This window comes from Chinchilla lanigera, unplaced genomic scaffold (assembly GCF_000276665.1).
Source record: "Chinchilla lanigera isolate Chin_1 unplaced genomic scaffold, ChiLan1.0 scaffold00015, whole genome shotgun sequence".
Classification (NCBI taxonomy): Eukaryota; Metazoa; Chordata; class Mammalia; order Rodentia; family Chinchillidae; genus Chinchilla; species Chinchilla lanigera.
Genome location: NW_004955416.1, coordinates 1833225 through 1977403, shown reverse-complemented (window position 1 = coordinate 1977403; position 144179 = coordinate 1833225). Strand labels below are relative to the sequence as shown.

Sequence of the window (144179 nt, the reverse complement as noted above, 5' to 3'; positions counted from 1 at the left end):
TTCATCCTGAGGAGTTGGTACATACACATACCATCTTAGTCCTTTTTACTTTCTCTCTCCCCCCTCATTTCCCTTTCCCGCCATCCCCAGCTCCCTCCCCCATCTCCAAATGGTCTACTTCTCTAGAGATTATTCTGGAATGTTGTATCTGAAAAATACCTTCCTTGTTCCTTTCACATGGTCAGTGTTCCCACAGGGGCTTTAATCATGTAAGAGTCTAAACCAAGTCTCAGTCAAAGGAGGGAAGGTCCTTAAAGAATGCTCCTCCTTCTGATATTATTGGGTCTAGGCTATGGTTCCCAGGAATGCCACATGCCCTGCTTTGGAAAAAGATGGCCATGTGGTCAGTATGGGCCAGAACATGCATAATGAATAAACAATGTGCCACTGTGTCCTGTGGGATCAATTTAGGTCTGAGACCTAATAAATGATTATAAATATATTATACAATAAAGTCTGTTTCTTAGCGTAACGGGAACTGGGAATGCATGCTGTTTTGGACTCCCCTTCGTCCCTGAGGCTCACTCGTGTAACTACTCGCCTGACAATGTGCTCATGGGGGGACAGTCTCCCACTGCTGATTTGCATGGTTTCTTGACTTCCTGGACTAATGTAAGGAAGGAAAAACAAAAACAGGTGATGCTTCCAAATCTGAAGTTTCACTTATTTCTGCTATATAGGAGCAAAGCATTTATGTCTTCCTCTAGGCTCAACAGGGTGACTTTGACCAAGTTTACACATCACAAAAGCCCTTCTCTGATTGTAAAATGTCCTAGTCCCTTGCCAGATTGAGCTCTTCATCCCCCTGGGCATTCATTCACCAGGGAAAGCAGCAGGCAAGTGGCAAGAGAGAAGAAGAGGCAGCCTGATCTCTGACCCGCTCTGGAGTTTATCCTCAGAAACCCTTCTCTGTGTGAACACTCATCATCTCGTGACGTAATTTCACAGATTCTCCAGGTTAATTAACTGTGGCACCAAGGTTATCTCTTGTAGCCTCCCCAAAATCCAGCTTCAGCAGATCACACAAATGCAAACTTTACATAAATGCTAAGATTTAACTAAGCAAAAGCAAACTATCCCAAGAAAAAAAACTTAAGCAGGCCCTATATTGAGTTCATAAGAATATGCAGAAATGCAGAATGATAGAGGGATGGAACTATGCTTAATAAAAGGAAGGAACATTAACCTGCAGCCTTAGCTCCAACTCTTGTCCATGTAAACGAGCAGCCCCGTGACTTCCCTAGAATCTGAAGCACACTGCACTCAAGCAAACACTCACTCTTCGTTACAGATTAGCAACTTGGCTCCAAATTCCTGGGAGCTTTTGAAGACTCTTTTTGCCTAGAATAGAAAAAATGCAAGAGGCTGTTTCCTTTCCTCTGGGTCTACTTTGGGTCAGCTCTCTTAATCTCCATACCCTCTATACCCCAAAAAGGAAACTAGGGCCGAAAGAGAAACTCTCCTTGAGGGCTGGCCACACAAAAACCTCTTGCTCTGTGTCAGTCTCTGTCTGTCTCTGTCCCTCTCTCTCTCTCTTTCTCTCTCTGTCTGTGTCTGTGTCTGTGTCTGTGTCTGTCTCTGTCTCTGTCTCTCTCTCTCTCTCTCTCTCTCTCTCTCTCTCTCTCTCTCTCTATATATATATATATATATATATATATATATATGGTAATGATCCTAGGGGGAACTCTACCGCTGAGATACATTCCCAGTCCTATTTATTTATTTTTAAATTTAGAGACAGTGACTTGCTAAGTTGCCCAGGTAGGACTCAAACATGGGATCCTCCTGCCTCAGCCTCCATAAGTGCCAAGATTACAGGCATGTGCTATTCCACCCAGCTGGCTCCTTCTCTTGAATGCCACCCTGGTCCTGCCAGGCCTGCCAGGATGGAGAGTGGGAGTCTCCCCAAAGGACATGGTTGAACCTCCATAAGGGTTACATTAACTGAGCACTTGTCATGCACCTGGGAGCTTTATGTACCTAAATTCATTTTCCTGTCTTATCCACCCCAGGAGGCAAATACTGCTATCATTACATTTTACACAGTGATAGACTGAAGCACAAAATTAAATAACCTGTACAAATATACCAAATATACTCTGGTTTCTCTTCAGATCATATAAATCTTTTGCCTTTTACAAATATACCAAATAAAAAACTCTTTCTTAAACCCTGAGTCTAACTTCGGTGTGTATTTGGTTGTGATCCAGGGAAGAGAGGAAGAAGGCATTAGACACCAGAGCTTTGCCCTTCAGCCCCATAGTCCAGATGAGTGTGGATGAGTTTCATTTTGTCCTAGCCCTGGACTGGACAGTGATTTTCACACAGAGCTTCTAGGCATAAACCAGGGCTTTCCAAGGGCTACATGAGTGCAGTTAGTAGTAAGGGGACTGATTTCCACATGCACTCTTCTAACATGGATCTTCTGATAAGCAGGAAGGCTGCAGCATCTCCTTCTCACCACCCTTCCTCAACAGACAGCCCTTCTTCCAACCCCATGGGGACACAGCTTTCACCCTGCCCAGACATGATGAGGTGAGTGGCCCACTTGTAAATCTCCTGGGCACCAAACACAGGAAAAGTTGGGGATTTGGAATTGGCAAAGTGCATAATTCTAGTGCATAATTCTATTATTTTAGAAGTGAAATAGTTTTTAGTTCTTTGCTTTCCATACAATTAAAAAAAAAAAAATGGACCTGATGGAATACCAAAAATGTTTGTTGTTGTTTTATTAAATAATTATTTTAAATTTAAATTAATTTTAATTGATACATTAAAGGCATGAAAATTGTACATGTTTATATGGTACCATGTGATACTTTAATACATGTACACATCATGTAATGTCTAAATCATATCTATCTCCTCAAATATTTCTCATTATTCTCTGAAGGAGAAATTCAACCTCCTTGTACTTTTTGAAACATGTGGTACATTGCCATGCTGTATAGTCACCTGGAGGCAGGAGATTAGGGTGCGGCCAGATGGCTGGGCAGGTGAGTGTAACCTGTCGATCATGGTCATAGAGATCCAGAAGATATGTACACAAGCCCTGCACCTGTAACCAACCAGAAAGTGCTATCTTCCATTCTTCTCAGGAGAACTCAAGCAGGTTTTTGATAAGACAGCCTAGACTTGACATTAGCCTGAGGAGATGCAAAAGACAGCTGCCATTAACTTTGTGTCAGCTGTGCTCTCTCTCTCACAATGATTCTCTCTCACCTGTAGAGTATACTTCTTTTTCTACTTTTAATTGGCTCACATTCAACTCTGCAGAACATGTTTGTCTTCCTACCTTAAATAATGTAAAACCTTGCTTTTGCATATATCTTGTCCAATTCTTTGTTCAGGACAAGAATCTGAAAAGAATTTTTAGAAGCACCCCAGAACCCTGGTAACAATACTGAGGATTGAACCTAGGGCTTTTGCGCTGAGCTGCATTCTTAACCCTATTTTATTTTTCATTTTGAGACAGGGTTTTGGTAAGCTGCTCAGTTGCCCAAATGGGGCTCAGATTTGTGACCCTCCTGCCTCGTCTGTGATTACAGGCATGTACCACCATATCTCATTTATTTTTATTTCATTCTCAAGTAAATAATTGACTGCAATTATACTGCTTACTAATAAGAGATGCATACCGTCATACAGTGTGCAGCTTTTCAAGGCTAGGAATGAGACTGAGCACCAACATTCTCATTTCCTGCTTCACGCTGACTTTTGTGTTGGACTTGCTTTTTGATCACAGCAACTTCCAAAAACCAGCTTTGCAAAGATATAACAAGGCCAAAGGCATAAAACGCGACCTCATGTTGAACCTGTGAACAACTTCCAAATAGCGATTCTCACTGTTTCTTACATATAGGAAATTCAAAGTATCTTAAGACACAGCTGTGGAATTCCAACTCACCTGGGTAAATGGTTTGAGAACCAAAGACTTAGATCCTTTGGTTCACAGGAAAAATAACTTTTTTTGAAAATTTTCAGTTTTCATATGTCTTTTATCATAGAGAAAATTATTGTATAATTAATAAAATTTAGAAGTATAAAATACATTACACTGGAATAATATTCCATGGTAGAAAGAGAATGGAAATGTACTTTGGACATGTATCTTAAAAAGGATGATGCTAACATTTGCTATGGAGATTAAATATTTTGGAGTACATTTAAGAGAATGGTGTGTTTTTATTTACTTTCAAAATCAATATTAATGTTGTGCCAGAAATTATATCCTTCACCACTATTTAAACTTATGATGAAACAATTATATGTTAATGATAAAGATGTGTGTGAAGAGGTCATAATTTTTCAAAATAATTTTAGGGCAAAGCTTCTCAACTTTGACAGTACTGACACATGGGGCTGGGTAATTCTTTCCTGCAGGAGGCTGCCTTGTGCATTGGAGGATGTGTAACAGCATCTCTGGCCTTCATGCACTAATGCCAGCATCATTTTCTACCCAGTGGTGATGAGAAAAAATTGTTTCCAGATATTAAGAAATGTCTTTGGGGACCAAAAGTTACCTCTTGTCAAGTAGCACTGTTTTAAAAATATTTGACAAAAATGGTACAAGCAAGACCTATAGGGGAAGCAACAAAATATAATGCTTAGGAAGTTGGGTTTTAGATTTTCTGGTCCTATTTTTATCGGTCTTGGGCAAGGCAGAAAAGTCCTTGTATTAGTCAGGGTTTACCAGAGGAACAGATATAACACAAGATAAACAAATGTATAAGAAATTATAAGTTTGGCTTATAATGGTCAGCTACAGAGTTGGATGAGGAAGCGTGCAGAGGGTGTCTGCACGCTGGAGATTGAAGAGCCCAGCCCTGGGCCTGGAGCTCGCTGCAGTGTCGGTGCAAGTCCGTATCAAAAGGCTGATGGGTCTGCAACGGAATACTGAAGAATCTACGATGAAGGCCGGAGAGCCAACACCAGAAGGCTGAAGAGTCCCAGACGGAAGCCCAACAGTCTGCACCAGAAGCCAGGAGACGACCAAGCTGAAGGCGAAGACTGGAGCTCCTCCGAAGAACCAGCAGCCAGTCTTTTTTTAATTTCTTTTTTTTTATGCAGTCTACCCTCTCTGGGGAGGTGGGGGTCGTCCTCTACACCCACACCCTCTGCATGCCTGCCTCTTGCACAGGCTCAGGATGAATACAAAGTAAGCACCCTGGACCCCCTCTGAGTTACATAGTTAACCTTCTAAACTTTTCAAATTAACACAATAAACAACATCCCAGAAGGGTAAATGCAGGTCCTTTTCACCCAAGGATGCAGAACTGCTGAGTCACTTAGCCAAACCTCTAGACTCCCCAAGTTGACACAATGTATCAACCATAACAGTCCTCTAAACCTGTCTCTTGATCTTCAATGGGAATAAATTTTATTATCACTCTAGAGAGCTGTTGTGAGCCTTAGACAAGAATACACATGGAGACCCTTAGCAGAATCAGCCATACTGTGAACCGTTACTAAACCTCAGGCATGATTGACATAGTTATTCCAACACTTCTTCAGGAATGTTCTTCCTCACAGAGGCTTCTGGTCTATTGTATCATCTGCTAAACTCGTCTGTATAATATTTAGTCCTTTTATAATCTGTCACCACACTACCTAGTTAACGCTGTGAGCTCTGATAAGAAAGGCATTGAATACCAGATTTAAATTTAAGCCATTATATTTTTCTGAGTCTACCTCTGTATTCTGTCCACAAAGACCTGTAGGATTCACATGAGAGAGGGGTGAGAGAGGAGGGAGGAAGGAGAGAGAGAGAGAGAGAGAGAGAGATTGGAACTCAGGAATTGTGACTTTAAACTTTAGAGAAAAAGAAAGCAGAACGATAAGTCTGTAGATTGCAAAATGAAATTGTTCTCTAGGGAGGCAGGTCTTGCACTCTGGCCTTTTTTTGGACTGCTCTCTGGCCTTCTTGACCTGTTCTGATCCTTCCAGGCCAGTTTACATTCATCCTCCTCTCTTAAACCTGCTCCACTGATACAGCCCACACAGCTGTCTCTCACATCTCTACACTTCTTTACCACCCACAGTCTGTATCACACAGCTTACTTTTATTTTTAATTTTCTTGTTGTTTGGTTCTGTGGTTTGGGGGATGCAACCCAGGGTCTCACACATGTTGGGCAAATGCTATACCACAGAGCTAAACCCCCAGTCCTTGCACCACAGTTTAGCAAGTAATCATAAACTATTAGGGCACGGTACCGATCACTTGTTTTCTACGTACATCATGTGGCTCCATCGAGATGACAACTTCTTTAGGGCAGAGGACACCCTGCATCTTCTTTTGGTTTGTGTGTATCACACTCAAACTACATAACACAGTAGTGAATCAGTGCTGGTCAATCAGTTCAATGTGTGAATCATCATAATTTGGAGTGTGCTACCTGTGAAGTGTGTCCTAGAAAAAATTGGAAGTTTCTCTGAAAACTAACACATGATTTGAAATTCAAAGTTGTACAAGCAAAACCAGTGAGGGCCATCTCATGGGAACTCCCCAGTTGTCTCACACTTAATGCGCCCTTCAGTCACTGACCGTGATGGAAGGGACAGGGAACATTAGCGCCCAAGCTACTCTGCTCATGTGCTTTTATGGGCGCTTAGAGTGCTCTCCTAAGTAATTCCCTCAACTCTGGTTCATTAACAGATGTTAACAATCCCCTTCTGGCTTTAATTAATTACCTTGCTTTGGAGTTAAACAGGGGAATGGTTGTCAAGGGTATTATTTGCTCAATTACCCAAAAGCCATAGATAATATGTGGTAATGAATTGGAAGATGGAATATCCGCCCCTTTACAGTCCCACAACCATAAACTTTGTTCAGTTCTCTAAAGTGTGTGACAACTGCCCTTAGAAAGAGCTCACATTTGAGGCAACACTAAATGGAATAAGAGGATGAGATCTCTGCATTTTCCTTCCAGCAGAAACAATGAAACTCTACATCAATGATAAGACTCAGCTTTCTACATAATTTGAGGGCCAGTTATCGAGGCCTCTAGCTTTTCTTTCTTTCTCTACCTCTCCTCAGAGCCTGCTTTTTGGCCATTTTGCCACTATTTCATAGCTGACTTCATCCACAGGTTAGTTATTTCCTATATGGTAAAATGAGACTTCAGGTTAGAGGGCCTCCATCATAAAATTACACTTTACTTGTGTTTCCTTTTACAAAGCATATTCTACCAGGACTGAGTTTGTAATTACAAAATGAATGTTTTCTTCCTCTTTAAAGAAGTAATCTTCATTAGAGAAAAGTTGAAATTCATCTGATGTGAGACAGTTGCTAAGGAGATAATTGGTGTCATGTTGGAGAAAACAAAGCTTTGTGCAGTAGAGAGCTAAGGTTAAGAGAAATAAGTCAGAGGCCAAAGAGTTACCTCTTCTCTAATGGGAAAAAGAAATCATGGCATTCTTCACTGATGCAATTGCATATGCGACTGAGATATTTTTCTTTTTACTTGAACCAAGGGCAGGGAAAGGGTATCTTTTTATGTAAGCAGAAGTTATCAGTAGTTTGTGGCTTCCTCTGACCACTATAACAAATTTTGAACTAATATTAGTTTGCAGTCCCAGAGGTATGATATTTCCAGGGTCCATAGTAGGGTAGGAGGCCAGGGATGGATGAGGATAAGCAGTGGTTGCAAATCACTTTGGAACTCACACCACTTGAAATGTTCTAATTGGGTATTTAGAATTTTACGGTATGTATCACAGTAGAAGCATGTCAACTTGTATTGGTACATGAATGAAAAGGTCCTTTAGGGTGTGTGTGTGTGTGTGTGTGTGTGTGTGTGTGTGTGTGGTATGTATAACTGTATGATTGGTACATCAACTTGTGCATCTTGGTTTTTGAGTGTGGTGTGCATAATATGTGCTGTTGGTGGTGGAGGAGTGTGTGTGTGTTAGTGTGACTGTGCATGTGTGTGGGTGGGTCTGATCACTATATGTGACTGTTCTGCGTGTGTGTGTGTGTGTGTGTGTGTGTGTGTGTGTGAATGCATGTGAGCTTCACTCAGAAAGTATTTCTTGGGCTGAATCTTGAAGGAGGGGTTTCCAGCAAGATAGTAAGGACCCTTCAGGCAGAATAAATGGCTGTCAGCAGCACATCAAGGAAACAGACGTCCAGTCCTGATAAAGCATAGCAGGTATGCAGGGGCTGAGACTGCATGCGGGGATCCAGGCCAAGTCCCAGCGATCTGTATGCTCATTCTTAGGCAATTTTCACCACACCAGAGGAAACAAAACCCATTTACTTTTGTCTTTGAGCAACTATTGAAATGGCATGAGGAACTTGCCCTTCAGCGCTGGTGCATGGGAAATGGCTCTAGACAGATCTGCTTCCTGCCCCTTCCCTGGTGTCCTTGGTCACAGACGCTAACCTGAACAATTTGCTTGGACTCATAAGATTCAAACATTAGTCCATTTACTTGGTCTACCTGTTTTCTTCCACTTTGGCAGGTGCTGACTGTGCCAGGTGACTCTGAATCTGCTGCTTTTCAGCTGAAAGGCACATCTTGATCCCTCCTTCAAGTATCTGAATTCCAGGTCATTCCCTGTGTGCACTCCTCTCTTGCGTACATGCCAATATGTCTTTTCAACCAAGAGCTCATTCCAGATTATCTTTTAGCCCCTGACATTCACCCTGCATGCCTCTACTTACTTATTTGCATAAGAGAATTTAAAAGCACATATACCTACACATACATATGTAATTACATGTACACATAACATATACATATATATACACAACACACATACACACACGGATGGAAAACTCTGCCTCTTCCATCACCACCAATCAATTACATTTGGTTGTTTAGATCAAAAGAGCTCATCAGAATTCTCTCACTCTTCATCAGTCACAGTTTGGTACATTCCTTCTCGAACAGAGAAAGAGGAATTGTGAACCTATAGAGAAGTCTCCAGTTCTGATGATTTTTTATTCCTAGATTCAATGATCTGCCTCCCATAAATGCCATTCACAACAAAAGCTAAAGAATATTTATTTCATTACTTGTTTTCAAATTTTTGATGCCCGTAACTCACTCTTCTGTGTCAGAAGAAACTACGTTTACATGATCTCTTATGGAAAGAATGAAATGTCACCAGGAGCTCTCCTGCCATCACCCCCAGAGGATGACAAGTGCTGATACACTGGCTGAGCAGCAAGGCACCATCGGTCCAGAATGCTTTCTCAGGGCTTCCTCACTGTGAGCTGTAATGAAATCAGACAGACATCCCAACTTCAGTCTGCATTTGATATCCAACATTGTATTGTGAGGGGATTTTTGTCTCCTACTTCACATTTGGTTGTATTTCAGCACCTTGCTCAGTTTTGATGACATTCTTATTATCTCTGAAGGCACATAGCATTTCATTTCCCAGATAAATCCATGTCCCTGAAATTTGAAAAAGGATCAGGCCTATAACATGATGGGCTGGAAGTGACTTATCATTCATGTCCTTTTCAGGAGACAGTTCACTTGTTTTGAGCTATGTGAGTGCAGGATAGAGGCACACAGAGAGAGACTTCCTGCGACCCTTTATGGTAATGACTCCATCTCGTTTCTCTGTCTCTCTGTGTCTGTGTCTGTGTCTGTCTCTCTCTCTCTGTCTGTCTCTCTCTCTCTGTCTGTCTGTCTCTCTCTCTCTCTCTCACACACACACACACACAGCCATGAGACACAAATTTATGTTGCTTATATCACCCATCTATGGTACCTCATCGTGCATTCTGAAAAATGCACTGTTGGGCAATTGTGTTGTGAGAATGTCATGGAGATTACTTATGCAAACCTAGATGATACAGCCTCCACCTTGCTGGCACAGACATTCGGAATGGCATCTCAGGAGAGGAGCTGGAACATATGCGACTTCTTATTGTTCCTGCACTACATTGGCAATGTATGATTTTATTTCTTTATTTTGATAACGATTGAAGTCTCAGAAGTTCTCATTACCACATCAAAAGAGTTTCAACACTGCTCCCAATCAATACTTTTCTCTTGTCCGTAACAGTCTTGAAACCTGGCATTTATTTATACTCCTATGGGTGAATGCCATTCCAGGCATCAATTTCCAGGATAGAGAGGCTTCACTGTTAATGAAAACTTGTCTGGAAAGTAATTTTTCACCACAATCTAGAGTTTCCAAGGACTATGTCAGCTGGCTTTACATCAGCACTCTTGGACTCACCACTCACTGTCATATTATGTAATGAGTAATGATTATTGAATCATTTAAACCACACAGAGATAGCAGTATATTCAACTACATAGTTGGCTCCAGCCACTTCTTTCAGCATGAGAAAAGGAACTCTGATTTTGCTGTGATAGCCACTGCACTCAGACAGGTACACACCTGTGTGGTCTTCAATACAAGTCATTCGAAGCTACTGCATGTCTGACACAGGCCCTTTTTCGTATTTGTTAGTGTCCTTGCCTTCGGTAGAGAAGATCCTTTCACAGCTTCTATCATTTTGTTCTTGTTCAAGATCACAGTTTGGTGGAACATACCACGCTTGACTGGTGACCAATCACCATCACCAATTTTCCACTATCACATCCTTAATCACCTTTAATTTCCTTTCCAGTTCAACCACTCAATGTGTCCTCTAACTGCAAAGTTAGCGGTCCATTTTGTATATGTAGGGGCCATAACAAGCAACAACAACAACAAAAACTCCAGGAGATCATATCAAGGGTCAGAGACAATTATGCAATCCAGAGACATGGTAAATTCAAGGTATAGGCAGCAGCTGCTGGAGTAACACAGCAACTGCCTTACCTTTTTGTTGTGCTTATATTGTTTGATCAGTTTGCATGACTGTATCTTGTAACCTGAGCAACTACTTTGAAGACAACAATATGCAATATAACACCCATTATTATTTTCCTATCATCTTTTCTATTTTAAAAATAAAAGAATGAAACATATTAACAAACACACATACATTTACAGAATAACAAAAGAACAATACAAGCAATACTGAATTTCAGACACAGTGATAGGAAATTAGCAATGGTTGTATTACATACTGATATTTTCAAAGTGGTTACTCTGGAAAACAAATGTAGACATGTAAAATCGATCATATAACTAATCATTAACTGTCCTGTTCAATAAAGTGATAGAAGTCAGTACAACTATGTTAGCTATCCTGTATATACATAAACACATGATTTTCCTTTTGAGCAGTTTCCTTTCATTTCACAATGTCTATCATACCTCCTAATTTTTATTCACTCTTTCAGATTCTTACACTAGTGAGACAATACGTTGTTTACACATGCGGGTCTGATTTATTTCACTTATGAGTATGATCTCTAGTTATGACCATTTACCCATAAAAGGCTTGAGTTTATCTTTCTTTATAGCTGCAGCTCAGTGATAGAAATGTGGGAGAGCAAGGATGAAGCCCTCAGTTCAATGCACAACACCACCAAAAAAAAAAAAAAATCATGCAGCAGTAGAGATGTTGTGACATCTATTATGGTTTGAATGCATTCCTCAAAGTTCAGTGTTGGAAACTTCGTCTCTAACACAACTGTGTAGGGAGGTGGGCTCTAATAAGAAGTGACCAGGTTGTGAGAGGTCTGCCCTCACGAATGGATTGAGAGGATTACAGTGGGAGTGGGTTAGTTATCACAAGAATGGGTTTATTAGGAAAGCAAGGTCAGCCACCATTTGTCTGCTTCCGTGCACGTTCAGTGTCTCTCCCTCCCACCTTCTACAGGGCCGCTGCAGCACACAGACTTCCCCAGATGCCCGGAAGCGACACTAGCACCATGCCCTCAGACTTCTGCACTCCCAGAACTATGAGCCACACTCATTTTTTTCTTTAAGAACTACCCAGTCTGCGCTATTTTGTTATAGCAATACAAAACAGCTTAGACACCATCCTTAAAAATAATCTTTGGCTCTGTTAGCATTCTTTTAGATTTTTGTCAAGCTTCTAGATGTCACTAACTCACTTCTGCTATTGAATGGCTTTAGATATTAGAAATGTCCTCATTATTTTGAGGTAACCATCCACCTCTCTTCTACCTCTACCAATTTCCCCTTGCACATCCTTCAGCACAGCAAAGACCTTTCCTTTATCGGAAGGTTTTGATAGCTGCATGTCTTCTAGTCTCCAAGGGTAGAAGATGTGTCCATGCCCTGCCCCATTCCACGGCTACTCCTTTCTCTCTAACTGAGTTCAACTGTGTCACTGCATAAAATGTAATTGTTGCCTGATTAGAGCAGAGTGAGATTATTATTTCCAATAATGTAGAAATATTTGATCAAGCAAAATGGTCTAAAACTGTGGTTAGTTTTGGCAGTGCATCATGCTTTTGGTTAAATATTTGCCAAGTAATAAAGAAACCAACTTTTACTTTATGCTAGTATGATTGAAATACATATTTCTGCCAAGTAATTTGCCATACACAGATCTTCTTTATAAGCCATTCTACATGAATATTTATTTTGTTTTATTTTTTATTTGTTTAGGAGGCAGAGGTCTCACTGTGTTGCTCAGGCTGGCTTCAAATTCCTTGGCTCAAGTGATCCTCCTGCTTCGGCCTCCCAAGTAGTGGCCTCCCATCATGCACACACTGTAGGAAACCTACTTTTAAAAATATCTTCGGATATTTTTTTTCAGGACCTCAAACATGCAAGAAGATATACATAAACAGGTGGATTACTGTTCTGGTTTATGTCTGTGTGTCCCCCCAAACCCTCATGCGGTCACGGGGCAGGCTTTTAAAGTTTGATTAAGGGTGTGAGAGCTGCACCTGCCCTGGGGTGGATAGTTTGCATATGTAAGGGAGAGGAAAAGAGTGCTTGAGGCCATTCCTCCCCCATTCCGCCCTGGTGTGTGCCTGCAGCTTAGCTGTGTTCTGCCGCCCTGAGCTGTAGCTCTTTGCCATGTGCCACGCTGCCTTATAATCTGCCAAGTATGGACTGAAACTTCCACGAACTGTAAGCGAAATAAACCTTTCCTTCCTTCATTTTGGGCGTCAGGTATTTTGTCCCAGCAGCAAGAAAAAAGTAACCAAGACAATTACTTTTTTAATTGAACAGAAATTTTAACAGAAATGGAGCTCTCAAGTCAAACAGTTATTATTTAAAATTGTGAAATGAATTATTTAAGACTAGGAAAAATATTTAAGTGTTCTAAGCCTTGTAGCAACATTTGACTGGTAATAAAATGGAGGTTCAGAAAGGTTAAGTGACTATACAAGTATCACATAGCAGTATTAACTGGGCCTAAAGAACCACAGCAAGCATAGACCTCATGCTGACTGCATTCCCATTCTCTCCCTGTGTACTTCTGCATTTCTCCCAGTATCCCAAGTTCTCTACAGTATTCCAAGACTGCAAAAGTGAAGCCTCTCCCACGTTCCCTTTCTGGTTCCTGCTCCTCCCTGATGTCACCGAAACTCCAGAACCAAGAGCACTTCCTGTACTAAATTCCCCCTTAATAAATATGACTGGTTGTTTGTTTCTTTTTTACTTTAATTCAGTTTGTATAACATAAATTCATCCCTGAAATTTTGTGAAAGGAAGAATAGATGGAAGGAAATTGAAGAAAGGTATGGGTCTGGAAATGCCTCACTTGAGAAGAGAAGCTAGACAATTCTTAAACTATTCAGACTCTTGGGGGGTGTGTCTCATGAGTTATAGATGTGCCAACCTAAAGCAAGCCATCCTTTCTGGGAGAGGAATGATGCATGAGGAAAAGCTATTTGACTGTAATGAGATGTTTTAGGAAATATATCAGATTACCAAATATAAGCATGCAAAATTGGTCAAAAAATTTTAAGCATTAACTGTTTCTTTCAATAAACCAATGGACATGAGCAGCCATCAGCACAGCTCTGCGTGTTTTCTCTCCCTATACCACACACCCTGCCCTCTCCTGTTGAAACGCCAGCCATGGCTGTATCGCCCACGACTACTCTCTTCAAAAGCCACAGTGCTCATTTAAGGGTCTCCTGTAGTGATCTCACCCTACTCTTTCCATCCTATTTCCTTTTTGATATTATATTTCCTGGCAGAGAGTTTCTTATTGTCTCTTCTCTGTCATTCTTGTTCCTTCTTCCGGATCATTTGCCATTGTCTTTTCAGACCCAGAAAACCCTTTTGCACCTTTATTGAGACCCAGCACTGGCCTCCTCTCCATGGGACCTCCCTGACCGTCTGGTCCAGGCCAGTCTTACACGTCTCCTGTGTGAACTCATAGTCTGTCCCATGCAGGACAGCAGCTGAACGCTTTTTAATTCTTGCAAGTATACCCCATTGCTCTTCCCAGCTAGATTATAAAGTGTTTTAGGAATGTAACCTGTACACACCGCAACATCATGGTGTTTAAGGTAAGTGCTGATGATCAGGATTCTAAACAGACTAATGACTGGCTGGTTACAGGTTCATGTCCGGTGAGGCAGGCAATGCAAAGACACAGTGAGGTGAATGAATAGAGGCCACACTGAAAACCAGCTCTAACAGACAATTGTTAATAAGTTAGGTGCTTGGATTAACAAAACAAGAGTATTTTTGAGGCTATCATATGAAGCAGATATAGAATGCCCTGGCGATCCTAGAGTTTTAAGCTTGTTTCCAGAGTATTTGGGGGAAAGAGTAAATAATTCCCTGAGTAACTCAGTTGGCCTGTTCTTGGGATCCAAATGACCACTACTTGGGTTGACCATATGATGTCCCAATTTTCACTTGCTATGGATAAGTTAATGTCTGTTTATTCGCTTTAGGGCCTGATTTGGCTCTGAAATGTACTCTGCTTTATATGATAAATCTTCTGTTATTCTTCTATCAGTAAATTGGGGGTAATGTGCTTATCTACAAGAACTCACTTTCAGCTTGGAACAGAAAACCAAGCACCAGGTTTCCAGAATGCTATGCTAAAGAAAAGGAGCCCAGTGTCCATGGTTCTGTAGCAAACACATACCAAAAAGCAGGCAAGCAAACAAACAAACAAAGGGCAAGGTTTCACCCATTGTTCATAGGCATTTGTGTTACATACAAATACATGATGAGCCTGGAAACCCCGTACTCTCTCTAGATCTAAGTGTCGCTTTGCCTCCATGCTCGGCCTCCTCTTGCAAATCCTAGTAAAGGGTTTTCGAAAGTTTGGAGGCTTTACAAATTCTTCCACTAAGATGCATTTTTCAAGAACTTCCCTTTTACTTGCTGCCATCTGCATAAACATATGTGAGCCCAGAAATGGGAGCCTCACAGTGTGATAGGTCTGATCACCTCCATTTCCTGCCTCTACACAAAAGGAAAAGGGTGCTTCCTCTTCGCCTCAGTAAACTTGCTAAAAGCACTGGGTGCAAGATTAAATTCAAAAAGAGCAGTGGTAACGAGGAAGATGGTCAGAAGGCAATAGCAGCTCAAGGAAAAATGAAATCTTTATATGAAGTAACAGGAATGTAGGGAAGTGGGCTCTCAGATGCTATTTTTATTTTCAGCATTTCAGGGTAACATAGATTGAGTTAATGATGTTTTCCTATAGCTCCAAGACAACTCAGAAATGGCAGGCTTCAGACTAACAGAGGTGCACTTCCTGCAGCTTTGGGAGGGGTGAGGGCCCTGGTCTGGGGTTGCACTATGTCCCCTAGCTACAGATACTGAGGAACGTAGTAGCATATCAGGGATTTTCTATTTCTCCCTAGGCATGTGGCAATTTGCACAGATCCTGTGCTTGTCAGCTTCACCACTGTGAAGCAACTGCTCCATTTCAGTGGTTAAGAGGCTTTTATACTGAAGTAACCCCAGAGGCTCAATGAGTAAAATGAGCTTTATTAGGATAGGGAATCATTGAAGAATCCTGAATTCCATTTCACCCCTGGTGTTTATGTTTTCTGTGGGAGGGATAAAAGCTTGTAAGTTCAGAAAAAGGAAATTTCTGAAAATCATCTGGGACCATTTGAGATGTTTCCTGCTATCAAAGGACAGTTAAAGACCAAAGAATCAACTCAAACTGAGGTTCAGGTTTTTTGTATGACTGGTGGTTGTTATTTGGAGGTTTTATGTCAGCTTTTTTTTAAGTCAAAGAAGATCGGTAGAGACATTTTGAATTCCAGCTCTGCTTACTTCTTTGTAAACATTCTCTCAACATAAATCTTTTCTGGAATTATTTCATTTTCTCAACGTTATTTATTCAAAAACCTGAGTCAAGAATGCTTCAGGAGCTTCAGAATAAGCACCTGTGTGTGTTTACACATGCCCATGTGTTCACTTTCATGGATACCCTTTGGACAACTCTCTATAAGTTTTTCTAGATAGTTGTATAGAGGCCATATTCTTTGAATTGTAAGATCTAGGAAGATTTCTCCAGTGTCTATTAATGTTGAATTTTATTACACAGGAATTTAAAAACACAACCATTCTCAAAATGGAGAAAGGCAAAGTATTTTTCTGAAAAAGGAAATGAATATTTTGGTTATTTATACCATATTGTATAGATTGTCCCTCACTTTTTTATTTTACAGAAAAAAGGTAAAACAAAATTTCATAACAAAATGATGAGAATAATAATAACTAATACATTATATGTTGTTACCTTTAAAGTAGTTGCTTAAGGCATAAGATATGGGCATACAAATTTCTCCCATCAATATTAGCACAAACCTTCCTTTTTAATGAACTAAGAGTCACTGATAGTATAACTTACTTGCATTTTTCCCTTTTCCCTACTGTCATTTCCACTTTCACCATCTTAGTTCCTTTTTCCTTTTGAATAATTTCTTCCCATTTCACAATATCTATTGGACATTTTAGACCTTATTTACTCTTTCAGTTTCTCACACCAGGGAAACAATATGATGCTTACACATCTGAGTCTGGTTTATTTCACTAATGAGTCTCAAGTTGTATCCATTTATCTATTAAAAAAAATCTCAAATTTATTCTTCTTTAGGGCTGAGTGGTACTCCATTGTATAAAAATACATTTTTTTTTAAAATCCATTTCTCGGTTAATGGGCATTTGGGTTGTCTCCAAGATTTAGCTATTACAAATTATGCTGTTTTAAGCATGGTTGCACATATATTGCTGTAGTATGACATTTTTAATTCTTCTAGGAAGATACCCAGAAGGAGCATAGCTGGAATGGGACCTCTAATTCCAGTTTTTTAGGGGAATCTCCACACTGATTATCACAGTGGTTGTACCAGTCTACACTCTCACCAACAGTGGAGAAGGGTTCCTTTTTCCTCACAGCCCCACAGGGAAAGGAACACTGGTCCCTCACTTATGATGGTTCAACTTTCAATTTCTTGGCTTTATGATGGTGAATAAGTGATATGCATTCAGTCAACATTGTACTTCACGTTTCAAATTTTGATCATTTTCAGGTTAGCAGTGTGCAGGTGATACTCCCTCGAGATGCTGGGTAGTAGCAGCAAGCTACAGCTTATAGTCAGCCAACAATCACAAGGGTAAACAAGTGCAATCTATGGGGTGTTCTGCTGCTAAGTTATGATGTCCAGTAGATGTCTTAGTTACTTTTCCATTGCTGGGACAAAATACCTGACCCCAAAAGTTAAAGAATAAAGGTATGTTTAGCTCACAGTTATAGAGGTTTCAGTGCACAGCCATCCGGCTCCAAGGCAGGGTGGCACAGCAAAAGGGCATCACAAAGCAGAAATGGTGCATGGCAAGACAGGCAGGAGGCAGCAAACAGCAAGCCCATCTTCTTTCTGGCCCTTTATATGCCATGCATGCTACAAGCCTATTGATTAGTACCACCCACACCCAGGGTGGGGCTTCCATTATCCAAACCCAGAACTATGCTAAATCAATTTAGTTATCACACACCCTTAATCCCAATATCACACACACTAATCCAGCATCACACATCCGTTATCCAGCCACCCCACAAAAGTCCCACCTGTGAGAGCATGAGGCTTTGGAGGGACATCTAGATAGAAGCCATAATGATAGGATAGATGCACTAAATGAATTTAAATATGATGGTGGGTTTACCTAGGTATAAATACAACATACATCAAGGAGCAACTGTACTTTATATTGTTGTATATTGTATCATATGTTTATATATTATACAGCCTTTTTATCAAAAGAAAGCATTCAAAGTAGATCTATACAAACATCTAGTCTGATATGACCTATGATTGTTTGTTTGTTTGTTTTTCTTCTGGTACTAGGAATGGAACTCATGACCGTACACTCGCCAGGAAGGCGCTGTGCCACTGAGCTAAATCCCCAGGTCCAACCTATGAAAATGTAAGCCATGGCTATGTTGTCTTTCCACACAGCCCTCCATCTCTATTTAGTATGTATTTCATTGCAAAAGCACGGCCCGCTGTGCTCTTAATGATTTTTCAAAATTATAATAAAAAACACGTAATGTAAATTTATAAACTCCAACATTGTTTAGCTGCACAGTTCAGTAATGCTAAGTATATTCCCACTGTTACGTTCCCAGTTTCTAGAACATTTTCATCGTGTAAAACTGAAACGTTACACCCATTAAATAAACATCTTTCATATAGCTCCAGGAGCTCAGTTGTAAAGTGTTTGCCTAGCATGTGTGAGGTCCTGGGTTCAATTCCCAGAACCATGGGAAAACAAAGCACTTCCCATTTCCCTCTATTCCCCAGCCCCTGGCAACCACCTTGCTATTAATTTAACACTTTAGCTACATCAGATAAGTGGAATTAAACAATATTTATTTTTATTGACTGGCGTATTCCACTCCACATAAAATCCCCAAGGTTAATCTATGTTATAGCAATGAAAAACAATTTCTATGCTTTTAAGGAAAGAATAATATTCATATATAAATATATGCATATATAGTGTTACATAAGGTTGAACAAATTAGGGATGTTCATGTAGGAACACACTCAAAAGACACTTAGGTTGCATTTATGATCTCTACGAGTTATTTGACATGGCTCATAAAGGAAGGTGAGGAATACAGGGTGACTTTAGATTTTGATCTGAGGGTGGATGGTGATCCCTGTGGATAGTGATGACAGTAACTGAAATTAGAAAATACAAAGAAGAACAATCAGGTTGCTGGGCTATAGGCACCGAGGATGACAAGAAGGTAGAAGAAACTGGAAGGTACCTATAAAATACACAAAGAGATACTGATGGGAATATTGGAAGAGTAGGCCTGGATCCCAAAAGGAGGGGAAGTTGCTCTGATAAGTAAATGGAGCCATGGGGAACTGGCAGCACTCAGGCAGATCATGCAGGGTGGGAGGAGACGATTGAGGACAAACCCTGAGGAAGCCCAAGAGTTACAGGGTGAGGAACACAGGAAGAGATTAGTAAGAAGCTGAAAGAAAAGCATTTTCTAGTTGCCCAGGGAAGTGATATTGAAAATTATGCACTGAACTTGACAACTAGCTAATTAATTATCACTTGGGCGAGAACATTTTCAGTGGACTGATAACTATGGGGCCCAGACCACAGTGGCCTGAGGATGATAAAGAACTGAAAACCATCAGCGAATAATACCCTTTCAAAACTTTTGTGAAAGAAAAGGGGGTAGGAAGTTGGGCTTGAGAACTAAAAGAACGTTTTTAGTTTTACTTTTTTTCTGAGATGAATGCTTTTATAAGCTGAGAGCAGGAACCAATAAAGAAAAACTGCAAATGGAAGAAAAGGGGGAAAACTGAAACAAGATCCTGAAAGGAAAAACAGACGGGCTCACAAGTACAATTAGAAATATTAACACTGCAAGAAGAGGGTCCTCCTTCCTCCAAGGCAATGGATAAGAACAGATATTCAGGGTACACATCTCTCTTTGTAAGTGAATTACTCTTCATTGCATGTTGCAAGAAATCTCTTAATTCAGCAGTGATGGAAAATGGATCAATAGCTTTCTCTGCTATTAAAATAACAGAAAGGTGAATCCTATTCCCTATATTTCTACTCCTCTCTTATGTGAATGCAAATCAAATCTTTTCTAAAAATGGTCTCTCATTTGAATGAACCAAAAACACTAGAAGTTTCCTAGGCACTGCTCCTTAGGATTTCCCATCCAAACAGGGATCCTGAGTTCCTTGATCGCAGGGCTACTAAGCAACCATGTCACTGTCTAACATCATATACCAAAATAGCCTGAAACAGGAAATAACTTTAATGCAAATATCACTGCATACTGTGCATCATTCCCTCTCCTCCTACAAATTTGGTATTCTTCAAAAAAAAAAGAAAATCTGGCATATCACTATCCTTCAAAGTTGAGACATATAAACTTCCCATAGACATTTGATATAGCTACACTTATTAATTAAGAGTGTGAAAGAGAAAAACCTACTAGAGTTATTGCCAGGCATACGAGTTAGGTAGAGCATAATTTGCTCTCTTTGTTCTATGCTTTCCAATGTGGCATCCTTCAGCTCTGCAAGACTAAGTGACCACTACTACTTAAGCTCTCATTATTCTTTATTCATCAAGTACCTTCTAATATTATATCCATTTTTTACTTATTAAGCACTTTCTCCCACCTGGACTCTTTTTTAAAAACTCCTATTAATTACCTACTTTTTACTTTTTCATCAAAGCCCACTTGACTTTCTCCTTCAAGCTGCCCCAAACAGTCCCTCAATGCCTGGATTGTCTTATCGAAGGCCTTTCTGAGACCTGTGGCAAATCAAGACTGTTTCATCAACTGACAACATGTTCTGGAGCCATCATGTGTCAAAGGATACAATATCAAGTCTTTCTATCACTATCTGATCTTCTGGGACTGGAAAATATCAATATAAATTAAAGAACTTCAAGGCTGCCAAGGCTGGTAAGCAACAATGTGTAGGGTTCAGTTGTTAAAGCAAAGAGCATATTACTCCTAAATCCCACATGAAAAAATCAAAGGAGGCATCACAATCCCAGACTTGAAATTACACTACAAAGCTACTCTGATAAAAATCAGCATGGTACAGCCAACAAAAACAGACCTGAAGATCAATGGAACAGACTAGAAGATATGAACATAACCACAAACACACTCAGCCACCTTATCTTTGACAAAGGGGCCAAACAAGTTCACTAGAAGAAAGATAGCCTCTTAATAAATGGCTCTGGAAAAACTGGCTTTCCACATGCCAAAGACTAAAACTAGACTCATGTCTATCATCACGCACTAAACTAAAGTCAAAATGGATGAAAGAGCTGAATATTAAAATAGAAACACTAAATCTACTGAAAGAGAAAGGGGGTAGAAATCTTGAAGATAGGTGTAGGCAGAGAGTTCATGAATAAAAACCAAACTGCATGGGGAATATTTGAAAGAATCAACAACTGGGATCTCATCTTTTTAAAAGGTTTTGCACATCAAAAGAAATCACCAACAGAGTGAAAAGAAAACCCACAAAATGGGGAGAGGGGATTTAGCTCAGTGGCACAGTGCCTGCCTGGCAAGCACAAACTTGTGAGTTTGATTCCCAGTACCGGGAAAACAACAACAACAACAAAAAAAACCACAAAATGAGAAAAAATTTTAGCCAACTGTCCCTCAGACAAAAGACTTCTATCTAGAACGTATAAAGAATTGAAAAAAAACAGGCCCCCAAAATTCAAAGGCCCAATCCAAAAATGGGCATCTGAGATGAACACACACTTCTCAGATGAAGAAATACAAATGCCAAATAAATATATGATAAAATAAGTGAAATAAATCAGACTCATGTGTAAACATAATATTGTCTCTCTAGGGCAAAAAACTGAAGGAGCAAATAAGATCCAAAAGGTACAGTAGATATTGTGAAAGGGAAGGAAACTGCTCAAAAGGAAAGAACTGGGATGGGTGAAAGGAGAAAAGAAGGAAGGGAAATTTTATATATATAAATTTTATATATATATAAATATATATATACACACATATACATATATATATCTAAGATAATTGTACTACTAATTTCTATTAACTCATTAGGAACAGGTAGTGTTTATATTGTTTGGTCAATTTTGCATGCCTGTATCTTGTAATCTGAACAACTACTTTGAAAATAACAATATGCGGGGCTGGGGATTTAGCTCAGCGGCAAAAGCGCCTGCCTGGCAGGCGCAAGGTCGTGAGTTCGGTTCCTGGTACTGGACAAAAACCAAAAACAAACAAAAAAAAAAGAAAATAACAATATGCAATGTAAGAACCATTGTTAATTTCCTATCATCTTGCTTTGAAATTCTGTATCACTTGTATTGTTTTTTCTCTCTTTAAAATAAAATTTTAAAGAGAGAAAAAAATCAACAAAGATAGTATTGAGCAGTGTACATTCCATTAAAATAAAATCTAAACTGACATCTCCTTTGACATATCAGAGCAGGATTTTCTAATAAGAGCATAAAACTCTGAGTACCACTTCATGAGAATTATGAATTCAGTGTTGGAATAATTTTGTTAGATATTGAAGTTCTGGTCTGTTCATGATGAGTCTTCATCTTTCCTACAAAATATCTCATTACACAATGTATTCTCTTTTGTGTCTTCAACGGAATTGTTCCCCTCAGGGCAGTGGCCTTTCTGCATCTTTGCGACTGTAATTCAGCATACATTATTTCCGGGGGTTGACAATCACTGCTGCTCTCTATTCCCTCTATGTAAGGATTCATGCATTCTAAAGTCACCTCCTCTCAAGACCTAAAGAGATTTTAGAACATTAACTGGCATCCATCTACAAGTCAGGAAGTAACTGGATTATCGAGTATGTGTGTGTGTGTGTGTGTGTGTGTGTGAGCACACCTGCAACACACTGAGCAACATCTTTATCTAAAAATAAAGACTCTGTATGTCTGAGTTATAGCTCTTTTCTATTTTTTTGAAACAGGGTCTCACTTTGTAGGACAGGCTGGCTTTGAATTCTATATGTAGCTGAGGCCTCAAACTCACAGTGATCTTCCTGCCTCAGCTTCCTGACTGCTGGGACTACAGGTGCATGCCACCAGGCCCGGCTCTGTATAGTTTGCAGAAGTCAAATTTTCATCCACAGTTACACAGAGTGAAGAGGATGCAGTGATATATGCCCACAATCCCAGTACTCAGGAGGACTGCGAGTTCAAAGCCTGGGCTACATAGGGAGACTTTGTCTCAACAAAGAAACAAACAACAACAAAAACCCTCACAGTGATATAGAGCAGCCTTTAAAATGCATGTTGCTAGAATTTCAACATTAATGAGTTTTAAATAGGAAGGCAAAAATAAGAAAATAAACTATTTCAATATCATAAAACTGATTTCACTATAGTTTCTTTTTTTTTTTTTTTTGGTTTTTCTCCGGTACGGGGAACTGACCTCACGACCTTGCGCTTGCCAGCCACGCGCTTTGCCACCGAGCTAAATCCCCAGCCCCTCACTATAGTTTCAAAAAACAAGAAATTAAAACTTGAAAGTGGAGAAACTTGAGCATAAAAATGTGCTGAGGTAGTTCGACCTTCCCGCCTCCTATACCTTCCGTCAAGTCAGTCTGTCTGACCTCAAGGCGGTTTGTTTTCCCTCTATTGAAGACAGAGCTGTTAATAAAATTTAATGTGCTCATATGGATCCACAGGCTAATAATAATAAATAAAAAAGCATAGATTCCAGGACTTTGCTGCCCTGTTGACGCACAGAAAAATCCCCAAACTGAAAGCTGTTCTGCATTCCTCTACTGCCCTCTGCTGGTAAATGGCAATATAGTTCTTATTCTTTTCTAAAGTCATGTTCATAGGAATTATCCAGTATGTTTTTAAAACCATAAGAGATTTTATGACTGGTTTTGTTTTTTGTTGTTGTTTGTTTTTTGTTTTTTCCTGTACTGGGAATTGAACTCATGACCTTGTGCTTGCCAGGCAGGGGCTGTGCCACTGAGCTAAATCCCCAGCTCCTTAAGAGAGCATAATATTGAATATAAAGAACAATATATTCAACCTTTTATTAAAATGAATCTATTTCAGTTTGAAAATTTGACAATTTTTTTACAGTAGGCCACTGGCCTATATAATTTGTTTCTAGTGCTCAGTTATGTCTTTCCCCCCACTTATATCAGCTATATGGTCAAGAGGGTGAAGCCAGGTAGAAGAGGAATCATATTTGGCCATAAAACTGAATTAATTTGGTTGAAATAATATCTCACCATACCTTACATTTCAATTAAGCCATGTATACTGCAAACCATTCTCATATATCATTTATATCTCAAAACCGTACCATATATAGATATGCACATTCTAAAATTGGGAACTTGTTCTTCCTAAAAAGCAGAAGAGATCACTGTGGCCAGGTATATGCAAAGTCATGAAGAGACTCACACACCTGTGCCCTCCAGCTGTCCCTTTTTCGCCACTTCCTGCATGAGCCCCTTTCCCCCTTCCCATGTAACCGACAGCCTAACGTAATCAACGGCTTCCCTTTCGAAAATAGTGCTTTGAACACTTATTGCAATAGATGCCTCATCTCTCTGGATAATTTTCACTTGAAAAAAGAATGTCAAAACTAAACACAGTTCGGGGCTGGGGATTTAGCTCAGTGGCAAAAGCGCCTGCCTGGCAAGCGGAAGGTCGTGAGTTCGGTTCCCGGTACCGGAGAAAAACCAAAAAAAAAAAAAAAAAAAAAAAAACTAAACACAGTTCAACCAGTGCCCCTAACAGGAAATTCAGGGATCAGTAAAGAGACATTTTAGACAGCAAGATTTTCAGTTGTCATAGAAATCAGAAGGTAATAAGTTTTGAATCAAGGTTATTTTGAAAGTCAGCACTTGGGTCCCCACACACAGGAGAGCTATGGCAACCAACATTGCGTATGTGTTAGACTGAGCTTGGATTTTGGGAACAAGCAGATCTAACTGGAATCTTACACTGATATGTAATGGCTTGAGGCTTTGTACAGTTTTCTTAACCTGTCTAACCCCGGCTTTCTTGTCTGTAAAATGGGGATGATACCCACTTCACTGAGATGGTGTCAGGATTAACACCTGGCGTATTATACCCAATAAATTCTAATTCAGTTGCTGCCTCTTCCCTTGACGTAGCTTCTCAAGTGGCAACATAATTTAAGTTTGCAAAAGACTACACAGTAACCTCAGTAATTTTTTCAGCTGAAGTGAGTGGGCTTTTACTTTTAAGCAACTTTTTTAATGGAATATTTCCTAGAAATTTCTAAATCTGGTCCCAAAGCTGCTTTATACCAACACTTTTAATAGGTGTAGACGTGGGATGAATGTAAGACATCCACATAGTTTTGTATGCAGCATGATCAAAATATACAGTGAATGCTGCTGCTGAGTGCCATCTAACAGAAAGGTAGGGATCTTCAGTATGAGAAGTGGCACCTCAAACCTTAGTAACAGTGTGTCACAAGTTTTAAATTGAGGGATGTGTTTTAAAGTATACCATATGTCATGGGTCACAAAATACACATTAACATGAAATTTTGTTTCAAACTGCAAAAAGAAACACTCAAAATGTTAAAATTTTGAATCAAAGAAACACTCAAAATTTTAAGCTTAGTTAATGAGAGAGAAATTTGGGTCTATAATTATGGTTCTGACATCAAAGTCCTACACAGAAATCACCTAGTTCTCCTTATGAAAAAAAACACCAATCAAAATCCAACATCAAGATGAAGTTGATGGTATTTTTTGACAGTGATGGCGTTGTGTGAGCTGAGTTACACCCTGGACACTAGAATGAACGCTGACTATCACAAGGGCTTAAAGCATTGGAGAAAACCTAAGAATTAGGCAAAGGGTTTCATCCTCCATCATGACAACGCTTTCTGTCACACATAGCTTCTGATATCACAATTTCTGTTAAATAAAAACTTTTTGGTGGGTCTTTACCCACTTCATTTACTGGATCAGGCAACCATGTGACTTCTAGCTCTTCCTCAAAGTCAACATGACCATCAAAAGGAAACATTTTTAATCAGTTCAGGACATCAAGGCAGCCACAACAGCTCAACTAAAGACAAGAAAGAGAATTTCCCGAACTGCTTCAGAAAGAGGCAGGAATGAGAAGTGTTTGAACAGAGGGACATTAATGGCAATGTGTCTTTTACTGTAATATTTTTAATTTACTGAAAATATTCTCTGTACTTTTAAAATCACACCTCGTATGTTTCTGTCCACTTGCCTCCTTAGCTGTGAAAGCAGGATCTTTCGTTCACAGCCACTTCCACTTGTTATGTGGCACAGAGGAACAGAATCAGTGCAGAGCTGTCTCTGTTACACAGTCAGGGGGAGGACAGGTCATTCATTTGAGCCAGTCCACATCAGAGACCAATGGATCAGAGGTCTAATATCCCCGCAAAACCTTCAGTACTGCCTCACCCATCTTTTTACATGAGTCACGTTACATTCCAATGCATGAAGATGTCTCACCGGTTACTCTCTTATCAGCCGTCGCCTGTCTTGCCTGGTGTCTTCCGGGAAGAAGAGCTCCCCGTCTGACTGAGTCCCATAGAGACAGGGTTCCAGGAACACAAAAGGTAGTTCACTGGATTCAGACCGCTAGCAGGGGTTAAGTGAATCCACCTCTGATTTAAGTTGAGTCATAAAAATGCTCTGAGGTAGTTCATTCTTATCATCATCTATAAATTCTGATCAAAAGTCAGGGCATTACGACTTTATTACCTCATATATTTTGTGGATTATAGTGGCATGCTTTACTGTGATGACCTTTTCAATATTCCGTAATTTGCTTGACTGATCTGGAAGCCTCTTCTGTTTGCAGCATTATTGGCATCCTCAAGATACATGCAGAATAAATAAACACACTAAATTCTGCAGGGGAAACTTGCAAACGGGGGATCTCACACCGGCTACATAACGCTAGCAGAGGGGTAGGGATGTTATGCTTTATCCTGGTAGTAAGCATTTGGAGGGGAAGTTCAGCTGAGGTCTTTTCCATTCACGAAGCAGGGAGAAAGAACCACACAAGAAGTATCCCAGAGAAGGATTTTCAGCCTGATACAGAACACATAGTATAACTCCCATCTTTCAGCAATTCATCTTGCTCTCAAAACTCCCTGAAGGCAGAGACTTCTGACTTTGTACAAGCTATAAGTCTCTGCAATAAAAATAGTTAATTCTTACTAGGGTCTTTGATATCCCAGGTAAAGTGGCAATAATATTACATGAGTCATGTTATATTCAGAACAACTCTCTGGGGTGCATACCTTAATAATTGCCATTTCACATGTGATGAATTTGATGCTCAGACAAGTAAGATAACTTGCCTGTAATTAAATATTAGAACTGGGATTCTAACCCAGGTCACACGACCTCACTCTTCAGGATGGACCTAAAAATGCACCGCTCAGATTTCCTGCAGCAGGAAGTACAGTTAACCGACAGCCCCAGCCAAAGGCCCTCTGCCTCCTTCACTGTTTGCACCCTGGGGTACTCCCAGCCAATGACTGAAGGTTGCGAGTGCTGGCCCACTCCTGCAGGGTGCAGGGCTCCTTGAATATGTTACTTTGGATGAGGAACTTCCCATCAACCTGTCCACATTTTCTTAAAATTGTGTTACAGTTGGAGATGCTTCCTGTGCATTTCCTCCTCTCCCCATCGCGCATGCCCTTCTGTCGGTATCTGAACCGCAGTCTGAAGTCTGTCCATTAGCACCTGCTTCCATCAGGATATCCTTCCCACTACTTCCCTCCAGTACACTCCTGAAAACCTAATCATCTAATCATATCTTGGCATCTGTTTCCTGGAGGACCTAATCACATAACACACTATATCAACCAAAATGCTGTTCTGGAGAATGGCATATAACTCTATCCTTGTCTGTTTATGCAACGATCAAGTAAGAACTGCCAGTGACATTTTGGAATGGTGAAATGTCTGTCAGTGAAAGACTTATGATGGTCTCAAACTATTATTGTCCTCATTCCCATTTTACCCAATCCTCCCTCTTTCCAGAGAGGTTCTTGCTCCGTAGCTCCAGCTGGCCTCAAACTCAGTGTTGCCCATGCTAGCTTCACACTGTGATCCTCTTGCCTCTGCCTTGCAAGTGCTGGCTATCTTCTCTTTCTTGTAATGAGCAAACATATGATGCACAACTAAGCATACATTCCTTACAGCTGAGAGATCACAGAAGCCTGTTTGACTAAATCTTGGGGACACAGTGTGAATGTAGCGACAGGGGAGCCCAGTAAATACCAGAGCAGCACAGAAAGGTGTTCTCTAAGGGTTTGTATCAACATATCACAGAGCACACTGGAGCCCATTTCCCAAACATCACCCACCAGAGTGCTTTGAAATAATTACAGAAAAAAAAATTCAGCCAACAAATAGTCGGAATGCTTGCCTTATTCCCTCAAGTGTTGGAAGTCCCAAGGCACAGTGGTGTATTAAAAGTCCCTAGAGATATAAAGCAAGAAAACTCATTTAAATCTCCACATTATTTGACAGCGATCTTTGCAGCGATACCCTGCAGAACCAGGAATCTGGAGTCAGTGCACAGACATACAGTATTCTATAGGTTCCCCTACTTTCTCTAATCTCGAATGTAGAATCTTTTAATTTTCACCCTTGATAGTTTTTTGTTTGCTTATTCTCCAAGAGCTTTTTTTGCTAATATGAATTCTTCATTTACACAAAAAGATTCACCAAGAACTTTATCCAAGGTGTAGGAAAATGAGCATGAGCCTATCCCCTGCCTTCTCAAGGGGCTTGAGACTGGAAGGAAAGGATTAATAGTAGGAGCTTCTGCTCCTGACAAGAGCTCTAGCAGTGTGCTTCGGCACCACCAGGGAGGTCTTCATAGAACCACATCTGCACCAGCCACCTGACATACATTCCTTTTCTGCAGCTACATTTAATTTTCAAAATGGGTATAACTTCATTTTGCAGTGATTATAAAGTAACATCTGTCTATTAGTTACCTAAAGCTACCATTAAAAATTATCACAAATTGTGTAGCTTACTGAAAAAACTTATTCTATTCTCCCACAGTTCCAAAAACAAGAATTCTGAAGCCAGGCATAGTAGTACAGACCTGTAATCCCAGCACTTTGGGAGGTTGAGGCAGGAGGATCCCAAGTTTGAGACCAGCCTTGGCAACTTAGCAACACCTTATCTAGAAATTAAAAAGGGCTGAAGGTACAGCTCAGTGTGAAGGTCCTGGGTTCAATTCCCAGTACAAAAATAATAATAATAATAATCACCAGATAATTACAAACCTACAAATCAAAATATTGGCAGGACCATAGTCTCCCTGAAGAGGTTTAATGTCTTTGTAGGTCCTAGTGGTGGTTGACATTTCTTGTGCTCTGACTAGCAGCAGATGCAACAGTTTAAATCTCTTCTTCCATTGTCACATGGTGCTCAGCATCATGCAGCCATGTCTCCTCTTTTTTTTACAAGGATTGTGTTCGTTATCTTTCTCTCACTGTGACAAAATACTTAAGATGATTAACTTGTGTGCAAGGAAAGGTTCGTCTTGGCCCATGGTTTCGAGGGCTTTGGGCCATGTTCCTCCCTGCTGTGGGCCAGTGACAAGAAAGTGCTCCACTGCAAGTGAGCACAAGTCTTCACCACGTGCTCACCTCATGGTGGCCAGGAAGCAGGAGAGAGAGAGAGGAAGGAGCTGGAGTCTCAGATCCCTTTCAAGGGCTTACATCCAATGACTTAGCTTCCTTCCATTATGCTGCACTTCTTAAATTTTCTACCACCTCCCAACAGCACTAGAGGCCAATCCTTTCATCCACAGGTTTTGGGAGACATTTGAGATCCAAGCCATAACAAGACTATGTCATACTGGATTAAGGGTTCACCCTACTCCAGCATGATCTCAATTTAACAGAACTAATTATATCTGCAAAGACTATTTCTAAAAAGGGTCACATTCTGAATTACTAAGGGTTAAGACTTCAATATATTTTTAGGGTACATAATTCAACCTATAACAATATGTTCATTTTTTTAAACTTCCAATAATGGTAGTAGCAAAAAAGCACACAGAATAATGTAAAATGTCACTTGAATATTAATATCCCTGCTGTTACTATCCCTGCTTTTTTCTTTGCATATACACACATAATATACAGCAATTACATTGTGCATGCAATATTACAGCTTGCTTTTTCTCAAATTATATCCTGGGTATCTTCTAATAGATAATGTCCCATGTAATGTCTAACCAAACCTATACTATTGTTAAAGACAATATTACACTGTCCACTTCTTAAAAGGTAGAAAAACTATCAATCCTTTATATATATATATAGTTTTTATTTTAATTATTTCTTGGTTTCTCTTCCCTTATTCCTCCACCAAAGTAGTTTGCATTTCTTGCTCCAGAATAGAAATGAGTCTTTTAAACAAAAATACACAGATTATCTCTCATTCGTAGATCCCAGAGGTCTATTACTACGTGTCTGACACAATTGGCCAGTCATTTCAGAGCTGGCACAGATCCTGGCCTGTTCTTGGATATCAGTACACGTATAAGGCAACCTCAAGAAGAAGAGAAAACCCTGTAACCTGAAAGACAAGTGTTTACTTAGCTCATCATGCTTCTCCTTTAAATGTCCTGTATTTTTGTTTAATTACTATGTTATAAAGTACAATATTAATTTTTTTCCCACCTAAAAAGCCAGGGTAAGAAATATTTTGAGTTTAAGCCACCATCTTTTAAGCTTAGACCAGGGCACATCACCTGGGAATGTAAAAAAAATGCAGATTCTGATTCAGCAGGTTTGGATAGGAAGGTTGGAGTCACTTCTACCCAGTTTCAGGAAATGCAATGCTGCCTCTTGAAAGACCGTATTTCAGTAGCAAAGCTCTAGTTTATAGCACTGTTAAGGGAAAACCAGTGACCCTGTATCTTAACTTGTGCAGTCTGAAAAATAGAACTGACACAGAGATCAGACTAGACCTCTTGGAAAAACACAAGTAAAGGTGTAAAAGAAACAGGATTGGGAAGACTGAGAGGTTGACTATGATACTTGACAAATGAATCTCAGTTGATCCCACAGGAAGGTCTGGAGCTGGGACATCCTTCTGTTGTCTTGAGTTAGGGAAAAGAGCCATATGTAGCATTTCCAAACCAATTTACTACTCAAGAAATATAGAGTCTCCCCACACAGGTATTATCTGGGGTGTGGCAGCTCCTTTGTGCAAAACAGTTCTGAGTTCTGGAGGACTGGGCTCTGAGCCATCATTAGCCAACTCTCCTGTAAGTGGGGACAGTGAACTACTCAGCCCTAGAGGGGGGTCTAGGTAAAGCATTACAGTGTCTTCTACTGAGAAAATCACTATAGTGTGTTATTTTCAAGTCCAAATGATTGTTTGATTAATAAATGGAGTCATATGTCTAGGATGAGCCACCCCCCCAGAGACAGTGATTCCAGAAACAATCATTTTGAGTTTGTCTTAGTTACTTTCTCATTGCTAGGACAAAATACCTGACACCCACAAGTTAAAAAAGGTAAGGTTTATTTTAGCTCACATTTTCTAAAGGTTTTGGTCCAGAGTTGGCTGCCTTCAAGGTAGCACAGCATGGCAGAGGGGCATCACAGAGGAGAAACAGTTTGCGGTGTGGCAGGCAAGAAGCAGCAAGCAGCAAGCAGTAACATCTTCCTTTCTCTTTTATCCCATCCAGGCCACAAACCTATTGGATGATACAACCCACACCCCACATGGGCCTTCCCATTATCCACACTCAGAACTAAGCTAAGCCACTGGACTAATCTAGTTATCACAACCCTTAATCGATATTTACATACTCTAACTCTCACCACTTCCAGAAAGCTGCACCTATGAGCACATGAGGCTCTGGGGAGACATCTAATTTAGCCATAATAGGCTTTGTAAAGGAAAGTTCTGGACCTAATTTGGAAGCTGCACAAATCATCTGATTTCAAGGAGGTATGAAAGATAAACATTCAGGGAAGCCCTTTGGCAGGTACATCTTTCACTAAGTCACAGAAAAGAACACTAGGTGAGATCATATCTAAAGAAAACGCGTGTGCCACCTAGTGGCACTAAAAACAAAGCCTAACACTACTTAGAGATGATTTGAGTGCTTGTGGCTGAGGCCTGGAAGAGATAGGCATGCTCCACCAACTGCCTGGGGACCCTGGTCCTGGCAGCCTGCATTCTGTCATCATTGAGATTCTTCTGAGCCCCTCATGCTCCATCAACTGCCTGGGGATCCGGGACCTGGTGGCCTATCTCCCATTGCCATCGGGGGGCAAGTATGACACCCAGGAAAATTAGGCACCCTAGAGACATTCAGTGAGCTACCCAGGAAGAATGAGGCTTGGTGCTCTTCTGGCATCCAAAATGACAAGACGAAGGAACAAAATGCAACCTCAGAACTCCACCCCACCCAGAACAAGTCCAGGAGACATCAACATAAGAGAATTTGGAAGTCAGACACATGCAATCTCTGAAATGATTGCAATTGCAGTAAAGAAACAACTCTACCAGGCCATAGAAGAAATTAGATCAGAAATAATCTCTCAGGTAAAAAAATGAAATAATGAAAGAATGGCTCAGGACATCTAAAGAAGACATATGTAAAAAATAGAAGAGTATAGAAAAATGTTGGAAACATTACATGAACAATATAGGAAAGAACTAGAATGCATGAAACAGATTCAAAGAGATATCCAGGAAATCAAATCAATAGCTGGAAAAAACACTTGAATGAAGCCAAAGGTAAACTTTCAGACTTAAAGATGATTAGGGTGGTTCAAGGCTGAGGCCCAGAAGAGACAGATATGAAGATAGCATTGCAGCTAACAAAGGTGAAAGGAAAGATCTCTTAAAAATAACAAGGAACTACGAAATGTCAATTCAACAGCTGTAAGATTATGCAAAGAAAAATAATGTAATATGTGGTTCTCTCCAGTGTGTCAGGTCCTGAGAACGAGGTGCACATGGATGAAAAGAGAAAGTAAGAGAAACAAGAAAAACAAGAGAGACAAATTTCTGGGATCAGGGGCTTACAGCCTCTCAGACTGCAGACAAGATTACCAATCTCAGTCACCTTTTATTGAGCGAGAACTAGGGGCATAGCCAGTACAAATGGGCAGATACCAAATGTTTTTTACCAAGGATAATTAAAGGATTATACTTCTCCACATGTAATCCAACACATGGCTGTGACGGATACATGACTTAGTAGACATTCACAGAGAGTTCCATCCCACAACATCAGAATACACATTCTTCTCAGCTGCACGTGGGACATTTTCTAAAAATAGACCACATTCTAGCCCATAGAGCATACCTACCTAAATGCAAAAGAATTGAAATTATCCCATGGATATTATCTGACCATAGTGCAAGGAAATTAAAAATTAATGACAAAAGGAACCACAAAAACTCCATAAACACATGGAAATTAAATAACAGCCTCCTGAACAAACAATGGGTCACATAAATTAAAGAAGAAATTAAACAACATTTACAAACAAACAAAAATGTAAATATAACTTACTAGAATCTGTGGTATGCACTAAAAGCACTGCTCAAAGGGAAGTTTAGAGCGGTGACCTCACACATCAAGAAAACAGAACAAGAACAATTATATAGCCTAATGCTGCACCTCAAACTATTAGAAAATGAAAAACAAGTCAAGCTCAAAGCCCAAAGAATGGGAGGAAATTATAAAAATCAGGGCAGAAATTAATGCAATTCAGACAAAGAAAACACTACAAAGAATTAATGAATCAAAGATTTGTTCTTTAAAAGAATAAATAAAATTGATAAAACTCTAGACAACCTTATCAAAAAATGAAAGAAAAAACTCAAATTCATGCCTTAAAGAATGAAAAGGGTAAATCCAGAAAATCATCGATACTGATGTTGAAAACCTATACTCCCAGAGGACAGAAAACAGAGAAGAAATGGACAGGTTCCTAGATATGCATGAATTACCAAAGTTGAATCAAGAAGATATAGAAATTCTGAATAACTCAATATCAATTAATGAAATTGAAAATGTGATTAAAAACCTGCCAACAAGGAAAAGCTCAGGTTCTGATGGATTCACAGTGGAATTCTACAAAAAATTCACAGAAGATTTAATGCCAACACTCCTCAAATTCTTCATTGAAATGGAAAAGGAAGAAATTCTCCCTAACTCATTTCTGGAGGCAAGTATTATACTGATACCAAAACCAGAAAAAGACCCAACCAAGAAAGAGAACTACAGGCCAATCTGCCTAATGAACATACATGCAAAAATCCTCAATAAGATTCTAGCAAACAGAATGCAGCAAATCACAAAGAAGATAATATGCCATGACCAAGTGTGGAGGGAAGTTTCAATATATACAAATTAATTAGTGTAATACACACTATGAACAGAGTCAAAGACAAAAGCTACACGATCATCTCAATAGATGCAGAAAAAGCTTTTGACAAAGTCCAACACTCATTCATGATAAAAAAAAACCTTATGGAAAATAGGTATAGATGGTCCTTATCTCAATCTGATCAAAGCCATCTATGACAAATCAACAGCTAACACCATACTAAATGGATAAAAACCAAAAGCTTTTACTTTAAAATTAGGAACAAGACAAGGATGTTTACTGTCATCATTCCTGTTCCACTTAGCTCTGGAAACATTAGCCAGACCAATTAGACAAGAGAGAGAAATAAAAGGGATAAGGATAGGAAAGGAAGAAGTGAAATTATGTTTATTCCTGATGACATGATACTGTATATGGGAGACCCCAAAACGCCCACCAAAAGCCTCTTAGAATTAATAACCAAATTCAGTAGTGTATCTGGATACAAAGTCAACACTCAAAAATCAATAGCATTCCTATACACAAACAACAAACACATTGAGAGAGAAATTAAACAAAACCATACCCTTCACAATAGTATCCAAAAAAATTGAAATACTTAGGAATCAGTCTACCAAAAGAAGTAAAAGATCTAGTCCTTGCTTATTGATAGGAAGAACCAACATTGTGAAAATGGCCATACTCCCAAACCTGCTGTACAGATTCAATGCAATCCCTATTAAAATACAATTAGCATACCTCACAGATCTAGAGGAAATATTACTAAAATTCATCTGGAACCAGAAGAGACCCAGAATAGCAAAAGCAATCCTGGGCAACAAAGACAAGTCAGGTGGCATCACAATCCCTGATTTGAAATTATACTACAAAACTACTGTGATAAAATTAACCTGGTATTGGCAAAAAAGCAGACCTGAAGATCAGTGGAACAGACTGGAAGACACAGTCACAACCACAAACACACTCAGCCACCTTATCATTGTCAAAGGGGCCAAACAAGTTCACTGGAAGAAAGATAGCCTCTAATATGGTGCTGGAAAAACTGGCTCTCCACATGCAGAAGTCTAAAACTAGACTTACCATCTATCACCAGGCACCAAACTACAGTCAAAATAGATTAAAGAACTAAATGTTAAAAGAGAGACAGGAAATCTACTAGAAGAAAAAGTAGGTAAAAACCTTGAAGACATAGGGGTAGGCAGAGAGTTCATGAACAAAAACCAAACTGCATGGGAAATACTTCAAAGAATCAACAACCGGGATCTCATCTTCTTGAAAAGATTTGCACATCTAAAGAAATCACCAGCAGAGTAGAAGGAAAACCCACAAACTGGGAAAAAATGTTAGTCAGCTGTCCCTCGGAAAAAAGACTTCTATCTAGAACATATAAAGAATTTTTAAAAATCAGGCCCCCAAAATTCAAAGACCCCACACAAAACTGGGCATATGAGATGAATAAACACTTCTCAGATAAAGAAAGACAAATGTCATATACATACATGAAAAAGTGTTCAACATGATTAGTCATTTGAGAAATGCAAATTAAAACAACACTGATATTCAATCTCACCCCAGAAAGAATGGCTATCTTCAAGAAATCAACCAATAACAATGCTGGAGGGCTTGCGTGGGGGAAAAAGGAACTCTTCTCCACTGTTGGTGGAAGTGTAGACTGGTACAACCACTGTGGAGATCAGTCTGGAGTTTCCTCAGTAAACTAGGATTAGAAGTCCCACTCAACCCAGCTATTTCCCTTTTTGGCATTTTTCCAGAAGAACTAAAAACATCATATTACAGCAATATATGTGCACCCATATTTATAGCAGCACAATTTGTAAAAGCTAAATCATGGAAGCAACCCAAAAGCCCATCAACTGAGGAATGGATAAAAAATATGTGGAATTTTTATACAATGGAGCTATAAAGAAAGATAAACTCAAGGATTTTATAAGGAAATGGATGCAACTAGAGACCATATTCATAAGTGAAATAAATCACACTCACTCATGTAAACACCAGATAGTGTAAGAACCTGAACAAGTAAATAAAAGCTAAAAGATATAATAGATATTTTGAAAAGGAAAGAAACTGTTTAAAAGGATAGAACAACTGGGATGAGAGAAAAGAGAAAAAAGAAGGAAAGAAGGGAAAAATATGTACATATGCATACACAAGATAGCAAAGATAATTGTACTACTAATTTTTATTGCTTTATTGAAAGCAACAGTTAATGTTTAATTGTATGGTACATTATTTTTTTTTGTACCGGGAATCAAACTCAGGACCTGGTGCTTGTTGGCAGGCGCTGTGCCGCTGAGCTATATCCCTGGCCAATGTTTAATTGCTTGATTAATCTTACATGTCTATATTATCTGAACAGTCAAACTGAAGATAACAATATATAATACAACAATGATTGTTAACTTCCTATCACCTTGTCTGAAATTCTATATTGCTTTTATTTCTATGTTGTTTTGTTTATGTTTGTGTCTTTGTTTATATATTTTCTTTCTTTTATCTTTAAAATACAAAAAATAAATAAAAGGTGATCAGCCTTTTCTGACTCAAGAAAGACTGTGGATGGTTTCAGTAACAGTGTTTGCCTGGTTCCAGAGGTAAATATGGCTGTTTGTTGAAGTGAGATAAAATAAAAATGTCTACGACTGGATAGCCACATAGAAAAAAGATAAAAATTTTATTCATTTTTACTTTCTGTACTGGATAAATTCCAGAGGTCAAAGACATAATATAAAAATATGAAGCCATAGCGGTACTACAAAGAAAAAAAAAAAACTAGTATACAGAAAGCAGTACAAGCATTCACATGGGTGAATTTGTTTATAACTTGGGAATAGAAAAAAGCATTCCTACCTATGATCAGAATCCAGAAACACTAAGGAAACAGATTGATTAACTATAATTTACACAAGGAGAAAGAAGTAAAGGAAATAGTCCAAAAAATAAGGCAACTCATTGCACAGAAGACTAATAAAAGGTTTCCAAGTTTTTTAAAAAGAAAGACACTCCAACAGGAAAAAAGTTTTAAATGCAAATAGCCCTTAAATAAAAAGCTTGGTTCATATATTTTAGTTTTTCCACTTAAAGAGTGCCTTTTAAGTTTTGCTTTGTATCTTAAGCATGTTAAACATTTACAAGGTTCTAAGTTCAAATTAGAAAACCAGATATATTCTAAGAGGTCTAGCTTCCATACTTGTCCTCTCCCACTCCTGTTCTTATTCTCCCCTTAATGGAGACTATTTTTGTTAGATTCTGGTTTATCATTCCACTGTTTAGTTTTGAAAACATAAGCAAGTATGTACGTATTTCGAATCCCCCTTATACAAAAGGTGATGTACTGGACATTCTTTTGTACCCTGAGTTTTTTACTTTACTTCAAAACTGTATAACTTCCATATTTGTTGTCAGCTTCACAATACTTTATGGTATGCATGCACCATTTGAAAATTGCTTCACCTCAATCATAAAAAAAACTATTAAACTGTATTGAAATATCATTTTCCACTAATCAACTCATCAACAATCCAGTAGGAGTTTGACCGTCCCCGCAATTGGAGAGGCCACAGGGAAACAGAAACTCTCAAACATTTCTGGGGTGAAAACAAAAACTGCACAACTCTTATAAAGGAGAATTTAGCAATGTCAAACAAAACGAGGTGTTCTTTTATCCTTTGATCTAGCAATCTCATTTGTAGAAATTTATGCTAAAGATGCATTGGCAAAACCGTATTTTACATGCAGAAGGAATATTTTGAACTAGTAAAAGACTAGAAATAGCCAACATATCCGTAAGTATGGGCCTGTATGAATAAGCTATAGTACATACACACACAACCAACAAGAACTATGTCCAATTTATTTAAAACATAGTACAGTGAGTGCATATCCCTAGTGGAATACAGGTAAAGAAAAAAGCATATTAAAAAAAATTATTCATCAATCATATGTTAACACTGCTATTGTGGTTTAAGTTCTTCATTGCTGTTTTTTATATATGTATATATGAACATGCATAAAGTAAATAAAGAATTATGTTGATACTATGAACCAATAATTTCTTTTTATCAGTACATGTTTGCAGTACATGCAATTTACAGTCATCTTGGGGAGTAGGTACATATACATAATAAAACTTTTCTTTTTTAAAAATCCTCTTTCCTTTCCCTCTTCTTTTAATTTCCTTTTCCCCATTCTCATTCCTGCTGATATTATTAGTCCTAGCACATGCTTGTAGCATATGTTTACATTCCTTGAGGTTATTAGGTTGAGAACCAATATTTTCATCATAAGAGGAAGCAGACAAAATGCAAAATCAGAAAGCTCAGCTTTTAAAAAGGATTTGGATTTTTTAAAAAGGCACTTAATATGAAAGCATGGACATGAGTCTTTAAAAAAAAATCTGAGCCATCTGAAACTTAGCACAATGTGCAGTTTGGAGGAGGGTTGAGGTTAAAAACAACAGAAGTTATTTTTAAGGTTATGTCTAAAGCAAGAAAAAAAGGAAAGAAATAGGTTCAGTTTTATTGTAGCAGAAAATGCTCTGTCGGCCAGCATACATCAGTTTGTTAGTTGCCCAGGTAATAGTTCCTGTTCCAGATCTTGTTGCTCCCATCTCTTAGAAACGGCTCCTCACTGTGATGTATAGCTGGTTACTATGATGCACACTATATAAACCAATCCCTATATTGACAAGCCACGCTGCCTCTGTACTTCCTTCTTGCTTATCCAATATAAGCCCTACACTATCAGAGCCTGATATTTTGATAGTGATCCCAATCAGTGCCCCTCAGTGTGAGTAACTCTGCTTCCAAATCCTGGGTGTCTTTTTGGTGTTTCTGCTTGTCACTGCATTATCTCAGATGCGCTATTTTTTGTAAAAATTTGGCTTTTCCTGTGGGCTTTTGCCTTCCGAATGCTTCCACCCAAGCATTTTACCTTCTCTTACAAAAAAAAGTTCTTGAACATTTGTATTAGTGCATGTTTGCAGTATACAATGATTGTGCAAAGTTGGTTCATGTAACACATGAGATAAGACATCTTAATCCTTTTTATCTCTCCTTTGCCCCTTCCCTCCCCCTCACTCTAACTTTTGACAAGTTAGTTTCTACCGATTCTTCAGATCAGTTAGTCATAGATGCCTTGCTCTCCCTCATCAAGGGAATGATCATTCCTTTCCGTAGGGCAGGTCTCTGCATTAATAAGTGTCCCAAATTCGTCTTCCCTTGGAGATCAGAAACCCTGCTTTTGGTCATCATCCTACACTACATAACAGGCGCTCAATAAAAATTTGAAAAATAAAACAAAGTATTTATCTTCCAGTATGTTCTTATCTCTTCACTCAAGAGACTTCTTTAGATTGAGAAGGGTAGAATAAGGACTTGAACTCCAAGAAGAGTAAAATTGTTCTAAGAAAGCATTACCTATTTGGGGCCGGGGATATAGCTCAGCTGCACCAGCGCCTTCCTGGCAAGAACAAGGTCCTGAGTTTGATTCCTGGTACCCAAAATAAATAAATACAATAAAATCAGATGGGTGATAGAAGTTACTCATCACTTAAAAAAAAAAAGAAAGAAAGAAAACATTACTTATTTAAATTCATTCTTTGAGCAAATAACTCATTTAGCTCCTGGCACTACAGTATTAGTCAATGGGGACTAATACAGCAACACTGGAGGCAAAGTTTCCGTAGGTGCTCTAACAAGACTGCACTGGGCGGCATTACAGTTAGAACACTATATTGACTGTATTTAAATCCAGTGCTAAGTGCCCGGTGTGGTGTCCCACGCCTGTAATCCCAGCATTCTGGGAGACTGAGGCAGGAGGATTACTGTTAGGCGGAGGCTAGCCTGCAATACAAAGCAAGACCATGGACGAATGAATGCATGCATGCATGAATGAATCAATCAATGAAGTTTCCCACTCTCAAAGAATTCCTAGAAATCGGAACATCACGATAGGATTGCTGGTGTTTGGGAATTGAAAAGCAGCTTGGGAACAGGAGCCGGGCAGCGTGCCATGACTGGTTCAGGTCAACCAGATGACCAAGGTTTCAGCAGCAGGGAAAGGATAGCTCCTTCCGGCTTTCTAAACTCACTGCAACAACTATTTCCCAGACTTACCATTCCTGTACTCGACCTTCTCATGACAGATCTTCTCTGTTGTACTTGACTACCTATACAATAAGATTTAAACATTGCCATCCTTTCCGAAATAATAAGCAGTTCTCCAGGGTTTTTTCGTTGTTGTTGCTTTGTTTTTCTTCCGGTACTAGGAATCAAACTCACGACTTTGCGTTTGCCAGGCAGGCGCTGTGCCGCTGAGCTAAACCCGCAGCCCCTAGTTTTCAAGGTTTAAATTCTCTCCTGCGCTCGCAGTTTACATTTACTAAAACCAGCGTTTGTCAATACTAACTCCGATTGTCTCACCTCGGGCTCCGTAGAATCGGTTTAATCCGAAAGAGGGCCTTCAGCTCTTTCAGAGGTCGGAAAAAAGGATAATGAGGTGTCTGTTATAGTTCCCCAAATCTATTGTGTGAAGAGTAGCCCAGATAAATTCAAAGCTTTAAAAATATTTTTCCTCAAAAATATGACAAGAAAGGAGCAAACGAAACTCAGTTCATGTTTCTTAGGTTTACCCACCACACCTCTTGTGGGTTCCAATTCAGCCGAACCTTCCTAGACAGGCATGCTCTAGCCACCCTTCAAGGGTCCTGATTTTGAAAAGAGGAGTTGACCAATCAGGTGCGGAGCACTGTTTGGCGCTGCCTTTTGAGCCTGGGCTGGGTCGGCGGAGGGGCGGCCGCGGTGCACCGGGCGTCTGCGGAGGAGGTGGGGGCTGGCTCAGGCATGAGGAGAGTTGCGTGGCTTTAGTGCAGTGGGATGTGTAGGCGGGGTGCCGCCGGCAGGCTGATGGGGGAGAGGAGCACCCTGTAAAACGGGGTGACGGCCGCGACCAGCCCGGGCGGGGACCGGGACTGGAAGAGCGCCCGAGCAGCCGGCTGGTCCGGACGCTGCGCTGGGCCGGGGGCGCGGGCCGAGAGACTTAGGCCGAGCTGCGCCTGCCGGGTTGGAGAGACAAGCAGGGGTCGTCTTTGCGTTTCAGAGAGAGCTGGAGCGGGCTGAGAGAGGTTTGAAGGGATCATTGGAAGTGGCCGGAAGTGAAAGGCTGGCAGCGGGCCCTAGTGCACGGTACCGAAAGAATCGGGGAGTGAAAAGGGAAGTCTGTGCAAGTAACTGAAGGGACTAGATGAGAAAAAGAAGGTTGGTGTAAGTGCAAGAGTGAGGCGTGGCTGGATCCCAGGGTCTAGGGAAGAGGGTGTGTGTAAGTGCAGAGAAGGGAGAGGGAAAGCCGTGGAAGTGGCTGGGGCCCGGGGCCGGAGGGGTGCCAGACCTGGCCGGAAAGCAGAGGAGCGGAGCTCTCACCTGAGAGTGTTGGGGAACTGGAAGACTTGGTGGCGAACAAGAGTCAGAACCCAGATCTTGCCCCGGAGAGGGCACGACGCGTCCAGGATGTGGGATCAGAGGCTGGTTAGATTGGCGTTGCTGCAGCACCTTCGGGCTGCCTATGGTATTAAGGTCAAGGGTGGCCGTGGGCAGTGCGATCGCAGGAAACGTGAACCAACAGCCACTGAAACAGGGGTAAGTTCTTGGAAAAGGGCATTTATGTTAAAAGGCGGACGTTACTCCCGGTACCTTCGCTTATTACCATGTCATGCTAGAATGTGACTCTACTGTGAAGAAATGTAGTTAGGTGCATCTCAATTCGATCCATGCGATCGCCTGTTATTTAAAGCATAACATTCTTGTTTCTTTTCAGGAACTTTTGGTCATTGAGAGAAAGTTGCAAGATTTTCCAAGCTCAGCATTATTAAAATTTTGGACAAGATAATTGTTAAAGGCAGGGGGAAGGGGTCCTGTGAAATGTAGGATGTTCAGTAGCGTCTGGCTTCAACATAGGAGATGCCAGTAGCATCTCTTATTTACCTCAGTCAAAAATGTGTCTAGATATTGCTTATTTACTTATTTCATGGTGCTGGGGATTGAACCCAGGACCAAGCCACGGTCTACAATAAGTCCCACGTCTTTTAGAGGTTCAAATGCAAGTGTAAAATTAGTGACAGGTTATTTATATCTGATGTGCAAGACCACTCAAGGTAACTAATGCAGATGCTTCCTCTTGTGATCCTTAGTGTCTTAAAACTTGAATGTGCATTTTTTAAAAAAGGACTTTTAAGGTGGTGAAACTGACTTAAATAATTGCCTTGGCCACTTCAGGACATAGTTGGAAAAGCACTTTTCGTTAGAATGTGGTAAAGATATCAGATATAATAATAGTCACTTCTGTTGTGTTTTGGGAAGTAATCGTTGAGTGATAGGAATTACTGTTTTCCTTATCAACTGTCTAAGCCTTCTGTGTATGTTAGTGTTTGTAAGGTGACTAAAGGAAACTACATTTAAGAACACTGGGAGAACCTGTCGTATTTTGGGAAAATGTTAATGTTTAGGCTAAATTCTGTTTAAGATCTTATTAAGCACACCTGAATTGATTTTCCATAGCCACTGGAGAAAGAAGCCTCTAAGTACTTTGAGGATGATGGCTTTACCTTGGCCACCCTTGCACACCTAACCTCTAGCATAATGTCTAATAATTAGTATTTATTTGTTACCAAGTGCACTTGAAATAATTATTTTGTTTGGACTGATAGCTTATAGTTTATTTCTAATTTTTCTTATTCTTAAGATTTTTAATTTGCCCAATGTTTAAGAAAATTTGTTTTACACCATATATTTGTGTTAGAGTAACAAAGTTTGTCGTTTCAGGGTAAAATATTTGGAGTCCCTTTTAATGCCTTGCCCAATTCTGTTGTACCAGAATATGGACACATTCCAAGGTAAGCACAGTTCGAAATGAAGAGTAAATAGTTCAAACTGGTTTTAGAGGGTTTAAAAATAAATAGCTTGATGTCCCCATGGTTTCATACAAACAATTGATTTCATCTTTCAATATTAGCTAATGTAAAGGTGAGATTTTGAATGTATAATTTGTGTTCCTTTCCAGGACTAAATTTTAATGTCCACTAATGAGTCCATGTTTGAAAATCAAGTTATTTTTGTTGTGTCAAGAGTTCTGAATTCTCTACTGACTGTTTTGCCACAATTCAGATTAAATAATACACTAAATTATAGTCAGGTGTGGTGGTGCATGCCTGTAATCCCAGTGCTCAGGAGGCTGAGTTGGAGGGCTGTCTCAAGTTTGGGGCCAACTTGAGCTACATAGGAAGTTCAAGGCCAATCTGAACTACATAGCAAGACTTTGCCTCAAAAAACAAAAACAGAAGTAGATCACCAATTCAGTAATAATTTTGATTTTTTTGAGACATGTTGGATAAAAGACTGTAAGAAAAGAATATTTGTGCATAGTACACATATGTACTGCTTTAACTTTCCTATGCCACTTGCTCTTTGTGAATAACTTTTTGAGTAACAGCGTCAGAAATTACCAGGGACGTTTGTCTTCATAGCTATAAAATGCATATAAAGAAACTATCTTCTCTCTTACTTTATTTTCCCTCTATACAAAGTAGGTTTCATTTTTGTTTACTGTAGTCCAGTAATGTAGCTTTCAGCTAGAGTGCTTATTGAACACTTTGCTTCCTGCCTATGATTTTCCTCTATTAATCCTTAGGATTAGATGCACAATCTTACTAAGATAGCCACTTAATATTTTGCTTTTTATGTGATTTATGAATGGCTGGTTTTCCTGTTATGAAAACCTATAATAGTTTTCAATATTTGGAATTGCAAAGTGATATCCCTAGGAATAATGACTAATTCTTTGTTATAACTTTTTTACCTCATTAAAAAACCAAACCCAAAAGCCAAACAAAGAACCACATATCCATTACCCTTTGTAAGTTGGGTTGACATTCTGCCTCTATGTACCACAACTGTTGTAGCTGGAATGCCTTCTAATTTGTCGGTAGCAGTTGTTGAATATCTAAGTATCTAAGGCTAACATGGTTTGAGATTATTGCTCAAAATAAAGAAATTGAGCACACAACCCTTAAGATGAGAAAGATTGTAATAACTGGGCTATATCTTACCATTCTGAGGGATAATGTTTGGGTGAGAAAAACAGCTTATTTTTGAACATATGTTGTAGATGATAGATATTTAAAGCTATGTCTGCTGTAACAGATAACCCATGGAGGGATGGGAGATAAAAGAAGGTGGCCTTGGACAGAGCCCTGAGTTATTCCACTATCAAGAGGTCTGGTGGAAGATGAGGCAGAACCAGAAAAGGAATTTGAGAGGGAGATGGGAGGAAAACTGTAAGAGTGGCAAAAAGAGTAGTTTTGAGCAGTGGTCAGATGTGTCAAATGCTGATGCATCAATCAGCACCTGACTGTGCGCTTAGGAATGCAAAGGCCAGTCTTGGCTGTGATGGAAATTATCTGGAGCAATGAGGTGGAGAGTGTGATTGGAGGGGGGTGAGTAGAGCCTGAGTTGTGCTGAAACGGAGGCAGTCAGTAAGCCAAATCTTACATGCTGAAAGCAAGCAGAGAAATAGAGGCAGATGCAAAGAATGTAGAACTAAGCAGGCACCGTGAAGTTGGCTAATAAAAAGATGCCCTTGAAGAAGAATTTCCAAGGAGCAGGGAAGATAACAGCAAGCCTTTTATCACAAAGATTAAAGTGGTTTATGACATTAGAACTTGTGAAAGGGGCATAGTACGGGGTCTGCTCATGATTTGGGAAGAATAGGATTAGGTAAAGTGTATATCTGGCCACGTCAAACAACTTTCTCTTTCAGCTTTCTTGTGGATGCTTGCACATCTTTAGAAGAGCATCTTCATACCGAAGGACTTTTTAGGAAATCAGGATCTGTTATTCGCCTAAAGGCGCTAAAGGTTTGCATATTTTTGAACTATAATTTTTCATTTCTATTATTTTCTGGTTTGTTTTTTTTATGATTGAAATATCTGGAACATAATTGAATGATTGACAGAAACTGAACTGGGAAGTTTGTTTTGTTTTTTTTCTGGCAGAGAAATCTTTTTGAAAAGAAATTGTGTATCATTTGTATGCATCAAAAGTTTACCTCCTAACTTCAAATTCGTAGCCTTAGAAAGTACTGTATGAAATGAAAACTTTTTAGTTTTACTTTTACCTTTCTACAGAGAAGTAATAGCTATTAAATTAAGAGGAGTTTATGAAAGCTCTTTAATAGATAAGGATTAATTTATTTGCAATAAATTCTGAAGCCATGAAGATGCTCAGTATTATTGTATTTGTTTCAGAATAAACTGGATAATGGTGAAGGTGGCCTGTCTTCTGCACTCCCTTGTGATATTGCAGGACTTCTTAAACAGTTCTTTAGGGAATTACCAGAGCCTGTTCTCCCAGCTGATTTGCATGAAGCACTTTTCAAAGCTCAACAGTTAGGACCAGAGGAGAAGAACACAGCTACGTTGTTACTTTCCTGCCTTATGGCTGATCATACAGTTGATATATTAAGATATTTCTTTAACTTTCTCAGGAATGTTTCTCTTAGGTAAGTGCTAACTATAAGTCTCTGGGAAGTGATAGTTTAATTTCTCAACTACCTAAAGATTTATCCTTTTGGATAATAAGTTCCATTTCCAAATGGAAATTTTTGTTTTAAAAAAGTATACCCTGTAATTTAAGGAAGACTATACAATTGATTTCCTATTTTCCTGATGTCTTAGTGTCTTATGAGGTTCCTTGTACACAGAATGACTTCTTGTTACTATGTTTTTAAAATATTTGTGCTTTGCTTTTTAAATATTTTGCCTCCTTGCTGTCAGTCCACTAATTTTACACCTACTTGCCACCTTCTAATACTCTTAATTTTCTACTTGTGGCTTTCAAAATCAGGTTAACATGTTTAATTTGTACAGAAAAGCAAAGTGTGGACTCTTGATTACCATGATTTTTATGATCTATGCTAATTATATGGAGACTGTATATGTTTTGGTTCTCTCTTGCCTTTTTCTTTGTTGTTTTGATTTGTGATGCTGGCAATTGAACCCACAGGCTTCCACATGGTAGGTAAATCAGTCTCTACAGCTGAGCAATCTTCCTAATCCTTTTTAACTTGGTTTGACTTGTGTATGACTAATAGATTAATAAATGAAGAGGTCTTCAAAATGTGCTTAATATGTTACCAAAACTTTCTATACTTTTACCTGTTTCTCCATCTAATAAAACCTGTTTTCTCTTGTAAGGTCCAGTAAGAATAAGATGGATAGCAGCAATCTTGCAGTAATATTTGCACCAAATCTTCTTCAGACAAGTGAAGGACATGAAAAGATGTCTGCTAACACAGAAAAAAAGCTACGATTACAGGCTGCCGTAGTGCAGACCTTTATAGATTATGCCTCAGATATTGGTAAGCTGCATCATTAAGTAATAGGACTTGATTAAGTGGGGGAAATCCTAACTTCTTCCACATCAACTATGAAAACAACTGTTAGAAAGTCAGATATTAGCTACATGTGTTTGGAGGGAAAAGCAAAGGAAGCATAATAAATAGTCTTACTATGAACGTTGTTTTTAGGACGAGTACCAGATTTTATCCTGGAAAAGATACCAGCTATGTTGGGTATTGATGGTCTCTGTGCTACTCCATCGTTGGAAGGCTTTGAAGAAGGTGAACATGAAACCCCCAGTGAGTGTAAGAGAAAGCGAAGACAAAGTGTTGGAGGTAAGTGTCAGTCTCATTTTAGGGAGGAGCTGTGATTTACTTACTGGTACTTCCCATTTGAACATAAAGATGCATAAGCTGTAGTATATGCCTTTTTGATACACAGTTGGAAGATTTGACATGCATGTGACATATATGTACTATTATATAAAATATGTACTATTATATAATATATGTACTATTATATATGACATCTATACAATATATGTCATATAATAGTGACAGCACAGCATAGTATTAAGTTTTCCTGTATATTTAGTACAAACATAAAATGTGTTCAAAGAAGAAAAGTTCCCTGAGTACAAATGATCAGAGACTTGTCAGAGTAAGTCAAACTGGACTTGTTAAAGAATAAGTGGAGGGGACTTGGGTGAAGGATCAGAAAATTTGTGTCTATACTAGAAGAGAAGGTGCTGTGAAGAAAGTTGTGTAGGAAGAAAGTAATCTGTGTGTGTCTTATAACAAACCAGTGTGATTTGAGTGAAAGGTTCATTGTATGGACTAGAATAGTATGGTGAACTTGATGTCAGGCTGAAGAACTAGAATATTAACCTGGATGTAAGTTAACCATTGAAGAGATTTGACTTGAGGCATAAAGTAGTTTAGGAAATTATTTCACTGAAAGACTCAACAAAGGAACATAGGCAGAAAGGTCAGAAATATATGGCAGTAGTATTAAGTATGAGGCCATTTGTTAAAGAAACTGTCTTTCAGCATAAATTTTTGACCCCTTTGTCAGAAATCAGGTAGCTGAATGTGCCTGGGATTGTTTTTGCATCCTCTAATCTGTTAAATCACATGTTTGTTTATTTATTCGCTTATTTATTTTGTAAATACCATGGTGTTTTTGTTACTATAGCTTTGTAGTATAACTTAAGAGACCCAGATTGTAGTGCATCCTTCCTTGTTCTTATTGCCCAGAATTGCTTTTGCTATTCTAGGTATTTTCTGGTTCCATATGAATTTTAGGAATGTTTTCTTTATTTCTGTGAGGAATGCTGTTGATATTTCATTGGGGTTGTGTTAAATCTGTATATCCGATTTGGAAGTACGGCCATTTTGATAATACTGGTTCTGCCTGTCTGGGAACAAGAACCATTTTCTCATGTCCTCTTCAATCTTCTTTTTTAGAGTTCTGTAGTTTTCATTGTAGAGGTATTTCATTTCCTTGGTTAATTCCTCCTATTTAATTTTTCTTGATGTTATTGTGAAAGGTGTTATGTCCCTAATTTCTTTTTCAGTGAGTTTATTATTGGTATATAGGAACATTATTGATTTTTATGTATTGACACTATGTCCTGCTATGCTACTGAATTTGGTTATTCTAGGATTCTTTTTGTGGAATTTTTTGGGTCTTCCCTGTAGAGGATCATGTCATCAGCAAATAATAATTTCATTTCTTCCTTTCTTATCCATATTCCTTTTCTTTCTCTTCCTTGATAGCTCAGGCTAATGTTTCAAAAACTAGATTGAGCATTAGTGATGACAGACATCCTTGTCTTGTTCCTGATTTTACAGAGGAAACTTTCAGCTTCTCTTTCAATGTGATATTCAGCCTTGTATATTTTGAGACAGGGGAGTCTTGCTAAATTGCCCAGGCTAGACTTGAACTCACAATCCTACTGCCTCAGCCTCCTGAATAGTCAGGAATACAGGTGTGAGCTGCCGTGGTCAGCTCATCTTAATCATTTTTAAGTACACTTCAGAAGTAATAAGTACATTCACATTATTGTGCAACTCTCTAGACTTTTTGCTTTTATAAATACATGAATTACTCTAGCTTAGTTTTATGCTACATATAAAGTATTCAGTTGTCAGAATCTACACAGGATCCTATGAATAAGTTCTTATAAACAGACAGATTTAATCTTATAACTTTTCTGTGCTCTGCAATGTGAGTATATGTGCATACTACTCATTATTGTCACTGAGCTCACAACTTTCCTAGATACAGTGCTGAGCTAATCAGTATACCCTTATTAATGTTGTATTTCCTGGAATGAAATGTAAATAAAATGATGAGACTATTATAGAGGTTGAGACTTACTTTTTCTACTTCTCTATATACTCTAGATCAGTATTGGCAAACCTTTTAGAGGCAAGTGCCCAAACTACAACCGAAAGTTGTGATCTAATCTTGGCCCTTTATATTTATTTATTTATTTTTTATTTGAGACAGGTTCTCACTAAATTGCCCAGGAGAGACTGAAACTTGCAACCCTCCTTACTGTATGTTTCGATCACCCTTTGTATATTATTGGGCTGTTTCTGAACTTAAATAAATATCTGGAGTGATTTGGTGATTAATTAGGTAAATGAACATATTGAAAGGACTTTTTTGTGTTTTAGTGTGGCTGAAAATTAGGGACATTTTACATGAAGCTATTCCTATTGAAGTCCAAGTTTTAGGCCTGTAATATTCAGTATCTCTCTGACTATTTGACTATTTCATTTTTGATACTTTGTTTCTTTTCCTTGTTTTTTGTAATATTATACTTGCTTTCCCCTCTCTTTGGCCATTTGTTCTGTCCGAATTTTAGGATTTTCTTTTTCTGACCACCTCCTAAATATTCCATTCTTTCATCCTTGACCTTCTAAATATTCATTCAGATAAGGTCTCACTGTGTAGTTCAGGCTGATTTTGAACTCACAGCAGTTCTCCTGCCTCAGCCTCCTGAATGCTAGGATTACAGGGGTGTGCACCACCACAATGCCTGGCTTATGCCTTGTAAACATCTTTCTTTAGCTTCATATTCTCATACTTCTCATTCTTATTAAATGACTTCCTTCACTTGCATTTGTGAAAACTACCATTTCTGGGCTAATAAATTGCAAATTGACTTCCAGCTCTGATTTCCCCAAAATGGGTTCGTACCCATTTCAGCGTCTCAGAGCTGTGCCTTATTCTCCTCCGAGTTTTCGTCTTTATCAGGCGGCACCGTTGTCACACATCATCAAAGTCAGAGCTCTCGGTGTCTGTGCCACCTCTCTCTGGTTCTCATGGCCCAGGATCACCAAGTCTTGCCACTTTGGTCTCTTAAACACTCCCTCCCTGCCTCCATTTCCATCACTCCCATGTCAGCGCAGACCTGTGTCTCTGCAACCAACAAGAAATGATGCCCCCTTCTGTACTGTATGCACATTTATTTATCATTTTATTGTATTTTTTTAGAAATATGGGATTACAAGTGGGAATGGAATAGAAATGGATCCTTTAAAGTGTATAACCTGATACAAAGTTATGTATTACAAGACTACTAATACTAATAGCAATATGCATTGCTGGTAAAAGAAAAGTAGGTGTTTTTACTGATGGTATAATTATATATGCCTTGCATTTCAGATTTTGTTAATGGAGCACTAAATAAACTTAAATCTAACAGAACGCCTGCTGTTACACCTCAGCAGGATGGAACCGGTAGGTATTTGTTAACTATTTAAGTGAAAATTTCTGTAGTGGTCTAACAAAAAATAATTACAATAAAAATTAGTTATTTTAGTTAATATTCAAATCTATTAAATATAAATATTATTTTCAGTGGAGATAGTGTATATGATTTTGTGACATTATTGATTATATTGGATGTAATGAACTCAAAATTGTGGGTAATATTTTCTTTTATTCTGTTATGTTTTCAATTTTCTTAATTGGGATTTTTTGTTGCTTATAATTTGGGTTGTACTGAACATGTGGATTAGCTCAACTTCTTTTTTGTTTTAGAACCAGAAATTTATTATTATATCTTCTAATATTTTATCCTGATTTGCTTGTTTATATATCCAGCCAATAACAGACAACATGATCTTTTATTTTCCAGAGTGATAGAATAAACTGGGTAATACCAGGTTATGAAAAGCAAATATAGTATTTAAATTAGTTTTTTGTTTTGACTTTTCTTCTGGTGAGGGTGAGTTATTTTCATTTTGTTTTTTGTTTGTTGTTTTTGTTTCAACAGGGTCTTGCTATGTTAGTCAGGCTGGCCTTGAACTCACAATGTAGGTATAGGCTGGCCTCAAGCTCAGCAATCCTGCCTTAGCCTCCAGAGTGCTAAGATCATGGGTTGACTATAATTTCTTTCCCTGTATTAATATTCTTTCATCTATATTATATGCATCTTTTATTCTTTTTGAATTTTAAGTTTTTGCTGCTTCTGAGGTCTTGCCACTTTGCATGTTGTCTCTTTTTTTAACAATGTTTTAGTTATGTGGCACATTTAATAATGGAACTATAGCACCTACGTTTTTAGGTCTAGGTAGCAACTTTATAAGGAGAAATTATATCAAGCTTTGGTATTATATCTATTCTATGGGAGAAACAATAAACTGGTTTTGTTTTGTCTCGTTTCCAGCCCAGCTGTCTGTATCCCCAATGATTCTCACACCAAATGCTAAGCGTAAACTGCCAGTAGATTCTTCTCATGGTCTCTCAAGTAAGAAAAGGAAGTCCATCAAGCACAATTTTAACTTCGAGCTGTTGCCAAGTAATCTCTTCAGTAGCAGTTCTACACCACTTTCAGGTAGCAAATAGGTTTTCTCTAACTGTGTTGTAAGTATTAAGCATTAACAGTTAACCTCGGGCGGGTGTCATTTCAACCAGTTGATTCTTCTTCCCATGAGTGTATGCACGTCTGTTTGTTTTATACTGACTGCTTTGCATACTTTTTTATTTAGAACATTGTATTTGTCTTTGATGTTTGTTTTTAGTGAAATATAAGTTCTGGTCATTTTCTTTTACTAATTTGTGTTTATTTGTGAAAAATAACCTATAATTTTGTGCTACAGCCTATAAAAACTCTTATCATAAGTACACTAGGTAGAATTTTTATACCTCTCCAGAGCTGAACAGTATTCTTTTACAATACAAAATGGACCTATTTGGGGCACTGAGACTGAATAGGAAGGAAGTGCCAAAAGATCTACAAAAGAAGAAACTGAAAAGGGGAGAAATGTTAGCATAGCAGAGAGGGAAAGTCTGTGTTATGAAATGGAAAGTCAAAAATGCCATCTCCTTATTGTCAACTATTTGTAATACAGAAATGATAGAACTTGAAAGAAGAGGAAACAAACAGTTCCAACAGTGGCCCATGATTATAGTAATGCTCTGGATGGTATCGGCAGAGTTGACCAACATCTAACAAGCTATCCTATAATCAAAAGGCAAGGGAAAAAATACTATAAAATATTTATGTACCTCTGGGCCAAATGATATGGAACTCGTTTGTTACTTATTTAAAACAAAGGGTTTCAAAAAGTCAGTTTACAATTTAGATTAAGTCTAGAAGACCGAATAATTAAATATCGGATAGTGAATCATTAGCAAGTACCTCCATCATCAACGTCTTCACCTTTGTGTTTAGTGGGGAGACCTTTTACTGCACTTATGCCACCCGCAGAAAAAAAGGAAAGGCCAACACGACAGTGTAAAGTGTGTTATTCAAAGAAAGACAATAATGCAAAAAGAATTTGGAAAGGGACTACATACTGCTGTCCAGAGTGTAGCATTGAGTTTTGTGTTGAATGTTGTAAGATATTCCATACACAGAAAAATTACTGAATAAATTTGATAAAATTGTTATTTTTATTTTTCCTGTTATCTTATAAAATTAATTTTAAAAACATGGCATTTTTGGTCACTCTGTATTTAAGTATTTGGACTGGTAAGTGGTTAATGTGAGTACCTATTCTTGGCAAAGAGCTTTTTCAGATTAATACCATCCTTAGACGCCAAAACTTTATTCTATGTTTTACGACATGTCTGGAGTTTCATAAGGTCTCCTGCCTTTTAAAACAGACACTGACTCATTAAAATTTAATGATAAGAACTGTGATGTTTATGTCTGCAGCTCTCTCAGTAGTTAGAGTTTGGAGACTTAAACTCCTTTAAATAACTTGGTGTTTTCTTAATATTCAAAAGCCTTTCCAGTTTGGAAGACTTTTTCCAAATAGCAAATGGGAATTGTAGTTTTACCTGCCTCTACTTAATAGCATCAGAACGTCTTTCCCAAAAAACAAATCTATTTATTCTTTCTCCAAGCTGCCCCCAAAATTTAAACATTCGTGTGTTGTTTTAACCATAGTTTGAGTGTGCATAATCGGTGTGTTTTCTTTATTTAAAAAGTTATAAATTTTAACAGTAATCCCATTATATTTAGTTCACTATTTTCTTGGATTGTACTTTCTCAGCTACAATTTAATAAATTCCATCTGTAACATTGAAAATGAGTTGATGTTTAAGCTTTGGTGATAACAAATCCCATGCTTTGTTTTTAATATGCATCAATCCATAATTCTTAGGTTAATTTTTATGAATTGTAGATCCATGATTTATCACACATGATTCTTACATGTGTGATAAATTTACATCACTCAACATACTTTAACTGCCTCCATGTGACCACAGATGCACTTTCAATATGCCTGGATTATAGCTCTGGGATAAAGCTACCTGTGTCATGTTGAGTGTGTATGTGTTGGCCTACAATATTTTCTTTAGCCAAAGTCATTGTGATGGTTGTATCATTTCTGCTTTCATGACAAAAACAAAACAAAAACAAACTTTAGGAAGGTCTGAAGTCTTTATCAGTAACAATGATGAAGATAGAGAGTTAATGTTTGTTGGGTGTATACTAGGTGGAGGTAAAACATAAGTTAATTTAATTGAATTTCTGTTGTAATCAGTTTTTGCATGGAAAATGGTAGTGCCAGGGTGGCTAGGCATTGTTATAGATAGGTTTTGCTTAAGAAAAGAAAGTGGTGCCAGGGTGGCTAGGCATTGTTATAGATAGGTTTTGCTTAAGAAAAGAAAGTGGACAAGTTTCAGTCTAGAGTCAGGTGGACAGCAATTGGAAAAGCAGCTGTATCCTGGATAATCAGGCTCCAACTTGCTTTTTGAGTTTTTTTTTTTTTTTTTTATGACAGTATAATTAATATTCGGTCGTAGATACTATATTGGAAATTATATGTAGCAGTATTACTTACATTCACTGTCCAAAGCCATTTTGCAAGTAGTTGAGCTAACTCACCTCCTATAGCTTTCCCTACTGAATGACAGTGTCATCCCTTTTTGCCCCGCTAAGAGTTTAAAGCAGAAGAAATATGAGAGTAGTGCTTCATTTAACCTTTAACAGGCAAATAAAAAGAATGGTACTTCTTATTTGAGTCAGTTATTTGACCTCTGACGGTTCTAGCTAGAAATTATATGATTTTTGTTGTTGCTTGGGGATGGATATTAAAGCTGCTGTTACTGTTTTATACTGTGAAAAGAAAATAAGTGTGTGTGACACAGGTGTTTTGTGTTTTTTTTTTATAGTTCACTGTGACACAAGCCCAGAAGGGTCATCTCAGAGTTCACTCTCTCCTGTTGCCATCAGTGGCAACCATTTGATCAGTGCAGGTGTGCTAAGGCGAAGTAAAAGAATTGCAGGCAAAAAAGTTTGCAGGTAATTTATCGAGGATGCTTTGTGGTCATTGGATTAATACTTTATATATATATATACATATATATTATCATATGATTCAAATATGATTCTTGGTAAAATAATTTTGTCATTCTACCAAGAACCAGATTTGAATACTCACTTTTAAACTCTCTTTATGTATCTTATTCATCAGATACCTTTCATATAACCAACCAAAAAGAAATTCCTAATTTGAGTCCACTTTGCTTGCTTAGAATCCTGTATCAATGGGCGTAATTTTACAATTTCCTGTAAACATGGATGCACATATGTTATTGTGGTATAATGTTTTTAATTCTGGGAAGATACCCAGAAGAGGAATAGCTGGGTTGGGTGGGACCTCTAATCCTAGTTTTTTGAGGACTCTCCACACTGATTATACCAGTCTGCACTCCCACCAACTGTAAAGAAGGGTTTCTTTCCCCCACAGCCCCTCCAGCAATTATTGGTTGATTTCTTGATGCTAGCCAGTCTTTCTGGAGTGAGATGGAATCTCAGTGTTGTTTTAATTTGCATCTCTCGAGTGACCCATGATGTTGAGCATTTTTTCATTTATTTATTTGCCATTAGTATTTCTTCATCTGAGAAGTATATATTCATCTCAAAAGCCCAGTTTTGGATTGGGTCTTTGAACTTGGGGGGCCTGATTTTTTGAAATTCTTTATATGTTCTAAACATAAGTCCTTTGTCTGAGGGACAGCGGGCTATAATTTTTTCTAACTCTGTCAGTTGTCTTTTCACTTTGTTGCCCAAATGCCCATCAACCAAGGAATGGATAAAAATGTGGACCATTTTTTTATATAATGGAATACTACTTAGCCGTAAAGAGAACCTCAAGACTTCTGTAGGTAAATGGATGCAACATGAGACCATGCTCATAAGTGAAATAAATCAGACCCATGTATGTAAACATCATATAATCCCATGTGTGCAAGAAACTGAAAGAGTAAATAAGAGCCAAACTGTACAGTAGATATTGTGACTAGGGAGGAAACTGCAAAAAAAAAAAAACTGTGATGGGAGAAAGGGGAAAGGAAGGAAGCTGTCATGGTTGATACATTGTGTCAATTTGGGGAGTCTGGTGGCTGGGCTAAGTGACTCCACAGTTCCACAGCCTGAGGTGAAGAGGACATGCCCTTACCACTCTGAGATGTTGTTCAGTGTGTCACCTTGAGAAGTTTAGAAGGGTAACTGAGTGACCAGGCAGGGCTGGGTCCTTCCTCTGTATCATCCTGAGCCTGTGCAGGAGGAGGCATGGAGATGGTGTGAGTGCTGTGCGTCCCTGGGCAGGGGGGCCTGCTGACAATATGAGGGAGGGAAGAGGCTTGTTGCCCCACCCCCCTGTGCTCTTGCTGCTTTTGCTGTCTTGTGCCACCTTAACGTGTTGCCCCTGTGCCCTGCCACCCTGCTGTGGAGGCAGCTGATCGTAGACTAAAACCTCCACAGACTGTGAGCTAAATAAACCTTTCCTTCCTTAATTCTGGGCATCAAATAGGCTGTCTCAGCAGCAACAAAAAAAAGTAACCAAGACAGAAGGGAAAAGAAAAAAAAAAATATATATATATATATACACACACAAGGTAGTTATACAGCTAGTTTCTCTTAGTTCTTTTAAAAATAAGTTTTGTGCTGATACTTTTTTAGAAAATATTTCATGCCTATATCTTGTAGTCTGAATAACCGATGAATATAACAATATACAATGTAGTAATTATTGTTACTGTCCTACTAGCTAGCCTGCTTTGAAACTGTTTTATTGTTACTTTTACTTTTTTCTCTTTAAAATTTTAAAAAAGACACCAATTAGTATCAATTTAAGATTTTCTCTACAAACTAATCCAAGGAATTAAAAGATACCTGAAAAATTTTAAAAAACATTTTAAAAAGCTAGTCTAATGTAATGATTCAGAGTTATAAGTGACTGAACTTTTATGATAAATAAATCATTTTTATATGCAAGCACAGTGTGTTTATATATGATGTCGTAAAGCTTTATCTTCAAAAAGTTACTTCTCTGTTCAGTTACTGGCAGTATGATTTACTTTGAACTTTCTCAAGTTTCATTTTGTAAGAATTTCTTACATTTGTTCTTTAAACTGATCTTTTAAATTCTATTCTTTATAGGGTGGAATCAGGAAAAGCAGGCTGCTTCTCTCCTAAAATCAGTCGTAAAGAAAAGGTTCGAAGATCTCTTCGTTTGAAATTTAGTCTGGGGAAAAACAGAGACCCAGTAAGTGTTTTGTCATTTCATTGATGGTTTACATTAGCATAAAGCTGTAGACTTCATACTAAAAGATCCCTTCAGTCCTGCTTCTTCTCCAGTTACTGTGCCATTCTGTTCTCTTTGTATCGAGACTTTTGTCTGAAAGTGATCGGCAATGAGTTCAACATTGCTTGAATTAGCAGTCAAAAATAAATTCTCATTCAGCTTCTCCTGTCAGCAGCAAGGGGTCACTTGCTGCCTTCTGGAATACTCTCTTCCCTTGCTTCTTCGCTGCTTACTTTTCAAATTCCCTTGCAATAGAGGGGCCAAAGCTTAGTCCTTGGACTTGTCTTTTTCTTTCTCTTTATTAAGACTTCAGGTTTAAGTTCTCTAGCTCATTCTTCTAATGCCTTAAGTTAAAACCCCAGCACATTCCTGATTCTGCTTTCTCTCATGCACTGCATCTAATTCACTAGATGTAACTTAGTCTAATTCATTAGAGTATTCTCCAAACTGATCAATTCTCACCAGTACCATTTTCCCATTTTTCTAAGTTCAGTATTTTCTCATCTGGATTCTGTAGCAAGCTCCAAATAACAGGCCCACCTCCTTCTACCCTCGTGCAATACTGCAGCCAAAGCAGTCCTAAGTGAGCTCATGTCACTCTTCTGTTCAGAACCTTCCAAGGATTCTTCATTTCTTTGTGAATAAGAACCAGAGTTCCCACATTGGCCTGCAAGGTTCCACATGATCTGGTCCCGGTCCCCATCTGAGCGCTGCTCCTGGCACTGCCATTCCTGGCTCACTGTTCCCCACTCGTTGATCTCCTTGTTGTTGATTGAACATGCCAGACTGCGCCAGCCTGGGAGACTACACCGGCACATTCTTCTCCCTACAGTGCTCTTCCCCTTAAACCTTCCTCGCTCTTGCCCTTGCTCTTCTTTACTCAAAAATCACCCTGTCATTACTGTATTTAGAATCACGCTCCCACCCTTCATCGCTCCTTATCTTCCTTGTCCTGCTTTCCTCTTTTGTATAGCAGCTTTTGTGTTACGTATTGTGTCTATACAGTATAATTTATTGTTTCTCTTGTTTTGATCAAAATCTCATCTAGGCTATAAATTCCAAGAAGATACGATTTTGATCTTTTTTTCTATGATTTGTGAACAGGCCCTTACAGAGATGGTACAAATTTTATTTTTTTTTAATAGTAAATATGTAAGATTGCTTTTATTTTATAGCTTAAAATACCAACTAATATGTATAATTCTCCTTGGCAGGTAAGAATATTTGTGTTACAAAATTATTTCCCATTATATATCTCTCTTTACTCAGCTGTAGATTTTGAAACCTACAAAGAAATTACTGTTAATATTTCAAATTAATTGAGTTTACTTCTTAACCAAAGTTTTTTTAAATTATTTTTTTCTGTACAGAATGGATGTTCTGGTGTCAATAGATATGAGAATGTTGGTCGGAGACTTGCAAATCAAGAAAGTTTAAAAAATAGGATTGAATCTGTAAAAACAGGCCTGCTTTTTAGCCCAGATATTGATGAACAATTACCAAAGAAAGGTACATTTATGCAGTACTGTTAGTTTTACAAAAAAATCCTGCTTTAGTTCTTTTAGTTGCCTTTTAATGATAAAATGTATTAAGCAATTTGCTGTTCTAGGTAAAGTTCATGTTTGAATCATAGGAATGTTTAAATTGGCAATGTATTTTTCTGTCAACAATTGGAGGATACTTATACAAGAACATATTTGGTATTTTTATATTAAAATTACTTTACCACTAATCTTGAGCTCTTTGGAAGTACATAGTACTTTCATTTGCCGTGTATTTGGATTATATTTCAAAAATGAAGTCAGATATAAAGGATTAAAAGCACTGAACTGCTTCATTTTAGGTTCAGTAAAGATCAGTAAGTCTGAGGAAAACTTAGTAACTCCAGAGCGACTAGATGGAAGAAGTTACCGGATGTCTTGGACAGGACTTAGCAGTTCAAGTTTTCAAGAAATGGATGCAAATGAAGCTTCTCCAAGAATGGGAAATCTTGAAGTGCAAAACTTTTCTTTGGAGCCTGAAATTACAGTTGAAAAGTCACCTGGCATATGCTGTGAACATGCCCCTTCCACTTCACTCAGCAAAACTAATAGCAGTGTAGCGGAAAGCTCCCTTAGTGGCGATGAAAATAACCTGACCTCGGAGACTTTGGTGAAGATCCAGAAAGCCTTTTCTGAGTCTGGAAATAATCTTCACGCACTGATAAGTCACAGGCAATCATCGATAACTAATGTGGGAAAAGAAAAAATAAATGAAGCATCTTATGGAGAATGTAAGTCAGAGGGAAATCTACTTGAAACTAATGATTTGACTGTGAGAGAATCAGAGGAAAGTTATGAAAACTATGCTGTTAAAGATGAAAGTTGTTTTTCAGAAAGACACTTCTCACCACATCCAACTCAAAAGTTTGGTGGAGAAACAACTATAAAATGTTACTCAACTCAGATGAAGGTAGAACATCACAGACACATTCGCTCAGATATACAGAAAGATAATCTAGTACAACAGGAATTACCTGTTGCTGTACAAGTTAAGGACGAGCAGTCCCCAAAAGATAAACTAAGTACTTGGTCAAAGGAGAATGAGAATAGGTTTGAAGAGAACTTAGTGAAATGTGCAGCTCCCAGAGAGGACGAGGCGAAATCCTCTTCCTCTCTGCAGAGTACACGTAATGTAACAAACCTGTCAAAACCTAGGCCTGTGAGAATTGCTAAACAGCAGTCACTGGTGGGAACATGCAATAAAACGGTTTCTGAAAGTGTACATGTGACAGAGCATGGGAAGGTTTCAGATCACATACAGTGGTTTAATCAGCTGTCATTAAATGAATCAAATAGAACAAAAGCAAAGTCACCCCTTAAGTTCCATCGTACTCCTGTCCGGCAGTCTGTTAGAAGAATTAACTCTTTGTTGGAGTATAGCAGACAACCCGTAAGGCAAAAGTTGACTTACCTTGGTGATGCTGCTTCTCCACTGGTGAAATCAATGAGCTGTGACAGCGCTCTTCCCTCTTGTACTGAAAATACATCAAAAGAATCTTCTATTTCATGTACCAGATTAGGTCCTAGAGAACAGAAGTCCATAAAGATGAAGAGGCATCCAGATTCTGGGAATGCTTCTCTTGGGTCTACTAAAGTTTGTAAGCCAGAGGTGATACCTGATGGTCAAGTTAAGGTTCCCTTGGAGGACCTGACCAATCATGATATATTAACGTCTGTTGTGAAGAATGATATGGGATTTTCTCCTGGGATGAAAAACAGAGTCCTTAGGAAACCATCAGAAAGGGAAAGAGCTTGGTACAAAGGTTCTCCAAAATGTCCTATAGCAAAGGCTCAACTACTGCCAACAAGCAAACCTATAGATTTGTGATTGGCAAATGCTGTACTTATCATGAATGTAAATAAAATTAGTAGTTGGTGATCCGACTTGCAGGATAATGTACACAGTAGCTTGTGGTGCAGGATGATTACTAAGCAATGGGTTTTCTCTGAAAACATCTTAATATCTCTGCACATATCATTACTTTGCTTTTCTTAATTATGGCAGTATTTAAACAATTTTTTGTGATCTCTTAGAGGTTACAGACAGTGTTGGCTGGATTTTTAAAAAAGTTTTTAAAAACTACATGATTTCCACTTTGTATGTGTGAGAGGAAGAGTGAAGCCAGTTTTGTCTACTTATTTCTCCAGGTCATGTAAGGTTTCTTGTAAAACCTACAGTGTAAAGGGAAAGAATAAGCCCCGCAGATCTTGCCTTCAATTATATGAATTCATTGTATTTACCAAAATCCCTAGAAAGTAAATTGCTTTAATAGTCTAATACTTTATTCCTGTTTGAGGCAGAATATTTTTTTTCATGTCTCCTGTTCCTGTCCAGTGTGTTTACTTGAACTAAACAACGGCTAAAGCAGAATGATCATGAAAATGTGCTCTTATGATGTAGAAGTAATTGATTACTTTTAAGCCATACTATGTTCTTAAAGGTAATTTGCACGGATGCATGTGTTTGTGTTTTGTTCAGTATAGAAATGAAATTATTTAAGGAGGACTAGTTAAACTTGAAAAAAATTAAGGTGATTTTTTTCTATGCAGATGCTTGATTTTAGAACTTGAATAGTTGATACACCTCTGTACATTTTACTCAGATAAAAACTTACCATGGTCTTGTGTGTAAATGTTATTTATTTAGTGAAGACATTAAAGATAACTTTCTGGAAAATCACCAGTCTGTGACTAATGAAATTCAAAATGACATTTGTAACTTGAAACAAATGGTCAAGCAAATCTGTCTAAATGTATATTTTAAGTTATTAGTTAGACATTGGAGCAAAACAGTAGGATTGCACATACGTGGAACAACCAGACTCACAACGTACAGTACATACATAGGAACAATTTTAAGTCGCCAGATGTGCTTTACAGACTTTTACTTGATAGTATATCAATTTTATTTCACAGCATTTTGCTGTTTTCTATATTCATTACCTGAGAATCAGTCCTTCCTCAAAACTGAGTACAGTGGTACCTTGGCTCAGGAACTTACTTTGTTCTGTGATTTTGGAAGAGATGGCCGTGTTTGTGTTTGAGTGGGAAAGATGGCCATAATCATGCCTGTCACCTGATGCAGCATTTACAAACAAACACGTTTGTGAACTGAGGTACAATGATATTTGACTTACATACAAAGACTAAAAATCTGCAGTTATAATTTCCTTTATCAGATATCAAAAAAAGGTTTATTACATAGACTAGATATGCATTTTGGGTGTTTATTGTAGTTTCCCCAGGTACTTTATTCATCTCTATTTTTAAAAAATAATGCTACAGATTGTACCAAATACTTAAAGCATCCTTACTCATAAATTTCTTTCAGTACTAGAGAAGCCACAAGATCCTGGGTTATAACCCCAGCACTGTCAAAAAACAGTCTGCATTTGCCTGGGAGTATGGTTTCTCTTCAGGCCAAAGTGGAACCTTACTTGATGGTTGGTGTGGATGTTAGAAATAACTGAGGAAAGCAAGTGTTCAAAATCTTCTGGTTCCCTCCTGGGTTTAGGGAAGCATCTCCTGCTTTCCTTGGGATGATGGCTGGCAGGGGGACTTTGCAGGTCTTCCTGAGCTGAAGGGGAGGACACCCCTTTCTGCGGGACTACTTGGTATTCTTGTGGGCTTAACACTAAAAGCCAAACCTTTGCAATTGTGCTTTCCCCTTGGTGCTCAGCCCTTGTGCTGTTTTTGTACAGTCCAAACTTGGCTGTGGATGTGTCCACTGTTCTAGGTTGGAGAAAAATCGAAACTACACCAGGAAGAAATTCATTTTCTTCCGTTCCTCAGTGACCTTGATGCGGGGTTTCAGGAGGCCTCAAATTTCTCTAAGACTCTCCCTAAGATAAAAGCTAGAGCACATGGGCAACCTGGATAAACCCCCTTGGAGAGGGACGCCTCCCAACCCCCCACACTACTCCCAGGTTCCACTCCGCACCGCCAGTCTCCTCTCCTGGATTTCTTTACTCAGTACCACACACTCCCACCCATTGCTACCAAGCTCTGCCCTCTCCACCTCCAGCTTTCACACTGCCTTCCAGACACTGCTTCCAGGTTTACTGCTGCGAGGTTAATAAGGCCCAGACACGGCCTTTTCTGTCCTCAGGGTTGAGATAAAGCTGGAAATTACTGCAGCTGTGTTCTTACATCTTGCCTGCAAACAGGTCCTCGCTTTTAAGAACCAATTCCACAGTCTCCTGCTTAGTCTTTTTGCTGTTCACTTTAAAATCGACAAACTACCAGAGCTGGACAGTTGAGCAGACCTGTCCTGTTAAGAAAACAAAAAACAATGTATTTGTAAGCTTCTGTAACAGAAGAAACAAAGGCCAATAGTATTTTTATGTAAAAGAACATACAGCTTTATGGACAAATATGCACCTTTTTGTTGCTTTAATGAAAACAACTAAAAGCTGACATTCGGTGGTCCTAGAGGTTTTCAAGTTATCGCTTTAACAAAAGTCTAGAATCTTGTGTTAAGTATCCCCAGTAAAAGAGCTCGAAGCAGTGTGTATACTGCTGCCACCGCTAAACGTCCTTAGGACTTCATCTGGTATCTCTTTCCCTTTTAAGCTAAAAGATTTAAAAGCAAAAGCCAAGCTGTTCTGGAGGTGACATTAAAGGCGGTGAGGCGCCTTGTCTAGATAATTGCTTGAGATGGATGGCTTCAGGGGTTGACAGAGAGTGAGTGTATCCAGGAGGTTTCACAGTCAAGAGGTTTACACTCGGATTGCGTGGTTTGAAATGTCCGGTGACGCCTGCCCAGAGAAACGCAGGCGCAGCTGGGATGCTGCTGGCAGCGCTGCGGGGGAGGAGCCACTTTCACCTGCTGGAGGCGGGGCGGGCGGGCTCCTGCGAGGGCCGTGACACAGGAGCTGTCCAGCTCCCAGCGCGCACACAGCAGGCCCAGACCGCACCAGGCTCCCTGCAGCCCGGGTGAGTACTGCGCGGGTGTGGGTTGACCCCCTGCGCCCACTGAAGGGAGCGAGGCCCTCGGGAGTGGGGGAGGTGCCCCGCCGAAAGCCTAGAGCTTGAGGCTGGGGTCAGACAAAGGAAGGTGGGGAATTTAGTGGTCAGGCGATAAATGGGAGGAAGGGAGTCTGGAGGAGGAAATTGGGTAGTTAGATCAGATCCGCATCAGCTGGGGCAAAAGGAAACGCTCCTGCTTTCCGAGCTGTAAGAGAAAGATGAGATGAGGGTGAGGGCTGCCATCTGCCTCTGGCCTTTTCATCACAACTGCAGATTTCACTGTTCCAACAAAGAGCTGTTCCCAGCTCTTTGAGGAGCAAGGTTTTATATCTGGGGGCAGCTAGAAGAAAACCTTTTCTTTGCAGACGAAATTGAGGGGTGTGAATATTTCAGTCTCAGCAAAGAAAATCCGTGGTTTTGCCTCATTCTCCTCTGATCTCCCAGCCCTGAGTAGAATTTCAAAAGGAGGCTTTGCGTGACTGCTGCCTGACACGTCGCAGCCGTCCTCAACAGGTTAACAGCCGCAGGGTCAGCTGCAAGAACAGGACCTCTTGTTCTGTAGGCATAGCCATGGGCACCCATACATAGATCCCCAGATGTTTGTTCCCCCTCCTTCCCTTGGTGTGTCTTTCACCACTACAGCTCTCCCAAACCCTACCCTCCAGAACGACAAGGCAATATTACCAGCACCATACTAGCTGTCCCGGGGCCTCACTGTGTGCTGTGGCGTAGTCCTAAGCTTATTTAGGTGTATTTGCACACATCGTCACAACAACCTTGTAAGCCAGATGTTTGTATTATCTGCTTTTTGCAAAAGAGACAGCTGAGGTGCTCACCTGTTCCTGCCAGATCACAGGACAGGGCCTGAGCTGTGTGGCTTTTCATTCCCCTCAGGATCTCCGTGGTATTGGTTGGGAAGTTGAAACACTCTCTGCCACCATGCCCACCTAAACGTTCTGTGCTTCTTTGTGTCTTCCTAACTGCTGCTCATTAGCCATTTCTTGCCTAAGACTGGGCAAACTCGAAATCCGACCCTTTCTCCAAATTAGAGGAAGTTTTTGTTTGCTTTGGTAAGCAAAGGAGAGAGTGGTGAAGTTAGAGGTAAACAGCCATCATCAAGAATTCAAATAATAACAAATGCTGGAGAGAATGTGGGGAAAAATGAATCCTTCTACATTGTTGGTGGGGATGTAAACTAGTACACAATTATGGAAATCAGTGTGGAGATTCCTCAAAAAACTAAAAATGGAAATTTCATTCAACCCAGCTATTCCCCTTCTAAGTATCTTCCTAAGGGAGCTAAGAAACATAAAGCATATGAGTGAGAACTGCCATTTCAGGGTCCCAGATTTACCAGGAATTCAAGTATGGAAAGAATTACATCTCAGACCATTTGGTTTTTATCATACCTTCCCTCTATGAGGTACTGCCTTACATGAACACTTGAGAGAAAAGCAAACCTCCAGGGATTTTTCACTGCTGTCTCTACTTAGGTGGCCCTTGAACAACAACCTACGGTGGTTACATGATTGCATCATCACAGCTGGTGTGATCAATGTAAATTTGGTCTTTCTCGCTAGGTTAAAAATGGTCTCCAGAATGGTCTCTGCCATGCTCTCTGGCCTACTATTTTGGCTGGCGTTTGGATGGACTCCAACTTTCGCTTATAGCCCACGGACTCCTGACCGCGTCTCAGAAACAGATATCCAGAGGCTGCTTCATGGTGTCATGGAGCAGTTGGGCATTGCCAGGCCGCGGGTAGAATATCCAGCTCACCAGGCCATGAATCTTGTGGGCCCGCAGAGTATCGAAGGTATTTATTGTGTTCTGACAGTGTGAAGTCTCCCTCTGCATTTTAAATCTCATAATTAGTACTTGAGACTGATTATGCTTGCTGCTTCTTCTACACAGTGCGAATATGCACCCCTCACCCGCCCACATGAGAATGTAAGTGCTGTGAGAGCAGTGCCCTTCTGTACCTAATTTGCAGCTGCAGCCTTAGCTTAGCACAAAGTCTGTTACATAACAGGTTGTTAGGGTTTGTATCTGGATTTCTCCCAAGAGCTTCATACATGCATTGGTGGGGCTTTTGGCAGGTGACTGAGTCATGGGGCACCACAGCTAAATGTGATGTTGTGGGGGGGTGGCTTGGTCAGAAGAGGCTCCTCTCTGGGCCGTGGTGACCTGGGAGGGTGTATTTTCTTCCCAGGCTGGTCCCTTTCCTCTCTGATTCCTGGCTGCCAACATGTGAGCAGCCTTTCCGCCCCTACTTCTCTCTACCGTCTTGCCTTGGAAGCCGCCAGCTATGGACTGAAAACATGAGCCAAAATGAACCTCTCCTCCTTTGTGTAGGGCTCGAATCAAAACAAATCAGGCAGGGCTTCCTGCCTTCCTTTTGGGGGAGAATCTAATATCTTCTCAGCTTCTGCCGCCTGTTGCTTCAAGCACATGATTCATTTCAGATCAGTTTCTCTGAGAGAATAAATATCTGCCCTTCTCCTGCAGGAAGTGCTTGGTGAATCACCTGGTGTTGTCATGGAGAAGGCTCTCTGAGGTTCCATTGATACCTGAGGCTTGGTCAGCTGTGCTAGGAGTGAAACAGGCCGTCTCTGGACACGAAAGCCTGTGTTTATCCAGGTTTCCATTTTATTCACTCAGTATCTACCTATTTGGCACGCACGCTCTGCAGGAGACTGAGACCAGCCTGCCCTAAAATATACACAGTGTGGATGCGGTAGGGGACAGACATAAAAAGTTAGCACGTGCCTCCCGGCAAGTGTTTTCTAGCTATACAAGCACATCACCGCTGTGGAAGCAGAGTGGGAACACTGCTCAGGAGTGAATGGGGTGGCTATAAGGAAATGCTGCTCTAAAGAAGCAACATTCGACTTGGATTTGATGTTCATATGGGAAAACTTCAGGGAACTACACTGAAAAGGCATGAAAGTATGAAACAGCATGATTTACACAGTTTAGAATTTAGAGCTCTTTCTATCACTCTTTCCTCACCTTCGGGTGATGCACTTTGATGGCAAACCTAAGTCTTCCTGATCCCTGTCTGCGTAAGGGGCAAATACAGACTTGTGTCTCAGTTCTCTACTACTGTATAACAGACTAACACTCATTTAGCAGTTTAACACAACACCCATTTATTATCTCATAGTTTCCACTGGTCTGGAGTTTGCACCCTCTGCTTGGTCTCACCGGGTTGAAGTCAGGTGTTGAGCAGAGATACGATCTCAGCTGGAGCTTGGGGATCTTCTAAAACTTTTAAGGTAGTTTGAAGAATTCAGTTCCCTTCATTTTGTAGGGCTGCAGTCTCCTTTTTCTTGCTGACTGTGGGCAGTACCCCTCTCAGCTCCTAGAAGTACTCTTAGCCTAGAAATACTCTTAGTCACAACATGGAAATTTACTTCTTCAAAGCCAGGAAGAGAGGTAGGAGGCTGGGTGTGTGGGAACAGGCTACATAAAGCCTGTGAGGACTTTGCCTTTTCCTCTGAGAATGGACCTGAAGCTGTCCCTGGCTTTGGTCAAAGTGTTGGGGCCAGCCTAGCCATAAGAACAGTTACTCTGAGTGCTATGTTGAGCATATGCTGATGAGGAGGGAGGAGTAGAATTAGGGAGCTTGTTTGGGAGGCTACTGTAATGATTCAGAACAGAGTTATATTAGCCTGATGGGCTATAGGTATGCTGAGACAGAGTCCCATTATGGACATGGTTTGCAGTCACTGTCAATACGATTTGATGGTGATCTGGAGGTAGGGGCTGAAAAAGGAGTTAAGGGTGACACCAAGATATTTGGCTTGAGGACCTAGATGAGGAGCATTTCTCCACAAAAGGAGCAGGTTTTCAGAGAAAGTTTAAAAGTTCGATGTTTCCTGTATTACTTATGAGATGCCTTTTACACTGATGATTTTAAAGCCAACAACCTCTGTCCTTCACCTGTACTGTCTACCTCTGTTCTACTCAGCCTCCTCCTGTCTTGCTTAGTTTTGGTGCTAAGATATCAAGATATGTGAAGATGATCCATGGTTGGCTTTGCTGTTTCCCTCTGTTCATATGGGATCTACATCTATGGGCTAAAACTATGGACTGAAAATATGCAGGTAGAAAATTGCACCTAGGAAAGTGTAGGCTTCTTCCCCTTGTCATTATTACCTAAACAGTAAAGTATCACAGCTATTGACATAAAATTACAATGTATTTGTACTAAGGTAACTTAGAGATAATTTAGAATGTATGAACAGGCATGTGAAGGTTATACAGAAATACCATGCCATTTTGTATAAAGAACTTGAGCATCTTCAGACTCTGGTATCTGTGGGAGTCCTGGAACCCTGAATACCAGGGGATGACTACAATCACTTTTGCTTTATTTGCATATTTCTCCCTCTCTTCTGTTACATCCTGTAGGGCCAGAGATATAGCTCAGCAGCACAGTGCCTTGTTTGGCAAGAACAAGGTCCTGAATTTGATTTCTGGTACGCCCCTCTCAAAAAAAAAAAGAAAAAAGAAAAAACCCGAACTATTACATCCTCTAAGTGGTATCTTGTCCGGGGATCAGTGCTGGACCCACTTTCTCATTCTGAGTTCTCTGGATGACCTCATTCATCCTCTTGACTAAATCTGTTTCATTGCTGACGACTCTTTCTTGTATATCCATAGACTTCTGTGTTTCATTAAATTACTGTGTCTCTATCCACCACCTTTCCCAACCTTTTTATATCAGTCTTTTGTATATACAGAAACAGTGTCACTACTTATCCATATATGCAAGCTAAAAACCTAGAGGAATCCTTGATTTTCTCTATCACACGTCATGCCCAGATGGTAAACAGCTTACTTCATTTCCATCTCTGAAATACATCTGAAATTTGCCTGTCTTCTTCTTTCTTGCTCTACTGTGAACACTTTGGTCCAAATATATGGGGTTTGGCATAGATTTCTGAAATTGCCTTCCACCTAGTCTTTCTGCTTCTACTCTTGGTCCCCTTCCAGCTGTTCTCCACAGGAAAACGACAGTGAAACTTTAAAAGTTAAAGTCAGATCCGTCACCCCTGTGGATTTCTGTTGGCCCCTGACCCTTCATGCCATGACCTATAAGGATCCACATCTCGTGCATGGCCCGGCCTCCTTATTGTGACCCATCTGACCCAGCCTCACTGCAGCCTTCAGTCGCCCCGGGGTTGTGTCCCTTGGTTATACCTGTGTCTTTTTCCTAAGTCTTTCACACAGATTGCTGCTCCCACTCTACAGAGATGTAGCTGTATCCTTTTGTTCAGATCTGAGTTTTCAAAGATACCCACTTAAAGAGGCTCTCCTGCCTGCTTTATCTGTGTACCCTCCACTCTCTGCTTAAAATTGGTTTTTTTTGTTTTTTTTTTTTTTGTTTTTTTTTTTTGGTTTTGGTTTTTCTCCGGTACCGGGAACCAAACTCACGACCTTGCACTTGCCAGGCAGGCGCTTTGCCACTGAGCTAAATCCCCAGCCCCTCTCTGCTTAAAATTAATGCTCGTTTACTTGCTTATTGTCTGTCTCCCCATTGGAATATAAGTGCTGTCTCTCCTCTGTGTGTGTCTGTCTCTGTGTCTTTGTCTGTCTCTCTGTCTCTCTCTGTCTCTCTGTCTCTCTGTCTCTCTGTCTCTCTCTCTCTCTGGTACTAGAGATTGAACCCAGGGCTTTGCACTGAGCTACATGGCAGGCACTCAGTAAATATTTGAAGAATGAATATGTAACATCAAGGAAAAAAACTGTTAGTGCATGCTGGCCAAAAGCAGAGCAAAAACACAAGGTAAATGCATTAAATAGTGACCTGTTTGAGGTTATACAAAGAAAACAGCATGTGCGTTGATGGCAAGGACAACTGCCTTTGTGTCAAGGCCACACTATTTACTAGCTGAGCGTGATCTTGGCAACTTCCCTGAGGCTTATTTTTCTCATATACGAAAAGAGGCTTCCAGACCACTTTCTCATGTGCAGTTGGTGGGAATTGTGAGTAACTGAGGTACAGGCCTGCTTCCTCTATGTGGATTAGCAACAGCACATTTTAAATCTTTAAAGGTTTGTACCAGTCTTATTTTGGACTGCATTTGGTTAGCAATACAGGTTAGCTATGCTTCAGTACATGTGAGGTGCTCATCTTCAGCGGTACTCACAGGGCTGTGCATTGATCCTGAGGACATAGCTCAGTAGCTGCTGTTGTTATTTTATCCCCCAGAAACAAGAAAAGCCATCCTGGAGCCATTGCTATGGCTGGGGACTCTTGGCTCTGCCAGCTGATAATCATGTTGAGGTAAATGAGTCACACCAGAAAAAGTGCTCTACTTTTCAGAACATTAACAGCCTCAGAGATCAGCGGTCCTAAGTGCCACCTATTTATTTCCCCCACACTCTAGGCCATCACCTACGTAGCACTGTGATAACACTCTGTGATAAACCATTAAGATAAAAATTTATAAATATTATCGTTGAATGGTTCCAAATAAGTTTAAACTGATATCACAAACATAAAAATACCAAAAAGATTTTTTATAACACTGACTTTTGAACTCCCAATTTGTAAAATTTCAAAATAAAGAAAACCCAGATTATTTTCTTATTAAGTGTCAAGTGAAGGGGTCCTTTGTAGGGTAGCCTCCTTGAAGAGGCAAGGAAGTCCCAAAGAGCCTCCATTTGACCAACTTTCGGCCTTGGTTAAGGGAGCTGCAGTACCTCCACTGTGCCACGGAGTGGCAGTGGTTGCTTCCCACTGGAGGTCAGAGGAAGGGAGAGTGTGCCTGGAAACGCAGTCCTGGAGCCTCACTTGTTTCTGGCTGGTCTTTCTGCAGTTGGAGGAAGGAGTAGGGCTGACTCTGACTCAGATATCTCAATTAAAATCTGTTTCGAGATAAATCCCATTGGGGTGGAAGTGATGAGAATATTCGTGTACAGGCTGCCTTTGGGTGGAATGGGGCCTTCAGTTTAGCCCAAGTCCTTTGGGCTTAGCTTGAGCCCACCCTAAATTTAGATCCTTCAAAGAGTTCCTGGATGATTTTCCATTTTGTATGTTGAGTAATTGTGTGGCTAGAATAAGAAGTAGTCTTTTTCTTGGAGGGGAGAAAGGCAGGGAAGATGAAAATAATGACTGATTTCGTTTGTGGTTGAGAGTGCCTATGTACAGATGTCCAGAAGGCCAGGAGGTGTGCGTAACACAGGAGAGCTGTCTGGGAGAAAGGAGAGATTTTTCAAGTCACCCCAGGTTAGTGGTGCCTGGTGTGATAGGAATGGATGGTGTTGCCCTATGCAATAAGAAAAGCACAGGACCTAAGAGCAAAGAATCTGCAAGGAAATGGGGAAATTGAGAAGAAAGGAAAACTAGATATGCAGCATAAAGAAAACCAGGAAAGAGTGTTTTGTGAAGGGGCAGTGGTCACAATTGTCACAATGGGAGAGGATGGTCACGTGAAATAAGGGCACATGAAGTATTTGCTAGGGTAGCAACACAGAAGTTATTGGGAGCATCGAACAGAGCAAACTCTGTGGAGTGGTAGAGCCAAAAGCATACTGCAGTGGATTGAGGGATAATGTGAAGGAAAGAAAGATGCAGCTGAAAAGTATCTTCCCAGATTGTCAGGCTGGGGCTGATGGGGGTAACAGCTACGGAAGGATTAGAGAAGATGATGTGCATCTGAAGAACGCTTTTGTTAGGGTCATCGTTTTAGGATATGACAGATTGGAACTTGTTTAAATATTGTTGCCAAGAGCCAATAGAGAGGAAAAGCTAAAGATACAGGAAGGAGAGCAGGCCCCTGAGGAGGGCAAGCGGAGAAGAACCGGAGCCCAGGTGGAGGCCTGGGGAGAAGACAGCAGCAGAGCTGTGGCAGGAGGCGGAAACATTTGGAGATACTGGCTTCAGGCATTTGAGACACTCAGTACTGTTTCTAGCTGCCTCTTCATTAAAATAAGAATATAAAAATGCAATATAGCAATTCTCCAAGGCCTTTTAATTTTATTTGGGGAGGGGGCAAGTGATACATCTCATACACCTCTACCATATACTTGATAGTTTACAATTTTAGATGACACTGGTTTTAACTTTTTATCAATATCATCTAACTACTACTTACTAATTATAAGCTTTTTATATTTACATTTATAATTACTCAGCATCTTATAACATAAATTCAAAGTTAAAAGACCCAAAGGAGTCATCTTTGTCTATTTTCTGTTTTAAGAGAAATAAATGTTTTAGCAAGGCATAAACCTAGAACAAAACTGGAAAATAATCCTGTTTTTTAGGTTTTTTTAATTTAAAAATTAAAAACTGACAAAACAACAATGAAGACAAAATCAAAACAACACAAAAACTACAAAAGTGATACATGACCTCAAAACAAAATGATAGGAATTTACAGTGGTTGCTACATTACATATTGTTATTTTCAACCAAGTTGCTCAGTCTACCAGACATAAGAATGTGAGTGATCAAAGACAGTAACACATTAAAAAAAAGAAAAGAAAATAATCTTAATGGGCTATTGGTGAATTTTGTGTGATCATTTTATGTATCTTCTCAATAGTGTAATATAAAAACTTAATAACTCCTACTATGTACACAAAAATCAAGAAATCTGAATTTCCTCAAAAAAAAGTTTATTGAGAATCACAAATTTCAAGGAGGTAGGCTTAAGAATAGTTAACAGTGCCTATTGCATTTTAGCTAATAGGCAGAAATTGTTATCATTCTTAATAAGGATTGCCCTTGAATAATGTAAATTTTGAATCATATGAGATCTTTAGTTCATCCCTTAAATAAAATATGACTATCTTAAAATGTGAAAGAGAGACACAGAAAATCCGCTCAACTACTAAAATGAGGTTTACTATGTACAACTGCTAACTGCTATACCAGTTTTCTGACTCAAGAAATCATTATGAGATATTCACTTCTTATTCATTGGATCTTAAGCCAGTCTGAATGCCATCTTTTCATGGAACCCAACAGAACCCAGATGTATTAGTTGGTGTCCTCTGAGAAACAGAATCAGTAGGCTGTTTATATATAGGAAAGCAGAGATCTACTTTAAGGAACTGGCTTACATAATTGTGGCTGGCAGGTTGAAAATTTTCAGGGCACGCCTATAGGCTAAAGACAAAAGGAAAAGTTGATAATCTTGAGACTGAAAAGTCTGGAGGTAGAATTTCTTCCTCTTCAGAGAAACTTAGTATTTTTTTATCCCTTCTACTGATTAGATAAGCCACCCGCATTATGAAGACAGGGAGGGAGAGCTCTTTGGGGCCTCTCTTGCCATCACATTGGTTTCAACCTATCCATTTTGGAAAGGACGCAAACACTCAATGCATAGCACAGCTGGTGTTTGTCTGTGGATTCAAAGCCTGGGCTCGACCCAGAGTTTTTGTCTTCTCTTCCACTCAACACATCTTACTGTGTCTTAAGACAATCATAGATACAGATTCAGGTAGAGCTGGACTTAGACCAAAGTGTGAAATGGGTGTTTTTAAGGATGACCTTCACTCCTCAGCTCCCTGTAGCTTTTTTTTTTTAAAGAGGAATAAAGGGATTTATTAAACAGAATTTTAAAAGTGCACACTGAAAGAAATAGTGTGGGCTCTCAAGAGAAAAAGAGGTGTCTTGTGGCCTTGAACTGGGTATGTTCAGGAGGATTGGAGGACATTCCTAAGAGGGGCTAGCTAGGGTTTACCCATTGGTGGACTGTGCTAAAATGCAAGCCATTTGTATGTGTTTGAAGCTAAAATTTGCCCCTTTTCTTCCCTTGCCTGTTGCAGCTGAGCACCACCAAGTCTCCACCACCACTGTCTCCCACCGCAGCTGGTGGTAGGTGCCACTGAGCTATGGCAGCCTCAGCATATTCTGCTGTAGTGGGAGCATTGAGTTGGAAAGGCAGCAGGAAATCCTCTCCAAGCGTACTGTGGTCTGAACATCTGTATTCCCTCAAGTTAGTATGCTGATGCCCATCTCTAATATAGTAGTATGAAGAAGTGATGACTTTCAGAGATGATTAGGTCTGGATGGCTCCAGAGTGAGATTAGTACCCTCATAAAAGAGGCTTTTGGAAGCTGGTTTTCCCCTTTCATCATGTGAAGGCACATAGAAGGCATCATCTCTGAGAAAAGCATCTCCAGATGAAAATGTGCTGACACATTGATCTTGGACTTTCCAGCCTCTAGTACTATGAGAAACAAATTTTGATTGTTTATAAATTATCTAGTATATGAGTCCATTTTACATTGCTATAACCAAATACCTGAGGCAAGATAGATTTATAAAGGCAAGGAGTTTAGGTAGCTCACTGTTCTGGAGGTTCAAGGAACTGCACTGGCATAGGCTTAGCTCTTGGAAGGGCTTTCTTAGCTGTGTCACAGAATGTTGGGAAAACATCTGTGAAGATGAGATCACATCACTAAATGAGAAGCCAGAGAGAGAGACAGAGAGAGACAGAGACAAAGACAGAGACAGAGAGACAGAGACAGAGAGACAGAGAGAGAGAGGGAGAGAGTGAGCAAGCACAACTGGGTCCCTCAGTCTCTTCTGAAGTTATGACCTCAGTTGACCAAAGGATGTCCCACTAGACTCTACCTCTTGAGAAGGTCCCCTTCTACCATCACCACTCAGGACCAAGCTCCCAACCCATGAATCCTTAAGAAATAAACAACATCCAAACCATAGCACCAAGTCTATGGTATTTTGTTACCACAGCCCGAGTGGTATCTTGATGTCCTTAAACTCCAGTGAGATTTTCTAGAAACGTAATATTGTTCCTAGCCACTTTCTAGCTTTTGCCCTTCCTACCCTTCATGGGATTCACAAGGGAGATTGCACAGGGTGACAAATCTAAGCACTGGGCATTTAAAAAAAATCTCTAGGGCATTACTTCTCCCTACCTCCAGGTCGGCAGACCCCAGATTACTTTTTCCTTTAGTGTGAGCTTTGCGCAGGAGGTTTCTCAGTTCCTCATGTTTTCAACTTTGTTAGGTATCCTCCCAGTCATATCTGTACAAAGCCCAGATAGTTAAGCTAGGACTCTACTTCATGTCCCCTGAGACCTGCTGTCTGGAAAAAGAGTGAGAAACAAGACATGTGCTGAGTCCCAGGGAAGCCACCATGGACAATAACTGACGAAGGGATCACGCAATGTAGGAAGTGGAATAACAGTAATTTCACAGTAATATCACAAATTTTATGTGATATTTTATGGTTTGCAAAAATACTTTTCCTATATCTGTCTCATTTGATATAAAAGGATTTAAAAAGTTTAAAGTTACCTACTGTTGTTTGAGCTGCACAAGTTAGTTGGAAGCCAGCTTTGTTAGGTCTGAGTGCATCTCTCCAAGAATAACTGTCTTCTATTCCCATAAACTTGTATAATCCTGTGATATTTAGCTGAGAAACTAATGATCCTACGAGTTGTGGTAAACCACATGCAGATTTGGGTGGATGGTATTTCAGGGACATGGAGCTTCAGGAAGCAAATGTTCGAACAAACTGCCCCCTTGGAACAAATTGATATAAATACCTTGGGCACCACAGTTCATAAAGAAAGTTACTGAAGCAGGCTGGAAGGATTTAGCATGCAGTACAGTTTGGCATGCAATAAAACTGAGTGTGCACTTTTGATGACTGGTGTGCCATGTGGTTTTAGTAGAGAAAGGAGTATGTGGTGTGGTGGGGGTGGGGATGGGAGTGGTTTGTATAGTGAACAGGAGGAGCAATGAGGCAGAAAGTCCAGGGGTTCTAGTTTGTCTCAGTCCAGCCCAACAGCACTGTGTCTACTCATGCGAAGTTTCACTTCACAATGCAAAAATGGAGAGAAGCCATGCAGTCTACCCCATAGGGTTAGTATGGCAGCCAGATCAAATTATGTATATGAAGATGTTTGGGAAAATATGAAATATCACACAATACAAATACAGAGCATCGGGTCTGGGGATTTAGCTCAGCGGCATAGCGCCTGCCTGGCAAGCACAAGGTCGTGAGTTCGATTCCCGGTACCGGAAAAAAACCAAAACCAAAAACAAATACAGAGCATCATTCTGATGGTGATTGTGTCTTTCCTTCTATCACATTTGTTTCCAGTTGTAAATAGCTTCAGAGTTGGGAAATGGTCCTATCTTTCCTTTATATGTTCCTGTTCCTTGTGTCCTTCTAAGGTTGGCCTGGGGAAACTACTCCCAATAGGCAGATTTTAAGCTTTAGAAGAATCAGTTTTCTTCTTGGCCTTATTAAGTGCTCTACTGCCTGTGGAGTTACCTTAGAAGTCAGGAATGTGAAACCATAGTAAGGATGGGTGCTTTCTGAAGCCTAAGAAAATGACTTTTCCTTATTCAGACTTGCTTGATTCCAATTCTTGCCTCTGTGACTTTATAAATACTACATTTTTCCATGAAAGAGATTATAGGAAGAAGTTTAATATCCCGAAAAGTAATCCGATGCCCAGCCAAGAGTGAAGCACATTTGTGTGAACACACCTGATGGCAGTGGGAGGAGCGTGTGCAGATGAGTTGGAAAGCTCGCTCCCAGTGGCGTGAGAACAGACTGTCCACTTGCTGGCATCTCTGGCTGTGTAGACGTCCTTGAACCAAACCTCTATTAAAATATCATCTAATACATTTCTACTTTTATTTACACAAGTAATTTTCACGGGCCTACTATTGCCAGAGACATAGACCTTGATGTGTTTCAAAACAAGTAAACATGGATCTAATGTGTTTACATAGGGTTTTCAGAAAATGAGTAGGAATGAGGCATTATCTTTTTTAACCTTTTATTGAAGGTGGAGCTGTGACCAGAGGAAATGAGCAGCTCTGCAGTAAAATGAGGGCTGGAGCAGAATTAGACTACTTTCCATGCCCAGCAGCATTTTCCATTGGTATTTCAGGGCAGACGTATGTGATAAGAGTGACAAAACACAAGAAAGACCAAGGACAGTGGCTTTGTTTTCACTCAGTGCTTCATTCCAATGAGGTGGGCCAGCCAGAGGGTGCGACACAAACTGATAGCAGGGAACAGGAGGGCCCATCCTTCACCTCCTGTTATGACTTGAAACCTACCTGGAGGAAGCTGAAGACCACGTGGGAGAAAGGGACATAAGAATGCTCGTGCTCCATGCCCAGATGGAAGCCGAGCACCCCGCGGGAGGGTCACACGGTCGCCCCCGAAAGAGTTCTAGCAGGGCAGAGCATTGGCCCCAGAGAAGGTATCACAGGTCATTTGTACTTGAGTTGGGCTTCCTTGGAGATGTAGATTGCAGGGGTTCAGGTTCAGGCAGGAGGAAATGAAAAAAGCGTACTGTTTCAATCCAGATGTGTGGACTGCAGGATGGCTATGGAGTGGAGATGGCTGGCACGTCTGGACACATTTAAGGCTGTTACCAAATTACTCCACTTGGGAACTTCTGGGGACAGAAGCACAAGGCCTGGGTTACTCATGGCCCTAAGTTCACCCAAGGAAACTCCTGTGTCCCGTAGTCTTTCTGCCCCTTTTGCCTGCAAAGTGTCCTTTAGCACCTCTCCTTACAGACTAGAAAGATGCCCCAACTAGGGTGCCCCCAGTGGCAGCAGTGGCCGTAGTACTGGATACAAGGCTGTGTTGGGTATTACTTTCTGTGTTGGGAAAAGATGTGTGTAGATGGCAGCAACGTGCATACTGCAACATGGGACCACAGAGGGTGGCGGCAGGTGTTTCCTCACCACTCAGTGTGACGGCCATTACTCAGCACGTGCCAAACGATCTATGAGATGGATCTTCCTCTGGGAGCAGCCCCTCTTCCAGGGGTTGTTCACTTGGACTTGTTTGATTAAAAGCCCCTCGAGGGTCAGACACAGACCTTCTATTGCACTTCAGGTCAGTACCAAGTAGTGGTTGTTCTTCATGTAGTGGGAAAAGAAGCTTTCTACCGGCTTTTGATTTAACCAAGACAGAGCAGTACTTAACCAGGAACTGAAATGACCGTGCAATTGGCCCTTCCAGGAAGGAGCTCATGGGACAGCTACTCGTTTCCCTCAGTACCGTGGCCAAGCTTTTGTTTTTTTGCAAAAGGCAAAGATTACAGCTGAGGGGACAGCTAGTCTAGGCCGTTGGCCTGCCCTGCAGAGGCCCAGGGGACCTTTTTCATGCCATCTTTCTGGTACAACTACTCAGCAGGCCTGTGTCAACACGCTCTGCACAGTTTGGATAAAATGTGAATGACTAACGTTTTCCTTCTAGGCAGCAGGCATGGATGAGCCTTCTGGGAAGAATTCCTTTGCTGCAGACTACTGAGGATGCCTGTCTCCTGAACGGAGCCTAGGGGGTCTTGTTTGTCTCTTACTCCTTCCCCTTTTTTGTCCTTGCTAATGATGGGAGGGACCATTTGCTGAGTTTGTCTGGACTCTAAATAGTCCTTGGTCACTGAAGTGTATGAAAACATGGCATCAACACAGGTGCTATTGTCTGAAAAGGTTATTCTGACAGTAAATAATACATTCTGCTATGTTAGAAGGTTTGGATTTTGTTTTTTGCATGTGTGGTCAGTGAGTAGAAATTTTGGCAGTTGGCTCTCATTAAATAGGTCTATATACAGCACACTGGAGCCTAGTAAGCATCTCTGGCTTTTTTTTTAACAGGCAGAGTTTTGGCACCTGTAGATCTGGGCCATGGACAGGGAAGATGTGCCTGCAGGGAGAGGTGTTCAACTCACTCCCAGCTTGCTAGATCCAAGGCTTTGACAGGCAGAAGTACCAGTAGCTATGCAGCACCTTCCTGCAGCCTGCCTACCCACTCAGGCCTTCTCCTGACCCTGCCTCAGTGTGTCCACACTCCAGGCAGGGCAGGGCACATCACCTCCCTCACCCTCAGTGAGAGCGCTGAGGAGTGTGTGCATGTGATTACCAGCCTCTCTCTATTCCAGCGTAGGGGATGAGAGGCAGCCAGCAGACAGTCCCAATGTTCTACCAGGCAGCAACAGCACTGCTCTGATGGAGAAGCAGGGAGAATGAGCGTCTCTTGGGTTTTGAGTTTTGCTCTCACTAGCCCATTCCTCATATCTGGGACCAGATGTATCAGCAGAGCTCATTCAGGAGAGGAGGGAAATTGCAAGTAAGCAGGTAGGTGGGTGAGTCCCAGGTCCTTGACATGGAGCTGCAGTGGATGAGAGATGCCCATGAGACACCTGCCTTTGTGCCCTTTGGTTCTCTGCACACCCTCAAATGCTACTCTGTCAGCCTTTTGTTTATAGGACAGAGCTTGCCACGCAGATCAGCTTTTTACTTATATCATGGCCAGTACATGTCCTGATGAGCTTTTGATAATCAATACTGTAGAGCCAAGAATTTGTTTCATCCTAACAACCCAGTATCAAAACTCTAGAATCTGGGGGAGAGTATATCAAAGCTTTTTGTTTTGTTTTGTTTTGTTCTGTTTTCTTTGTACCAGGAATTGAACCCAGGACCTTGTACTTGCCAGGCAGGTACTTGTACCACTGAGCTATATCCCTGGTCCTCATCAAAGCTTACCAGACTTCAAAATTTGTTTAAAATGGATAATTGAGATGTAAGGAAAAGGATAAAAAGCACTCTTTATCATACCTTGTGAAAGAAAATACAGACTTGTATAACAGTGTTCTAGGAAAAGGGAACTAATTTTTTTGTCTCTATTATGTGATACAAAATATATTATTATTTTGTCTCCACAAATGCTATGTGCATGATTCCACTTCATAACGAAAAGTTGAGGCTTAGAGAGGATGAACAACTCATATAGATGAACAGCTAAAGGGCGTGGGATCTAGATTTGAATGGTGCGTGTTGAACTCTAGAATCAGGTTGATGCCCTCACACCGTGGACCTCTGGGCTAGATAGTTTTCTGTTGCAGGAGCTGCAGTCTTTGACAGTCCAGTCGACTTTCCCAGCTGAGACAACCAAAAATACCTCCAAATATTTTCAAGTCTCCCCTGCAGGTCAAAACCACTTTCTGTTTAGAATCATTGCTCTGAGGCCTTTGTTTTTGCAACTTCACATTCAGAAGGAAATTTGGTGGTATTCTTAAGGACACTATGGATTTTTCCTATTCTAAAAGTAATAAAAACCATTGTGAATCATTTAGGGAAAAAATAAAGTTTGTTGATACTTTACCACCTACAAGTGCCCACTTTTAACATTCAGTTCTGTTTTATTCCTGTCTCTTTTTCTGTGCATTTATATGCAGTTTTTTTGTTTGTTTCTCATTATAAAAATGTAGTTTCAAAAATCATACTATGAATATTTTTATGTAGATTTTATACTTAGTATTATAGTGAGACCCTTTTCCTATATCATAACAAATTAATGTGATTAGTTTTAGTAACTGCATTATATCCTATTATATGTGTATGCAACAGTTTACCGAAGTAGTCCTCAAATGTTGGACATTTGGAATTTTTCCAGTTAACTCCCATCATAAACTTTGCTTTAATGGACATATCTGCACATGAACATTCATGTAGAGTCATGATACATTGTTAGGCCATTTGTTTCTACAAAACATAATTGGGTCTAGACTTTGCATATGGGATTTTCAGCTCCATTTATTGTCAGATTTGTCTTTGTAAATGTTGAACTAACTTGGTTTTTCTCTTATTTATTTCATGGGCATTGTGTGTGTGTGTGTGTGTGTGTGTGTGTGTGTGTGTGTGTATGTATTTTTTGAGACAAGTTCTCGCTATGCTGTTCAGGCTGGTCTTGAGCTCACTTTGTGACCGAGGCTGGTCTCGAACTCACAATGATCCTGCTGCCTCAGCCTCCCGAGTACTGAGATTAGAGGCAGGCACCACCACGCCTGTTATTCTGTTATGGGCATCTTGTCTTACCTGTCATCATGAATATTATCTTTTAAAAGCTTTTAGTTTGATAGGCAAACATGATATTGTTTTAACTTATATCTATTTGATTACTAACAAAACTGAACATCTTGCTGCCTATTATATGGCTAGTTGCTTTTTTTATTCTCTTAAATATTTGTTAACATGATGCATAATTTCTCAACTTTATTGTGTCAAACTACTCTCCAATGTTCTACTTTGCATTTTTACATGAACTTAGAACTGAAGTTTTTGAGATTTTGTTTTGTTTTGTTTCTTTGTTTGTTTTAGCAGCAGTAGAGGGAGACTTGGAGGAAGACTTGGGAATAGAGATGGAGAGAATGTTCTTTGCATGAATTAGAGAACCTGAACAAAACTAACTGGGCCTTGACGTTGAAAATGGAGGGGAGATTGGCTTGTTTGAGAGGCCCATGGTGAGCAAGAGAGGGGCTAGTGTAGAAGAGGGATCTGGTCAGGGCCTTCCTGTGATGGCCACCAGGTGGTACCATCGTCCCAGGATGGTTTTCTTTCTCTGCTGTGGGAGGGCTAAAAGAGACTATTAATTAATAAGTGGTTATTACCTGAATAAAAGATTCATTTGTCCCTAGGAGCCCAAATGCCATTAACACACACACACGACATTGACTGACTGGGTGTCTGTATTTAACCTGCCAAGCATCATGAGTTGCGATGGCGCACCTGTGTATATATGTAGAGGAGGGAAGGGAAGGTCAGGGCTTTTCAGAAAAAAATTATCCAGGATCGCTTTATTGTGATATGATTTACCCACTGCAGAATTCACCCATTTAAAATATGCTGTTTCATGGGTTTTAGTATATTCACATCACAATTGTCAATTTTAAAATATTTTTATCACCTTGAAAAGAAAACCTATTTTCTTACTACCCCTCACACCCCAAACTCTTTACAGCTCCTCTTTACTGCAAACTTTACCCAAACTCTTTACTGCAACCTTTACTGCTCCTCTCAGTCCCCCTTTGCCCAGACCCTGGCAACCACTGATCTACTTTTTGTATCTGTGGACTTGCTTGCTCTGTATATTTTATGTACATGTAATCATATAATAGGTGGCCAGAAGCATCAGGGTAGTTAAACAGAGTGATTATTTCGAGGGAGCTAGCGTTTTCAGGCTATTAGGACAGAACTATCTGTTTATAACTGTGCTTTACCTACTTGGTAGATCATCAGAATTACTTTTAATACTTTTAACATGAAGGATTCCTGACCCCTAGTCTCTCCAGAAATTAAAATTTGGTACTTCTGCGCATTTAAGGCTGCTTCACATTTTATATTTGCAACATGCTTGGTGATTCAAAAGACTGCCCCGCTGTGACGAGTGGGAGTCAAGTGGCGGAGGGCGGGAGAGCTGGTTTTGAATGCAGGCAGGAGGAGAGAGTGGGCTTTTCCTGCCCACGAGTCGTACCAGCTACAGCTCCAAACCCAGCGCTTCTTGTGCAGGCTGCAATGCTGCTTCATGTCAGACTGTCATCTTTGACTCGGCGTGACAGCAGTGCATACTTGAAAGCCATCAAGCGCAGTGACGTCAGTTTTATTTACTACTCAGCTGGCAAGTATCTCAGTGTGGTATAGCAGCAAGAATACTTCATCTGCAGCTCACCAGACTGTTCCACTGACTAACTCCCGGGGCTGTGGTGAGCATGCAGTGACAGTGAACGTGAGCTAAGACGCTGCACACATCGGTGTTTTAGAGACAAAGGCAAGATGAGATGTTAAAAGAGTAACTTGTTCACTTGCCTCACTTCACGCTAAGTCGAGGCCACAGGAATATCTTTGCTAAAGGTCATATATTAGCTGTCATTAAAGCAGACAGCGATGGGGCAGGACTCACAACTGCTGCCTCCCCTCTTCTCAGTGTATCTTACTTTACTGTCTTTGGGGATCTGGGGAACCTAAATATCTAATCACTTTTCATTTCCAGAAATGAGGAGACCCAGGCCTCATTTGTCCATAGTAGCAGAGATAATTGACTTATATTTGCTTTAGATGAGTAGGAGTTAACATAATGAAAGTTAAAGAATCCAAGATGGCATTCACATATGGCTGTGAATAACAACACACAGCAAATCTGAGTTTGATAAGATGTAGAACTCATGCAGTTAGAAAACTCTTTAAGGAAGTTGATATAAACTTACAAATACAAAATCCGGATGCAGATCTTGGAAGTGGACTGTGCAAAGGAGGGGCCTTCATTTACTTCGTGTTAAGTCTACCTCCAGGAATCACAACGAGGACATCTGTGGTCATGTGGGTTCATGTGGATAAATAATACCAGTCCTGCTGAGAACCAGTCAGTCATCTGACTGTCACCGAATGGAAACCATTTCATCAACAGATTTGTACTGAGCACCTGTTTTATATCAGGTATACAAAGGAAATTGAGGGTTCAGAAAGCTGCATCTAGCTCAGGAGATGCGGCAGAAACCTGATAAAGACTGATACCAGCTTCCTTGTCTGTGGTCTGGGAACTGCTGAGGGAGGCCAGCCTGTTTGTGTCTCCAATTTTGGGCTCAGAGAACCCTCCTGTCTGTTCTTTTTTTTTTTTTTTTTTTTTTGGTTTTTCTCTGGTACCGGGAACCGAACTCACGACCTTGCACTTGCCAGGCAGGCGCTTTGCCGCTGAGCTAAATCCCCAGCCCCTCTCCTGTCTGTTCTTTTTCCTCTGCCTGTCTAACGGGAGGTGGAAGTGACATAGGTAAAACCCTTTTGGGGTTTAGAAGACAAACTTTTCAAAGTTTATATGACATTTTTTGTGATTGTATTAAATAAAGTTCTTTAAGTCTCAAACTATTGCCTTGAAATGAATGAAAAGTGTGTTAATATATCAGGGTCACTTCTCCCTAAAGAGAACCTAATGCTACTAAAACAGTAAGAGAAGCACAGGTATCCTGAATAATATATGTCTGTTGTGGGGAAAGTTATTTCCACTCTGGTAAAACAGCACCTTCATCCAGCTCTGTTTGTATAATCCCATTAACATGAGGTCCCTTTTTAAAGTCTAGTTTCTGCCACTTTCTAAAAGATATAACATGGAGACAGAGATAAATCAAGGCTCCAAAGAGGAACTGGTTTGAAAGGGTTTTTGTTATGTTTGCTGTATTTCATTTTTTATCGTTATATTTAGATTTATTGAATTGTTGTGAAGAGGGAAGTCAAAGCTGTGCTGTATAAGTCCCTTTAAATAAAACCACGCGCTATTCTCCTCGAGTCAGAATCTCTCTTTCCATCGCTGGGATGAATGAGCCGTGTCTCTGTATCATCCTAGACTCACTGTTTTTTGTGGCAGTTTTACTGTCATTCGGAAATGAGCCTTCCTGAAACCTTAAAGCACCTAAAGGCATTAAAACCCTATGGAGTTTACTGCAGCTCCTTGAAGTGCAGGGCCGAGGGTCCCAGAGCCCACAGTTGGAGGAGGGTTGTTTCTGATGTCATAACCAATCCCATCACTTGAGTGCCCCTCCCTGTTTTGAATCATGGATTTCAAACATCCTCAGAAGCTCTTCTCTGATAATTTAAAAACTTAACAAATCAATCCTAAGAAAAAATAAGCAAATATGCAGAAGAGCAGTAGAGTATTTAGGGCATGGTTTTAATTAAAATTTGTAAGTTTCCTTTTTCAAAATCCTGTATCTATTAAATATGCATTCATTAAATATGAAGAAACAGACTTCTAGCAGGAAAGTAATAAAGGCCATTACCATTAGAAATTTTGAATCTTCTGAAAAAATAAATTGATCTTCTTTTTCCCAAGTTTTACTTCTTACCACCACAAGGAAATTAAATCAAAGCTATAGTTTTAAAATACTCAACATGCGTACATAGCAATGTATATTATAACACGTAAATGCATGCTCTGTTTATCCTCCATAGAATGGTGGACCTGCTTGTGGTTATGGAGCTTCTAGTTAAGGGACTAGAGAGGAAACTCATGCCAGAAGATTGGGACCCTCCAGGTGCTTGGCTTCTGCGCATTTACCTGTGACTCTCCAGATATTCAGGCCACTTACCACCATTTCTTTTCAGCGGGCCTTGGCTATTTCTCTGTTCATTGACACTCAAATCGAAGGGGAAAAAAAGGAACATTTATTAAGTGCTATGCTTGTACCATTTAATCTTGTCCGTGAAGTATTGTTGTTGTCCCAACTTTGCGGAGAAGGAAACTAATATTTAAACATGTAAGGTAACATGTTCGGGATTACCTAAGTTTTAAGTTGTGTAATGAAATGTTCATACGTTTTAACATGATGACCACAGCTAACATTTATTAAACACTTAATATTTTCCTGAATTTATGCAAATAGCCTTACAAAGACTATTTTATTGTATGTTATCTTCATGCCAACTCCTTAAGGACAATATTATTAGTGCCCTCATTGTACAAATGTGGTCATATAGCCATATGATGGCACCAAGATTCAAACTCAGGCAGCTGGACTGCAAGGGCTGTACTTTGGGTCATAAAGATTAAGTTCCTGTGTACCCAGCATGGTTGTCATCAGCCCCATGTGGCTACTAAGTGCTTGAATTATGGCTAACTGAATTGCATTATGCTGTAAGAATAAACTACCATGAGGCTGCTACTAATCTGACCAGCCTCAGAAAGGATGTTCAGCACCAGGCCAGCTGACGTAAGTGGTGTGGGTTGGCACATCACTGCCAAGCCCTGCTACCTCCCATCCGTATCCCGTCCAGAATGGATACCTTACCCTCTCGGTCACCTTGCATCCACACCTGCTCCTTAGCCGTGTGCTCCTAGCAGCCTGCTTTCCCTGTGCAGCTCAGGCTGGCTGGAAAGTTGAGCTTTGGCAGAAACCATTAGAGAACATTGTGTCTGGGGAGAGGGTTGCCCCCACTGTCAGGGATCTTGTGTCGATGTCGTCTGCGAGCTCACTGCTGCATCACTCTCCTTTAGCCTCAGCCTGTGCAGATCTTCATTTTTGTTGGAAGCTACTTCCTTGGATGGTTAATCCCCAATTATGAACTTCTTTACATTTCATTATTCAGGGTTAGCCTCTGACACCCTGCTTACCTTGACTTCTGCCTGCCTCTGAGGACCAGCACTGCTGTTGCCAACTCCTCACCTGAGCATAGGACGTGCTCTGCTTGTCTCTTCAGCTAGTAAACCAGGGGGCCTGGAATTCCTGTTTAGGAAGTCACTGCTTTAAAATCATTATCTCACAATGTGCTACTCTGCTCCTATATAGTATCATTTATAATATATTTCCTGGTACAAATATATTATACAGGAGCAGAACTTCACATTAACTATCATTATCATGTTAGTAGATGACCCTACCCAAAAGAATATGATCCAAGACTTATTGTGTCATTGAGAACAGAGGGCTCTCGATCAAAGATGTCATCAGTTAAATGCAGTTCCAGGAAGGGAGCTAGCGATGCATTCAGGGGCTTTGAATAATCCAAGTTAGTGTGGCCGACCATGGGACCAGATGCTAGGGGGACCAGATGCTAGGGGGACCACATTCGTATTTGACCTTTCCCCCACTTTTGTGTAGGTCCTTACCTAATCCTAACCTGCACCACAATTTTGTTTGCCATTATTTTATCAATGATAACCACTATCTTTAGCTAAGTACTACTCTCCCAGCTAGCTCATACAGCTTCAGCAAGAATCACAGAATAAAGTTTTTAAAGGACCAAAACTGGACCTTCCCCTCAATATAAAGACATCCTTGGCCTCTATAAAAACTGACAAGTTAAGACTTCAGGGCTGGGGATTTAGCTCAGCAGCACAGTGCCTGCCTGGCAAGCGCAAGGTCATGAGTTTGATTCCCAGTACCAGAAAAAAAAAAAAACAAACAAAAAAAAGGCAACAAATAAAAGTTACATGAGGAAGCTGAGAGTGCTTTTGCAAATCATCTATCAACATGGATGTTTTTCAGAACCTACCGGATTTACAGCTATCCTAAGAATGTGTCCTTTCCAAATCATTGTACTTTATTCTTTGGGTTTTGTGTGCATCTATTGAGAAGGGGTGGGGCTTGTGGTGGCAGGAAAACTAGTGGAACTCATAGACTAAAATGTGAACTTTTGCAAATGGGTAAACAGCCAAAGCAAACACACTTTGGAAAAAATACCCATTTTCTTCTTTTGAAAAGCAAGCAGTGCCTAAGCAGAATACCTTAAAAGTGAACTAAAAAGCTTTTCTAAAATAAACAACTCTGCTTGTGATCCTAAATTGGGACCACATGTAGATGTGAGAGCTACAAGCACAGTACAGTGAGACTGCGTTTCTGCCTTCACGCTTTGCGTGCCTTCGAGTAGATGATGATCGTGTTGCCATTGGTCCCCACAGAGTCTGAAGTTTTTTCAATCTAGCATGAGGGAGAAAGGCAGAAGTGACAAGGAATGAAAACAAAAGGCTTTCAAAGGAAGCACCTGAACCAGGGGTCTCATTTGCCTGCCCGCCCAGGCTCAGAACAATGCTGGTGATGGTAACTTGCCCTTGGGACACTTGTCTTCACTCTGTGTGAAGGCTCCGGCTCAAACCCAGAACATAAGGATCCCACTAGCAAACTGCCTAGGCCAGGCCTGCCCTGAGGCGGATTGATGAGCAAGCCAGTTCAGCAGAGATCGAATCATGCCTTTGTTCTTCTCAATTGCCAAGTGCTGTGTGCTTTGGGGTCACAAGTCATGAGTTTACCGAATGTGGAGATTGCAACATAAGCCCTCACAATTCTAACAGCTTACGCGAATAGGGAGGAAAGGGGAGGTGATAATGTCCATGTTAAGAATAAAGGATCAGGGTTCGTTTTCTCATCATAGGGATCACATATTCTTCTTCTCTTGTGAGCTCCTGGTCTTTCCCACCCAACTGGCACTTACATCAGACATGCTTTATACGAACATGTTTTGTCTCCTATAGCTGGAAGGGGACCTCCTTGAGAGATTATGCCACTTGGTGGAGTAGGGGAGGCCATCCCCTCCAAAAAATGAGTAGAATAAGCTCAGGTGTTCATTTAATTCCTGGGTTTTAAATTGATAGGGAGACACTGATGTTGGCAGAAAGAGACAACATAGTGGAGCCACTGATGTTGAGTTGCTGTTGTTCAAGACTCCAAATACAAGGCTGTGATCTTCACAGTAAAAGTTATGTAGTGTCGTTCATTTGGGCTCCGTGAAGGGTTGTTAAGAAAAAAGTGACTGAGAAGAGGGTTGAAGGGCAGGGAGGAGAGCAAGAAAAACAAGAGGAATCAAGATATATCACATCCAAGTACAAATTCCCTGTGATGGATGAGATTATTATGATATCTAAATGGTACCAACAAACTTAATAATAATTTTTAAAAAAAGAAATACTGACTGTATTATAAAAGCAGCTGACATGTATTGAGTGCTTACTACCTACCAGGCACAGATGCAGCATTCTATATACAATATCTGATTTGGTTCTCCTATGAGAATAACACACTCAGACTAAAAGGGAGGAAATCGAGATCCAACAAGACTGGTAGGTTATCAGGATCATGTAGTGTGGCAGAAAGGGGTTTGAACTCAGGGCCCTAATAGGAAGAAGCTGCAACAGATTCTTTTTGTACGAAAGGAGCTCTTTTGTCTGTGGATCCTCAGCAGATGAAAATAGTTGCTTTTCGTAGATTTTTGAATTGTAAGGCTCTCATTTCTCAGTAGGTATTAAGGCAAGAAAAAATCATACTACACAGAGTTGATTTTGAAGGACAGACGTGTGCAGAAACCACTCAGTTCTTTTTATTTTTTCCTTTAGCCCACTTGAATCACAAGAGTTACAGCAAGCTGAAAGCTGGATATTAAACATCTAAATTTTTAATTGCACCCTTACAGTGGCCATTGCTTTAAGGCTTTTCCCCCACTGATTGGGTTAATATGTTTTCCCAGCCCTCACTCCTTGCTTCAATCTTCTCTGCTTCATGAGGACAGTAATGTGGGTAAGACAGCTTGCATGTTATACTGAGAAGGAGAAACTGAGGCATGGGTTGTTCAGACACTGACTGACAAGACCTCTGACCGTGGAAAAATGACTGCAATTTTTCTGAAAGTCATGGAGAAAATCAAACTTTCAGGGCCAGAAAGACCTGCCTCAGTCATGCCTTCATGGCGTCCTGGGACCTGGACCCCTCTGTGTGGCCCCAGATCCTCCAGTACTGACTGTGGCCTGTGTTCTGCATTGCCCCGTGACTGCTCTATGGCCTCTGGAGCAAGAGGTCAGATGCCTCGTCCACCCCCTTTCCCTTGCCCTCCTCCTAGCTGTGGGCTGGGGCACCCTTCTGCCTCTCTACTACGTTTCCTTGTTGCTTCAGGTGCCATCTCCCTGGCACATTCATCTCTGTCTACCAGGTCTGAAGGACAGAACCCAGAGGGACAGGCATTTCTTGGAATAACCTGTCTGACTGCTCAAGCCTCACAGATAACTAACAAAAGAAAAGCTGGCTGTCAGCTTGCAAACGATGTGCCGATAGTCACTGCGGGAGCGGAGACAAGACTGCGGTGTATTTTTAAAATCTGCTATTTGTGGTAACTTAAGTGCACATTGCTGGAACCATTCCTGCCCGCTGAATGGCTGGCATTGAGGAGCATGTGCCTGCTCGCTGCCAGACTCTCCTCATGGACTCCCATTTTATGGGGTGGGTGGCTGGTTCCTTGGCACCAGACTGCCCCACCACAATCCTCCTTTATTGCCCAGGTCTGATGCCTACTTGCATGACTCCATGGACAGCCTCGGCATGGGGTGAGGGCACTGATGAGACGCCTCTGGCTGCGAGAGTGTCAGGGTGTTACCAAGTTGTGAGGCACAGTCTGCAGGGCAGGGGCTCTGTCTGGAAGCACTAAGCCTCTTGGCACAAGGCAGCATGCTGACACCAAGGAACCCTGCTAGCACGGGCTGGAGCTGGCTCACGTCTCCAAGTGGCTGTGCGCGTGCCTGGCCCTGCAGGAAGAAGTAGAAGCCCTGGTTTCTGACACCTCAGGTCCTCGGAAGGACCTAGAAAGAATGGAGAGCCCCCTGTTATCCCGCCAGGCCAGTCTACCAGTGGGCGCTCTGGAGCTTGAGCTGGTAGTCTTGGAAAGACAAGGAAGCCCTAGAGAGGGTACGCACAGGCTGCCGAAGGTCCCTGGTGTCTCTCCTGGTGCCAGGTGGAACTCCAGACTCCAAGGTAGCACCACTGCACTGAGTGACTGTAGGCAAGTGACCATCTCTAGGACTTACTTTCTAGCGTACAATTATGAGTGATAATTCTTGTCCCACTGACCTCACCAGAAAAGTTTAAATGAGGATAGAAAAGCATTTTAAAACTACTGGACCCAAAATGTTACAGGAAAAAGGTATGGGGAGTGGTCCAGGCCCCATGACTTATTCCTTACTTCTGGTCAACCTGGACTTCCATCAAAACTGTCCCCTCCAGCGCAGCCAGGAGGGGCTTGCATGGGACGTGGCTTACCATCAGTTCTGTGAAGGACAACCCTTGCACCTGCGAGCCTATCTTCATGGGAGACATTTGTCTCCAATTCCCACAGGATGGGTGTGAGGGAGAAATGGGGCCGCAAGATGCTTTCCTTGGGATATGGCAGGGAATATCCTGGAATATTGGGATATGCCTCTCTAATCCCAGTGAGGCTTCAGCCAAAGGGCTTCCACTGCAACCAGGGGTTCCTAATCTAAAACCTCAAGTGACTTAAAAAGCGGCCACACTGGCTGATGCAAACTCCATGGAAGCAGAATCAACAGTCTAGGGCACGCTCAGAGCAACTTTACCTTGTTGTATGTATGGTTTTAATAAACTTTGCTCTTATTTTTTAGTCCCTGGTTACTGAAAGTGGATCAGTGGCTTCAGCATCACCTGAATCTGTTAGATATGAAGAAGCTCCAGCTCCACTCTTCATTTACCAAGTCAAAATCTGCATTTTATAAGATTCATGTGTTTGTGGTAAAGCAAATCAGAGGAAAGGATTTACAGGGCCCAGGCCAGTGGTGGCGAACCTGTGGCACACATGTTGTTTTTCCTTTAAGACAAAAGATGTGAATGTATGATTTGTTTTTCTAAACTAATGCCTCAGCATTCGGGCTCAGTTGCAGTGTTGGCACTTGGCAATAAGTGGGTTTTGGGTTGCAGTTTGGGTACTCAGCTCTAAAAGGCTCGCCATCTCTGGCCTAAGCCCACTCTCTACTTATTTATACAGTGTGTATTATTATGAAAAGGGTGTGGTATCACTACAATTAATGGCTTCTAAGCAGGGAAGAGACATAACAACTGGGAGACTGAAGTAGGAGGATGTAAATTTAAGCCCAGCCTGGCTTAAAGAACAGCTGAGAATATAGCTTAGTGTGAGGGCCCTGGGATCAGTCCCCAGTACTGCCATAGCAAAAACGAAAACAAAAACAAAAAGCCCAGAGTAGCATGCACCATTAATATAATTTTACTGCTTGTACCATGTGGTACTCAGAGCACATTACTGATATTCCAGATGATATTCCCAGTTATCAAAAAGAGGCAAAGTCATGTTCCCACACCACTGTTTAAAGTATTTACCTAAAATTCATGGTGAAGTTTTTCTTTTAAAATCGTTAAATATCAATCTTAAATGGGATAAGTTTACATCAACTGGATGCTCTGTGAGAGACCTCATTCTCCAGGAAAGACAGGGGTTAAAAATACTGTACAGTAATTAGAAAGCTCACTTCAGATTTTGTACTAAATTTAGGAATATCAAATTACAGCAAGATAAAATGTGATACCAGAGATATATTCCAAAGGACAACTGAAAACTCAACCAGTACAGCGGAAAATTCATGACTCCTCAGAGCTAGAAACAATTTTCATATTTTGTAGTGTTCAATTTTCACATTTTTCATTTGCTAGATACTGACAACTAATAAGAATCCCTGCAGTGGGAAAGTGGATTTGAGACTAAAAGGTTTTCCTTAATGAGAAACAGTCATCTCGTGGTCTTCACACTTCAGTGTTGGGGTCTAGACTCCAGCTGAACAGCTCAGGAGTGTTGCTGGGAACCGGGCTGAGGACAGGCACACCCATGCGTGCCAAAGCAGAGAGCTGAGGTTGATCTGATAGCCAAGGCTAAGGAGAGACTGAAAGCAGCATGATCAACTGCCCAGCAGAATGGCCAAGCTAAAAGGCATATGAAGGAGATGGAGAGTCCAGGCCCCAAACAGGGGATGGGAATATGTACAGAAGACAGCTAGGATGTGGTTGGGAGCTGGGAAGGTTTTCGTGGAGGGCTCTAGCACAGGGCAAAAAGGAGACTTAAATTAGGCATGGTGACACATGTCTGTAATGATGCTTGTCTGTAATGCCAGCACTCTTCGAGGCAGAGGGATCTCAAGTTCAAGCCCAGAGCCTTAGTGACAGCCTATCTCAAAATAAAAAATAAGAAATGGCTAGGGATATAGCTCAGTGCAAAGATTCTATGTTCCATCTCCAGGAAAAAAAAATTAATGGCTCTAACCTGGATTAAACTCAAGTATCCTTTCCTTCTTTCTCACCCAAACCCTACTGCTCCTGAGCATGGCAACTAAGAACTTTTTTTGCCATAAGAACACAAAGAAAATCTGTTAATTAAACAGTATCTAGAGTTGGGAAACAAGCCACCGTGCAGAGTTGGTACCAGGTAGTACCAATTTTATTACATAAAGCTTATGTAAACCTAACCAGGCTTACAGCTCACTTGACAAGGATGATCATTTTCTTTTTACTTTTGAGACATTTGTAGAGTGCGATGCCCATGGAGAGTAAGTGAGTGTTGGAGGTGCTGGAAACAGAGAAATAAAGCATCATCACAGGATGGAAGTAACTCCTTGAAAAAAATTTCAAAGCTGTAAATAAAAGATCCTGTCTTTACCAATAGTGGTCCTTTCCCAAATCATCAGACCCTGGACTTTGGGAACCTCATAGACTTTTTTGACAGATTTCTCCTGTGTACATTGCTAGAATTGTCCACGTCTGCTCATGCTGTGGTCACCTTAATCTCGGTCCTTGTCACTTCCTGCTTGAGTTTCATCAACAGTCTCAAAGCAAGCCTTAACTTCTCTCCAACCTGCCTGTATGGTGGTATGTTGTCTACACCCCCATCAATGAACTCCATGAGAGGTAAATCTTATGCACTACTGCTTGTTGTATTAGTCCTGAATAAGCTACTAGAGAGCAAGGACCATGCCTTTCACATTTTTATCTTCTGTAGCTCCCAGAAAAATCACTGATGTGTTACTTCCTGCAGCAAATCTTCCATATTCTCCACTGGGCTTGATTTTTCTCCTCTACACAACTGTGACATTTTGCTGTATCTCAGTTATATGACAAAGTGTATTACAACTGGCTGGATTATGAATCTGTTCTTTTTTATCCTTATATACTGTAAACTCTATGAAAGCAAGGCACACATGATATGATTTATTATTAGCCTCTAGTGTTTGGCCAGATATTGTGTTCAATAAATAGTTTTTACATTGATTGAATAATAATTTTAAAACATATTTTGGCTTTTGATGCAGGAGAAAAGAGATGATTAGACCAACTATCTATCACCCATAATATTTTCATACCATTTTGGTTGACTTGACTTCAGCTATAGTAGTGCAATATAATCTAAACATGATAATGAACCAGATAACTAGCAGTTGGTGGGATATGCAACTATATACTTTTCAAATTATTTTCTATATTAGTTGTCTATAAAATTCCAACTTCTAAAGTGCAAAGGAGGGCATTTCTTACTTTTCCATATCTCCCACAGTTCCTACCTTAGTGAATGTGTCTTGATTTGCTGTCATTAAATGTAGCTTGAAAAGAGCTTGTGTTCTAATATCTCTACCTGGTTCTAAACATCTGTTCCTTCCTAACAAGTGCTGCATTCATTTTAATGGCACCGGTGCACAGAGGTAAACAGAGCCTTGGCAGACCTTCCATAAGGGAAACTGTGTTAGCTTCCTTCATTAATTACTAATGGAGCATTAAGACATGTATTCCCCCTTGAGCCAAGTTGGATAGTTCCTGGCACTTAATATTAGGGTGCTTTCAAAAGTTGAGACATGTATTGACACACTGGAGATCATGCCCTGTAGCAAGCACAGTGGTGGCTGCAGTACCAAGGTTACACAAAGCTTCACATACATCAATAATGAGCAAACTGATGCATCACTTCAATTTTTGCACCTTTTGGTTAATGTAGAGTAATAAATATATGTCCATAGGGCACCTCTGAAAACAGCTACCACAAACCATCAGAAAGATACACAAAGCTTAAAAATAAATGGCAAATCAGTACAATGAGATTAGCCAGCTAATGAAAGAAATATGAATGAAAATATGACCTATGAATTAGACATAATTTATTGGCCAATTACTAACACAATTAAAGTGAAAAATTTACAACCTTGGATATGTCAGCTTACACAGCATCAAAAAGATTAAGTAAAAAGAGAAAGAAATATGAGGCTAACAGATACTGATAGTAGTAGATTTTGACACATAGCCATCAGATTACAAAAAAGTATGAATAAGGACAAAAGAATACAATCAATAATGTTGAATAATTGGTTGTATTTAGACATTGATGGATTATATAAAACACTTTATTTTAAATATTTACATGAAAATCTTACAAAAACTGAGCTGTAGTCTATAAAGAAAATACCAGTTTTGGATGCAGAAATTTTGTGCTCATTTTCATCACAAAGCAATGAAATCAAATAGAAACATAAACAAAACAAGAAACCTAGCCACTTGGTGGTGTCTGAATTTGAAGGCCAGAGGAATTAAGAAAGGCAAGGGTTTTTTTTTTTTTTTTTCACATTTTAACTTCACACATTTCAAAGAGACAGTATGATTCATAGGACACTGAGATCTAATCATGATCTTACTGAATATATCCCCCCCCCACAAAAAAGCGTCAATCTAAAAGGGAGTTGGTTCAATCAAAAATACAAAAACAAGTGTCCATTTGAAGGGAGCCTCATCTGGCTGAACTTGGACAATCTGGCCAGTGGGCAAGATCTTTTTGTGAACTGAAAACATGCTGTTATATTCACTGAATTTGGTTCTAATTTCTTGCATCCTAAGTTGCATGATTCTGAGTTGGCCTGTCTTGTGTACACCTGTGTACAAGGCTCCTTAAAATACCTCTGTGCATGGAGCATCTGTGTTCCAATGGTGTTGATAACCAGGAATTCCTCACAAGATGTGCTGTCCTCTGCTGCTGGTAAAGGAAGCTTATAAAATGTTAAAGCTATATGAAGTGAATAGGCCAGAAATTGGCATGCACTTTCTATATGGAGTAAATCGAATTATGTGGTGTTAAGTTGTTCATACTCAGTTCTGTGTCCTGGTGCTCTGAGAAGGTTTGGTATGTATGAGGCTGCTGGACATTTGTGGGAGGCATAAGATAACTGAAAAAAGACAGAATTATTTAACAAATTCTGGTGAGATAATAGGTAAACTATTTTCCATATCAAAATAAATAACATAAAGAGTTAATTTTTAAAATAGAAAAACTAAAAGACATGCTCAAATGTTGATAGTACCTCTGAAGAGACAAGTTTATAGCAGGAAGAAATCACAAGAGAAAGAAACAATCTGACTGTGCAAATATTAAAAACTTATGTTAGCAAAATATAATAACCACCAGGATTAAAAGCCAGACAACATGGGAAATACTTGCAGAAAATGTGAAGCCAAATGCCTGATATATTTATTATGTGAAATGCATGTACAAATTGATAAGAGAAACATTATAATTCCAAGAGTATAAACAGACAAGTCATAAAAAAGAAATTAAATCTAGTAAGTAAACATAAGGGAAAAATATTTGAGCTGGTAATCAAAGACATTCAAAACAGTAATTTTCTGAAATCACTGTTTTATTAAATTTTTCTAAATTTAAGTTAGCAAAAAAATATACAATTTTATTTTTATAAAACCCAGTGCTGGTAAGGATGTTGTAAAAATAGTATTCTCATATTTTGTTGGTGATATTTTATAAATTAGTACCTCCTTTTTGGAAAACATTTGGCAGTACAATATCATGAGCCATAAAAATGTTTATGGCTTTTGACCCAGTAAATTGACTTCTGGGAATTTATCCTGAGAAAGATTAATCCAAAATATGGAAAAAATTAAAGACTTAAAATAAACTGGGAAACACTAACTGCTTCACAATAGGGGAATGGTTAATATGTCGTGCTACAATGATTGGATAAAAAACTACAGCCATTAGCAATTTACAGGCATTGACAACTGCAGACAAATGGAGGGAGTCTTCTGCTTTAATATAAAATGAAAAAAGATAAAGATTTGTGCATGAAAAGGTATTCAGAAGAGAAAATTGTATGAAATAATCAAATTTTAAGTGACTGAGCTAGTGTTCTCTCTCTCTTTCTCTCTCTCTCTGTCTTTCATTTTGTAGTATTTAGGGTTGAACCCAGGAGTGTTCAACATCCCCAGGTCTTTTTAGTTTTTATTTTGAGATGGGGTCTTGCTAAATTGCCCAAGCTGGCCTTGAACTTTCGTCTTCCTGCTTCAGGCTCCCAAGTAGCTAGCATTATAGTTGTCTGCCAAAGTGCTTGGCTCCTTCCCCATGTTCTCATAATATTCTTTCAGCTGGTTATGCTTTGGTTGCCATTGCCTCCCTGTCTGTCCCCACCTCTCTCCCATCTCCACGCCCAGCTCCCAGAGTCTCACCCATCTGTGTCAGTGCCACACAACTTCCGGTCAGCCAAGAAGCCCTCCCATCCCACAAGCCACATGGCGTCCTTCCTATTCCACGCCCCTGGAATGTTAAAGCTGCCTTAATATTTCTATGGCAGCATGGATACAGTCTGCCTTGTGTGTAAATGTACAGAATGTGTCTGTTTCCGCAGCTGAACTTCTAAACCTCTAGAGGGCAGAGAACTGTTTCATTTATTTTTCTGTTCCCATGGCACGGAGCAGAGTGCTTTGCCTGTATGGTGTGAGTGCCGGACTGAATACAAGCTCAAATGAATTTAGCCACACTGCAGTGAATGTACTTTTGATTTCCTGTCAGGTGGAGCTCATGAAGGTCTACAGCACTTGGGTCCTTTCGGCAACATCCCTAACATCGTGGCAGAGTTGACTGGTGACAACATTCCTAAGGACTTCAGTGAGGATCAGGGTTACCCTGACCCTCCAAATCCCTGTCCAGTTGGAAAAACAGGTAATGGACATGTCTTTGGGTCATCATGGACAGTAGAGGCCTTGGAAAGAAATTGGAAATTCTAACATGGGCTACAATGCAGTCTCTCTCTCTCTTTAGGAAGGTACGCTTGTTATCATTTAAGGTGTGGCCTTCTCCGTCTTCCATGGGGTGTAAATTTCCATCTTAAGGTGGAACAACCAGAGTAACTGGATGGGACCAAGCTAATGTGGGGCTGCTGCCTCAGGATGGTGGGAAAACCTGAGTCACTGCCTGGCTTCCATCACCTCTGCCACGTTTTACTTGCTTGTAGGGTTTTGGATGGGTAGGGGAAAAAAAAAAACACAACCCAGCTCATACTGGAGAACAGCAGTCTCCACAGGGATCTGCTTAGGTTGATTAAAATAGGGTAGTGCTGTGGTTCCCAAAGTGTGACCCTGAAAGGCCTCAACCGGAACTTATTAGCAATGCAAAGCTTCAGGCTTCCCTCAGACTCATCGAATTAGAGACAGCAATCCATGTGGGAACCAGCCCTCCAAGTGGTTCTGGTGAGTACTAAAGTTGGAGACCTGCTATTATAAGAGAAGGAAAGAAACCCAGAATTTGAACCAAAAGATCTGAGTCCTACTGTAAACTATAGCATTTCCCTTCACTTCCTTGGGCCTCTGTCTCCTCATCTGTTGAATGATTGTCTTAGAGAAACATACAGTGTAGTTCTAGGCTGTCCTGAAAAAAGAAAACAGAATGTAATCAAGCTAGTTTTCTAGTACTCTGAGAGGCAAGCAATACATGTGAGCTGATGAAGGTGGAGAAAAATCCCAGCTGTATTTGCACATCATCTGCCATTCCCTTTGCTATCTTTCCACTAAGATAACATATTTCACATTATTATTATTATTATTATTTTTTACCACAATTGGTCAAATAAAAGGAAAATAACTTGCAAAATTTAGCCATTATTTGTGTGAAGTGCTTGGGAAGATCTGACTCACAGGGAATCCTTTGGGACCCGGTACACAGACCCTGGCCTCATGGTAGGGTGCAGATCCTAGAGCACATTTGTAGACTTCAGATCTTCAGGTTCCAGAGCAGTGTTTCATCTCAGCGTCTGTCTCAACCCACTCAGAGGTCCCTGAGGAGCAATTCTGAAAAGGTTACAGATGGCCACAAGCAGGCTGCTGGAGTTCTCTGTCCAGTACCTCTCCTACATGTTGATTGCTTTAGACAAAGAAAGTAGAAATAGCTCAGTAAAAAGTGGGGAACCACCTTCAGGCTAGTTTGGGGATTTGTTCAGAATACTAAGGACTTCCTCACTAGCTTCAGGTTGCTAAAAATGGAGAGATTGAATGCTTTAGGCTATTGGAAGCCTCCAGTTCAGTCCCAAACCAACATATCTTGACTAATTTTAAACAAATTCCCTTTCAGTATTGACTTTGAAGCATGATTATCCCTTTGAAAAGTGACCCTCTACCCACCCTGCAGTATCACACAAAATTTGCCATCCTTTATCTTTTCCTTTTTTTACAGGGGGATTTTTTGATTTTGGGGATCAAACCCAAGAATGCTCTACCATCAACTATACCCTTTTTATTTTTTATTTTGAGAGCAGTTCTTGCTAAGTTACCCAGGTTAGGTTCAATATTGTGATCCTCCTGCCTCAGCCTCCCAAGTAATTAGGATTACAAGAATGCACCAGTGTGCCAGGATCTCCCTCTTTCTAAAACTGTTGTCTAACACATACTAGAATGATAAAAAGGACTCACTTTTAGGGCATCATACCTACTAAGACCTTTTAGCTAGGTCTTAGCTAATAGCAGCCTCCTAGAGCACATAACGTTCTTTCTTTGATTTGGATTGAAAATATACTTTGTCACAAAGTAAAGTCACGTGACGGATTGTCATTTAAAGGGAGATGGTGGGGAGGAGACTAAGACATATTGCAAACTTGCATGTCTGGTGCTCCCTCTATGACTATCTCTCTTCCTCATGGCAACTCTGTAAGTGTTTGATTATTGACATGAAGAAGCAGCCGTGAAGACGGTAGGATAACCTTCCCGAGGAACTAACTGGGCTTTGATCCTTGAGCTCTGGTCTAACACCAAAGAGAAAGCCACTACTACTATACCACATAACATCAAGCCCTGAGGACTACTGTTGTTATTTTATAACATACTTCCTCAAAGATGCTGACATGTTTTCTAAAGAGTTTACCCAGGAGAAAACAGAATGATGTGGAACAGAAGTATATTAGTTATAAAAATAATTGATGTTGTAACAGATAAAATATTTTAGTGGCTCAACACAAAACAAATTAATTTCTCACTTGTGTGTGAAGCCCTGCCAGGCGTGGGTGAGGGGAAGGAAGGTGGATGGTTTGGCAGCCTAAACTCCCATCTCTACACTGATGTCCACCTAGCCCTGGATGGCACCAAGCAGCATGCAGACAGCAGGTGATGGGAAGGGGTGGAGAACAGAGTGTCATAGCAGGATTTTGTGGGCCAGGCCTGGAAGTGGAACACAGTGTAACTGCCCACATTCTGTTGGACAAAACTCAGGTGTATGACTCCACAGGAACACAAAGCAAGGTGGGAAAATTAGCCTAGTTATATGCCGAGGAGGAAAAGGAAATGGATTTAATGGACACCCAACAGGTCAGGCCTCTGCTACAGGAGTGGGAGCTGGGATAAACAGCCCCACTGGCCAAGGATATTGGCTCCTCAAGGCACAGGGACTTGGAGGGATTGATAGGAATACACTCTGACTTTTGTATGTCTAGATGTTTTTGATGAATTAACTCTTAGAATAACAATCTATGCCTTGGCTCTTTGTCAAAACCTTTGGCTGTTTGCAGCAGACGATGGATGTCTAGAAAACACCCCTGACACAGCGGAGTTCAGTCGAGAATTCCAGTTGCACCAGCACCTTTTTGATCCAGAACATGACTACCCAGGCTTGGGCAAGTGGGTAAGTCCAGATGCAGCTGCTAGTAGATTTGCATGTGGCTCTCTGAAGGCATTGATTGCAGAGATGAGCACTGTAGGTGAAGGAAGAGACAAAAAATATCCAGAAGCTCAGTTTTCAAGAAATCTTTAGTTGAGAGTGACTTTAAGTGACTATCATCCCAAACCACACTCGTGGGTCTAGCAGCAATGAATCAAAACCATCCAAAGAAAGCACAGTCTAAACAGGTCGCATCCATTTCCAGTCTCCGTGGCTTCCACTCGGCTCTGCCCCACCCCCTTTGTCATAAAAACATCCTCACAATTCACCAGTTTTTCATGCACCCGTAAGACTTTATCAAAGTGATTTTTAAGAAAAAGATACTGAGAAAACTTGCAAATTTGATCTTTGGGCTAAGGGAGATGATTTCCCTTTGAAGAATTAAGGGAGAAGGATGTCAGCAATTAGAAACAGACACATAATTCTGCTTCATGGAAAGAGAAAAGACTTCTGCCTGTGAAGCAGTGAGCTTGTTGTCAGGCGCAGGCAGGTGTGTACAGCTGTCAGTTGAGGGAGCTGTTCGTGAGCACTGGGAAAAAGAAATGCACATTTGGCACTGATATGCTAAAAACAAGTCTTGTCAACCTAGCTTGTTCTTTCACCTGCCAGCATTATTCATTTACTTGCAAGCTTGATGAGAGAATGAAATGGGCACGGTGCATTTGGACTTCAGCAACGTATTTGATAAGATCTTGTATGATCTTCTATTGGAAGAGGGAAAGCCATGCAGCCTAGGCAACAGAATAGCACCCAAAAGGGAGCTTGTTAAGGAATCCACGTCAATGGGGGGGGGATTTTACATGGTGTCCTGCATGTCTTAGCGCTACCCCACTCCACATTTTTACCAATGCTTGTAATAAAAATATAGAGCATGTACGTATCAGATTCTCTGAGGATGGTACAGAGTTGGAACGATAACACTGGATGACACAGTTGAAATTCAAGAAGATCCCAACAGGCTGGAACAGTGAGCCAAGCAAGATGAAAATTGAATGGGGATATGTCTAGGTTCCTACATAATCAAATGAGGAAGCCATGTAGAAAATTGGGAAAACCCTTCCGAGTGTTAATTCTCATATAAGTGTAGGTAGCCTGTGTGTCTGTAGAATGAGAGAATGAGTGAGATGAATGAGTGCACGAGCAGATATTCCACACTGCCTAAGCCCACCCACCGAAGGTCTCCTTCCATTCTCAGCTCTGAAATCTCAAAAGCAAACTTCTCCTTTTTTCTTCTGTTCAGTTTGCAGGCAAAGGTTCCTAAGAATTGGTGTGTGGAGCCATTTTCAAACCTACTAGCTGAGGCTAACACCTGGTAAATAAATTAAACAGAAAAATGCCTATAGTCTTTCAAATAGAGATTGTAATTGTGAAAGATTTATGTAAAAGTTATCTTGATGGCATATTAAAAAATGAAATAGGAGGAGAAGGAACCATGGGCAGGAAGAAAATATGGGAAGCAGTTCTAGTTATGATGGCTATAATTACAGTAGGGAAAAGTGAGAATCCATGACTGTTCAAGGCAGGGGGGCTAACTAGAATTGTTATCTGGCATAAATGTAGCAGAGAGAGGAAAGAAGAGAGATTCTAAGTCTATATAAAATAGATGATAATTGACTTTTCCTCTGAGGACATTTTAAAAAGAGAGGAGAAGAAGACAGGGAGAGAGGGAAGAAAGGAGCAGAGAGAAGGAGGGAAAGACCAACAGATCACAGAGGGGCACTGGGAAGGAACAAGTAGACGATACTGAAAGCAAGGAGCAAGTAGAAGATGTTGAGCCCATTCAACAAGGTGCAAAGGGAAAGAGAAGGTACTGAGCCTGCTTTGTTTCAGGTATGGTGCTGTGCACTCAGTATACCATATTCATCATGACATGGTGCTGATCTTTCAAGAGCTTACAGTCTTGTGATTGAGATACATGGGATGAGAATCTTCTCAGCTTCTGGTTCTAGCTATACAGCTAGGGCCAGGTGCAATCGCTGGGAAACATGGAAGCCAAGGGGAAGGGAGATCCAGGGTTGGGGGCCATGGTGCCTGATCAGTACATTGGCTGCCAAGGAAGTCAAAGCACTAACGAAGGCAGCCCCGAGTCTCATGTGGGAATGTATCCAGCTTAACTGGAGACTGAACATGAGAAAACATCCGAGTGAGGCCAGAGAGCCCAGTTGATGTTGTGGAGTGGGAGAGATAGAAACGTCTCCCCTTCCAGCTTTTCTTACCTCTTTCTGAAAACCTTTACAAATTTCTCTCACCACGTTCCACTCACCCTTGGCCCTTGTTAGGCCATCCACCACTCCTCTCTTTCTGTGCTTCCTTCTCAAAATAATGACTTGAATTTCTCCTAGTCATTCCCGTTCTTTGTCTCCATCAGAGCTAAAACTAGAATTTAGGACCATATGAAAAGGACAATCACAGATCAGTGGTCAGAACAATGTTTACACACCTTTATCATCTGTAATTATGTTTGTTTCAACTTGAGTTTCTTTGTTTATTTCCTCATTACCACCCAGTAGTGAAGATTTGCTTGGTCTTCACATAGGAGTGTGAATTGAGTACGTCTCATTTCTCTAAGCTGGGCTCCACAAACCTTCCTCTATGTTTATATAGAAGGGTAATTTCAAACTTGTCTTCAACTCAACCATTCTTTAAGTTAACAAAGTAATTAATCATCTTTCACAAGAGAACTGCACACAAGCCCCTGTTTCCTTATTTGCTAGCGCTTCTCTGTTTTTGACATTAGCCAGAGCTGAGCTGCATCTCTAGCAATGATTCACATGTTATAAATATCAGTGTCTGTCATGCTTCCTGCACGTCTCCCTCTTTGTTAATGCATCAAGACACATTTATTAAATGTACATCATATGCCTTCTGGGTCCTATGTTAGATAATGGGAATATGCCGGGGAATAATAATTGTATTACACAATACAGTAGTAAATAGTAGTGTTTACTGAGCATGCAGTATGTGCCAGATACTATGCTAAACCCTTCCCTTTAGCTGTCTAACTCAATTTGCCCATCCTCATCACTCTCATCTCGTAAGTGAGAAAATTCAGGTTTAGGGAGCTGAGTAACCTACTCAGCAACATAGGGTACTTATTGGCAGAGCTGGGAATTGAACCCAATCATCTGACTCCAGAGCTCTTTAAAAATGAAATAAATTGCCTTTTGTGCAACAGTCCTCTCAAAAGTTATCTCAAATGGCAAATCCTTCTCTTTTTAAATTGCTTTACGTACCTTTTCATCAATAGATGATCATATCCAGAGCTTGAACCATGGGAAAAATGGGGGGCAGGAGCCCTCTTGGACATTCTTTGTCTTTCATGACCACAACATGTCTGAAGTCTGCTGTTTGGGTTTGTCTCAAGCTTTTATGTAATTGGACTTAAGTTATACTTTGAAAAATTGCTTTTAGTTGACACGTAGTAATTGTCCATATTTATTGGGCATAATGTGACATTTTAATCTACATATATAATGTGTAATGATCAGATTATAGTAACTGGCATATCCATAATCTTAAACATTGATCATTTCTTTATGTAGGAACTTTGAAACATCTTCTCCGCCATGTTTTGAAGTATGCAATTAACTGTTGTCAAACATGGTTAAGCTTCTGCATACTTATGCCTTTTTGATATTTTTTCTTAGTACTTTAGGTTTTGGTTTGTTTGTTTGTTGGTGTTTTGTTTTCGTTTTTTTAATACCAGAAATTGAATTCAGGGCCTTGTGCTTGCCAGGCAGGTGCTGAGCCACGGAGCTACATCCCTAGCCCATTCTTAGTACTTTATACTGGGTAAGCACATATCATTTTGTCCCACGGTTGGTGGTATTAACTTTGTCCTTTTGCTAAAGTTATGTTCGCTGCACTTCTCTAGTGTAAAATCATCATTTCTCCACTGAAATTAATAGTTAGTCTGTAAGAAAATACCTTGAGACTGCATAGATGTTCTGTTCTCTGTTAAACTTTTAATCAATATGTTTATCATCCGTGGGTGATGTTTACCAGAACCAATTATAAGTAGGATAGTTTCAAAATGGTGGTTTTTCTTATTCTTTTATTCTTTCTGCAAGTTTCCCCTGCTTATCCCTGCTGCCCACTTCTGTCATGCATCTATAAATGTGTTTATTTATCTGGTATCAGTATGGATTCATGGATTCCTGTTATTGATTATGACGTTCTAACAGTCCTAGTGAGGCCAGTTGGAGTCCCTTCAGTGCCTTTTCTTCCCCTCTGACATGACTCCATCACTTCCTTACTTTCTGACCTAGTGAGATATTCCAGCTTCATTCATCCTCACAGGTCTCTGCCCTAGCCCAGAGTCAGATATTTCTCCAAGAAGCCCCCCACTCCTCCCACCCCGATTCCACTTAGGAATGAAATCTGAAACTCGGAACTGGGCAGGTGTCCAAAATCTTGATGGCACAATGGAAAGCCCTCATCATGAATTTAAACCTGCTCCTCGCATAGAAAGCAGGCTCATTGCTCCCGAAGGAGTGAGCAGTGAATGGGTGTCAGAAGAGATGAGCGGTTTCCCCCCATCCATTTTGTATACTTATTTTAGACCCACACTATACTTGCCATCCCCAGACAGGAACAGGGCTAATGGAGAATGCCCAGCCACTTTGCTGCAGGCGTGAGGAAGCACTGATCTACTTATCCTAATCCTAGCTCTCGGGGTAATGCCAGCACCATCTTTGAGATAAAGATTTGCCAGACCTTTTGTCTTTCTTTTTGAATGTGGGCTTTTATGGGTGTAATCTGCTCCACAATCTAAAGGGCATTATGATTCGGCTGCTTTTCCCTGGTGGCCCAGCGGAAACCGTTCCAGCAGTGGCTGGCAGTCTATCCCATGGCACCAGCTCCCAGGCCTCTCTGTACTTTGCCAGCTCAGGCAGCTGGGCAGGACTGTGCATAGGAGGGCCACTGTTCTCGCCCTCTTTCTGCACTGCCTCCCTTCCCTGGCTCTGACACCAACATGCAGAATGTTCTCTGTGCACCAGACGCTGTTTATGTTCGCAGACCAGAGGGAACAAGTCCAGTGGCAGTACCCATGCCTGCCTGTCTTGTCTCCCTTGTGATATTCACTTGATCTGTTTGTTCCTCAACTGAGCAGAAGAAAAGCCATGGCCAGTACTGCATTGTTAGTTTGGGCACTGGAGGCCCCTTCATTCCTGGCACAGCGTCCCTGCAGAGTTGAGGTCAGGTGAGGGGTAAGCGTGGTAAACTGCAGGCGGGGTAGATTTTAATGACTGTGAAAAAGATGAAGCTCACTTTCTACTTGGCACTTTCACTTTCACACCTACAATTAAGAAAGAAAAAAAAGACACCTTTATAACCAGAGAGCTCAGAGATACAAGTGTTATAGAAACTTGTTCCTCACTAGAATGCTATCATTTTTTTTAAAGTCAGTATTAAGATATTTTCTTTAGTGGACATTGACTCATCTCTTTTATACATTATTTCCTTTCTGATTAAAAAAAATCAAATAGAACAACACAAGTAAAACACCCAATTCTGCCTTCAGGTTTAACGCTCTGTCTTTTATAATCTCAGTAGATGGGAAATGTGTTGAGCATGTGTCTGATATTCTAGAGCTCATTTAAGTCCAATGTGTGTCTGAAATGCAGCAATATGTGGAAACACTTATATAAACTGCGGCAACAGAGCGCTTTTTCTCCCCCCACCAACATAACTCGCCTTTCTGCCAAGAAGTTTTTTGGCAGTTTTTAAAAGGTTTACTCTATTAAAAATGTTATAGACCAAATGGTTTTCCAATTGTCTTCACTGGGGGCACTGACTTCAGCCCCAGAAGAGAGGCGTGCAGAAGTTCTAGGGTCTTGTTTATTTACACAGAAAATTGTTGTTAATTGTCAGACACTGCTCTAGAGAACAGTTTATGTGTACAGTTCATGAAAAGGGAGTTTGGTATTGAGATAAAATTATTTATTTTAAACAAAGGCCGTTCAAAGTGAGGAGATGGGTTTCCAGATCCCTTGTGTTTTATAAAATGCCATATTTTCCTGTTTATGTGATTGTTGATGACACTGTGTGCCTCGGGGCCCTGCAGAGGGCTGTATGAAAGCTGCACTTGTGGTCTATCTTCCTGACATGACATTCCTTTCATCTAGCTTTGTTTCCAAAATATGTGTATGCAAATATCCAAGGGACACACCAAGTGTTGCTTTTAAAATAGACATTCACCAAATTTGATCCATACTTGTGCTTATGTGTTTTCTTTTCTCCCCACTCTAGAACAAGAATCTCCTTTATGCGAAGATGAAGGGAGGACAGAGGCGGAAGCGGAGGGTAACGTGCACTGGTTGGGCTGTTGTAGGGGAAAATTAATGTTTGCTGAGTGGGGGATTTGACAAGTAGGAGCCTTCAGCTGTTGGAAAGTAGCAGAATCCTGTCCCATGCAATGCTGAGGGCTGAGCAGAGGTCTTGTGTGACTGGGCCCACACCTAAAACGTCAGGCCTTGACTTCCAGGATAACTTCCCCAAACTTAAGCACACAATTTTTAGTGGAATGCCCAGTTTTGTGGTGATTCCATCCCTTGTGTTTGGTCAGAGGGTATGTATTGTATCCCCCGACTTGGGTGGGAGATGTAGGGGATACCTGACAGACAGTAGGTCTTCCTTCAAAGGGTCTGCAGGCCAGTGGATGAAACCACTGATACATCTGCATCCTTTATATAAAAACAAGACAAGAATAAGGAAGCGTCAAACTGTAAGCTCCAAGCCATCATTATAAAGGAATGTGGGAGCAAAAGACTAGATGAATAAACCTTATTTCTCCTACATCTCTTTCCTCTTGGCCCAGCCAGACTGACGCAGAATTCCTTCCATCTGCCATATTTGTTTGCTGACTACTGAGTTTACTGAATAAGTTACTAACTATCCCAGGGCTGTCCAAGGTGGGATCTTGGTGTGAGTGCTCTATATTTAGCTACTGTGTATACGGCTTTATCTCATGTAAAGCTGAATGCTAAATTTGCTTTGTGATTCTAATGCATTTTATGGCACTGAGACTTAATAAGTGATCAGTGTCTGTTCTGCTAATCCACTGGTATTTTATAGGCAGAAAGGCCTGGACACTAGCCTTCTTCCTGACCAGATTGGAGAGGCCAGGAAGAAAGAACCTCATTATTACACAGTAAATTACCATAAGATAGTAACCATGTTAGTTGAAATATACAAAGCGAAACACATATCCAAACATATAACCATTTATTCAGAATAGCAAATACCTGAATCCTGGCAAAATTTGGGAATCGGGACAGTGGTAACTATGATCATCCTGAACAGTTCTGCCAAATTTAGAGAGTTCTTTAAGAGGTGTGAATTTCAGGTTTCAACATTAATCCTCTAGCTGCTGTGCCTCCCAGCAATACACAGAAGACCTACGGCCAATTTCCTACGTGAGAAGCATAAACTTGTTACATCTGGAAACAGATATTGTTTGGGAGAGTTAACAGGGTTATTAGTGGTTTTCATTGGTGATTGTAGCTTCCAGTGGCAGATGGTGACAGGAAGAGTGTAATATGCTTCTGAGAGAACGTCAAGAAATTCTATTCTAGGAGTTCAGAATACACATAATTTACCAGGAAGATGGCTTGCATATCTCCCCAAGGCACAAAGGGGACATTTCCAAATAAGACCAATGATTGGCCCCAAATGAATAACTCAGCCTGTTACTTTGCCTTTTCTTCCTGGCCCACCATTCCTTGAACCCTGACTCACTGAATGACTGTGGGTCACAAGCTACGTTGCTTTTCCTTGAGACCAGTGATTACCAACACTCAAAATTCAGCTGGGACACATATTATAAAGGACTTTACTTTGGCCTCAACTCCCTCCACATGGAAAAGGCTTAGCATCTAGGAAAATAAAAGTCGCATTGACCCAAAGGTATCAAATTCTTCCTATTCTCAGGCATCGATAAAGACCCATTCTCAGACCATAAGCCATGAACCCCTCTGGACTATTGAGAAAGCAGAAGTTGCCTCTCAACAACATCAGACTTTAGATGGTGTTCCCTTCTTACTTGAAAACCTTAGCCACCGCCTCAAGAACATCAATCGATATAAAGAAATTATGGGCTTGCTTTTCTGAAAAATCAACACATCCCCCAAGGAGGCTGATCATCTGCTGAGGGTTTTTAGGAGACATTCCCGGGGTTCTTTCATAATGTACTCTGTATAAACTAACTAGTCCTCCCCTGAGTGATTGAGAAGACAAATATAAAAGTGCCTTGCCCTCTGTAGAACATAATGGAAACCAAGGCTCATTATTATTATTACTCTCAAGTGCTGGATTCAAACCTGACAATTAAGCATTCATCATGAAGTTCAAGTGACTGCTTCTTTTCCTCCCTATGCATTTTCTTCTCTTTACCTCCAATCTCTGACATTTTCTGGATCTGGATAGCAGGACTTTTTCCCATGATATTTGATATTTGGTAAACACGAGCATCTCATAGTCTCTTTTAACATAATAGAATTTTTGGAATAAATATTATCACTAAATAGAAAAATATTTATGGCATTAAATAGACTTTTTCAGTGCACATTTCTGCTACCCAGATCCCCCAGGATAGGCCAGACCACTCTAGGTGACAACACCTAAAAGAAAAAATATTGTTTTGGAAACGACATGCTACTTTTTTAGCTACCAAGGGGCCTTGCTTACTTTGTAATTCCCACCTTATTTGTGATGGATCCGTGCACAGTGAGTTATATCTTTAATAATTAATGCTTTTGCCAGTCAGAATGTGTAAAGACATTTACAAATACTAAGCTCAGGTTCTATTCCTCTTTGGGAGAGTTTTGCTAACCTTTCCAGAAAGCCACAGCAGGTCAGTCCCATGGGCAAGAGAGAGTCACCTGTGAATGAACTGCCCCCATCCTTTCATGGAGGCTTGGCATGTAACAGACTTGTTGGTCATCTGTAACTACAACCTCTTTTTTATATTTTTGTTCCATTACTGGAAGGCAATTTAAATAAACAAATATCTTCCAAATCTTTGAAATTTTTTTTTTTTCTTGCTAAACACTGTGTTGTAAAGCTTCAATTACTAGCCCAAATCCAAACCTCAAAAACTAGATAGAGATTAGAGAAGGAATGGAAAAACCCTGACTCATTTGGAATATCACAGATACAAGAGATTTCAGAGTATGGAGTCTTGAATCAAAACAAAGTAGAGGTCCAGAAAATGTCCTTCTTTGTAAATGATCACTCAAGCCCTTCCCTTAATGAATCTCTTTGGTGGATGCTGGCATGGAAGAAGCAGTCCTAACTATAGGATGACCTGGGGCCAATTTTGAGGTTCTAATTCTCACTTGGCCCAACTCTGTCACCTATTTTAGAACATTCATCTAATAAGATAATTTAATGTTCTTCAGATTCCCTCTCCTACCTACATAATGACATAGAATAATAATTCTCTTTCCTATGGAGAAAGAGCTTAGTTTAGCTGGTTCATCCCAAATCTTTTTGCCCAAAATAATTGCTTAAAAGCCACATTTCAATTCATAAAGAACTCTATGGTTGTATGGATGACACACTTACTGAGTTATATTCATAAGCCACTGAGGTATTAATCAGTGCATTAAATAATCTTTTAGTAGGTGGTGGGTAACACTGTTACCTTGTCATTAAGCCAATAGATAAGACACAATTACCGTTCACTTCTTTTGTGAAATGTCTGCATCTGATGTTCACATATAATACCAAACCATTCTTGTTTTCAGAGTGTCAATCCGTATCTACAAGGACAGAGGCTGGACAATGTTGTCGCAAAGAAGTCTGTGCCCCATTTTTCAGATGAGGAGAAGGACCCAGAATAAAGAGAAGATGCTGAGTGGAAACTCGCGCCCCTTGCCACTACTGTGCATGAGTCACTAAAGCCCCTGCAAATAGCAGTATGTTTCCGATTCAGATAATTATGGATGAAAAGCAGCTGTTCTTGCATCGTCCTTCACACTGATGGCTCAGCTTTCTGCTAAGTTAGAATAAGAGTTCTTTTTGTCTTTTTTTTTTTTTAATGTGGATCTGCACTCAACATTAACATTAAAATGTATACGTCAAGTACAATAAAAAATAAGACTAGGAAATACTCAGATTTCTTGCAGTTTAAATGGTGTTTGGGGCTGTGCTGTTTTGGCCATGTCTGCAAAAAACCTGACATTTGATTTTGATTATGCAATGCATCCAGCCCTCAGGCCTTGTTACACACCAATAAAGAAGTCTGTGCTCACAGGGAGGACCTGACATATCTCTCTTGGCTGTATCTTAGTAAATGTTTATTCAAGCATTGGCATGTGAATGTGAGTTTTTTTGGAACAATATAGAGAACAATTTTCTTATTTACTAGAACAACCTTACATACATGTTCTTGTCTGATCTTAATAGTGAGGGTATAACAAGGGTTGAAGTAAATGAACCAAGTATTATCCCAACTTTACAGGTGATAGAACTAAGAATGATTAACACACCACTGAATATAATCAGCAAAACTCATATGGAAGACTACAGAGAGATAGCCTGGCTTTTTTCAATACATAAATTTCAGCTGGTGGGGGATATTATAGATTGTAAAGGATCTAAGGGACATAAGAGATATGAATGAAATAACAGGGTCATCTTTGCATCCTGACTCAAGTATATAAATTTTAAAAAAATTGACCAGTTAGAGAGATTTGAGCAGTGACTGGATGTTTGGTGCCATTTAGTTCTTACATGGTATTATGATATTTTTCGGATCCCTTATCTCTTAGGGATAAGCATTAAATGTTGACTAGATTAAAATGATGTTCTAGATTTTGTTTGAAATAATCCAGTGGTAGTGTTGGGGGTGGGCAGAGGGATGAATCCAGATTGGCCATGAATTGAGAGCTATAGGTCATGTGTAGATGAACACTCATTTTACTTCTACCTTAATATTTGTGTATATTTGAAATTTCCTACACTACAACCACATTTAAAGGTTAAAGTTAATGGTAGGTTACAGTAAACATTGGCCTGGGAATAGCAGTGTAGGACAAGGTGGAAAGTTTTATGGATAAGGCTGTGGAAAATATGAGAAAACAAAACAGAAGATTAATGAAGATACTTTTCCTGGGCATCATGGAAGAAGTAACAGGGAGGAATATGGAAGAGAAAGTCTGGATCGTGGCTTGGTGAACTGGATGACAAGCACAGAGTAGCTGGTAGGAAAAGGGATTTTTGTGAAAGAAGGAAGAAAACATGCAGGCAGTGCAGACGGGGAGTGGGGGGAGGGCTCCATTGAAGAGCCACGAGCTGTGTCATCCGGGCAGAGTCCAGCCACATCTACAGCAGAGACACACTGATTCACCTGTGGGCTGGGAGGGGTGGTTACCTCCTGTCTCAGTCTATCAGCCTTTCCACAATGCTCCAGTAAGGAACTTTGAAACCAGGAAGGTGGGTGAAGCCACCTCAGGGACATGCAGAGAACAAAAGAAGAGCATATCTGACACATTAGCCAACATGTAAGGCGCACTGTGTTAGTGCTATCAGCCATTAATCCTGACTGCACTCCCACTGTGTGTCCAGCCTACCAGAGATGGCCTTAGGACACCTGTATTCTCAGAGGAGTTTCCAGTGGGGCCATTCCAGAAAAGAATTTCCTCTCTTTGTGCTGCTAGGAGACAGAGAGATAACCAGCAGGTCGTTCAGGGTTCTCAGCAGCATGTGTTTGAAGCTACCCTCTGCTCCTATTGCCTACCATATAAGTTTCCAGTTTTAGATTTCTAGGGGTGGCTGTTCAAAATGTATTTGTCTAAACAATGAAGAACATTTCAGGATCCGCCTGAGGTTCCTGAATAGACAAATGCTCACCTAGAAGTGTTTTTTACCAGGGAGGTAGGGATCTGTCTGCGTTGGGCAGCTACCTCGAGGTGATGAGACCTTAGAAAACTGTAATCATCCACTTGACTTACACACAGTGACTGCCAGACAAGGAGAATTTTTAGAATAAATATTATCACTACCACCCACTCTGCACTTCCCAATCTCCTGAAACCGAATTCACTTCTTTCTCTGTTTACGTAGCTAGGGACAAAGAGCAGCATAAACATATTTACTCCTCTTCTTCCCTTTGAAAGTTTTCAGAGATAACAAGTTTCACTGAGACATGCCAGTTAAGAGCCATGATCATAGGCATATGGTCTGGGAAGAGAAATCTCCAGGTCCTCTGTATCTGCTACAGAATAACATAGTGATTACTAAGATGCCAGTACCTTGGCCCAGAAAAATGGATACATTTATTTAAAATAACAAATCCAGTAAGATTGTCAGTTCTAGAAACTCAGTCCTCCTGAAAAGAGTATGAGAGTGGGGAATGAGAGAGCTGGGGGAAAGTTAGTCATTATACCGACTGTTGGGCAGGCAGGCATGCACAGGAGAGAAAGTGAGAGAACAGTAAGGGTGCAAGTTGAGAAGCTCTGCTTCTGGGGCTTCTTTATGAAATAAGTTATAGAAAATACTGATCCAGTTACGTATCTGTGTGTGTTGGTAGGAGGCACTACAAAAAGATGAAGGAAAAGCAGCTGTGGAACTTACTGCTAAAGTTCATGCAGTGTGCTCAGAAAATCCCATGCCCACATTTTGCGGATGGCATTATAGATCTATCAGAATGGCAAATAAATATGTTGGGACCTGAGGATGCTGAGCTAGTAGGATTGAGTAGGGTACTGCAGTGGCTCCCATTTAGAACCTAGATAAATCAATATATGTGAAAGCTCCCAATTCTGGACTCTGGTAAACTCATTATTATCTCAGAATTTTAAAATGTAACAGAACGAAATAGATTCTACCTGTTCTCTGACACCCAAGAATAGTTTGTACACCCAAACCTTCCCTGGAGTCCTTTCTGCCCTGATGTCAAAGTCAGTGAATATGGCACTTGAGGGAGAAAAGACAATCCATCAGAGAGTCTGAACTGTGAAGGCACCTAGTGCGCTATTGGGTCCCTATTACTGTGCAATCAATATGAGCACTGCATGTACTCAGAAATATAGTGACAGTTATTTTTATGTTTCCAAGAACTTTTCAAGCACACACCTGACTTAGCAACAGGTAGTCCAGAGTCTCCCTCTTCAGGGCCCTTTCAAACATTTGTGTAAGAATTTCAAGGTTGTTCATCAATCAGAAGTGGGAAGTGAAGTTAGAGCACCCTTAATCCACAGTTGCAGGTGTTTCTAAATTAAAATCCAGCTTCAGGACTACATGGAACTTCTCCAATTATGTGCTGCCTCACTACTGTCTAATCCTATCCTTCCTCCAAGATCCGGTGATTGCTTTTAAAAGCCAAGCAAAAGCAACTAATATACACATTTATACACTTTTGACAAGACGTGGGATCTTACCATGCTGTACCTACATAATCAGGAGGAGCCAGTGGCTCTTCCTCCAAGTGTATTACTCATGTAGTCTCTGCCTTCTTGTCCTCCACACACAGAGGAGGATGTCATTCAACACAGCCTTTCACTGGGACCTCGGGTTTATTTCTTTTAAAAAGTTTTAAAAATTTTTATTAGTAAATGTTTTCAGTACATAATGATTACATTCATTGTGGGAAATTGGCAAAAGTACATAACATCTCAGTTTTATTTTTCTTTTTCCCCTCCATCCACATTTAAATTTTTTTTCTTTTTTGTTAGCATCAGATTCATTTACTTATTTTATAAGTCCTTATCGAATTAGTTATAATAAACATGGATTAAGCCAGACATGCAGTCAAAAAAACATACAAAAACATATAAAGTATATAAAATGTGGATGACCACCTAGGTGACTCTCCTTGAAAGAGGAGCAGTCACCTCTATTTTGGCTGAGCCTGACCCTATTTTCATGTACTGAGATGTACAGAGCTGGCTAGGACTTTTCCTTATCCCTTCAATTGGCTTTAAGCAATGCATATCAGTCTATTAGAGGTGCTGATGGTGGTCTTTGGAGATGGCAGGTGTGTTTCCCCAGACCCCCTGTTGTGCCCTTGAGTGAGCCTGGATGAGGCGGGATGTGTGAGCCAATGCTCCACACTGTCAACTGGGATCAAGCCTTGGGATAGAGGCTATGACGTCCTGGAGCTTGAAAGATTACTCATCAGAGCTGAAGTACCCACCCAAAAACATTAGATACTATCTCAGTTGTGTTATGTAGATTACTCTTTCTGCATACCCTCCTTGCTGCATTTGCAGAGGTGATTTCAGGCCTCCTACCTAGCCCAGCTCATGCTACTCACCTACTTCCCACTGTTCTCACAGTCACTCATCCTCAAGCCACTCCCTTCTTCATGAATGAATAAAAACTGGGTTCAGCCTTGGGTCAAGGCCTTTGTTCTGGATGGCCATCATTATGGCTGGACTTAGGACCCCTTGGCTCCCCATAACTACAAATATGCCTTGCTGTCTCTATTCTCGCCATGGGTTACACTGGACCTGGTAGATTGGAATTAACTCACTAGAATTCCAATAACTTTTCTTGGGATTACAAATACAAACTTCCTGGGCCATGATGAGGACTGGGAAGGGCTCTGTCTATAAAACACATAAGATACTTCCAGTAAGGTGGCAGAGAAATAAGCAGCAACAAATCAACCTCTCCAAAGTTTGGAGTCCAGACACTAGAAAATAATAATATGGGGAAGAAAAGAACAAAAGGTGTAGGTACCTAGGACCTAGGAAATATCTGAAGGGAAAACTGGAGCCCACAAAGAAATGAAGAGACAGACCACAATGCAGAAAAAAGAAGAGGCACCTGCACTTTCTCTCCAGCTCCTGACTGGCAGCATGAGAAAGGCAGGTCAAATCTAGACACACAGTGAAAGCAGGCAAAGCAGTAAAAAATCCTTCAGGGAGAAATGCACCAGTGGAACAGAGCTGTGGATACTGTGAGCTACAACAGCTAGTGGATGACTCCAATCCAGTCCAATTGTCATATCCCTGTAAGAATCCTTGGTCAGATACCATTTTAGGGAGGGGCCAACTGAACTCAAGACTCAGAGCAGCCAAGTGTTGGCTTCAACTCAGTGGTCCTAGTATTAAACTCCCAGAGTGACTGGGAGAGTGACAACCACAGGAGATGTCCAGAGTCAGACAGCCATGGTCAAGCCAGCAAGGCACCAGTCCCAAGACCAGAGCACAGGACCAGCCTGAACGTTCATGGATTTGAAAGTATCAGAACCAGCACCCTGCCCTAATCCTACTGCAAGCTCACTGGTGATTATCTGGCATAGATCTGGGATCTAGTGGCCTCCTTTGTCTACCAGAAAGAATACAGTCACACCCTGAATTGGACACTGCCATAAATCTATAGCCATTAGAAGATAACCACAGACTTGAAATCACAGAAAAATTTCTTGCTTTTTTTTCTCCTTTTCTTTACTTTTTTCTGTTTTTTTACTGTTTCTTTTTCATGAATGATTATTGTTTTCCGATTTTCTGTTTTGTTTCATTCTTGTTTTTATTTTTTCCTTCTTTCTGTCTCTCCTATCTTTTTTACTAGTTTCCTAAGGTTTGAGTAACCTTTCTTTGTCCTTCAGCTTTGCTTTTAATCTCTTTATCTTCTATTTCTCTATTTTTTTCCTCTTCTCTATTTTAAATTTTTTACCGCTATAGTAAAATTTCTCTACTGAGTGGAAATATACTGTACATAATATTCTAATTTGTCTTGCATTTTATTATATAACTAAATCCTGTATCTATAGTTAAAGGCAACAAATTATTAGTTATCATGATTTGTCTTATTCTAGTCTGTGCTTAATGATATTTTCTTAATTAATTAACTATATAGGTACATTTCAGGGATACATAATGATCACATTTATTATAGGGAATTTGTACCTATACATGATATAACTTGATTCTTTTTTCCCCCATTCTCCTACCCTCCCTTTAAACCATCTTTCCCTCCTTTACAAATGTTTTGTTTCAATTTTTTCTTCTACTTGATTGATGCTATTGTTATTACTGATTGTACAACTTTAGCCAAGGTAACACAGTTGTTGTGATCAGTTGTTCTTCCTTGTATGCCAATACCTATATTATCTGGGAGTCATAATCAATAGTATAGTCCATTACCAAGGAAACACTAGGCCAAACAGGCTGCAACATTTCCTCCCTAATAAATTGAAGAAGCAGGATCCTGGGACACACTAAAAACCAAAAGCAATCTCTGAGAAGTAGTCATTCCCCAGAGAGGTCTCTGTACTAGTAACAAAACTACCTATCATAAACAGTTTACAAGCCTCAATACAGAAAGCAAATAAGAAAGAGCAAAAGAAAGAAAGAAAGAAAGAAAGATGAGAAAACATGGAAGCAAGATGCAACCTGTTATGGCTTGTGTCTGGGTGTCCCCCCAAAGCCTCATGTGGTCGTGGGGCAGGCTTTTAGACTGTGGCCCTGGCTTTAAGTGCATGGTGAATGTGAGAGCTACACCCGCCCTGGAGTGGATAGTTTGCATATGTAAGGGACAGCTAGAGGGTGCTTGTGGTCATTCCTCCCCCATTTCCTCCCTTGTGGGTGCTGGTTGCTTTTGCTGTGTTCGGCCGCCATGAGCTATAGCTCTCTGCCATGTGCCACTCTGCCTTGTAATCTGCCAAATACAGACTGAAACCTCCACAAACTATAAGCGAAATAAACCTTTCCTTCCTTAATTTGGGGTGTCAGATATTTTGTCCCAGCAATGAGAGAAAAGTAACCAAGACACAACCCATAATCCCCAACTTTCCCAAGACAAAGCTAGATGGCATTGACATGAGAGAAACCAAAAGTGACTGTGTTGGTTTGGGGATATTTTGCAAGGGAGAGTAATACAATACAGGACACATATTTTATATGATTTTTTACAATAGTTACCCAAAGAACGATACACAAAAGGGCAGGAAATCTGTCTACACATCAAGACCAAGGAAACCAGCTGAGGGCCTGGATCCCATGATAATGTCCTGAATGAGTCCAGCTTAAGACCTGGAGCTCATAACAATGCCTCCCACGAGTCCAGCTGGAGGCCCTGAGCCCATAACAATGTCTCATGAAGTCCTGTTTCATGGATCTGTGCTATGAAGGCCCAAAGGTCAGTGATAGAATCTAGGAAGTTTGTGCTAGCAGGATGAAGGATCTATGCTAGCAGGCTGAGGGATTTGCATTAGAAACAGGAAGCAATGATCAGAAGAACCAGAACTCCCCTGGAAGGTACCACAGCCATCCTCAGCAACAGTGAGGTCCTGAGCTTCTCCAATGATCAAGATGGTTGAGTTTCCATCAAGGAAGCCAATGTAGCAAGCTTCTCTAAGAGACCAGCAGTGCACCATCTTCCCCTTCAGAGCCAGGAAGCCATACTCAAAGTGAAGACCAGAGCTCCCCCAAAGTACCAAAGCCATTCTCAGTGCCAGCGAGGTCCCAAGCTCCTCGGAGGATGAAAACAGCCAGGTTCATCAGGAAAGCCAGCATGATGAGCTCCTCCAAAACAACCAACAGCTCCTTATAGCTTCTGCCAGCTCCAACAGCCTCTCTCAGCTCCCAACAGCCACAACTTTTCCTTCTCCAGTTCTGCCTCTTATGTTGCTGGCAACAATTCCCAGGTGGGTCTCCCACACCCAGAACCGTGTTACTCAGTTCAGCTGGGGGTTATAAGTTGAGCACCAGTTATCAATCCACTACAGTGACCCATCTGAATTTCCTGAAATGGTAGCAGCAGAAGTAGTAAAATAGACGAATAAATCTCTCAATAAAACCAAAACAGAAATAATTACACAGATAATTAAAGAGATGATGACCATAATGAAGGAAAGCGTTAGTGAATCTAGAGTAGTGTTGAGTGGCTGAGCTGGAGATTGTTCACAAGTGTGGAGATGAGCCAAGGAACACACTAGGTGAACAAGTGTTCCAGCTCCAAGGACACTAGGCCTGACTGGTGAGCTAGTTGTTAGGCAGTGTGGTTTCACCTGACATCAAACTGCTGAGTGTATATATAAATGCACTGCAGTCATTGAGCAGTTATTTTCACCAACAGGAGAGCCCCACCTCATCACAGCTTTTGGCATCTTGTCTTCATTTCTTCACCTTCCTGCCACCCTTCATGGTCCTCATCCTGGGGAGTTTGAGAACAAGAATGGCTGTGGCAGTTTGGTGCCCAAACAGGGACTTGGAGCATGAGAAATTCATCACTTAGCAGATGAGAAGGACACCTCCAGTATGCATACAAAAGAGAGAGAGGTGTATCAATATCCTCAGTATTGAACCCAATGGTGTTATCAATATTGAGCTCAATGGTGTATTGATATCCTCAATATGTATCCCATCAATATCCTCAATATTAAGGCCATATCAGGTGTAAAAATGTGGCAAACAGTTCTCAAAGAACATGTATATAGAAAAGATTATATAGATGTATATGGAAATGCTTATTGTATTATTGATTTTTTTTCTTGTTTTTTTTTTTTTCTTCCAGTACCAGGAATCGAACTCACAACCTTGCACTTGCCAGGCAGGCACTTTGCCGCTGAGCTAAATCCCCAGCCCCTGTATTATTGATTTCTGTATTTACCTTTTATTGTGGACTTGGAATAGGGAGTGTTTTAAAGGTCATATGCTTGTTGAGACAGTGATGAAGGATTTGGCTTGGAGCACTATTTTAAAATCAACTACTAAGCAGGAAAAAGATGGTGAAACAGCCATCGTGATAGAGCTTAAGCCCTCTAATCTTAATCAGACGAGGAAAGAGCTATGGGGAACAAAAAAGACCTTTCCCCATTAGAGGAGTGTTTCACAGTGGCTTCAGTTTCAAAGCTGTCAAAGATAAGATCAATAACTTTAACTGAGGTACAAGTGGTAAGTTCTGCCTTTTCAGTTCAGAGAAATTTTGCTGCATCACAGGCTAAAAATTCAAACCTTCATAGAATAGAGCTATCCTTTAAATTGATTGTTCAACAATTAGTCTTCAAGAATGCAGATACATGCTATAAAGAGGCTTTACAAGCCCACAAACAAAGAGATGATTCAAATTTATACAGACATTTGCCCTTACATGTACAGGGGGCTACCCTGGCAGCAACTATCACTCAGGTTATTCACCCACAGCCTAGAAAAAAGGGAAAAAGATAAATTATTTGTTTCAGCTGTGGAGGCAAAGGACATTTTATATTAAATGTATTCATGCCTCCAGATGTACACATCTTCCAAAATGTAAAAGAGTGTTATTAATGGAGATAGATTTTTTTCTCTCAGATTCAGACATTTGCCTTTCTTTTGTGCTTCAACTGCTTGTGATAGAAGGTTCATGTCAAGCCTACATGAGATTACCAGTCAGCAATATTAACAAAAATTTATGTGATGTACATCCCATTAAAGGTCAACAAGTAAGGTAAAAGCTTCTTATGTACTACATAGGGATGATTGACTAAAATGGCTATTTTATGTCAAAATGAAAATTCATGTATGTTACAAAATGTCATCATGATTGTCATGCTGCAATATTATGTTTGCTTTTGATTGCAAATTTTCTGTGTAAAATTATATAACAGTTATCTGTTAATATTCTATTGGGATTCAATAACTAGCACGTCCATGGTTAAGTGGAAATAATGGTACTACTTTGGATATCAAAGTGCTGGATAATCCAATAAAATTATTATGTTAAGCTCACTGTTTCCATTACAATGTAATGTCATTGACCTTCTCTTCTGGATGTTCAGCAAGTGAGGCTTGGAAAACAAAATTTAGACAAAATAGATGGGCTAGGAGGACAGCCAAAATTTTGGCCCTGGCCCCCTGAGGTCAATGAAGACTCAGGATATGACACCCCATCCCGCAACTCTGGTGAGTTATACAAACTCCTGACCAAGGAGATTGTGGGACCACAGAGGAAAGTGATATACAATGTATAGTGTGTCTAAGAAGAGTCACCAAAAGTAAAAAGTCTCTCAAGCTTTCACAGAAAGCAACTCGATCAAGCAATGGCTGTGCCTCATCCAGATGGCTGACACTGACAGAAATGAAAGGCACTATGCATGCTTCCAAGGTAAATCCTGAGAAGACTAACAGACCTTGATGGGTAGCAAAAAATTAATTTTAATTAATAGAGGCCTCACTTTAACTTGGTTTTGAACATCCAGTAGAAAAGTATAACCACAGAAAAGAAAATCATCTGCAGAGTCCTGCAAACACAGCTCCTCCAACTTCAACTGAACACCAATTGATTGCAACTATAAAACAGAGAAGTGGGAGACGTTGGGAGTGGCTGAGTTGGAGATTGTTCACATTTTTGGAGCCAAGAACGTAGAGCTCCCAAGGAATGCCCCAATGGCATGGAGCACTTCAGGCAAACAGATATTCCAGCCCTGAGAACATGGGGCATGAGAATTGATCTAGTTGCTAGGCAAAGGGATTTTACCTGATATCAACCTGCTGAGTATATAAATGAATGCACTGCAGTTGTTGAGCAGTTCTTTTTGGCAGCAGGAGAGTGAGCACCACCTGATCTCAGCCTTCCATTCTTCAACTTCTCACCACCCTTCACAGTCCTCACCCTGGTACCCTTATCCTCCACCACAGTGGAGTAGATAAAGAAATAGAACAGCTTAGGAAAGATATGCAAACTGTAAATACCAAAAATAAAATATAAGTGGATTCAATAAAACAGTATAAATCCAGTAGATTAAAAATTCTACTGAAATTATATGCAGTAGAGTCAATCAATGTGAGGACAGAATATCAGATCTAGACACAGGGCTGTGGCTAGTGATCATCAAAAGAAAGACTTCTTAAAAATAGCAAGAGACCATAAAAAATAAATCCAATGGCTACTAGATTATGCAAATAGGATTAATTGGAATCTGAAGAATCAGAAGATAGCACAGAGTATAAAAAATATCTGGGGGCTGGGGATTTAGTTCAGCGGCAAAAGCGCCTGCCTGACAAGCGCAAGGTCGTGAGTTCGGTTCCCGGTACCAGAGGAAAAAAAAAAAAAAAAAAAAATCTGTACACAGAAATAATAGCAGAAAACTTTCCAAGCATGTAAAAAGGATTTGACAAGTAATAAGTGAGGCCTATAGAACACCAAATAGCCATAACTGGAAAAAAACTATACCAAGGCATTTAATAGTCAAGAATCCAGAAATTCAATACAAGTATAGACTATTAAAAGCTAGCAGGGAAAAGAGACAAATCACGTATAAAGGAAAACCCATCAGAATCACAGCAGATTTCTGAACTTCAAACTTAAATCAAGGAGAGCTTGGAGTGGACTATTTCAAGCCCTAAATGAAAACAACTCCCAACCCAGATTGATGTACCTGCAAAATTATCTGTCAAAACTGATAGAGAAATAAGATACTTCCATGATAAAGAACACCTGAAGAAATTCATGAACACCAAACCAACACTCCAAAAAGTTCTGATGAATTTTCTGGAAAGACAAGAAAGACAACAGTTCAAAGAATCCCAATAAAATGAATCCTCTTGGCAAGGTAAACAATTAAATAGAAAGAATAGAAAAGGAACCAACAAGTGAAAAATAATATAATGACCAGAATAAGTCAATACCTGTAAATTAAAACCATCAATGTGAGTTCATGGTCACAATGCACCAATCAAAAGAAACAGATTGGCAGAATGGATGAAGAAACAAGATGCTACATGGAGTATTGCTGCATGCAAGAAACACATTTAACTCAAAAAGAAATCCATAAACTGAACGTCAAAGATCGTTATGGTTGATACATTGCATCAACTTGAGAAGTCTAGAAGCTTAACTAAGTAACTCAACAGTTCTATATCCTGGGGTGAAAAAGAAATGCCCTTATACTCTTGGATGTTGTTCACTGTGTCAACTTGAGAAGTTTAAAAGTTCAACTTTAAACTTTAAAGTGACTCAGCAGGGGACCAGAGTCCTTACTTTGTGAACCTCCTTAGCTTGTGGAAGAAGAAGACACAGAGATAGTGTGGGCATGGGTGGAGAGCTGTTATACAACATACAGAGGTAAAAGGAATTGCTGTAAATTTTTATGTGTAGATCTTTTATTTCTTTTGTTAGACTGATTCCTAAGTATTTCATTTTTTGAATGCTATTGTGAAGGGTGTGTTTTCCCTAATTTCTCTCTCAGTAAGTTTTTTGTTTGTGTACAGGAATGTAATTGATTTTTGAATGTTGACTTTGTATCCTGCTATACTACTGAATTTGATTATTAAATGTAGAATTCTCTTGGTGGAGTTTTTGGGATCTTCCATGTAGAGTATCATGTCATCTGCAAATAATAATGATTTTAATTCTTCCTTTCCTGTTCTTATTCCTTTTATTTCTCTCTCTTGTCTAATTGCTCTGGCTAATATTTTCAGAACTGTGTTGAATAGGAGTGGTGATAATTGACCTTCTTGTCTTGTTTCTGATTTATTGTGAGAGCTTTCAGTTTTTGTCCATTTAATATGATATTGGCTTTTGTTTTGTCATAGGTGGCTTTTATCAGATTGAGGTGAAGACCATATATTCTGATTTTCTGTAGGATTTTTATTATGAATGAGTATTGGACTTTGTCTAAAGCTCTTTCTGCATCTACTGAGATGATCATGTGGTTTTTGTCTTTGGCTCTGTTCATATGGTGTATTACAGTAATTGGTTTGTGTATATTGAACCATCCCTGCGTTCCTGAGATGAATCTCACTTGGTCATGGTGTATTATATCCTTGATGATTTACTGCATTCTGTTTGCTAGTATCTTATTGAGGATTTTTGCATCTGTGTTCATTAGGGAAACTGGCCTCTACTTTTCTTTTTTGGTTAGGTCTTTCTCTGGTTTTGGTATCAATAAAATACTTGCCTCCATGAATGAGTGAGGAAGAACTGCTTCCCTTTGAATTTCATTAAAGAGTTCAAAGAGTATTGGTATTAAATCTTTAAATTTCCTGTAGAATTCATCTGTAATTCCATCAGGACCTGGACTTGTCTTGTTGGCAAGCTTTTAATTATGTTTTCAATTTCATTGACTGATATTAGTTTATTCTGAATTCTTATATCTTCTTGATTCAGCTTTGGTAATTCATATATTTCTAAGAATCTGTCCATTTCTTCTGTGTTTTTCATCCTGTGTGAGTAAACATTTTTGAAGTAGGTATTGATGAGCTTCTGAATTTCTGTAGGATCTGTAGTGATTTCAACCTTTTAATTCCTCATTGCATGAATTTGAGTTTTTCTTTCCTTTTTTTGATAAAGTTGGCTAGGGTTTCATTAATTTTATTTATTCTTTCAAGGAAACAACTCTTCATTCATTAATTCTTTGTATCATTTTCTTCATCTCAATTGCATTAATTTGTGTTCTGCTCTTTATAATTTCCTTCCTCTTTTGGGCTTTGGGCTTGATTTGTTCTTTTTCTAGAAGCTTGAGGTGCAGTATTAGGTTGTTTATTTGTGCTCATTATGTTTCCCTGCTGTGAGAAGTCACCACTATAAATTTCCATCTGAGAACTGCTTTCATTGGGTCCCACAGGTTCCAAAAAATTGTATCTGCATTTTCTTTGATTGTGGATACTGCTAAATTTCTTCTTTGATTTCATTTGTGACCTATTAGTTGTTCAGGAGTATGTTATGTAATTTCCATGTGTTTGTGGAGTTTTGTGATTTCTTTTGTCAATGATTTACATTTTCATTGCATTATGGTCAGATAATACTCATAGGATAATTTCAATTCCTTTGCCTTTACTTAAGCATGCTCTATGGGTAGTACATGGTCTATTTTAGAGAATATTCTTTGTGCAGTTAAAAAGAATGTGTATTCTGATGTTGTTCATTGGAACACTCTGTAAAGGTCTACTAATTCCATTTATTTGCAAATTTGGTTTAGTTTTTTTATGTCTTTGCTGACTTTTTGTCTAGTTGATCTATCTCTTTGTGACAGTGGAATATTAAGATTTCCCCATTACAATTGTGATATTGCTTATTTGATTTTTCATGTCTATTAACATTTGTGTTACATAGTTGGGTTCTCCTGTATTTGGTGCATATATATCTAAGATTGTTTATTCTTACCCTGGAAGTTTTCCTCTAACAAGTATGTAGTGACCTTCTTTATCTCTTTTGATCATTCTTTATTTGAAGTTCACATTGTCTGTAAAAACAAGATATCTACCCCTGCTTTTTTCTGGGCTCCTGTTACATGGAGTATTGTTTCCCATCCTTTGACTTTCAGTCCATGAATTTCTTTTTGAGCTAAATGTATTTCTTATAAGCAGCATATTGTTAGAATTTGTTTCTTGATCCACTCTGACAATCTACTTCTTTTGATTGGTGAATTGACACCATTTACATTAATTGTTATAACTGATACATATTGGCTTATCTTGGTCATGGTATTTCCCTGTGCTTGGTCCCCTACTTTTTCCCCCTGTTTAATTGTTTGCCCTGAGTAGTGGTTTCTTTCTGTTATTGTTCTTGGAATTATGGTCATTATTAGCTCTTCCTAGAATATCCTTCAGTACTCTTTTTAGGGTTGGGTTGGTGGTCATGAATTTCTTCAATTGTTCTTTGTTATAGAAGTATCTTGTTTCTCTATTAATTTTGAAAGATAGTTTTGCAAGGTAAGTCAATCTGGTTTGGAATTTCAGGACTTGAAATACTTCACTCCATACTCTTCTTGGTTTGATGGTTTGTTTTGAGATTTCTGCCACGATTCTGCTGGTCTTTCCTTTATAGATGATCTGATTCTTTTGTCTAGCAGCTTTTAATAGTCTGTTCTTGTGCTGAATTTCTGGGATCTTGATTATTATATGTCTGGGTGTAGATTTATTTTGGTTATGGCAAATTGGAATTCTATATGCCTCACTTGAGTGTATGTCAGATTCCTTTCCCGTGCTTGGGAAATTTTCTGCTATTACTTCTGCAAATATTCTTTTTATATCATTTGTATTGACTCCTGCTTTTTATTTACACCTATTAATCTTACTGTGTTTTTCTTTGCATTATCTTGCAGCTATTGAATTGTTATTTCCTTGTTCCTTATAATTTTAAAGAGATCTTTCCTTCCATGATCTCTAGCTGCAATCTTGTCTTCAAGGTCTAAAAGCTTATTTTCAGTTTCATTCAAGCAGTTTTGCTAGCTTTCAATGGAATTTTTAATTTCCTGGATATCTCTTTGAATCTGTTTAATGCATTCCAATTCTTTCCCACATTGTTCCTTCAAGGTTTCCATCATTTTCCTATGCTTGTCTGTTTTTTTTTATCTATGTCTTCTTTAAATATACTGAGCAATTCTTTCACTATGGTTGTCATTTCTTTTTGTAAAAAAGGACATTATTTCTGATCTGATTTCCTCCATAGCTTCCTGGAGCTGTTTTTTAACTACAGTTGCTATCATTTCAGAATTTTCAGGTGTGTGATTTTCAATTTCTTCTATGTTGATGTCTCCTGGATTTGTTCTGGGAGGGCTGGAGGGCTGAGATTGCATTTTGCTCCTTCTTCTTGACATTTTTGAGGCTTTATGATGGTGCTCTCAATGGAAAAGGAGTGGTGGGCAAGCAAGCATTATCTTGGTAGCAAAAGCAGAGAAGGATTCAACCAAAAAAGATAACTACAAGCCAATATCCTTTATGAACATAAGTGCAAAACTTCTCAATAAGATATTGGCAAACAGAATACACCAAATCATCAAAAAAGATCATATACAATGACCAAGCAGAATTTATTCCAGGGATGCAGAGATGATTCAAAATAAGTAATTAATATAATACACCACATTAAAAGAACCAAGGATAAAAATCACATATTATCTCAATAGATTTATCAAAGCATCTGACAAAATTCAATACCTAGACATGATGAATATCCTGAGGAAAATTTGAACAGAATGTCTTTATCTCAATGTGATAACATGTAACAGCCAATATTGTACTAAATTGTCTAAAACTATAAACTTTCACTCTAAATTCAGGAAAAAGACAAGGCCAACTACTATCACCACTCTTGGTCAATAGTTCTAGAAACATTAGCCAGAGTAACTAGACAGAAGAAAGAAAAAAGGAAATATAGATAGGAAATAAAGAAGTTAAATTATCAGTATTTGTTGATTATATGATACTCTTCATAGAAGATCCCAAAAACTCCACCAAAAGAATCCTAGAATTAATTCCCAAATTTGGCAGTGTAGCAGGATTCAAGGTCAACACTAAAAAATCAAAAACCCTCCTGCACATGAACAATAAACAGTGAGAGAGAAATTAGGGGAACAACACATTTCACAATAGCAGCAGGAAAAATGAAATACTTAGAATTCAACTTAATAGAGAAAATATAAGACTCACACACTGAAAACTACAGTACTCTATAAAAGGAGATTCAAAAAAAATCTCAGAAAATTGAGAGATAGTTCTTATTCTTGGATCGTTAGAAGCAATATAGTGAAAATGGCCATACTTCCAAAACTGGTATATAGATTTAATCCAATCCCAATCAAAATACAGTGATATCTCAGTTCACAAACTTAATTCATTCCATGATTCTGGAAAAAATGGCCACATTCATGTTCTCATGCGAAAGATAGCCATTGTCATGTTTGTCACTTGATAAAGAGTTTGCAAACAACAACAAAATTTTGTCAAGAATTTGCCAACCAGAAAGACCTAGATTTTGTTGCTAGTATAGAGAACTCTTTAGTCACTTCTCAGTGATGTAATTTGGGCATGACTAATTTTAGTCCTTTTCCTCAACTCCAAGATCTGACCAACTTTGTTAATTTGGAAGGGGTGGATGCAGTGTATAACCAATGTTGAGTTCTCTGGGCATGTATTCTAGTATTGCTAATGTCTCAAAGGTAACCTAAGTGTTAGCTTACAGAAAAATAGAAACAATTATGTGACTCTGGTAATATCAAGCAAATAAGCTACGGTAGTATCATACAAATATCAATTAACATATCATATGAATCAGTTATGTATTGCTCTTAACTCTAGAGAAGAAATCCACAGTTATGATTTAAACATTAAGACAATCCAGGTATTGATTTCCAGCAAAAACCTACTAAATGCAACAGCTACATCTTTGCTAATGGTAGAAAGAATTTATCAGTAATATTATAGAATTAACTAACAATCCAATGATTAATAAATTGAGATTATACTATTAATAATGTAAGGTTTGGAAATGGGGAACCGCAAGAGGAAAAATTTGAAATCTTAAACTCTATGAGGTGAAATGGAAGAGAAAGAAGTGGGTCAAAGGATCATATAAGGGAGTACAGAAATGTTTATATAATTTGGTAAAGGTAAGAGAAAAAAACTGTTGAAAAGTGGAAAGTAAAATAAAAATCAAGAAATTATAAAGAGTAAAACCAGGAAAACTTAATGGGATAAAAATTGAAAAGGAGAAGAGGAAGAAAGAAAGAAAGAAAAAGGAAAGAAAGAAAGAAAGAAAGAAAGAAAGAAAGAAAGAAAGAAAGAAAGAAAGAGAAAGAAAAGAAAAGAAGAAAGGAAGGAAGGAAGAAAAATAAGAAACAAGGAAAAGGACAAAAAAAAATCCCCCAAATCCTAATAAATTGATGAAGAGGAAGAATGAATAGAAAGAAGAGAAAAAGAAAAAATGAAACAAGCCAAAACAAAACCTGTAAACAATATACATTCACATAAAACAAAAATAAATAATAAACAAAGCAAGTAAAATAAAGTAGTTTCTGTGGATTTCAAATGTGCTTTTCTTTGGGGATCCAAAATTTGGGGGCATTGTTTGCATCAAGATAGGTTTCTGCTCACACTCGGAGATAAGGCAACAGACCCCAGATCTGTGCTGGAGGCAGGCACCAGTAGACAGTAAAATTAGGGTAAGTGTGCCATTCTGCAACTTTCAAAAACAGAGCAACTCATGCTGTAGGGAGGGTATGTGTCCTTAGCTCATACCTATCAGGGCAGAGGTCTCTTTCTAGACTAACTGTTGCTTCCCAACTATGGCTGTGTCCTGTGGCTGTCTCTCAGTCTGTGTGGGAATGGAACACTGGGAACTCTAAAGTGAAGCCATCCTTCAGCTGCTCTGAGTCCCAGGTTCAAACAATCAGCCCTATCCTGGCATCCAACCAAGCACTCTCTCCAAGACTATAGTGGGTGGGTGGACAGGAATCACTCACCAATTCTTCTCTGTCAAAGGACTCATGTAGGAGCAGAATCTCATGCTCTCTCTGCAGATCATGACACCTGCTGGTCAGTTCCATTGTATTTCTCCCTGAAGTCCTCTGGAGTCCCGATCTTTCAGTTTGTCTCTGTAGATTTGTTCTTTCCTTTTCTGCAAGCCACAAGCTGGGAGCCAGGTAGAAAGTGCAGATTGTCCCTTCCTTTACCTGCATTGTGTTCTGTCTCTTCAATTTTTCTGCAGGTTTTAATTTTCCTGTCAGGTCCTTCCTGGCTCTCAGAGATCTATTTTTCCCTTTTTTTTTTTTTTTTTTTTTTTTTTTTTTTTTTTAGCCCTCTAGTTATTATTTTGCAATGTCTGGATTCCAAATCTCAGAGATGCTGAAACAGTGTTGCTTATCATTCCATCATCTTCCCAGAAGTCTCCTTTCAGGTTAATCTTCTCAAAGACCATTTTTACAAAGAGCAGGGGGATGGCTAAGCTTCTTTCAAAGGTGCTATGATTCAGTAACAGAAATTTTATGAGTCAGGACTGTGTAGGTAAGGAGACAGAAATGATATAGGAGACCAAGGAGTTCAAAATGTAAAGGGTGGATTGAGTTATAGGAGTCATGGCAGAATCTGTGGGCTGTGAGGAGGACCCAGAAAAGGGTAACTTCCCCAAAGGAGGTGAACATTAGGAAAGAAATTCAGAAAGTTGCACATAACTGAGTCCTTCATATGGTTTGAGTAAGTTTTTCCAAGTGGTCCATGTGTTAAATGCTTGGTTCCCATGTGGCACTACTGAGAGGTGGTGCAGCCTATGGAAAATGGGCCCTAGTGGGAGATCATTAGGGCACTGGAGATGCGCCCTTGAAGGGGATTGTGGAACCCCAGACCATTCTTTCTAGTGTCTGCTTCCTGCCCATGCAGTGAACAGTATTGTTCTGCCACACATCATCACTGATAGGTGCTGCTAAGCCCAAAGCAACAGGGCCAACTAATCATCAGTGAAAACTTCTAAAATGGTGAGCCAAAATGATACTTGCTCTTTAAAAGTTGATTATCTCAGCTTTTGCTGTAGTGACAGAAATGTGACTAACATAGTACTGAAAGAGACTTTCAAAACCAGGAAGGAGAGTTGAAGGCCAAATATTCCAGTCAAAGGAACACATGTTTAAAACTAGCAAGACAGAGTAGTGGGTGTGCCACCCCCACCTGAATGTAGTTTAAGGGGTAACCTCTATGGGTGAGATAAGAGATGAGCCTTGTGAGAGAGTCAGAGACTAGTTATATTCATATGGGCCTTGCTGACAAGTGTGGATTTTATCCTAGAGGAGGTGGGGGCAGGGAAATTATGAAGTCTGTATTTTAGAAAAATCTTTACTAAGAATATGCAGACTGTGCTGAATATTACTCATAATTACAATTTAAGCAAGGCAGACCCAAAGGAAGAGGGTAGGAGACCTAAAAATACTAGTTTCAGGACACATAGAAATTTCAGAACTTAGAGCCTGGGAGCTATTTATAAAGCTGGATGGACTCAATGTTGGGTGTATGCTCAATGTATTTCAAAATATTTAAGGTAATTCTAGGAGCATACCTATGATTGGATGTATCTTCCTCCCAGATACTTTTATCTATAAATAATCAAGTCAGAGTTCACTCTTTTCCCTAACTCAGGTAGCACTCCTGTATCACCCTGTTTCTGTGGGATGTCACATGGACTTCCACACAGTCTCTGTAAAAGGTCATGACAGGGAGAGTTGCTGTATATACACAGCGGGTTCTCTACAGTAAGTCCCAACTTAGAAACAAATTCCGTTTTGGGAGAACATTTTATATCAGATTCATTTATAATTTCCACAAAGTGAGTCTTATACACCTCTGATACAAATATACCATGTAAAGCATAAAAACCTCAACATACACAAACACTAAATGTGTTATTTCTACAGTTACCTCAAAATGATGGAACAGTACAATACAACTCTAGGTAAACTATTTTTATGTTTGCATTTCCTCTAAAATGGTGGTGCCCTGAAGAGTAAAGGGCTTCTGGGATGTGGGAAAAGAGAAGGGAACGAAGGAGAAATTCTGTATGTATGTGTATACAGGATAGATAACATGGTTGTTCTTCTATCTGCTGTTTCTATGCTGAAAGAAACTGTCAATGAGTCTTTGGTTGACCAGTATTGCATGTCTATATCTGTTTTCATGAGAAGCCACTTTGAAGATATCAATATGTAATACAACCACCATTGTTAATTCCCTACCACTTTGTTTGTAACTCTGTATTGTCTGTATTGTGCTTGTGATATGTTGTAAAATGTTGTATGTCTGTTAATGTTTCCCTCCTTTTATCTTTAAAATAAAAACAACAACAACAAAAAAAAATGGTGGTGCCATACAGTACAGTACAACAACTGGTGCATAAGAGATTGCAAGGTGTGAACTGACAAGAAGAGAGTTACTAACTGGTGGAGGGAGGTTAGGAGGGAGATGGAGCAGAGATGTCTACCATGTTTTTCACCTTAGTCCACTCTCCATTATTTTCACTTCTGTTTCCATGGTTATTGCTTTGCCCTTCCTAGAAGTCCCCTCCAGATCACCACTGCTTTTCCCCTTGCTTCAGGACATCCCAGTCTCTGGCTGAGCACTGTACCACTTTATACTAATGCACTGTACAGTAAGCATACAGCAGCACAACTGTGACAATGTTCATCAGGTAGGTGAACTACTTCCATGATTTGTTCACATCTACGTAACCTGGTAAGTCAGAGACTTACTTTGTATGTGGTTCATTTTTCCATCCCTCCCTCTATCTTACAGATGAAAAATTGAGACTGAGAGATTACACAGTTTAGCTCAGACTTTCCACCTGGTAAGTGGCAGAGCTGTAACTGGAACTGAGATCTCTTAGCTACACTATCGAATTTTTTCCCTGTACCACGCTGCTACTAGTACTTATCTACTGTGTTTGTAATTGACTTATTCAAGGGTTTTACGCTCCTTGAATCTGGAGACTATGTCTCATGTTTCTTTTTAACCTGATAACTTTCATGGGGCCTGACAAAGGCAGTGTCTATGTGCTGAAGAAATAAACATTTACAATATTTTGAAAAAGTCACAAAAAGCTGATGAGCTTTTATTCTGTGTTAGAAAAAGAGGGAAGGGTGGCCAGGAATGGTGGCACATGCCTGTAATCTCAGCACTCTGAACAGCTGAGGTAGGAGGATGATAAATTCAAGCCCAGCCTGGGCAACTTAATAACTTAGTAAGACCCTGATTCAAGCTATGATGATGGTGATGATGACGATGATGACGATGATGATGATGATAACTAGGGGCATAGCTCAATGCAAAGACTCTGGGACTAATTCCTAGTACCAGACACAAAAATGGAAAGAGTCGTGCTACTTTTCTCTTTGGTGGAGTTTACAGGTTAATTTCAAGTTATATACATGATTCTCAGCTCTTTCTGAGAATTGTCCAACAGCACAGCACCCTTCTTCCCTGAATTGCCCAAATGTCAAAAGTTAAGGAAGAGTCCAGGTAAACAGGTCCAGCCAAACATCTCAGTTTGCTGCATTCCAAGGATGCGTATGCATCATGCTTCTTAGGGTAACAGTTCTCCTCCTGATGAAGTTATATGTGTGAGTAGCCACAGCACTGTGTTATGAAATAGGTTTTTTAGCAACCAGCGCTCTTCTGACCATAAAGTAGGCAATAGCAATATAGTATCAAGTGCTATGGCAATAAGCTAGGATGTTAGAAGGGAGACCTTGCAAAAACTTGGTCAACTGATGGGAAACTCTCATTGAAAGAGTGTCTGTAAGCAAGGGTCGTGTCAGAAGAGCCAGTCATCACTGAAAGCAGATCCTGGGACATTATTCACCAGACTTATTGAAAGCTAGGTCTACCTTACCAGGACAAGATCTTGAAAAACTCACATTCCCTAAAACTTCCTGAGGACTGGGCTTCACCAGTGATTCGAGAAGAGAAGTATTAGGACTGTTTGTTTTTCACATACCTGTCTCCCTGCTTCTAGAGAAACAGAAACTTTGCTAAAACTTTTGGCTGTCAGGCTGTTTTCCCCAAAGAGGCCAATGGTTTACTTGTAGATGGGTCGGAAGCACATAGATCTCCTTCTAAAATGTACATAGCTTTAACAATTACAAGGAAATATGTAGATAATGGCATATTTGGTGACCAGAAAGCCTGAAGACAAGAAAATCCCATTGTAGATGATCGAAACCTGATTGTTACTAGGCACAGAGGAATCCATGGAGAAAGTAAGCAAGAGATTTGTAGATGTCACACCTTGGCTTCTAAAGATCATAATTAAAGGAAGGTGGTTTGCAAAGATTCTAGTAGAAACATACCCTTAAATTGGGTTTGGAAATATATTAACTTAGAAGTTGTAAGAAAAATTTCTTAGAAAAGAATTGTTAGCTGGATGTGGTGGTGCACAACTACAATCCCAGCTACTTGGAAAGCTGAGGCAGGAGAATTGCAAGGTTGAAGCCAGTCTGAGTAATTTAGAAAGACCCTGTCTCAAACAAAAATCAAAGAGGATGGGGATAAAATGCTTGCCTGGCAAGCATGAGGCTCTAGGTTCAGTCACCAGTATTGTTTAGATTTAGACCTAGAATATCCTCCAAATTCTCATGGGTGTGAAACATAATTGGATCTTGGGGGTCCTATACTCATAGTAGATTAATCCATTGATGAGTCCATTGCCAAATGTGCTGTTAGGAGGTAGTGCCTGATTGGAAGAGGCACTTAACTGGGAACATGGCCTAGAAGGCTGTGTTCTTGTCCTCAGCTTCTCCTTTTCTTCTCTGCCTTCTCGCTGCCTTGCATTGAGCACATTTCGTCTGCCATAGCCCTCTGCCATCCTGGTTCTGTCTTGCCGCCAGCTGACCATGGACTGAAACTTAAACAAACACAAATCTTTCCTTCTTTACATTGTCAGATATTTTGTCCCCATGACAAGAAAAGTAATTAAGACAAGTACTATACCATGAAGAGAAGGAGCAGGAGGAGGAGGAGGAGGAGGAGAAGAAGAAGATCAAGAACAAGAACAACAAGAAGAAGAGGAAGAAGAAGAACAAGAAGTAGAAGAAGAAGAAGAAGAAGAAGAAGAAGAAGAAGAAGAAGAAGAAGAAGAAGAAGAAGAAGAAGAAGAAGAAGAAGAAGAAAGAAGAAGAAGAAAAAGAAGAAGAAGAAGATGATGATGATGATGATCAAGAACAAGGAGAAGAAGAGGAAGAAGAAGAACAAGAAGGAGAAGGAGAAGACCTAAAACAAGAACAAGGATAAGAAGAGGAGGAGGAGAAGGAAGAGGCAGAGGAAAAGGAGAGGGAAGATGAAGAGTACATGGAAGGGAGAAGAGAAAAAGAAACGGAGAGGAGGAGGACAAAGATCACCTGAGACAGTCAGACCTAATTGTTCATCCAAATAGCCTGAATGTTCTATTATTTGATGAATTTAGTGTGTCAGTAAAACTTGTCAGTTGGCTGTTCTCTCCAACAGAAACTATAATTATATACACAGGAAACATGAAAATATCCATAATAGTTCTTAGCAGTGGCAGTTGGACACCTAAAGGGTGAGGAAAAAGTGATTTGGCAACTGTAGTGCTCTCCCCACAAGCAGGAAATAGTTTGCCTTTTAAAAACCTTTTGTAGTCACTTTCCTTGGGAGGTTTTATCATAATAGCATTCATGTATATATTCAGGGGTAACAATCAAGGATTTATTCTAGGTGCCAAATACAGAGCTGTGCTCTGCCTTTGAGGAGTCTTATACAAAATGTTTAAGACAGAGGCTCTTTCCAAATGTGTTTTATAGCATAGTCTCAAAATGTCTTCAGCTGTTTGTGAATTATTGCTACATACTTGATCCTATATCATCACAGTTAAATGGAATACTCAGACAGAAAAAACGTTGAAATTCATTTTGAATTTGATCCTGGATTCCGTGAGTCACAAAGTGTACAACTTTGAATGAGTAACTTTGTCTCATTGAACTTGGTTCTTTCATATGCCAAATAGGAAAATTAGTACCTATCTCATTAAGTTGACATGATATTCTCTGCAATACAGCACAGTGCTGCCTTGGTTCATGAACTTAATTTGTTCTACAGTTTTGGAAAATATGGCCACATTTATGTTTGTGTGGCAAAGATGGCTGTGGTCATGTTTGTTACCCAATGCAGAGTTTGCAAACACAAACAAGATGTTTCCAAAGGCTTGTTTGAGAATGAAATTATTTGCAAACAAAAGCATTCATGAAAAAGGAACCATTTAACTATTTTGAACTTCAATTTGAATACCAAGTTTAAAATGAGTCAGATTTCAGTGCATGAAAAAAATTCTAGATTGCAGAAGAAAACCATACATTCAAAATCAAAGAGAAATTTGTTTTTTTGTTTTTTAAATTTATTTTTGTTGTTTCTAAGTTAGTGCATTGTTATTAGTTTTTTGTCTTGTTGTGTTTTATTTTTGTTTTCTGTTCTTTCCCTTTCTTTTTTCTTCCTCACTAGTCTATGAGGGCTTGGAGAATTTTTCTTTGGTCTTCTTCCTTGCTTCTTATCTCTTTTTCTTACTTTTTCTTTATTTTTTGTATTCTTTTTTCAATTTTTTTCCGTTTGTCTTTTTAATTTCTTATTTTTACTCTCAATATAATTTATTTCTCTTTTCTCCCTCTTTTTTATTGTCTATTTCTCATCAGCTTTTTTTCTTTTACCCAGTTCTATAAACACCATTCTACTTATCATCCTTTGTGCCACTTGTCTTTCCTCCTTGTCAGATCATAGAGTTTAAGTTTTCAGTTTTTCACTTGCATTTTTCCAGTCCCAAGCTCTATACCTTTAACAGTCTAACCATAAAGTTTTGTCAGTCTTTTCATAGTTAACTCTGTAAAACTACTGAATTCTTTTCTACCACTAGTAAAGATACAGCTATCATATATAGTACATATTAGCTATAAGTCAATAGCTGGGTTGTCTTAAAGTTTACACCATAATTGGAGATTTATTCATTAGGATAGGTGGTACATATTTGATTCTTATGGAATGTTAATATCTGATTTGTTCTCAATGGTAATACTGTAGTATATTGCCTTGATATCAACAGGGTCCCATAATTGTTGCTATTTCTCTGTAAACCAACACTCAGATTACCTTTGTGACATTACTAATATTAGAGTACACTCCCAGAGAACTTTGTTTTAGGCTAACTACACTGTATCCTCTCCTCCCAAATTAGCCAAGTAGATCAGAACTTGGGGCTATGGAAAAGGTTTATACATATGCCTAAAGTACAATGCTGAAAAGCAACTAAAGAGATCTCTAGACTAGTAACAAAGGCATTAGACTATAAGCATCCACAAAGCTCAGTACAGAATAAAACAAACAAAAACAATTATAGAACCATGAGAAGACAACAAAATGTCTCTCAAAACTGCTAACTTCCCAAAAACCAATCCAGGTGGGAATAAGAGGCAAAGTAATAAACAACAACAACAATATGAGGACAGAATTTCAAAACTAGAAGACAATGATGCCTTTAAAGACCAGCTGCTAAAAGACACCCTAAAAACAAGAGAATATGGTAAATACAGCCAACAGCTGCTTCTGTAGATGTTACAAAGAAGACTGTTTTTTTTTTTTTTCCAGTACAGGGAATCGAACTCATGACCTTGCACTTGCCAGGCAGGAGCTGTGCCGCTGATCTAAGTCCCCAGCCCCAAGACTGTTCTAAGAGTAATTGGAATAAGTGAAAGACCAGAAGACAACAAAAAATGACATTAAAAAACTTGTTCAGAGAAATAATGGCAGAAAACTTCACAAATATAGGGAAAGAAATACAAATACAGTAAGTGAGGCAAACAGAAACCCAAATAGCCATGACCAAAAGAGCACCTCTCCATGCCACATTATACTCAAAGTATCAAAAGTCCATTCAGTGGAAAATGTTTAAAAGCTGATAAAGGCGTTAAATCACATATAAAGTTAAACATATTACAATTACAGCAGACTTCTCTACACAAACCTTAAAGGCCAGGAAGGCTTGGAGTGAAGTGTTTTAAACCCCTAAAGGATTACACCTTCCAAATTCTAAATTGACAGAGAAAGAAGATATTTCCATGACAAAGATCACCTCAAAAAATTCATGACCATCAATGACCGCATTACAAAAAATTATCAATAATATTCTAAAAAGACAGAGTGAAGCCAAAAATGGCAAGATGTCAAAAACAATGAACATACCTCGTAAAATAAACAGCCAAGGAAAATAAAAAATAAGGAAATTGGCAACAAGAAAATAATGCAATGACAGAAACAAGTCAATAACTCTCAGTAATAACTCTCAGTGTGAATGGTCTCAATTCTCCAAACTGAAAGACATAGACTGGCAAAATTGATCAAGGAGGAAAACCTAACAACATGTAGTACACAAAAGAAAGATTTAATTCAAAAAGAAACTCACAGATTAAAAATCAAGGGATGGAAAATAATATTCCATGCAACAGGAACCCAGTAAAAAGCAGAGATAGCTATCCTAATTTTATAAAGTACATTTCAAGCCAAGATTGATCAGAAGAGATAAAGAAGGTCACTGCATATTGATTAAGGAAACAATTCAACAGGAAAACATAACAATTATAAGCATATGCACATCAAACACTAGCACATATTAATCGTAACAATAGCCAGCCTTATTATTTTTCTAAAAAGGATAATAAAATTAAACGTAACTCTACCTTATTCAGGAATATGAAAATTCATACATGAATTTTAATGAATATTGTTTCCTTCATGTGAGCTCTTCAACAAAAATGAAGAAAACCAGATATATGATTTCTTTTTAATCACTTCTGGCCATTACACAGATCTACTTTGGAGGCAGGGAAGAGGCTTTTGTTCCCTCTGGACATAATACAGTCAATGTACTAGCAATTATTTACATATAAACTTGATTATTTTAAATTTGATCTTCAGCTATCCTGTAAATAATGTACTGCATTATAGTCTCCCCTTATTTTTCTGTAATATTTAAGAGTTGCTTATAAGTATATAAATTGCACAGTTACTAAAACAGCTAATTCTTTCTCTTGCCCCTTGAGAACAAGGAGCTTCAGCTACTATACGGCTAAAACCATAGTAAAGAATGTATCTGTAATTTGTAACATAAATATTGCAACGTTAAAATAAAAGACTGAGCCCAGGCCCATGTCTCACTATGCACTAAACTAAAATCAAAGTTGATCAAAGATCTCCATATTAAAACAGAAACACTAAATTTGCTGGAAAGCAAAATAGATAAAACTCTTGAAGATACAGGAATAGACCTTCTGAACAGAAACCCAGATGCACAAGAAATAATAACAACAATTAGCAAACGGGATTACATCAAATTAAAAAGCTTCTGCACAGCAAAGGAAACCACCAACAAAGTGAAGAGATAAGCTACAGAATGGAAAAAATTGCTAGCTACTGCTCAGAGAAAGAACTAATATCTAGAATATATGAAGAACTCAAAAAGTTAACCACCCCAAGTTTAAACCCACAATTTTAAAAAAAGTGGGCATCTGTCATGAATAAAAAAATTATTAAATGAAGAAGTACAAATGGCCAATAAATACATGAAAAAATGTTCATCTCTGGCCAATAGAGAAATGCAAAATAAAACAGCATTGAGATTCCATCTCACTTGAGAAAGGAAGGGTATCATCAAGAAATGGGCCAATAACCAATACTGGAGAGGCTATGGGGAAAAAGGAACACTTCTTCATTATTAGTGGGATTGTAAACTGGTAGGACCAATATGGAAGTCAGACTCCTCAAAAAATTAAAGTAGAGGGGCTGGGGATATAGCTAGCTCAGTGGCATAAGCACCTGTCTGGCAAGCACGAGGTCCTGAGTTTGATTCCTGGTACCAAAAAAATAAATAAATAAATAAATAAAAAATAAAGTAGAAATTCTATTTGAAACACCTATTCTTCTTCCAGGTATCCTCCCAAAAGAATTAAAGGTATCATATTACTGTGATTCATGCATACTCATATTTATAGCATCACAATTCATAATAGCTAGATCTTGAAAACAGCCTATGGATTCATTAAAAGGTGAATGGATAAAGAAAATGTGGTATATATACACAATGGAGTACTACTGTGCTATAAAAAGATTAAACTCAAGTCATTTGTATTGAAAATGGATGCGTGTAAATCAGACACACAAGCTTAAATATCACATAGTTTCTCTTACATAAGAAACTCAATACACAGATAAACTGAAAATAAAAGACAATAGGAAAAAAGAGAGGAAAAAGTTATTGTAATCCAGCATAGATAATGTATCTGAAAGTGTCATTCATTTAGTATAACTGTATTATGTGTTTTTTTTTGTCTGTTAGGTTGGCTATTATGCTGCATGTATGTTAATTTTATAAGGGCTTATCAGATAAATCAATTAATAAAAGGGATGGAGTCTTGAGGCAGAGGAAAAAGGCATTATGATGCATTATGTATATGCACCAATTCCCCACAGAGAATGTGATCATTATTTACTGCAAATATGCACTAACAAAAAAATTTTAAAAACAAAAAACACATGTTATGCATGTATAAAAGAAACTCTTTTTACTTTGTATTCCCAGATAATAGGGATTTAAAATAAGTAGTTAGGTGCTCACCAGTTGAAAGTCACTACCATAAATGAAACTCAGAGGTGAGGAGCAGGTGGTTGACGTCAGTGCCCCCAAAACATCACTACCTGTAGTGCATGGTACACCAAAGCCATTGCCTTGACCTGAGAATGCAGCGTGTGCCACAGCTCCCATCTCTCATAACAGGAAAGTCAGCTACAAAATAGGGGCTTGTCTATTCTTCCTTCAGAGTCTCATAGGAGTCCTTAGTATTGGTGTCCTGGTTTGCTTCTAGAACTCTGACTACCAAATATCAGCTGTATTTTCCATCGGGCGTAGTCAATGCTTAGGTGAGTTGAATGCTCTGTGAAAAGTCAAATTAGAATCCAGTTGTATTAACTTGAGTTTAGTCATCAATTTACTATATCATAATTGTTTTAAAGAAGAAAAGTGTGATTGTAGAATTTTATTTTTTTATTTTAAAGAGAATAAAAAAACAATAACAAAATATCAATCACATAGACAAAAACAGAACAAAGCAAAAACAATAAAAATGATACAGGGTTTCAATACAAAATGGTAGGAATTAACAGTGGTTGTTATACTACATATGTTATCTTCAATGAAGTTGCTCAGATTACCAGATGTAAGAATGCAATATTGATCAAACAATTAAAGGGAATAAAAATAATTTTAAAACACTAGAAATGATGCAGAGCTTATTAACAAGGTGGTAGAAATTCAATAATGAAATTATTATATAGAAATTCAATAATCGTTGTTATATTGCATGTCATTGTCTTCAAATTTGTTGTTCAGATTACCAGATATAAACATGCAACACTGGTCAAAAAAAAATTAAGCGTTCGCTGTTCCTTTCAACAAACCATTAGACATTAGCAGTACAATTATCCCAGATATCCTTCTATATACATATATATTTTTCCCTTCCTTTTTTCTTTCATTTTCTCCTTCCCCTCATCACAGTTGTTCCTTCTTTTGAGCAATTGCTTTCCCTTTTATAATATCTATTGTACATTTTGGGTTTTATTTACTCTTTCAGATTCTTATGCTAGGGAGACAATATGATGTTTACACATGTGGGTCTAATTTATTTCATTTATGAGTATGGTCTCTACTTGCCTCCATTTACCTATAAAAGCCTTGAGTTTATCTTTCTCTATAGCTGAGTAATACTCCATTGTATAAAAATGACACATCTTTTTTTATCCATTCCTCAGTTTATGGGCATTTGAGTGGTTTCCAAGATTTAGCTATGACAAATTGTGCTACTATAAACGTGGGTGCACATTTATAGAATTTTAAAGACTGTTTTTTCCAGCCTTCCTCTTTGGTGAAATACAAGCACATGTTCTAAAGATAATGAATAATTATAGCAAAGATGTCAATTAATCTCAAGCTTTGTCATTGTGTTTGACATAATCGTTCTTTTTTTTTTTTGTACCAGGAATTGAACTCAGGACCTTACAGTTTCCAAGCTGGGCTTGTATCACTGAGCTACATCCCCAGCCCAGGAATCATTCTTTCTTGTCTCACATGTACAATGGCATTAATTTTTTTTAAAAAAGGTGAAGATGGAAGCTTATTTTTTATTTTGCTCTACTATGTTTTGACTTTGTTTTGATTGATTTTTAAATTGAGCTGTTAGCATATTTAACCTTTGTAGCTTTAGGAATACTTCAACATGAATGATGCTATTTTAGAGTCATGTGAGATGGTACCAATTATCCAAGAAGGTCAAATTACTTTGCAACTAGTCAATTGTACACCAGAATATTGTGAGAGAGGTTGGCGTGGAAGAGAGAGAGACAAAGAGTTGTTTTCATTGTAACAGCAGATGGGCTTAGGGGCTGATGGAAAGGCCAAGAAGAAAATGGAGAGATGCCCCAAGACTCTTCCTCTCAGCACCAATCCATGAAAATTTTTCCAAATCCCCTTTTACATATGTCTTGACTGTTGATTCATCAAAGATGTCTTCAATAGATTCAGAACTCAAACCACATTGCAGCATTTTTTTAAAGAGGAAAATTGAAAATGTGAATGTAGTTTCTTTTGCTTTTGCAAGTGTATGTGTTTGATACAAAACACTGTCAGCCGCTAATTCTATGTTTGTTAGTATGCTTGAATCAACAGGGCACACAACCAAAAGCTGTAACATTCCCAGTGCAGTGTGGTAAGATGCTCCCTCATGCAGCCTGTCCTCTTCCTTCAATTCCTAAGAGAAAGGGCTATTTTGGATCTATTTATGAACACGGAACACAGTAAATAGCTTTTCCAACAGCCCGAGTGTTTTCCTCCTGATTCATTGTGGATGCCTAGAAGAGAATATCTTTTGGAATTTAAAGCAATTTAAAAATCCCTTCCTCGAATCATTTTCCATTTTTAATCATCATTATTTTCAATATGCAAGTTTTCTTCTTCATTAAATTCACTTCACTTTGTCCTAACCTTTCTATGTTTCTTGGGAGAAAAAAAGCATAGTTCATTTCAAACACTCCTGTTTATGATGGATGAAACCACGAACGTTTTGTAATGTTAACCCTCTCACAGAAATGCAATCTGAACTTCAGAGTACTTATGTTTGGAGGGAGGGCTCGCCAAAGAGAATGGGCTCATTTCAATTCAATATATTAGAGGAAGGAAAAGATCAAGGAAGAGCTAGTCTTAAAACTGTCAAAATATGAGAATTTGATGGGAAGAAAGAAGGAAAACAGAGCAGTCGAAAATGCAAAGATAAAAGAGCTGGATCCAGACGTGTCTATGTAACTTCCTAGAAATGGAAATTGTGCTGGCAATTTTGAAAGAAATAGCGAAAAACAATATGCATTAAATGTTGAGTGTTTTTTGCAGCAACGAACTTGGAAGGCTCTTAGAACCCAAGGCATAATGGCCTCACAATTCGTCCACATATGGCCTTAACCTTGGTGACTGTGGCAGGGAGAAATCAAGTTTCATAAAGAATTAAACACAGAAGAGAAAGCTAAACACTTTTTCAGAAAAAAATCCTCTGGTAAGTTTTTAGTCATTAAAAAAATCAGCCTATTAAGGTTACATTAAGATAGATAACATATATACTTTCCATTAAATTTTCATCGACTCTGTAATATAGGTGTTATTTCTCCCATTTTCCTGATTGTCTAATAGTTAACATGTCTAAAATTGTTTAGGTATCTGGTGGTTCGGCTTAGGTGTCGATAGAATTCTTTCCACTATACTAGTGATCCCCAAACCTGGCTGCTTATCAGAATCGTCTGCAGAGCTTGTGAAAATACAGGTTCTTGGGCCCCAGCCCAGGAAATTTTGATTCAGTAGTCTAGAGTAAGTTCTGGGAAACAGATTTTTAAAAGTTCCTGCAGTGACTCTGACACATGGTCAAGTTGGGGAAATATTGCACACAATTTCAGCCAGAGATGGTGTGAGAATGGGTGAAGTTCAGAGCCCAGGAGGAAGGAGGTAGAATACAAAAATTCCTCCTCTTTATGAGCAGCCTGCTGAACTACACCCAACTATAATTGGTCTTGCAAAATTCTACCAGATCTGAAAAACATGTTTTGGCTTTACCTGAATTTCTATCTAAGACCCCAGATCTTCCTAATCAGCCCACCTTCTCCCGCTTGGCTTTTCCCATCCTCCTGTCATTTCCATTATACTTTCAGAAGCCACACCCCCTTTTCTCAGGATAAATTTTGCTGAGCTGTGTAGTTTTTTTTTTTCTTTTTATCAATGAAAACCAAAGGAAGAGGCATTTGGAACTATAGATTCCCTTCAAATGTACTTGTTCTTTGACCTTCTTTCAAAACAGAGGGAAAAAAAAAACCACTGGGAAACTGGGCATCACTCCTGACCACAGACTCAAATAGTCTCTTTTGTTCAATATCTTTTTCTTTCTTTATGAGCTATTTTGGTAGACTAAGACAACTGCAATGTTTTCCTAAACAAATCTTTAAGTTCTCCCCAAACCCAAGGCAATAGCTCTTTATTATTTCCTCGTGAAACTTTACTGGGATATTTTGGGGGAAGTAAATGCTACCCTGATAGGACATAAAACTTTTTGGACTGAGGAGTACTGTCTCATGATTGGTCTTACAAGGAGAACTTACAGCTGAAGTTTCCAGAATGTGAACCACCCTTGCCCTGGCTGTTCCTAGTGGGCTGTGTGCACAGAGCACAGGGATTTGGTCTGCATCACAACAGAAGGAAGCACTGAGGCCCCGCGGCCATCCCTGGCACAGAGGCATGCAGCATTTACTTGTTCAGTGAAGTCTAGAGAAAGGGGAGAAGAAAATGAGAGCTACAGCAAGGGTTGTAACTTAAAGGGGAATGAGAACAGCCACACTATCTACTGTTCATTCCACAAATGTCTGTGAGGATCACGGTGTCCCATGCACCGTGCTAAACATCAGGGAGATGGCGAACCACACAAACGTGGTTCTTGTCCCACACAAAGCTTATAAGGACTTGGAGGGGATGATGAAAACAAATTAGTAAACTAAATAATTTAAAATTTGCAAGGATGTTGGAAGAAAGGGCTTTAGGCAAGGGCAGAAGACAGTCTATGACTCGATTTTACAAGTTCATTCTCGTGGCTGTGTGTCAGCTTCAGGGAGTGGAGAGATCGGTGAAGAAGCAGTTGCAGCTGTCTTGTTGAGAAATGACTGTGATGGTGACTGGGGTGATCTCGCGCCAGAAACTTGAGTTACCACCAGCAACCAAGGGGATGAACTCCAGCCTGATGCTGTGACACAGATCCCAGGGGCAGTGAGATCAAACAGAAGGCTGAGTGGAAGTAAGGAGCCAGCGGCACTGTAGCGATGGCTGAGCTCAGCTTGGGCTAGACAGGACTCAGGAATCAGGCAAAACTCTGCTTGCTTCCAGGAGTCTACAAAGTATGGTCAAAATATATGGTGAATATTTACATATTTTTAAAATGCAGTACAGTAAAAGACACATTGCCATTAACCCGCCTCAGAGTACTCCCCAAACACAGTTATCCTGTCATTTTTCTTTGAACACAGTTATCCCATCATTCTTGCCCATTTCTGAAGCAGTTCTGGAAGTCCTCTTTGGTGAGTGTCTTTACAAAGTACGATAAAAATATATGGTAATACTGCTGCCAAGTGCCATCCAACAGGAAGGCAGACCTGCACAAACATTAATGTGTCCTCATCTATCTCACTCACCAGCACTGGACTGTGTGATTTTTGGCTCTTCCCCAAAGTCAAAATAACCATGAAAGGTAAACATTTTGAATAGATCCAGGCCATCCAGAGAGCAATAACAGTGCAAACTAAAGACACAAAAGAAGACTTCCAGAACTGCTTCTGAATGCAGTAAGAGACACGGGCTAAATGTGTGGGATGTGAAGAGGAATATTTGGGAGGATTAATGGTAATGCATCTTTGACTACAATACATATTTAAAAAATGCAAACATTCACCATATTTTGGGGTTGCACTATATGTAGCCCACTGTAAGATGTGTCCAGTATATGTGTGATGACAGCAGAGTGAAAATGTGACAAGAACCAAGAGGATGTTCAAGAGGCTGAGAAGAAGGCTTGAGATGACAGCAGAGCTGACCAGGAAGAGATGAGGATGGACACTTCCAGTGGGTGGGCAGCACGAGTGGAGGTGTGGACATGGCAACTTGAGGTTCCCCAGGTCCTGTTTGGCTCAGGTGTGAGATTTGCGGAAATAGAGCATGACTGAGGTGGTCAGGTAAGCACTCAACACCAGGGTAAATGTGGGCACTTACTGCTCAACTTTTGCTGTATTTGTACAACTTAATGTCTGTATCAGATAGTCCTACCAAATGCAAGCTCTCACCGTAAAATTTCTTTCTAGTGGGAAGATTCTTTTCCCTAGACCAGCAACACACACACACACACTCACACACAGGGCAGCAAGAGGAAGCTTCACCTGCATTTGTAACCGTTGCCCGTGCTGTCATTAGCTCCACTTTCTGGCAGAGGGGCAGCTTCACTAGATTTTCACAGGTGTTTGAACCCTACTGTGAACGCCATTGCATATGCAAGGAATCTAGGTTCCAGCTCTTTGCAAACTTCCTGAATCACTGCTGCCCATGCCCCAGCCTTTCCCCCTCCCCACTCTCCACCCCTGTCAGCTATGCAAAAATTGTCTTCCACAAAACCAGAACCAGTCCC

General features: G+C 39.7%; 2 protein-coding genes across 4 annotated transcripts; both read left to right on the top strand.

Annotated features, from left to right (window-relative positions):
• Positions 1-40999: 40999 nt before the first annotated feature.
• Arhgap11a (Rho GTPase activating protein 11A) lies at positions 41000-60929 on the top strand. Of its 2 annotated transcripts, XM_013512665.1 has the most exons (13): positions 41056-41083; positions 41358-41893; positions 43076-43146; positions 45069-45165; positions 45556-45809; positions 46504-46667; positions 46836-46982; positions 50326-50400; positions 51332-51499; positions 54292-54421; positions 56564-56669; positions 58079-58217; positions 58552-60929. In XM_013512665.1, the coding sequence occupies exons 2-13, from the start codon at positions 41765-41767 to the stop codon at positions 60075-60077; spliced, it is 3006 nt and encodes a 1001-aa protein (XP_013368119.1). In that variant the 5' UTR covers positions 41056-41083; positions 41358-41764; the 3' UTR covers positions 60078-60929. The 2 variants fall into 2 exon arrangements, with proteins under 2 accessions (XP_005381235.1, XP_013368119.1); XM_005381178.2 differs by having other exon boundaries at positions 41000-41893.
• A 1969-nt stretch (positions 60930-62898) lies between these two features.
• Scg5 (secretogranin V) lies at positions 62899-109556 on the top strand. Of its 2 annotated transcripts, none has more exons than XM_005381177.2 (6): positions 62899-63184; positions 64798-65030; positions 96116-96265; positions 99099-99208; positions 105497-105550; positions 108994-109556. In XM_005381177.2, exons 1-6 carry the CDS (start codon positions 63036-63038, stop codon positions 109087-109089), a joined length of 792 nt encoding a protein of 263 aa, XP_005381234.1. In that variant the 5' UTR covers positions 62899-63035; the 3' UTR covers positions 109090-109556. The 2 variants fall into 2 exon arrangements, with proteins under 2 accessions (XP_005381234.1, XP_005381233.1); XM_005381176.2 differs by having other exon boundaries at positions 62905-63184; positions 99096-99208.
• The last annotated feature ends 34623 nt before the right edge of the window (positions 109557-144179 follow it).

Bases quoted from the DNA above. Each gene is read 5' to 3' on its own strand.
- Arhgap11a (XM_005381178.2), top strand. From the start codon at position 41,765: ATGTGGGATCAGAGGCTGGTTAGATTGGCGTTGCTGCAGCACCTTCGG. The intron at 41,894-43,075 runs GTAAGTTCTTGG...TTGTCGTTTCAG, and splicing joins CAACAGCCACTGAAACAGGG to GGTAAAATATTTGGAGTCCC. The intron at 51,500-54,291 runs GTAGCAAATAGG...TTTTTTTTATAG, and splicing joins CAGTTCTACACCACTTTCAG to TTCACTGTGACACAAGCCCA.
- Scg5 (XM_005381176.2), top strand. From the start codon at position 63,036: ATGCTGCTGGCAGCGCTGCGGGGGAGGAGCCACTTTCACCTGCTGGAG. The intron at 65,031-96,115 runs GTATTTATTGTG...ATTTCCTGTCAG, and splicing joins GGGCCCGCAGAGTATCGAAG to GTGGAGCTCATGAAGGTCTA. The intron at 96,266-99,095 runs GTAATGGACATG...GGCTGTTTGCAG, and splicing joins CTGTCCAGTTGGAAAAACAG to CAGACGATGGATGTCTAGAA.